The sequence below is a fragment of the Xenopus laevis genome, chromosome 8L (assembly GCF_017654675.1).
Source record: "Xenopus laevis strain J_2021 chromosome 8L, Xenopus_laevis_v10.1, whole genome shotgun sequence".
NCBI classification, from domain to species: Eukaryota; Metazoa; Chordata; class Amphibia; order Anura; family Pipidae; genus Xenopus; species Xenopus laevis.
This window is the reverse complement of record NC_054385.1, coordinates 62,077,057-62,221,235: the sequence shown is the minus strand read 5'-3', so window position 1 is coordinate 62,221,235 and position 144,179 is coordinate 62,077,057. Positions and strand designations below refer to the sequence as shown.

General features: G+C 38.1%; 3 protein-coding genes across 5 annotated transcripts; 2 read left to right on the top strand and 1 right to left on the bottom strand.

Moving 5' to 3' along the window:
• Positions 1-3,151: 3,151 nt before the first annotated feature.
• LOC108698502 (AP-2 complex subunit sigma) lies at positions 3,152-8,446 on the bottom strand. The gene is made up of 5 exons (XM_018230037.2): positions 8,286-8,446; positions 7,769-7,918; positions 4,251-4,364; positions 3,660-3,719; positions 3,152-3,549 (listed from the first exon to the last, which is right to left on the bottom strand). Exons 1-5 carry the CDS (start codon positions 8,286-8,288, stop codon positions 3,448-3,450), a joined length of 429 nt encoding a protein of 142 aa, XP_018085526.1. The 5' UTR covers positions 8,289-8,446; the 3' UTR covers positions 3,152-3,447.
• A 12,981-nt stretch (positions 8,447-21,427) lies between these two features.
• On the top strand, positions 21,428-54,502 carry arhgap35.L (Rho GTPase activating protein 35 L homeolog). 3 transcript variants are annotated; one of them, XM_018228815.2, is made up of 7 exons: positions 21,428-21,713; positions 38,646-42,570; positions 46,495-46,645; positions 47,429-47,506; positions 48,555-48,686; positions 50,259-50,364; positions 52,243-54,502. In XM_018228815.2, the coding sequence occupies exons 2-7, from the start codon at positions 38,905-38,907 to the stop codon at positions 52,550-52,552; spliced, it is 4,443 nt and encodes a 1,480-aa protein (XP_018084304.1). In that variant the 5' UTR covers positions 21,428-21,713; positions 38,646-38,904; the 3' UTR covers positions 52,553-54,502. The 3 variants fall into 3 exon arrangements, with proteins under 3 accessions (XP_018084304.1, XP_018084305.1, NP_001084674.1); XM_018228816.2 differs by having other exon boundaries at positions 21,429-21,713; positions 46,495-46,639; NM_001091205.1 differs by lacking the exon at positions 21,428-21,713 and having other exon boundaries at positions 38,717-42,570; positions 46,495-46,639; positions 52,243-53,226.
• Positions 54,503-74,690: 20,188 nt separating this feature from the next.
• Positions 74,691-139,733, top strand: atp11c.L (ATPase, class VI, type 11C L homeolog; the record flags this gene model as incomplete). Its single annotated transcript, NM_001087355.1, is given in 30 exon segments — positions 74,691-74,874; positions 75,615-75,756; positions 98,902-99,021; positions 104,148-104,237; positions 109,040-109,120; positions 110,447-110,554; positions 111,393-111,521; positions 112,958-113,061; positions 114,528-114,575; positions 114,942-115,006; positions 115,831-115,912; positions 116,985-117,135; positions 118,291-118,488; positions 119,808-119,963; positions 120,304-120,461; positions 121,830-121,901; positions 122,183-122,256; positions 122,659-122,762; positions 123,457-123,638; positions 123,883-124,146; positions 124,852-125,020; positions 125,327-125,429; positions 125,548-125,693; positions 127,476-127,535; positions 127,803-127,930; positions 128,159-128,294; positions 129,856-129,921; positions 130,329-130,432; positions 132,454-132,607; positions 138,593-139,733. Coding segments are annotated over 29 exon segments (3,384 nt in total). The 5' UTR covers positions 74,691-74,874; positions 75,615-75,729.
• Between the last annotated feature and the right edge of the window lie 4,446 nt (positions 139,734-144,179).

Genomic DNA, 144,179 nt, shown 5'->3' with positions numbered 1-144,179 from the left:
AACTTCGGGCGACTTCGAAAATCGAAGCGCTGCGAGTGTATTAGTGCAGGCAATTCTTCATTCAAGCAGATGGAAGGCAGTTCGGGGAAATTGTCGCCCTGCAGAAGAGGCGATTAGTCGCCAGGCGACTAAATCTCCCCAAACCTTAGCTCAAGCAAGTTCTTCTACCTCTCATTAATATAACCGTTGGATATTAAAAGAAAATTACTGTATACCATGTAATGGATCAATATAATGGGTGTATGTATATGTGTTTGTATATAAACGTTAGTCTTACATCTTTGCAATAAAACTTTTTTATTTTTTACTTAAAGGGATACTGTCATGGGAAAAAAAATTTTTTTCAAAATGAATCAGTTAATAGTGCTGCTCCAGCAGAATTCTGCACTGAAATCCATTTCTCAAAAGAGCAAACAGATTTTTTTATATTCAATTTTGAAATCTGACATGGGGCTAGACATTTTGTCAATTTCCCAGCTGCCCCATGTCATGTGACTTGTGCTCTGATAAACTTCAATCACTCTTTACTGCTGTACTGCAAGTTGGAGTGATTATCACCCCCTCCCTTTTCCCCCCAGCAGCCAAACAAAAGAACAATGGGAAGGTAACCAGATAACAGCTCCCTAACACAAGATAACAGCTGCCTGGTAGATCTAAGAACAACACTCAATCGTAAAAACCCATGTCCCACTGAGACTCCTTCAGTTACATTGAGAAGGAGAAACAGCAGCCTGCCAAAAAGCATTACTCTCCTGAAGTGCAGGCACAAGTCACATGACATGGGGCAGCTGGGAAATTGACAAAATGTCTAGCCTCGTGTCAGATTTCAAAATTGAATATAAAAAAATCTGTTTGCTCTTTTGAGAAATGGATTTCAGTGCAGAATTCTGCTGGAGCAGCACTATTAACTGATTCATTTTGAAAAAAAAATTTTTTCCCATGACAGTATCCCTTTAAGATCTGTGAGTGAGGATCTTTTCTGTTGATTATGAGATTTTTTCTTATTAAACTGAATCTGTACCCTGGGGTTTCAGTTTGGACGACCAATAAATTTGGAAACATGCTTTGCAATCTAGATTAGAAGTCAGCACTCACCCTTAGGGTATGTTAGATGAGGGTGCAAGTCTGAAGTGGCCACTTCCACCTGTTCTGTAAACAAATTCGATAAATAGACAGCACCACACATGAGGTATATTCTTAAAAGGCCTTTATTCCAAAAGGGCTTGGTTCAGGACAGAAAAACAGCAGCGACGTTTCAGGCTCACAATCGCCTTTTTTCAAGCTAAGGCGATTGTGAGCCTGAAACGTCGCTGCTGTTTTTATGTCCTGAAACAAGCCTTTTTGGAATAAAGGCCTTTTAAGAATATACCTCATGTGTGGTGCTGTCTATTCATCGAACATGCTTTGCAATGTCAGGCAGCCTTTAACAAATCATTCACTATAATGTATATATACACAAGTACATACAAGCATGCTTTCAACTCATGCCTCTCTGTTCTGTACAATTCAGCACTGTCCATTCCTATCAACATCCTCACCCACTGACAGTGACCTGAACTGTGAATTTTAAATGGTTCAAAAGTCAATTTCAGCAAAGTTTTCTCTGAATTTGCACTATTGCCTTAGCAGGAAAACTTAGATAATCTCTTCCATCAAGAGATGTGCTGCTGTCTTTGCAGGATTATGCAGGCACAGCGCCACCTACAGGTCACAAAAATAATGAATGAGGCCAATCTCACCGGGATCTCAACCTAATGCACAATGAAATACATTTTCCAATATAAATTAAAAGTTACCAAGTTGTTTGCAAATGTATTTCCTATCAGGAGCAGCCTCTGTTTTTTGCATTTTCACACTACTGCCTCTGACTCTGGCAATGTAGCAAAGCCTGCTGATTAACAGACAATGAGAACTGGTTTCTGTAACATTGTTCCAAGAATAAAAACCAGCGAACAGAAAGAGATATACAGATAATGCTTTCAATTACTGTTTTTAAGACATTTACTGTTTTTGGGTGGAGATCACCTTTTATTACATATAAGTTTATGGTATCAAGCCTGCATTCAGTCAGGGGTTGCCATACCTATCAAATCCCCCCAGACATAAGTAAGCATGCTTTAATCCTCCCTGCTATCACACTGTTAAAATGAAAAACAAAAGCTGGTGAGTAGCCAGTGATCCTAAAATATTGGCAAAAGGAAGATGGGCACAATTGCCAACAATTATCTAGGTGTGCGCTACTTAACCTTAAATAATAAGTGAACTCAATAGGAACTGGTTCACATGCATATATTTATTACTTGCAAGCCTGCATTTATTGTGCCACAGCACACAACATGCACTGTTCTTAAGGGAATTGTTCAGTATAAAAATAAAAACTGGGAAAATAGAAGGCTGTGCAAAATCAAAAAATGTTTTCAATATAGTTAGTGAAAAGCAGGAAGTAGCATTCTGTTCTGTAATGTAATATATATCTCCACACTCCATTTTTGGCTAACTATATTAAAAAAACATTTTTTTTTTTATCTTGCACAGCCTATTTACCCAGTTTTTATTTTTTACACTGGACTGTTCCTTTAAGAAAAATAATACACACACCTGACAACACTAAATAAAAGAGCCAATAATGACAAAAAAAACATAGTTTTTCCTCTGCATTTAAATGAAAGCCTGTCCTAGTAGTGGCACACAATGCTTTTAGCTCCATGTTAAGTAACTCAAAACCTTTGCAGTATCTTGTATTCATTTTGGCACTTTTGTGAACTAGGTACCTGTTAGTTGCGTCATATTTTTTTCTTTGATATAGAAAATAAACCTGCTCTCTTTCAGTAAGCAATAGCTTTTGTTCTGTTCTGATTTGCTCAGAATCTCGGTATAAACTGGAGTGTTATATAATGAAATCTTACTAAGTAAGAAATAATCCCCAAAGCTTTTAAGAAGAAAACGTACAAAACTGGAGGGATTTACCTGCTGTAGATGATTAGCAACTTGTATGCAGACAACACACCTCCCTTATGTTACTGAGGAAGTACCATCACAATGCCCTGGTCCAGCACAATACTTCATATTTATACTCTCCCTTCTCTTATAACCAGTTAGTTGCAAACGCTTCACTCCTTCAACCCCCTTTCCCCAATTCTCTCCCACAGCCTTTTTCATACACAGAATATTTTATTGTTTTCACATTGAGTTAAAAAAAAAACTTCAATTTTTGGAGAAAACGCAAAGAGACAGGAGCAGGTAGGATATAGAGTTCTGGGAAGAAAAAGTAGAGGTTGTAATGGGTCACATAATGCGGACTAAAGAGAAACAGTACGGTGGTTGTTAATGAGGAGATTAAGCTCCTGTCTGGAATGTTATTACAGGACTGAAAGGGAGGACATATATATATTTATATATACACAAGATACTGAAGAGTTTAGGTGGGCGACAGGTCAGAGGTCCTTTTCATTCCAGTGACTGGAGCATCAGCAGCTGCTTCAAAACTTTTGTCTGACTTGTTTCTCTAATTTCACCAGCCAAAAACATTTCATCCACCACTGTGTATACCTAAGATGGAAAAGCAAATGTTTAACAAAAAGAACAACGGAGAGAGAAACAACTGAAAGAAGAAGACAGAACTGAGAAATGTATTAATGAATGTGAAGAAGCAGTCTCACCTTGTAGAAATTGAACACCAGATCTAATTCACATACATTATGGAAATACTCGTTTAACACCTATAGTAAAGTAAAAAAAAAAAAAGGCAGATTTACTGAAGATATTTATAATATCTGTTTACTCACCATTTGAAAAAACGTGTTTTCGAGTCAATAATTGAGTAAAAATAGCAGCAGTTAATGAATGTTAATGAAAACATTTTTGGCTGTGTAGGTTCTGTTCGGCCTATGCTGGGTTCTCAATGAGAACTGAAGTTGTGAATAAACCCAGTCCCTCCCTTTAATATACCACTATTTGTATAAACTGAAGACTGAAACTAAAACTGGGAGGGAAATAAAAGGTTGAGAGACTAATAATGACAGAACAAAGAATAATTTGGGATAAAAAAAAAAAGATGATTCTTAAGGGTAAATACCTTTAAGAATAATCTTTTCCAAATTATACATTGTTCTGTCAGTATAAGCCATATCACAGACCCTCTCAGTTCCTTCATTTTTACCACGATTATAACACACTGCCTACTCTGCCACATTTTTCCAACACATTTTGCTTTTTTTACTATTTTACCTAAGTGTCTGTGTTTTACTCACCTCTACAAAGTTGTGGATGGCTTCCAGATAGGCCAGGTTATTATCCGTCACATCCACACATATACAGAAATACAGCCCAGCATACCGACGATATATGATCTTAAAGTTCCTAAACTAAAAATAAAAAAAAGGTATGACAGAATACTTTCGAGATATAGTATGGAAACAAAAGTGGCAGAATACAGAATCTTGCAAAGAGGTTTTGTGCAGCTGTTTATGAGGAAAAGATAAAGTCACTGTGTATCAGAAACATAGAAGTATAATTTATTTAGTTTAAAGCTACAGCCACGCAGGCTGAAAATTAGTCAGTTCACTGGCTGCCTTGGTGCAGCTACACTGAGCAGATAAGCTGCACACAGTCGACGCAGTACCTGTCAGTGGAACTGCATGAGAGAGTGAGTGGGAAAGGATCTGCTTTTCTCTGCCTGTGTATCAAAATGCAGGAGGAGGAACACAGATCATCCATGTCATGTGCCCTTTGCATTAGGGCACATAGTAGCAATGTTTCAAGACAATAAGTTTCATTATCAAGTTATATTAGCTTGATAAAGAACCATGTTGGCTGTAACTAAAATTGGTGCTTTTGTGGCTGGTAACCTAGGCTTGGAGGCTATACATGGGAGCCGTAATAAAGACTTAGAAGTTGTGTTTGGTGAAAGGAGAGCCAGGACCTTTCAAGTTTAACCAAAGATTGGAGAGTAGAAATTAGAACTTTCGGGTACTATAGAAAAGATCCCCAGAGAACATGTGTGCCTTTTTAACAACCACCATTACATTTTATTCCAAAACTATGCAACGCTTTCAATAAAATTAGATGTTTAAAATACTGGACATCCACTTAGTCGGATTATTTTATTTGGGCCTGAGACCTGCATAAGATAGCAACCTACCTGCTAAACTGAATTAATGTAACACTGGTGCCATAGGTTAGTTTAGAAATATTATACAAATATAATCACCATACGGTATAATCCCATCTGCCCCAGTGTAAAATGTACACTATGGTGCTAAAACAGTGGCATTTGCATGGTATAGTATGTAAAAACTTGCCATTCACAAGGGAACTTGTAAGTAAAATAAGTCTATCAGCTACCAGTGTGTTGGGGGACGGGAGGCAAAGAAGGGATGAAGAAAAACTAAAGGTATTATATAAAGCCTATTATCTTTTCTAGTTGGATGCTACTTTAAGATGAGGATATTTCCTTTTTTTTCCTTCTTTTAAATGTGTGCATTCATCAGAATGCAGAAAGAAGCATTGCAGCATTTGTAATGTCACACGACTATTACACTACAACTGATCCATAACAGAAGTTTCCATTAGAGATATTTATGTTGACTGGAAGGATAAGTACCAGATGAAGTTAAATACTGATTTATAGATTGGTATGCATTTGGTGCAATAATACAATAACTTGCACTAAGTTTATTTGTGAATGATTTGGGGGTTACTGACACAAGGGCTGTCTAACTGGAAACCATCATAGTAGATTCAGCCCTCTAATACATTTCTATACCTCACAGCCTGTCTATGTGCTTATGTGATATTATAAATTTTAACATCCACAAACATGCTATATAATGGGCTATATAATGGGTTAACTGTATGGATACATTAATAATCTTAATGATTATACGGACACATGACTTGTTGTGCTGAAAGACATTCAACCCAGTAATAGTGTACTGGGGGTAGGAAGGGCCTTATAAGTAGTATGGGAGGTATATAACCTAAAGTAGATGGGGGAGCAGCAGCTATAACTCATTTCATACAGTGCACACTGCTTCTACTTCTGCCTCACAATCTACTCTCACTGTTGCCTGGTAAATACTGGTAACCTCTCTTAAACTGGCTGCTAATTATTAATGCACTGGACAACTAAGCACAGCATATTCCCAGTATTTATACTGGCATATCAGCAACCCTGAGAACTTTCACTTGTATAACAGTAGTGGTTCCTCCCATCTTTCCCCTATGGTTTATAGAATTGTGGGAAGGCCCTCTAAGAGGGCTAAACCTGAAGGCAAAGAGGGTAAAATTTAGAGTGCATGAATATTCTTTGCTATTCTGAAGCATCGGTGTCTATCACAGGGTATCCCCTATACAGCACATTTGCCTTGCAAGTTGCCATAACAGTAACAATGTTGGAGATTAACCTTTGTTATGTGGTTGCTGTTTTTTCTTTGCTGTAGATCTAAATACAATCTATGGTCAGTGAATGTATTCCTTGATAAGGAATGACCCACCACAAAGTGAAAGTGGCCACACTCCCTTTTCCACCAATTACTGAGCAAATAATTGAAGTAATTATGTAATACAGTTTTGGTCAAACTGCATAAGAGAGCCTTTTTTTTTTTGGGAACAGGCTCATGTGTTGCCACTTTATATAAAAATATAAAATGAAAATAGCGGAGATAAAAAAAAAAGCACCAAAATGATGCTGGTGCTATAAAAATAAATTAGCATATGACTACGCCCTGGATGCTATGTAACCTGTTGGCTATAGATCAGTCAAGGGCTGGGTCAGCCTTGTTATTCAGTCATACGTTTCATTAACTTTACATAAAAAAAGTGTTTCATGTTTGCCACCATTAAAAGAACTGTTCGGTGTAAAAATTAAACTGGTAAAATTAAACTGAAGACCTGGCTACCGGTCGGCTCGTCAATCGGGCTGGACGGAAAATTTTGATTGGGATTGAAGGCACCCAAACATCGGCCATTGTTAGTGCTGAATCGTCTGATACAGGTAGAATTCTATTGTTTCTACCTGTATATCTGACGATTCAGCTCTACACGTGTGTATTGAAACGAACGATCTTTCTTGGAAAGATCTTTTCCAAGAAAGATCGGAATTGTTACATCTATGGCCACCTTAACAGAGCATTTGTTTTTTAGAAGGGCGTCAGCGACACCCATTTGAAAGCTGCAAAGTCAGAAGAAAAAGACAAATAACTAACCTTAAAGGTGAACCACCGCTTTAAGTGTGAATTTAAAGTCACAGCTGAGGTTATTGAGCTGGCTCTTACCATCTTACACTAAGTAGTCAGTGTCAATATGTGGGGTGCACATTAAAGATGGTTGTTATCCAGTCTGTTCATTGTGAAGTAGTATCTGACATTAAAGGTGGCCATAGACGCAAGATCGAGGATTTGTACGATTTTCGGACCATGTGTGGAGCGTCCCGACATTTTTCGTCTGGCGGAGATCGATCATCCCGCCGGAGCCCATTGCGCTCTCATCGTAATCCGATCGTTCGGCCATAGGGCCGAACGTTCAGATTACCCCCGATATAGCCATGCCCGTTAGTGGCATATCGGGGAAATATAGGCTCGTTTGGCGATGTTGCGGATCTTTGCGTCTATGGTCACCTTAAGACTGAACTAATGGAAAGACCATTTGCATGACTAAATTAAAGCAAAGTGCAAAATCCAGCATGGCTTGGGAAAGGTTCCATTCTTGGCAGGGGAAAATGGGTTTGGGGGAGATCCCTCAGGGGTAACAGAAACCAGTAAGTACCTACCTCCACAAAATTAGTGTGCTTGGCATCCCTGACAGTGACCACAGCATGAACCTCCTCAATCAGCTTCTGCTTTTCATCATCATCAAACTGCATGTACCACTTGGCCAGGCGAGTCTTCCCAGCACGGTTCTGGATCAGAATAAAGCGGATCTGGGGGTGGGGAGAGAAAAAACATGGCTGTGTTTCTATACACTGTACCGCAAGTTAAAATCACTTATCTTTATACAAATAAAATAACAGGGAAATCCTAGGTACATGTGCCTGTGACTGAGCTCGGGCTTACTAATTGCTCTGTATAGTAACCGACCTTACATTTGCTTCATGGGCATTCGGGTGACATCACTTATAAGGGCCAATGACAGCTACATTAGTACATGCTATATGACATGAATTGCATTTAGATCGGCACGATTCATATACGTCTATTATACATACATACGACCCTGCAGTCTTCGTTAACGGTGTGCAATATTTATATATTCATTCACATTTATGTACCAATATAACATAGTCTCACCATGACTGCGATCACTCCCTTCTTTTCCTTCGTTTCCTGTCAGCAGCTCCGGATTTCCGGAGGAACTACAACTTCCAGCATCCACCGCGTTACAGGCAGGATATTGCGTTGCGAGAGAGAACGCTTACGCCAATGGAACACGGCTGTGAACACGTGATAGTATGATTCTATAGTCCTAGATTCTTATTTGCTGAATATTAAAATGCACAAAATCATTTTAGCGTGGGAAATCAGTTTTAGTTTGTGTTATATTACGTGTGTGTGTGTGTATATATATATATATACACACACACACACACACACACACACACCTGATGGGTAGTGATAACGTCTTTATGTTTATACCACTTTCCAATATACATTATTTCAGTATTTAAAGTTATTTGTAAATGTAGTTACTATTGAAACAAGTATTTGTCCAGTGGAGTGGCGTAAACCATACCTCCCAACAATTTGGAACTAAAAAGAGGGACAAAAAAGTTGTTTTGACCACGCCCATTTTAGAGACCACACCCCCTAATTACCATATTAATTTTACCAAATATAGCAGGTTATAAAAGTTTGAATATATTTCTTTGTTTTTTTTCAGTTATTACAATTTTGCTAATGACGGTGAATTGCCCTTTAAGCTGTGAGTTTAACTTTTCCCAAGGGACCTGTTTTATTGTTACAATTAATTATTTGCTTATCTAGATACATTTGAATTGTTACAAATGTATCTTACCTTCTGTTGTGGCTGTTCTGTGCTAATTAAGTTAGAAACTTTGTTTCTTTTTCTAGGTGTTCAGTGCAGAGAAAAACGTGACTTTCCAGTACAAATGAAAGACTGCAGGTTGAGCTGTCAAAAGAGGGACTGTCCCTCTAAAAATGGCACAGTTGGGATAAACATCCTTTTAAGGGGCCCTATTAATGAATTAATATTAGGCCTTCAAACTTCCAGAAGTTTACCTGTTACACCAATATACATTGAAATTGCTCAATAATTAGGCCACCACCACACTCTTGCAGCCTGCAGCAGCTGCAAGGTCTGCTTTTCCTATAGCAATGCCCCTGCTGGGAGAAGAACTGGCTTCTCTTCTTGGTTTAATAGAAAGGAATCAATAAATATTGATTTCAGTGGCAATTAATTGTCTGACTACATTTAAAACTAAACATTTTCAGGTACTGTATATTGTGAAGTAGTTTAGATTAAACAAAATGTTTTTCATAGTGCAGACAAAATATTTTTTGGGTGGAGATCTCCCTTTAACCATATGATAGCATTTTATTTGTTATCTTTATTTTTCAGCTGGCGAGCACTGCAAGCAGCTCTATTCAAACACCACATTCAATACAGTGTTGACTGAGTAATACCGTTTTTAGAATTTCCAGTCAGGTATTTATAGCAAGCAACGTATAGTGCTGAATATATGTTCCACACTGGTTGTACAATAATATACACATGATTTCTGTGTAGGCACTTACAGGATGGTAGAGAACATATGACACTTGATTGATATTTTGCAGTGTTCCAGTTGGTTCTTTGGAGGAAAAGCCCATTGGCAGATCCTCTCCTCAGCTAGTCTGAACAATTATTAGCCAACAGCAAATAATAGCATGTATCTCCCTGCTGCTTCCAGTGTGATATGATTCCACCTGATGTGTGTCCTGTACTATTGTTGGAAGATGATTTGCACTGCCCTTGTGTATTAGTATTATTTATTAAAGTACCAACAAATCCCACAGTGATTGTACATAATGGTACATAACTGACAATAAAAAAAATATACAGTAGGTAATGAGGGCTGTGCCCATAAGAGCTTACATTTTATAGGGGTGGGAATACGTGAGACACAAATATGTAGATGTATGGAGAAGTATATATGGGGAAAATCTTAGAGAAGTACACAAAGAGGGGTTTCAGATGAAAGTTGAATTAACTCACTGCAGAATATAAGAGGCCCAGGTGCATCCATCCGTTTAGTATTTGAGCAGGCACTCAAGTGACCAAACTTCCCAACAGGCATGTAAAAGCTGATGATTATTTTTCTATAGACAAGGCAAGAACTAATAAATATATTATGGAGCACAAAGGTATCTGTGTAAATAAAAATGATTTATCCTTTATTGTATCACATTAAAAAACAATGGAGTGGAGCCTTATGCATTACATATTTTGGGGAATCTTGCCACTTCATCAGAAGCAAGTTTAAGTTCCCATCATGCAGTGCTTGCTTCTGATGAAGTGGCGAGATGCCACATAAAGCGTAAGGCTCCACTCCATTGATTGTTTTTCAATGTGATACAATAAAAGCTACATCATTTTATTTACACAGACACCTTCCTGCGCCGTACTATATTTATTAGTTCCTGCCTTGGATGTGGGGGCATGTTTTCTTATATGTGTAGCAGCTGGTGTTACTGTGGTGGTCCTGTTTTGTGCACTCATAAAGGACTGATTAAGCATGTACAGACAAGGCTCCCTTATACATATCTTGTTCACCGAACTTAATTATACGCCTATGATAAATATGCCCCTAAAAATGGACTATCTCCAGTGTTACTTGCCTGGCATATTCAGTAGTACATACATATAGGGATCTTGGACTGTTATATTGTACTGCCCTCTACTTTACTTGTTTTTTTCTTCTGAACAGAGAAAGAAATAAATATGTGGTATAAACACCAATGCAGTTGTACCTGATGTACAGTAAGTGATGTAATCCCACTTTGAAAATGTTAGCCACAAATGGAACCCAATATGCGATAACAGTACATGCACAATAACAGTTGCCACAACTTTCATTTATTAACAGGAGCAAATATGTGTGGTGCCTGAGGTAGAAACAATTTAGAAAGACTTATGATTCCAAGTCAGTGGGTTGAATTTTAGGGTTGTCGGCAAAGTGGAAGTATAGAGAGAGCAAACTCAGACTGTTACAATGTAGATTAGGAATGCTAGTGTGTCAGCCTTTTTTGTTACCACCTCCCTGCACTGCATTTGAGTTAGTGTTTTCCAACCCAGAAATAACTGGTTATTTCATGTACATTTGTAAAGTTCTGCATAAAACAACCAGTAAGGGAAAAAACAACTACAGCTCATGTACACATTATGCATTTTCTGATGCTGTATATATAATCTTTCTTTCAAATTATATTAAGAGCTCATCATCATCAATGGGGGTTTCATGGGAAACGTGCTGCAGAGCTGTGTGGTACTTTTACCATATGAGATGTTACTCATGTGGTTTTTGGATAAACAAGACACACACATGCATAATGTGTGCCAGATATTTTCAAATATTGTTGTTCAAACATTGTTTCTATTGGTCCATCATTCCATTATCACTTGGGTGAGGCAGAGTGGCAAGAGAGCAAACTAGGGCCCAAACCACTATTAATCCAACTTTGGTAACTGTATTAATTACTGATACAAGAGTCTTTTTCACTGCTGACCTTTGGATTTTCCTACTAGATGTGGCGTTAAATTGATGGACAGTTTACTAGTAGAATACAACTTCAACTCCTACTGGTATTTTTTTAGGATCTAACAGTATAACGAGTTTTGATATCAAAGTCTGGGGCACTAATAATTAGTTGTAATATAATAGACCCCCATTCATCTGCCTGGCCATGCCCCTTATCCACCCATTGGATATGATGCGTCCAGCACAATATATACTGTACTTTGCACATGTCCAATGAGAAGCTGGATTGGTAGGGCTGTCCTACAATTAATGACAATGGCTTATATTGTTACTAATAATAAAGGTAGTATATAGCAGATCTGCGACCTGCAGTTCAGAGCTGTCTCTTACTCATATGTAAAATGTTTAATACCTTAAGTCCTATATCACATAGCATCATTGAATTCCTAATAACTTTGTTCTACTGTCAAAGTCCAAATGCAGTTTACATTCTGGAGTTCAAAGACCTTTGTACATAGTTCAAAAGGGGAGGGTGCAAAAACTGCACTTTCGCAGACTTCACACTTCCCCCACACTGTGTAAAAGAGTTATATAGTCTGAGCCTTAATGCCTTAATATCCTTGTTTTTTCAAAATTATTCCAGTTCTCTTATATAATGTTTCTGGAACAAATTAATACTCACATGTAAGATAGAATCATTTCAGTTAGCTGTAAGTTTAGCACTACATTTTATAGTCAAATCTTTAACTTCATCTAAAGAAACCTTCTATTTTTGGATTATGGAAGTAAAAATTCACTGCAAATGAATATGGCATTTTGTCAAACTGAATAAGAAGCTGCAGTAAATCCATCTTGCATAACTAGGCTCCCCTGAACAACTCTACTTACTTGTACCTGGCAAGAAAAGGCAATGCTGTGTTTTAACCGTATTTTTCTAAATATTATTATACGGCTCCCCAAACCTTCATTATATTTTACCTATACTAGAAGCAACAGGATGCACTGAAATAAAAGAAGCCAGAGATGCAACTTAAGGCACTCACCAAGATAGGAGAAGAAATGTGGAAGAATCAACGGCTCTTTTATATGATGCACTTTTGTATAATTACATTCACTGTGATTGTTAACTTTTAGGTCACTGATATCAGAGGATACTTATTTATGGTGACAAATTTAAAAGGAACGAACTACTACAAGGTTTTCGGTCTAGGCCATTTTGCTAGTTTCTTAGTTGTACTATGTTAGACATAAATCAAAACATGTTAGCTTTTTTAGTTAACATAGAAGATGATGAAATGCAAGCTTTCGGATTTGTTAAGTGCCTGCTTCAGGCATAGTATAATACTGAAAATGAAAGATCATGAACTTTATACAAGCTAGCACCAGGTAAAAGATTGTTCTAAAGCTGACATGTATGTGTAAAATCCATTCTGGTACAGAATTCACTGATGCAGGCAGGGCCTGAAAATACACACTCGCTGTCACCAATACTATTATTACTGAGATTCTTTTGAAAAAAACAATGTTATTTTTTAGTGTCTAAACCAGTGCTGTCCAACTTTTTCATTGCCTTGAGCAGGGGTGGTTTAGCAGTTTCTGACCCTCTGAGGAGGCCTATGCTATCCCTTGTCACCCCTTCCACACTTTTTTTTACTTTCATAGCATCAGTTCAGGTCAAGAGGGGGCAATTGTGATCTTTGTACTAGAAGAGCTGAAATTCCAATTTTAAAAAATAGAACTCTGGCCCTTAAAGTTACCAGGAGTGGCTATTTGCCATCCCAGGTAACCGGTCGAACGATGCTGCCTGCGGCACTGTTTATACCATATACTACATATTGAGCAGCCACATTCTGTTTCAATGATTATATAATACACAATAGTCTTTTAGCCTTTGGGAAAGCTTAGAGCAATTACAATCCTTCAAAAGTTTGCATGCTTCTCCCCTTTCAAATGGAATCAACTTTCTGCAAATGTGTTACAGTTTTGCTGTAATATTATCAAGATGACCTCAGCCTTATATATAATAAAAAATACCAGAGAGAGTAGCAATGTAAATAATAGAAGCCATGGGGGTTATTGAGTGTAGTGGTACTATTTGTTTATTATCTGAACTTAAGTGCAAGCAATTATATTATTTTACACAAGTTTTGCATTCAAAATATTGTGTTACAGACTGTAGATTAGAAGCCCAGAAGCTGCAAAAGAGTTATACTTCTTAAAGGAACAGTAATACCAAAAAATGAAATTGTTTTGAAGTAATTAAAATATAATGTACATTTGCCCTGCACGGGTAAAACTGATGTATTTGCTTCTGAAAGACTATTATAGTTTATATAAAAAAGCTGCTGTGTAGCCATGGGGGCAGCCATTCAGTTTAAAAAAAAAGAGAAATGCACAGGTTACATAGTAGATATAGGAAAAGTTCCCATTGTATTCTGCAGACCATATCTATTATCTGATGTGTATACCTGAGATTTGAATGGCTGCCCCCATGGGTACACAGAAACTTATTTATATTAACTATAGTAGTCTTTCTGAAGCAAACACACACATTTTACCAGTGCAGGGCAACAGCATATTATAAATTAATTACTTCAAAAAAAACTTTCATGTTTTGATGTTATTGTTCATTTAATTGTAACAGGAGAGTCCTGTAAATACCACCTTTAGGGTCCCCCAAAACTTCATGCTGCAGGATTGACAGGGATCTTACACACGGCAGAGAATACTGTATGTTGTTTCCATTGACTTGCATGGACAAAACATAACATTGGCCTCTCAGAGAGTGTGCCTAAATATCAATTTTCAGAGGCTCATCGGTTCATGTACTGCATATGACTTGCACTAGCATCATCGGGTAATTTACTCAAAATAACATTTACCTTCTTTTAGCTCTAGGCTAGCGCTGCTCAAAATCTTTGTGCTCCAAAAAATATATGGTAAAAATAATCAAGATAATAATGGTGTCATATTATGGAAAAAGAGTTTACCATGCTAAACCCAAATGGTTAGGCAACAGCTGCACAGTGCAAATCTAAGCAGGTTCCAGCCATTGCATGCATTTGTTTTAATTGAATACATTTATAATATTTGTAATATTGCAAAGAACACAAACATGGCTATGGAGATGCAGAGTACACAATAGATTATGTGGACACAATGCATGATGCTTACTTTATACTTTATACATTGTTTTAAAATAAATAACAATTCATTTTTGTTTTTAAAGGAAAGTAGTATATCTTTTTCTCCTTTGTAACAATGTAACAACAAAGGCCTATTCATAGCATTTATTTGGCCCAGAGGTATTCTATGCACTTATAATTACACCATTTCTCACACCTCCTGCACAAAAATGTGCTTGCGTTAGTTAACAAGAGAAAAGCATAATGCACAATAACAGCAATTATAAATACCATATATATCTTGTTTCAGTCTGGCCCTTAGTATTATTTAATATTAAAAATGCTGTGGTAGTTCACTAACTTCCATGATGTTTCCACTATTCCTGAAATCTGTTTCTCATAGAGCCTGAGTTATAGGTTAGCATGTGTGATAAATGAGCCCAGGGGCAAAGCTGTTCTGTGACATAACTGTTGTAGACCCCTGAAGTTCCTGCCACAGAGTTTCTGCTATGTACTTACTGTAGCTCAGGGATAGGGACTGGGGTGCTGTTAATGTTATGGTAATAGAGCCACTTTAGCCCTAGTTTATACAAAAGCACAGTAACTACAGCAAATTTTGAGTGCTTTAGTTGTCTTTCAGTTGTTGAAATAGTGGCAACATAAACTGTTTTTAAAATAAAAGGGAAAAAAAGAGGAAGAATGAAAATGAAAACAGACTGGAGGCAAGGCACTGCTAGGGTATAAGTAAAAACAACCTCTTATCAGAACTGCAGAGATATTTGATATTCTGAGTTATTTAGACATACACAGGAGCTAAGCTCCATGACAGCCTATCCAAGTTATTCTCATATTGCCTTGGGGAACCAGAAAATCCTCATTCACCCTCCTGTGATACGATCTGTGACACTGATCTGGATGAACAAGTTTTAACAAAGGTAAATATTTTCAAAACTTGTTTGTATATGCTGTGAGGAAGTTAGTAAACCGGGAAATTTTGTGTTTATACGTAGCATTTATATTACATTTTTCGTGTGGAATTATAATATAATAGGGTATAACTGTAATATAATGAAACAACTTATTTCTAGCAATAGTCTGTGGCGAATATCCATATGAAGAATAAATAATATGGCAGATTGCTTTCTGAAATAGATATATTATGCAAAGGAGAAATGTTTTAGGCATGTCAGTTATCCTCTCTGTGTAAGGGAAATCAAATGGAGAATGAACCCTACTTTCTAGTAGGATATATTTTAAAGGAACTGAAGACAATGAGGCAAATTTACTAAAGGGCGAAGTGATTAATGCTGGCGTAAATTCGCTAGTTTTTCAGGGTAATAGGCTGCAAAAGATTGTAAATTTTTTTTAGGGTACCCAGCTTTCCCCCTACATTTCCTAACATATGGCACATAAGCTATACACTGGGCACATGTGTAGGGCATTAGACAACAACAACTCTATTTTCTTTTATTAAGGTTTTCTGGGCTTGTGTAGTGTAATTTATTTGCTGCAAGATATACGTCCATTGAAATTTAACTTCCCGCCGTATGCAAATTAGCCAACGGTACAGCAACTTCGCTTTGCTTGACGAAATAACGCTAGCGAGATTTCACCATCATTCAGCGCCTTGCCCCAATGTGTGCTATAGTGTTTGAAGCAGTTTCATCTATTATAGAACAAAGTGTCCTTCTGATGTCATATGTAATAAGCATTACTGACATGTCCTTCTCTGATTGGAGAAGCTCTCCTGAACTCCCCCAATAACCCCTGAACACCATAAGGTAAAATGATAAAACTCCCTCTGGTTCTTTTCTGTTTACCGTGTTCTCAGACATTAGCTTCTTTCTAAATTCTGAACAAGCATCCACTCAAGCTGTGTTATACTTGGCACACTATTTTTATTCCCCTGTTCATAGAAACATTGTAGTAACATAGTAATTTATGTGGAAACATGCATAACTGCTAAGCCATTGAGAGGAAGGCGAAGAGCCGAAGACATGATATTGAGGAAATTTTATGAAGGGTCAGTGTGTCTTGGTAACTAATATCTGGTTTACTGTGCAAAACATCCCTAAACCACTATAATAAAACAGTGACAACAGTTTATTAATTGTAAATGGCACATTATACATTTCACAAAGCTGCAGAGTTTGAATGTTTTCAAACCAAATCCTGGATTTGGTGCTCCTAAGTTGTATAATTGGATATTCAGTGTGAAGATTACTACATGACAGTAATGTTTATGCCTTAAACTGGCCATAGACTCAAACATCCGCTCGTTTGGCGACATCGCCAAACGAGCGGATCCTTCCCCGATATGCCACTTACGGCATGGCTATATGGGGGTAATTCGAACGTTCGGCCGTATGGTCGAACGATTGAATTACGAGACGCCAAGGGGCTCCAACGGGTCGGTCGGGTAAAAAATCAAACCTTCCCGATCGATATCGTGGCCAGATATCGATCGGGAAGACCCGTCGGAAACCCCCATACACGGGCAGATAAGCTGTCAAATTGGTCTAAACGACCGATATCGGCAGCTTTATCTGCCTGTGTATGACCACCTGTGGTGTGCATTTTCAGGTGAAAGTAGATTTAGTACAGTGGAAGTTACATAATCATTTGAGGTCCCGTAAACTTTAGGAAGAAGAAAAATATTGAAACTGTCAGAGCTTAAATTACATCCCCTCCCTTCAAGCATCACAGGGTCTTTTTCCTCTATATTTACACTTCTTGTTAAAGGCTGGTTTTGGCACTTCCGGTTGCTGCCAGTGAAAAGTAGCGTTGCTACCTGATTGGTAAAGATAACTTTCAATACCAGTAAAATGATTTTACAGGGAGCACAAGGGATACGGAAAAAAGAGGAAAATATCCAGAAGTTGTAAAGACTACAAAAGAGGTTTTGTTTTTTTTTTTTTTAAAAAAATGACATTTACAGAGACGTATATTTTAGATACCATGAGAACATATTCTTTTACAAAATAGGTTATTAAAGATAGTATAAAAAGTTTTTTTTACACACTTTTGTGTAAAAAAAACTTTTTATACTATCTTTAATAACCTATTTTTGGAGTGAAGTCCAGTTTTTGTGCCAGCCTACCACTGCAATTCTAATTTCAATACCACTGTTAGTAAGGGCTGCATATTCACAACCCGCTCAAAGAAAACTAAAAACCTAGCTGAAAACAACACGCTAATCAGCAGCGTTCCTAGAGGGGGGGCGGGCCCTGGTGCGTGATGCACAGCCGGGCCCCGCCCCCTCCGTACGGCACACTGCCGGCTTGATTTCAGTGGCGTGCGGCGCTGCCGTGGGGCCCTGAGAGGGTGCGGGCCCCGGCCCGCTCGCACCCCCTGCTCCCCCGGTAGTTCCGCCACTGACGCTGATTTATTGCATCAGTTTTTATATATCCATCTACATTCTTGGCAAAAAAATGTAAAAATAGCAAAAATGCAATTAAGCTCTGTCTTTAAAAAAATGAATGAGTTAAACTACTTTAACATTATGTCCCAAAAAAACATGCAATAACACAATCGCCCAGATTACATTCCTCCCAGGAGGCCTTCACCCCTGGCTGCAGTGACAATGTTAAAACAGAAAAGGTAAACACAGACACAGATAACCTGTATGGAATGAGAGGAACTCATATCTTGTTCTGTGAAAATAATAAATACTGGTCCATATTTAACTAACAGTTTCATCATTATATAAGGAGATTTTGCTTTAGGACAGAATCACAAAAAAACGTTTTCCATGGAGATTAATGGAATACTAGCACTTTAAGTGGAGCACTAAAAGTTTTATCCTTCCTTAATATAAAATTTTAAAATAATCATAAAATATATATACCGAAATTCTGCTTAAAAAGTTGTACTTGTCCTATACGACAGGGTTGGGTTTGTCTACTCTATGCAATACAATAACTGTTTGCAAACAGGGCAGATAGGTCTCCAACTCCTTTATCAGCTTTGCCCTGCTCCCGCTTGTCCCACTGCAACCTTAAAGTAACAGTAACACCTAAAAATACCCACTGTTTAAAATGATGTATTCAATTTACAGATTCACATCCTACAGCTAAAACTGAGCTGGTGTTACATAAATAGGTTTTTACTATAGCTCACAGATTTGGAATTGTACCTCATCCCACAGGGTATCCTGTGCTGATATCCCAAATGGGTCATCCAAAGATTAAATATAAAGCTTAGGACATGTCCGAGGCAGTATTTTCAGATGCTAATACTTTTATTGAGGAAGTGGGTCACACACACCACATTCCTCAATAAAACTATTGAAAATACTGACTTGGACTTGTCCTACGTTTTATATTTAATCTTTGGTGTTACATAAGCCATAACATTCATAATTTGATCTGGTTGCTGTTTACATTTTCAACTAATATTCTCTAGAATATTATTTAATAACAGCACTAGTCAGTGGTATAAAAGATGCCCCTGTCCGCCTATCACTGCTTATGTTCAAGCAAGCATTTTTGCAGCAAGTCCGTCTATCACAGCTATGCCAGGGCACTTTGCACGTTTTCTGAGGGGGAAAAAAGCAGTGGCCTTACTATATTTTGATGTTTTTCCCTATTAGGACCTTCCCCATAGGCTAACATTGATGCTCGGTAGGTTTTAGGTGGCAAAGTAGATGGTCAAAGTACTTCAACTATCGAATGGTTGAATAGTCAAACGATTTTTAGTTCGAATCATTTGATTCAAAGTCGTAGTCGAAGGTCGAAGTAGCCAATTCGATGGTCGAAGTAGCCAAAAAAATACTTCGAAATTCGAAGTATTTTTTATTCTATTCCTTCACTCGAGCTAAGTAAATATGCCCCTAGCTGTTTGCAAATGGTAGCTCATAAATTAGGAATTGTAGCTAGGGTTGCCACCTGGCCGGTAGGAAAAAAAGATAAATATATAGGAAGGCCGGTATTTTTCCGGGTAAGGTGACAACCCTAATTGTAGCTCATCCCACGGGTATCCTGTACTGATATCCCAAATGGATCATCCAAAGATTATATATAAAGCATAGGACAAGTCAAGGCAGTATTTTCAATACTTTTAGTGAGGAAGTGGGTCACACACACCAAGGGGCAGATTTATCAAGGGTCGATCGAACTATTAAATTTCAGAGATCGATCGAAGGATTTTCCTTCGACCTCTAAAGACTTCGAAAAATGTTGTAGAAGGTCCCCATAGGCTAACATAGGACTTCAGCAGGTTTAAGATGGCGAAGTATTGAAGTCGAAGTTTTTTAAAGAGACAGTACTTCGATTTTCGAAGTCGTAGGATTTTACTTCAAATTGAAGTCGTAGTATACTATTTGATGGTCGAAGTATCCAAAAAATTACTTCAAAATTTTTTCTTCAAATATTCACTTCGACCCTTAGTAAATCTGCCCCTAAATGTTTCAGGCTAGACCCTTTATCAAGTGTGTGGCCCACTTCCTCAATAAAAGCATTGAAAATACTGCCTTGACTTGTCCTAAGCTTTATATTTAATCTCTGGTGTTACATAAACCATAACATTCATATTTTGATCTGGTTGCTATCTAAATTTTCAACTGATATTCTCTAGAATATTATTTAATAACAGCACTAGTCAGTGGTATAAAATGATGCCCCTGTCCAGTGTCGGACTGGCCCACTGGGATACCAGGAAAACTCCCGGTGGGCCAAGGTGTCAGTGGGCCTCATGTTGCTAAACATTTGGCCTATTTCATGGACATTCCTTATTTCTATAAGAACAAAGAGGCTAAATAGATGGAATAATAGATTATAATATGTAAAGAAAAGAGACTAAGAGGTTGAGTGAGGAGAGGAAGAAAATTTTTTTGAGTGGGCCCCTGGTGTCCCAGTCCGCCTATCACTGTTTATGTTCGCGCTAGGGTTGCCACCATTTCTGGAAAAAAATACCGGCCTTCCTTTATATTTATTGTTTTTCCCTATTAATAACATTGGGATCAGCCATCATTTTTACCAGCCAGGCAAGGTGGCAACCCTAGAACTTCGAGCAAGCATTTTTGCAGCAAATCCGTCTGTCACAGCTATGCCAGGCGGGCACTTTGCAATTAGGGTTGCCACGTTTTCTGGGCGGGGGGAAGCAGTGGCCTTACTATATGTTGATGTTTTTCCCTATTAATAAAATTGGCATCATTTTTAAGGAAGAGGCAACCCTATTGCCAATGAATAAAGTATTACTCAGTATCAAGTTCACATGGGCATAGGGTTGCCACCTGGCCAGTATTTTACTGGCCTGGCCAGTAAAAATTATGGCTGAGCCCAATGTTATTAATAGGAAAAAAAGATAAATATATAGGAAGGCTAGTATTTTTTTCCAGAAAAGGTGGCAACCCTACATGGGCATCAGCCGCCCCAAAGCATGTATAGGATACGAGGTTACTAGGTTATTCGTTATTGCAGGAAGCAATTTAGCGTCTGTGACATTAAATGAGCCACCCACCGCAGCTTTTGTTTGATTTTTTTCTGCTGCCAATTGTAATAAAGTTTGCCGGAATGACGTCAGGGAGAAATCGCATCATCTCTACTTCCGGTTGCTGCTTTCTCCATTGTCACAAAAGCAAAAAGAGAGTAGAAAGATGGTAGACTTCCGGGGGCGATCCCCGCGCGCTCCCGCTAGTCTTTCTCCTGTGGTAGTGTCCGCGCCCGCGCGCCCGCCGGAAGGAAGGAGCCGCCATTACAGGAGACACCCGTGTCACCCGGATACACCCGGAAACAGCGGCTGGGGCCTCAGTAATATCACTGTCACCTGCACACACCCGGAAACATCGAGCAGCTGCTCTATTCCCCGAGTTATCCGGCTTCCTCTTCAACCCGTGCTGGCGGCCTGATCTAGAGCCAGTCACCTGGATACACCCGCACAAACGCAAAGATACTCGGGTATGAACGTAGGGAAGAGGTGTCACTGTGAAACCCCCGTGCTGGCAGCTGTGTGAATAGCGTGTGTGTAGATTTGTAGGCGCATATCTGGCGTTCTAGAAACAGGCAGCGTCTGCTGCAGTACATACAATGTGATCCCACCTTATGTCTCTCTTATTATCCATGACAGGATTGTCTCGCCCGCGGCCCTCCATCTGATCGACTACAACTTGCAGTGTTCCAGCCAACGCCTTGAGCCTACTGTGGAGCTGTGCTGGAATTTGTAGAGCCATAGAGGTGGAGGGCCGCAAGTTGGACATCCTTTGCTGGTTCTAGACCTCATGTACACGGATTGGATCAGTAATGCAGGAGCTGCCATGCTTTCTGATACTGTTACTTTAGTGACAGCGTTTCTTTCTTTTGTTTTACGATTGTTACAATGTGTTGCATTTATATATGCTTTTATTTCAGCCATCAGGTTTGCAACTCCTTTATTTTATCTGCTGAGTGACTGGTCATACAGAGATTTTCTGCAGCACTATCACTCACTGTATATAATAACTAGCACTGCATATACGCTTCCACAGATTTCTTTTAATTAATATGTCTGGCCTGTCAAATTTCTTGCACTGAGGGGTGTTACACTATACAAAAATACACACACACACACACACACACATTACAGCCAAGGAATGTGGAGAGGTCTGACAGGTATAACTGAACTGTCAGAGACTTCAAAGTAATACAATGAAAACTCTGCCGTCTAACTGTTTCTGTATTGATAGCGCAGGATACTGGACAATAGAACTTTTGAAAAAAACAGTAGGTTAGGTGGTTATTGTATTTTGGATCATCCACATTTCTGTGCATACAGGTTTTTTTTAAAAAAAATATGGGAACTCGATGCTCCAGCCTTAAATTAAAGGGAACATTGTTAAGAGAGCATACATAAACCACCATATAACTTGCCTGAGACATATACAATTAAGGCACATGATTGTGTGTCTATGCATAAAGTCTGTTAGAGAGATGTGTAAGCAAAACAGTCCCACTTGTGTACAGTAAGCTTTTTTATAGTGGGGTGCAGGAAATCTCTAGATAACTGTCTAGGTATCACACTGTTGTGTACTATTAAAAAGACCATTGTGGGGTTTTCTCCTACGTTACGTCTTCAGTATCCATAAATAGGAGAAAGGCCTTACAATACAATTTGCCTGTTTTTATTTCTGTATTGAGTTCAGTGTGAGAGATGCCAATACAGTAGGAAAAGTGACATTTTATGGCTGCACTTTTGAATGGCCCCCGGTTCAGCTGTAAAGGAGAGAGCATATCATTATACTTTTTGAGGAGTAATTTATTGTTTATTGTAAAGAATAGCATTTCCCACTAGTTTGGCCCAGAAATTTATTTTTGGCAGTTATTTTGTTGGAACTAAATATAGATTGAGTCTTTTTTATACTCATTTTAGATTATCCATTTTTGTGTTTATAGTGTCTTTACAAGCAGTACTGTGAGTTAGATCTCCATTTCTCACACCTCATTTTAAACACCTGTGTATAATGGACTGTTTTCTAGTAGATGACAATACACTGACTGCCTTACTCATGGCCCAAACATATGGTTTTTGGGACTGATCTCATAGATACATAGCACCAGTGCAGATATCCATACCAGCCAATCACAACTTTGTTTTCATTTTCAAACTTATAGTATGCTACTTGGTTCTAATTACTGATTTGATACTGTTCAGACTGACCCAAGATCAAATAAGATATCTATCTATCCTATCTATCTATCTATCTATCTATCTATCTATCTATCTATCTATCTATCTATCTATCTATCTATCTATCTATCTATCTATCTATCTATCACAAGGGAATATTTTTAAATCCTGGTATCTAAACCATGATATTAGCAATATATATTACAGTACAGTGAATAAAGCACCCGCTCTTGTAAAATATAAGGTTATTATAAGTAACCGTGGAGTTTCATGACCATATAAAAACACAAGGCCGACTATTTTTATACAGGTCATGGAACTTCTAATATCCTCATTTTACAACTGGGGGTACTTTATTTATTAAAATACACAAATTTCAGTGAGTCATGTGACAGAAATGACATCAAAACCGTTTATAACTTATGACATCAGAACTCACCATTTATAAGGATATAATTTACAAGAAATTCATAACTTGTGTTGTGTATATATATATATATATATATATATATATATATATATATATATATATATATATATATATTCAAATAAATATCACAAGGGAACATTTGTAAATCCATTTATCTAAACCATAATATTAGTAATGTATAGTACTGCAAATAAATTAATTGATGATTGGTAAAGTGACTTGAAAAAATTTAATTCTGTCTACCAAGAACATCTTTGGCTGGTTACTGAAAGCTAGGAAATGACATTGAGGTTTAACACCCTTGACCTATGACTAAACCTAAAAGTGGGATTTACACTGCACCATGTCAGTAAATAATGACCCAAACCTAATAAGCATAGCATCTTTATTGGTGCATTGATTTTTTTATTCTGTAATGCAAACCAATTGTATATACGATGAATTACGTTTTAATTGCTGAGAAAATTGTTCACTCTATATCAATATAGAGATAATCATGTTTATATTGCCTGTATGAGAGATTTATTATCAGATAATATATATATATCTATATATATCTATATATATCTATATCTATATCTATATCTATATCTATATCTATATCTATATCTATATCTATATCTATATCTATATCTATATCTATATCTATATATATATATATATATATATATATATATATATATATATATATATATATATTATATATATATTCCTTAGTGGGGGAAAAAACAAATACAAGATTTTAATTTTCTTTTGTGCCTAATAGTCTATAGGTCTTTGTGCTTTGGTGTCCAGTGCTTTTTTATTTCTTTAGTGTGTATTATTTTTAAATACTTTATTGGCATTTAGGAATGTGCTTTGTGTTTATACTTTATATAGTCTCCTTACTCTGGATGGTTACTATTTAGAAAATATCACATTATGGTGATGGTAGTCCTTCACATTCTGTATGATATCATGTTCTGTAGAGAACAGAAGTAATATGTTATATCCCCCCTCCCTGTTTGATGTCAGATAGTATGCTTGACATACTAAGCCATTGTAGCCAGACCCAACCTTGTCTTCTTGATGGATCACAATTTATCCTAATCCATTAGTCATAGGCCCTGTTTTCTATTCTCATCCAATACTGCAATATTACAGTTAGTGCATTTTGCTATAACTGCAGCCAGGCTCCATAGGACTTTGAGATTCTGCTGTATTTACTTTGTCATCATTTCTATCTTAAATTACGAACAACCTCAATTCCATATCGCTGGGCCAGCCTTATAAAATTAAAAAGTAACTAAACCAAGTATGTCAGTGCAATAACTAATTCCATTGAATATTTTTTGAGGAGGAACTAATCCGTGGATGTTAGACACACCACAATATTGTATAGATACATTAATTGCTTTCTTCATAGTCCTCTGTAAATAGTAAAATTGCATTATAAATATCTGTAGAAATAACTTAAAACACAGCTTGACAGGGTACGGCCTCCGTATCCTATAAGATGAGTAAAACTGGTTTGTCGAAACTGAAGAACTTGTCACACTATGGTGTTCACAAGTTTTTGGCACTTATTGCATTGGGAATGACTTTTCCACCTCTTTTCACTTATTTGGCCTTTGGATGTTCAACTCGAACCTCTTTGGGAGTAAATACTTCTGCAATTTCCATTAGTTGAAAAGGCAGTGCTGATGTGGCCCAGCATGTTTTCCCCACATTCCCTCAGGGGGAAAAGTCTTATGAGCTTGGATTGAAAGGTGCAAAGGTCTCTGAAGTGAATGTGGTAGAGCAAAGGAATTCAATTTACAAGAATAAGCAGCTCCACCGGACTCCAATACAGATAAAACCAGGCAAAAAAACGATGTTTATATTATATTCTGTTTTAATAAAAATGTCATGTTTAGATTTGGACATGCCTACTACGTTTACCTGTGATGGATTTTGGGCATTTATAGTTCCTGATATTACTTGTTATCATACTCATCTTTTCCTGTCCCAGTGCAGCTTAAAATGGTCAGTTTTATCATGAACCAATTGACTTGCCTGTATCTATTTTGGAGTGTGCCAGAAAAACTCTGTACCCAGCACCACATGCAGGTATGCTGGAATTGAACCTAGCGCTAAAAGGCAGCCATTGCACTGTGGTTTTTAATGTTCAGAATAAATCACAACTAATTGCTAGCACTAGCAGCATGTGTATTATTTTATTTCAAACCATATCCCTTTAAGATAAAGGCTGTACTTGGTGCAAGGGCAATGGCACATGTGGAGACTAGATGTCCCCAATAAATCTCCTCTGATTGCCCATGGTAGAGGAGATTTATCACAGGTGCCTAATCTCCATGTTTGCTCTTGCCCTTAAACGCAGCAGACAAAAACCATTTCAAATAGGCTAGGAACCTGCATGCTAGTAATGTCAGTTGCGGCAAAACACGCAGATCCATCTTGCTCCCTCCAGTGATCTCAGAGATAGGCAGGACGGGCTTAGGTATATAAATTATCATCGCACAGTTTGCCATGTTGGGTGAAAGGGTTAGGGTTTGGGAAGAAGATTTTTTTTGACCCACTCTTTACTGTTTCAATGGTCAAATGAATACTTGCCTGAAAAAACACACATGTAATCTCTTTCAAGCAACTATTGCATGTATGTATAACTTATGCCTGTTCAGCACTGATTTTTTTTGGACTTTTTAACAATGTAGTTCCTAAAGTGTTTGCACAAACCTCACATTCTGAGTAGCAAATTACAATTTTAAAAAAGTGAGGTGACAAAAAAAAAAGGAGAAAAGGCACAGGATACACAGCAGATAAGATCTGTACTATACAATGGGATTCTTTAAAACATATCTGTTATCTACTGTGTATCCTGTGATGGAATGGCTGCCCCCGTGGTTACACAGCAGCTTATTTATATAAACTATAGTAGTGTTTCTGAAGTAAACACTCCAGTTTTACCAGTGCAGCACATTATATTATCTGCCTTTAAATCATTAATTTTTTTTTTTTGGTTTTACTGTTCCTTTGAAGGGACACACTGTGCTGCAGTTTGGGATATGGTTAATGTTGCCTATTTCAGACTGCTACATTTATTTATCACCAAATTGTTAGTAGGCACTAGGCTTTAGCCAGTACATGACAATATCTCGATTGCATAATAGTGTGACGGAAGAGCTAATCATAGCATTTATAACGAAAAAATGCACAAATCCCCTAAAGAAGCAGGGTTGCCAGCTTATCCTTTGAAAACTTTACACATAAAGTAGTCATTCTTCACGGCAAATCAGCAACTAATTTAGTCACAAAAAATCCACTGTATTCTACTGCATGTATCTGAATACTAAAGGAACTAGCATCAGATCTCCAGTTTAAGCCGAAAATATTGCGGTTGTTGTCTTTAGATTCACATCCCCACATAATTACAATCCTCCCAATAACCCACACAGACATTCATAATGCACCTACCTGGTGTTAGCCACAACCTCAGTAAACACCTTGTAGTCAAATATTACTGCATTTGTTTCCTCTCAAAATTACACTATTGCTTAAACACACCTTCCTGCACCAGGGGAAAAGGTACTGAGTGGGGGTAGCAAAGAAAAGCATGATGAATTGAGGGGAGAGTTGGGAAAGAAACGGAAATGGTTCATGGGGAAAGCAGAGTAATGCATAAATGGACAGAAGCTGAAATTGCATTTCCTATAACCTGATCAACAAACTGGACAAATGCTAATCTATTGCTTTTGTGCCACTAAGCCAAACACAAGATATTCTTTCTCATGAAGGACCAGCCAGCTCTTTCCAGAAGTAGGGGTGTGGTTGTCCCTAACACATTTCCATTTAAAACCATTTAGAGTATTATTGTGGATAAAAGGATTATTTATAAATAATGCAATATAATGTTAATATTTTTTATGCAAGTGATCTATCCTCTGTAAGTACAATACCTATTTGGTTCTTACTAGCTTATATTTTATCTGTGCAATATGGGCCCTAGAGCCTTGCGTGACTGTATTTACTTTATTTACAAAGGACCGTATTTATATAAACGTGTTTTAGAGTAGGGTACCTTATAAGAATACCTTTTATTATTTGGTGTTTGTAATATTGTACCCTGAAATTAAATGTCCTGAAATACCCATTGAGAATATCAGTTGTGAAGCATGTGGTACTACAGTTAACCAAAGGTGCTTGCCTGTTTTATGGTCCTGTACTGTAGCTTCAGTCTTTCTTAAAATGGTTTCATATTAGTCCAGTGTGTTGTGGGGACTTTTTCTAAGCGGAAAATCTTCAATTACTTCAAGAAGACTCTGCATTTCATATCTTCCTATAACAGGTCAGTGATGTTCAGATCTGTTATCAGAGAGGCCATGGAAGTCTCTTGACTCTCGCTGTAGATTACCTGGTTACTAGGGTTTCATACCAGAACCTCCTATCACTATATGCCACTCCTGGTTTTTACAATTTCCCCCTCGGAGTTAGATATATGCGTGCACAATGAGCATTCATTGATGTGAGAAGAGCCCATTCCAGTAGGCTACATGCACATTTTCAGTTGATTCTTTCTGTGCCATAGTATAGCAAGAGTTGGGAAGAGTTTTGCCATCTTATGATGATACGTTTCATTCGATCGATAGCAGCAGTGCTATTGGTGGATCAGGCTCCAGTATGATCCTTTATCTTTGAGATAAAAACATAAAGTTAGACCCATAAATCTTTGGACAAAGACAACTTTTTTCTCATTTTGATTTAAATTTTAAATAAAACTCAGATGCAGTTGAACTGCAGTCTTTCATCTTTAATTCAGTGAGTTGATCAAAAAAATTGCATAAAAATGTGAGGAACTAAAGCCTTTTTTTAACACAATCATTTCATTTCAGGGGCTCAAAAGTAATTGGACCATTGACTCAAAGGCTATTTCATGGGCAGGTGTGGGCAATTCCTTCGTTATGTCATTATCAATTGAGCAGATATAAAAGCACTGGAGTTGATTTGGGGGGGGGGGTGCTTGTATGTGGATGATTTTTGCTGTGAACAGACAACATGCGGTCAAAGAAGGTCTCCATGCAGGTAAAACAAGCCATCTTTAAGCTGCAAAAACAGAAAAAACCCATCCAAGAAATTGCTACAATATTAGGAGTGGCAAAATCTACAGTTTGGTACATCCTGAGAAAGAAAGAAAGCATTGGTGAACTCAAAAAGACTTGGACATTCACGGAAGACAACAGTGGTGGATGATCGCAGAATCATTTCCATGGTGAAGAGAAACCCCTTAACAACAGCCAAACAAGTGAACAAAACTCTCCAGGAGGTAAGCATATCGATATCCAAGTCTACCATAAAGAGAAGACTGCATGAAAGTTAATACAGAGGGTGCACTGCAAGGTGCAAGCCACTCATAAGCATCAAGAATAAAAAGGCTAGTTAGGACTTTGCTAAAAAAAAATCTAAAAAAAGTCAGCACAGTTCTGGAAAAACATTCTTTGGATAGATGAAACCAAGATCAACCTCTACCAGAATGATGGCAAGAAAAAACTATGGAGAAGGCGTGGAACAGCTCATGATCCAATGCATACCACATCATCTGAAAAAAATGTCAGAGGCAGTGTGATGGCTTGGGTGTGCATTGCTGCTAGTGGCACTGGTACACTAGGGTTTATCCATGATGTGACACAGGACAGAAGCAGCCAAATTAATTCTTAGGTGTTCAGAGACACTGTCTGCTCAAATTCAGCTAAATGTAGTCAAATTGATTGTATTATAATGACCCAAAACATACAGCCAAAGCAACCCAGGAGTTTATCAACGCAAAGAAGTGGAATATTCTTGAATGGCTAAATCAGTTACCTGATCTGAACCCAATTGAGCATGCATTTCACTTGAAATGAAAACTAAACTTCAGACAGAAAGGCCCACAAACAAACAGCAACTGAAAGCTGCTGCAGTAAAGGCCTGGCAGAGCATTAAAAAGGAGGAAACCCAGAATCTGGTGATGTCCATGAGTTCAAGACTTCAGGCTGTCATTGCCAGCAAAGAGTTTTCAACCAAGTGTATTAGAAATGAACATTTTATTTTTAGTTTTTCTAATTTGTCTAATTACTTTTGAGTCCCTGAAATGAAGTGATTGTGTTAAAAAAAAGGTTTTAGTTCCTCACATTTTTATGCAATCTTTTTGTTCAACCCACTGTATTAAAGCTGAAAGTCTGCAGGTCAACTGCATCTGAGTTGTTTCATTTAAAATTCATTGTGGTAATGTACAGAACCAAAATTAGAAGAAAGTTGTCTCTGTCCAAAGATTTATGGGCCTAACTGTATCTGGACATGTTCAAGTAACGTGTATCCATGTAACTGAGTCTGTGCTTACTCACGTTAGGAATCCTACACATTGGTGCTCTTGGAATCTGGGAAAAAAAGCAGCATGTACTTTTCAATGAGGTTGTATTCTGGCCGCAGGGATGCACCGAATGCAGATGAAATGCATCAAGTTGTGTGTCCTTGCGGCAGAGTGTGTACAACCTATTTGTACAGCCCATGTTTAAAGGAACAGCAACATCAAAAAATGAAAGTGGTTTAACGTAGTAATAATATGTACTGTTGCACTGCACTGGTAAAACTGTTTGCTTCAGAAACAGTACTATTGTGTATATAAATAAGCTTCTGTGTAGCAATGGGGGCAGCCATTCAAAGGAGAAAATGCTTGGGTTACAAAGTAGATAGCAGATAAGCTCTGTAGAATATAATTGTGTTATCTGTTATCCACTATTAAACCTCTGTCATATAGCCTTTTTTCAATGTATGCCATTGATACACAGCAGCTCGTTTATATGAACTATAGTAGTGTTTCTGAGGCAGCTGTCTCGATGTAGTGTCCCATATGTCCTCATGTAATTCTAGAATATCTTGTAAACATTTTATAGCAGGGAAGTATTTTATTATTCTTTATGAGTACACTGGACAGAAGTGGATAATTGTTTGGTCATAGTTTGGGGCCCCATCAAACATTGTCAAATGTACAGGGATACTAATTTCTGCACCAGGTTATGTGTTTGTGCACTGGCTGCGAATACAATTGGATTTCAGAATGGCAGCCCTGTTCAATTTCATTCTCATGACATACACAACATACTTGTTCAGATATTGTCATACACTTGAGAATTGTTTTTAAACTTGTCCATCAGTATGCTGTCAGGATATTGCCCCTTGACAACCTAATGCAACATAAATGAATGTAAACTTAATCCAGAGATGATCATCCCTGTCAGAGTCTTATCAAATTGTCATGTACGTATCTGTAAATATTGCCTTTTTACATTGAGTCAGAATTTTTGCAATCTTAAATGTGCTCTGTCACTGAACACCTGAAATGCAGTTTCTATCAGAAAGAACTCTATATATGTATATGTCAAAGCCAGTGTATCTGCACTCGTCTCCAAATTTGTTAAACTACATGGTCAGTTAAAGTGATGCTGACACTAAAAAACTGCTTTTAAAAATATAAATGTACATTAAAAGTTACCTATAGGTCATGTTGATCGTTTTTTTGCTGAGAGGTTCATTTTTGTAAGTAATTGTTAGTTATAAGTTTGCCAACCTGCCTGTCCCATCTCAGCCTGTCAGTTAGGGGCACATTTACCTAGGGTCGAATATTGAGGGTTAATTAACCCTCGATATTCGACCGTCGAAGTAAAATCCTTCGACTTCGAATATCGAAGTCGAAGGATTTAGCAATATTCCTATGATCGTACGATCGAAGGAATAATCGTTCGATCAAACGATTAAATCCTTCGAATCGAACGATTAGAAGGATTTTAATCCATCAATCGAAGGATATTCCTTCAATCAGTAAATTGTTAGGAAGCCTATGGGGACCTTCGGTAGGGGGTCGAAGAATTTTTTAAAGAGACAGTACTTCGACTATCAAATGGTCCAATATACGAACGATTTTTAGTTCGAACCGTTCGATTCAAAGGTCATAGTCGAAGGTCGAAGTAGCTATATTCGACCATTCGAAATTCAAACTTTTTTTCCTCTATTCCTTCACTCGAACTAAGTAAATGGGCCCCTTAGTGTTTCAAATACTGCTGCACAAATATGGCAGCCCCCTCATACAGGAACATGGGACATCAGACAGGTAATTTAAAAGCATTGTGCACATACTTTATGGCAAATTTATAAGTAGCTTTCAAATGCAATATTATGATAGATATAAAAAAGCGTTTAGTTTCTGGTGTCAGTATCTCTTTAACAATGCATATGGTTGGTAAGGACCAGCACTCTCTTGTATTCAATTTAAAACAAAAACTCTCTATTTCACATACCACTTGACGTGTGGTGTTTATTGTAGCAAAAACAGACGTTTCGGCTAGACACCCAGCCATTTTCAAATTTATTGTCCAATGACTGGATGATATACATATTCTTAATGATTTATAAGGCTGTAATGCCTAATTGAGATTCAAATTACACAGCAGCTCAGAACCCATTAGACTATAACATCAGCCCTGTAACATCAGATTCTATGACAAACCACACTTGAGGATTTTGGACGACCCCTAAGTTTATTGTCTCCATAACTGCTGAAAGCCTATGGGCCTATGCCCTTGCATCTTTACTATTACAGGTATGGGATCCGTGATCCGGAAACCCATTATGCAGATAGCTCAATTACAGGAGAGCCATCTCCCATAGACACAATTCTAATCAAATAAATAATTTAATAATACATTTTAATACATTTTAAAAAATGATTTCCATTTTTCTCTGTATTAATAGAACAGTAGCTTGTACTTGATCCCAGCCAAGATATAATTAAACCTTATTGGAGGCAAAACAATCCTACTGGGTTTAATTAATGCTTACATGATTTTCTAGTAGACACTTATGAAGATCCAAATCACAGAAAGATGCCTTATCCGGAACCCCCCAGGTCCCGAGCATTCTGCATAATAGGTCCTCTACCTGTGTAGGGTTGCAGAACCTTTTTGTTGGAACATGACATTTGCTATCTATAATAAAGAAATTATTGCTATATTAATTTTAGGCTTTAATTGTCTTTTAAACTAGCCCCACCCTTTCCTCTACTATTATTAGAATTGGTAATTAGAATTATCTTCTCTCCAAACCCAATTACCCTGAAGAATTAGGAAGTTGAAGTACTTTCAGTTTAACTCTTTACCGTGTAAGTGCATGAAAGAACAAAAAATTTTTTCAATAGACAAAGCTGTCTTGCCAAAATTTGACCAAATGAATCACTATTGGACCCCATTATAATCAGTAGTAAGTGCTGTAGCTATTAATCGGCAGAAATACAATCCTGTTGCATTTTGGAATATATACTTAACACGTGTTAAAGTACTTCTAGTGCCTCCTTTGGGAAACTGTCTACTACATCTTGTTTTTTTGTCACAGTTTTGCATCAATTACTTTGGGTCAAAGGGTGAGATGTCCATCATTTCTTGCAATTTAGGAGTTAAGAACAGTTAGATTATGAATTAACTTATATTATAATTATGAAATATTTATAATGCATAAAGTCATCATCATTTTTCATAAATATTATTTTATAGAACTTTTCCAGATTAAAACTGGAGATATGGTATTTATATATATATATATATATATATATATATATATATATATATATATATATATATATATATATATATATATATATATATGTATGTATGTATGTATATATACGATGTACAATAGAAATGGAGAAAAATAACCCATCAGGTGCTGCTGTGATTGTAAAAAGTGCAGTATTTCACTGGCAGTCAAAGTTCTTTAGTTGCAAGGTGGGCTTGTTGTCGGTCACTGATAGACTAATAAGCCTTAGAAAACATCATAATGAATGTTCGAACAACATGGCATCCTAGATACTTAAAGGGATACTGTCATGGGAAAACGTTTTTTTTTTTCAAAACACATCAGTTAATAGTGCTGCTCCAGCAGAATTCTGCACTAAAATCAAATTCTCAAAAGAACAAACAGATTTTTTTATATTCAATTTTGAATTCTGACATGGGGCTAGAATTATTGTTAGTTTTGCAGCTGCCCCAGTCATGTGACTTGTGCCTGCACATTAGGGTGGAACTACTTTCTGGCTGGCTGTTATTTCTCCTACTCAATGTAACTGAATCAGTCTCAGTGGGACTTGGCTTTTATTATTGAGTGTTGTTCTTAGATTTACCAGGGAGCTGTTATCTTGAGGGAGCTGCTATCTGGTTACCTTCCTATTGTTTTGTTGTTAGGCTGCTGGGGGGGGGGGAGTGATATCACTCCAACTTGCAGTACAGCAGTAAAGCGTGACTGAAGTTTATCAGAGCACAAGTCATATGACTGGGGCAGCTGGGAAACTGACAATATGTCTAGCCCCATATATACTTAACGATTTCCAAGAATGAGGAGAGCACTCATAAATAGCAATTTATGCTGTGATTGTATTTATTCAAGGCTACTACACGACATGTTTCGGATCCATGTTGATCCTTTATCAAGTGTAACTTATACAGAACAAATCAGGCTTATATAAGCCCTCCCATAAAGTGACTAATTAGCCCTCAGGCGTGTCATAAGTTAACAGTGTAAAACAACATTTAACCATTGAATCCATATTCCTCATCAAGTGAATGATAAGTCCATATTATCCAAATATATTGTGCTTAATAATCTTCAGTATTCTGAAAGTGCTGTAAAACAACATATAAATACATATAAATATAATAATCTATTTAAGAATATTCTACATACAATTAAAAGGCATTAAAAACACATAATCATAACGTGATACTTTCATTACTTGTCTAGCGAATACTCGTAAACGGATACTTTCCTTTCTAACAATTACATTGTAATCTATTTGCTCTCAAAATGTATCTAAAATGAACTACAACATAGTATTCAAAAGATCGCTAACTTGCTATGGATCAAACCGTTACATTTATTCAGCTGACACAAATTTGCACTAGTATTAACTCTTACCACAGAACTTTACTCATGTATGTTGATGAAAATTCAAGGCCTGCAAAATCAAAAAAGAAGGAAAGGCATGAAAGGGTTATAAAAATGGTTTCAGACTCCAACTATCATTTAGTCCACTCGGGGTTAATGTATTCAGCCTTCTAATCCACTTCCCTTCTGCTTGGAGTTATTTCTTATGTCTATCTCCACCTCTGATATCCACCCCAATCTCATCTAGTACACACCATCTAAATTGCATTGGATTGTGATTAAATTCAACAAAATGTCTAGACACCTGCGTGTCCGTTTGTGTGCCTGCTTTGAAGTTCCTAATATAGCCTCTGTGTTCCTGGATCCTCTTTTTCACTTCTCTTTTCGTTTGACCCACATATCCCATGCCACATGGGCATTTAAAAAAGGTACACTACAAATGTAGAATTACATGTGGTATGACATTTTCAATCCCAGAATCCCAATACCAAGGGACATGTACCCGCAGAGACGGCTACCGAGGTAACTGATTTAGTAATTAACTTATCCACCCATGAGCCATCACCCCTGGAACTTTCCCTTCTTAATAAGGGACTTGGATTTGTACCATCTTATAATGTGCACATGGAAGACTGTGAAACTGACTTTTTAAAATTCACCCGTAAACTAAAATTAAAATTGTGTTATACTGATCGCATTATGCCTGAACCTAAGAGTGCTTTTAAGAAAAAAAGTACGATTATACCTGATTTAACTAACGACTCTGTGGAAACCTTTGAGCATGTAGTACTTACTGAAATGAGAAAGATATGGGCTACCAATAAACAGAAGTGTGTAGATAATCTTAGCCATACTGAACAGAAATGAGAGTTACAACAGAATAATGGGGTTATTATTCGCAAAGCAGATAAAGGGGGGAGGATTGTGGTGCTCGATAAGGATCAGTATAATCGAGAGGCATTTAGACAATTAGACACCCCAGGTCATTATGCGAAAATTGGATACGATCCCACTAGTATGATAAAAAACAAATTGATTTGATGGTGGAAGATGCAAACCTTAATTCTGTAATTAACTCCACAGAAAAAGACTTTTTGATCACAGACAGTCCTAGGGTTCCTGTGCTATACCTATTACCCAAAGTGCACAAAACACTTATCAATCCTCCTGGGAGACCTATAGTCTCTGGTATTGGGTCGGTACTGGAACCTTTATCACTGTTTGTTGATCATTTCCTACAGAATGAAGTGAAGAAAATTAATGTGTGTTTGAGGGATACCACTGACCTCCTCTGTAGATTAAACCAACTTGAGGCCCTTCCATCGGGGTAATTCTGTGTGGAATAGATATACAGAGCCTCTACACTTCGATTCCCCACTGAGAAGGCATGTCATATGTAGAGGAAATTTTGTTGGAAACAAATCTGCACAGTGCAAAAATATATTTTATATTGGACTGCCTTAATATGGTTTTGACTAAAAACTACTTTGCCTTTGAGGATGACTTTTATTGGCAAACACAAGGCACCTCGATGGGTGCTGCGGTTGCGCCATCATATGCAAACATATTTGTGAATTGCTTGGAAAAAAAGTTGTTTCTGGAAAAAAAACCTTATTGTAGACATATTTTGAAATACTTCCGTTTTGTGGATGACATCCTACTTATTTGGACAGGCCCTAAGGCAGATCTTATAAGTATGATACAAGAGGCTAATCTGAGTCACAACACCATAAAATTCACCTATGAGTGTTCAGAAGTTGAACTTAACTTCTTGGATGTTACGATAACTAAAAATAATGGTGTGATACAAACTAGCCTCTACAGAAAATCAGTTGATAAGAACAATTTGTTACATGTTAAGAGCTTTCATAACCCTAAAGTAAAAAGAGCAATACCAAAGGGTCAATTAATGAGGGCAAAAAGGATTTCTTCAAGTACAGAGGGATATGTGGAAGCTTCGGATATTCTGACTGGTCGCTTTCTGGAGAAGGGATATAGACCGGAATGCATACAAAAGGCCATTAAAGAGGTTGAACCAATGTCTAGAGACAGCTTATTGGCTACAAAACAAAATAATAAAGTTGAACAAAAAATAGCATTTGTGTCTACATATAGCCAAAAAAAGTACTGGCCATTATTACAAACAGACCGACAATATGATCAGCTTTTTGCAGATTCGCCTCTTTTTTGTTATAAACGTGGTCGTACTTTAAAAGATTTATTATGCCCTTCAGACACCAGACCCAAAAAGACCAAATTTCTTGGTAAACCTAGATTTGGTACATATCCATGTCTAGGATGTAATTGTTGCTCTTCGATAATCAAGGGCAACAAAATTAATCATCCGACAAAGGGATATGAAATAAATATAAAATGTCATTCCACATGTAATTCTACATTTGTAGTGTACCTTTTAAAATGCCCGTGTGGCATGGGATATGTGAGTCAAACGAAAAGAGAAGTGAGAAAGAGGATCCAGGAACACAGAGGCTATATTAGGAACTTCAAAGCAGGCACACAAACGGACACGCAGGTGTCTAGACATTTTGTTGAATTTAATCACAATCCAATGCAATTTAGATGGTGTGTACTAGATGAGATTGGGATGGATATCAGAGGTGGAGATAGACATAAGAAATTACTCCAAGCCGAAGGGAAGTGGATTAGAAGGCTGAATACATTAACCCCGAGTGGACTAAATGATAGTTGGAGTCTGAAACCATTTTTATAACCCTTTCATGCCTTTCCTTCTTCTTTTTTGATTTTGCAGGCCTTGAATTTTCATCAACATAGATGAGTAAATTTCTGTGGTAAGAGTTAATACTAGTGCAAATTTGTGTCAGCTGAATAAATGTAACGGTTTGATCCATAGCAAGTTAGTGATCTTTTGAATACTATGTTGTAGTTCATTTTAGATACATTTTGAGAGCAAATAGATTACAATGTAATTGTTAGAAAGGAAAGTATCAGTTTACTAGTATTCGCTAGACAAGTAATGAAAGTATCATGTTATGATTATGTGTTTTTAATGCCTTTTAATTGTATGTAGAATATTCTTAAATAGATTATTATATTTATATGTATTTATATGTTGTTTTACAGCACTTTCAGAATACTGAAGATTATTAAGCACAATATATTTGGATAATATTGACTTTTCATTCACTTGATGATGAATATGGATTCAATGGTTAAATGTTGTTTTACACTGTTAACTTATGACACGCCTGAGGGCTAATTAGTCACTTTATGGGAGGGCTTATATAAGCCTGATTTGTTCTGTATAAGTTACACTTGATAAAGGATCAACATGGATCCGAAACATGTCGTGTATTAGCCTTGAATAAATACAATCACAGCATAAATTGCTATTTATGAGTGCTCTCCTCATTCTTGGAAATCGTTAAGTATATATCGGGATAGCGGTGGACCCGTGGAGGATTGGATGCATTCTACTATACAGCTGTGGCAGTGCGGGGAACGTTCCTATTAATGCAAATGTCTAGCCCCATGTCAGATTTCAAAATGAAATATAAAAAAATCTGTTTGCTCTTTTGAAAAAGGGACTTCAGTGCAGAATTCTGCTGGAGCAGCGCTATTAACTGATGCGTTTTGAAAAAAACATGTTTTCTCATGACGGTATCCCTTTAATATACAGTAGATATATTTTGTATGTATAATGCCGTGCTGTTTAAACATTAATCAGTCTGTTTTCTAAGGCATTACAACTAGGTTTTTGGTACTTTCCCACGTTATTAATGTCTTTTTAAAAATTATTTTCTCATTTTTAATTCTACATCTGTGTCCTACACTATTTTGTGGTTCTAACAGAATCTCTTAATTTTTCTTTACACAGATTGTGGCTTCGCACATCTCATTATGACTCCTGTATCTGCCTCGTGTTACAAAAACCATGATTTTGGAGTAGTGAAGAATTATCCCTGTTAATCTAGTGTGGCCATCCAGAAAGAAGAATCCTGTGCATGGGGCTACAGAGGTTGTTGGTCTTGTTGACATCCTGGTGTATCTTGCCTTCAAGGACAACCTGTGCATGGGGTGGCAGTGTGTGGCCTCACCTCAGCAGTTGTTGATGTGGGGAGGATGAGTAATGCACCATGATGATGATGGCACGGAAGCAAGATGTCCGTGTGCCCACCTACAGTATCAGCGTTGTGGGCCTTTCTGGCACAGAGAAAGAGAAAGGCCAATGTGGCGTTGGAAAATCATGCCTTTGTAATCGATTTGTAAGACCCAGTGCAGATGATTTTCACCTGGACCACACATCCGTCCTTAGCACTAGTGACTTTGGGGGTCGTGTTGTAAACAATGACCATTTTTTGTACTGGGGAGAGAGTGGACAGATGCCGGAAGACTGTGTGGACTTTAAGGTGCATGTGGTGGAGCAGACAGAATTCATTGATGATCAGACATTCCAGCCTCACCGTAGTACTGCTCTACAGCCTTACATCAAGCGTGCCGCCTCCTGTAAGCTGGCCTCTGCTGAAAAACTTATGTACTTCTGCACAGATCAATTGGGCTTGGAACAGGACTTTGAGCAGAAGCAGATGCCTGAGGGTAAATTGTTGATTGATGGCTTCCTTCTATGTATAGATGTTAGTCGTGGAATGAACCGGAACTTTGATGACCAGCTAAAGTTTGTGTCCAATCTTTACACCCAGATGGCCAAGACGAAGAAACCCATGGTTATGGTTCTTACAAAGTGTGATGAAGGAGTAGAACGTTATATCCGTGATGCTCATAGTTTTGCCCTCAACAAAAAGAACCTGCAAGTTGTAGAGACTTCAGCCCGATCTAATGTGAATGTGGATCTGGCCTTCACTACACTAGTGCAGCTTATTGACAAAAGCCGTGGAAAGTCAAAAATTATTCCTTATTTTGAGGCACTAAAGCAGCAGAGCCAGCTGATTGCTGCTGCAAAGGACAAATATGAATGGCTTGTGAGCCGTGTAGTAAAGTCTCATAATGAGACATGGATCAATGTTAACAGGCGCATGCAGAGCAGCATTGAATACCAGGATTATGTGCATTTAGAGGGAACAGACAAAGCTAAGAAACTATTCCATCAGCATGTGCAACGGCTTAAACAGGAACATATAGAACGACGCAGAAAAAATTACCTCTCCGCTCTCCCACGAGCCTTAGAAAGCCTTGTTCCTGAACTGGATGAAATAGACCGCTTAAGCTGGGTTAAGGTTTCTAACTTGCTGGAATCAAAGGCAGAGTTCCTTAAAGTTTTTATTGTCCTTGAAGAGACACCATGGGAATTTACAAACCACATTGACAGCATTGATGAACGCATACCTTATGACTTGCTGGAAACAGTGTCTGCAGCAGAGGTCTATGCATCCTATTTAGAGAAGTTAAGGAATGCCAGGAAAAAAGAAGAGATGAAAAGATCTTTCAAGGACAACTTGATCACATCTCCTTTCATAACACCAGGTAAGCCTTGGGAAGAGGCTCGAAGTTTTATCATGAGTGAAGAATTTTACCAGTGGCTGGAAGAGCCTGTATATATGGAAATCTACAGCCGGCACCAAAAAGAGATCATTGACAAGGCTAAGGAAGAATTTCAGGAGTTGTTGCTTGAGTATTCAGAGCTGTTTTATGAGCTAGAGCTAGATGCCAAACCCAGTAAAGAGAAAATGGGTGTGATCCAGGATGTTCTTGGTGAGGAACAACGTTTTAAAGCATTGCAGAAGCTGCAGGCTGAGCGGGATGCCCTGATTCTTAAACACATTCATTTTGTCTATCATCCAACCAAGGACACTTGTCCTAGCAACCCTTCATGTGTTGATACAAAGATCGAGCATATACTCTGTTCCAGGTGCACATATCCCTATGATAGACTCCAAAAAGATCCAAATGTAGATAGGATCAATCTTGTGATCCTTGGAAGGGATGGTTTGGCACGAGAGTTAGCAAATGAGATCCGAGCCCTCTGCACAAATGATGATAAATACGTAATTGATGGAAAGATGTATGAGTTATCCTTAAGGCCTATAGAAGGCAATGTTCGGCTTCCTGTTAATTCTTTCCAGACATCAACTTTCCAGCCTCATGGCTGTCTGTGCCTGTACAACTCCAAGGAGTCTCTGTCCTATGTTGTGGAGAGCATTGAGAAAAGCAGAGAATCAAGCCTAGGTCGAAAGGAAAATCACTTAATTAATTTGCCCCTGACATTGATCCTTGTCAACAGAAGAGGAGACACAAGTAGTGAAACGGCACATAGTCTCATTCAACATGGCCAACAGGTTGCCAGTAAGCTTCAGTGTGTCTTTCTTGATGCAGCATCCACTGGATTGGGCTATGGCCGCAATATAAATGAGAAACAAATAAGCCTAATTCTTAGAGGGCTACTGGAGTCAAAAAGAAACCTAAATCTTGTCGGCTCCACTCCAAGCATCAAAGATTTGACTGATTGTGAGCTGCGTATTGTAATGTGCCTGATGTGTGCAGACTTATTTAACATAGAAGATGTGCTGAATGCACTAAAACCTCACACTTACCGTCCATCACAATGTGGTCTTGGCGGATCAGTTCTGCTTGACCTACCAATTGGCAGTCAAAAACGTCGCTTAGAGCTCATGATGTTGTCATATCATTCCTCCTTTAATGTTCGCAAGACTCGTTTAGTGCACGGCTACATGATTTTCTACGCAGCCAAACGTCGTGCTTCCCTAGCTATGCTGCGTGCCTTTTTGTGTGAAGTGCAGGATATTGTCCCTGTGCAGATTGTTGCCTTGACTGAGGGACCTCTAACATTTTTGGAAAATGTGGCACGAGAACAGTTACAAGAAGGAGAGGAAATTGCTCAGGACATTGAAGGTAAATTCCTTATTTTACCACAAGGGCAGACACAGCCAAAGTTTGATGTGTTTTACCCCTTCTTCAAAGATGTGTTGGAGAAAAAGGTGATCATTGAAGCTTCTCACATGTATGATAATACAGCAGAGGCTTGCAGCACCACAGAGGAAGTGTTTAGCTCACCCCGTGCAGGCTCACCCCTTTGCAATTCCCACTTGCCAGACTCTGAAGAAGACCCTGAGCCTTCACCTCAACACCTCTTATTTCGAGAGGAGCCTAACATATCGGTCCCCACAAAATTTACCAGAGAACTGGAGGAGACTGAGAATCTTCACTTCATTCCAATGATAAACCCCTTAGAGAGCAAATTCAACAACAAGGTACCTCCTCCCCTTAAACCAAAGCCCCCAATTCCATATGAAATTTCCAAGCCCGAGCTATCATATTTGGATACAGGGTCTAGGGATGGGCACCGGAAGTCCTTGACTTCCATAAATTGGCCCCCTTTGGAGGCCTTTGACCCTTCTGACTATGCTGAACCCATGGATTCAGTAGTGAAGCCAAGAAACCAGGAGGAGAACATTTACTCTGTACCCCATGATAGCACCCAAGGAAAGATCATCACTATACGTAATACGAACAAACCACAATCTAATGGGAGTGGCAATGGCTCGGACAGTGATATGGACACAAACTCATTGGAGCGAGCAAGGAAAGCATCCATTGTCACAAAACCTGTCCTTTACCGTACCAAGTGTGCTAAACTTGGGAAATTCTCTAGCTACAGGAGTAGTTTGAGTGTTGGCAGTGATGATGAACTGGGACCAATTCAAAGAAAGGAAGTGGAGACTGGTACACAGGGTACAAAGGGGGACAATACCACAAATTCCTATGAAGCTGATGTAGAGGACCCACGCAAGAGAAACATTTTGCGCAGTCTCCGAAGGACCACTAAGGTAACTGAATGGACCTTTGTTTATTAATGCTAATGAAAGACAAGTTATCCTTGTATTTAAAGTGACACTGCCATCAGAATAGATTTTATGCATATTTTAAAAAGGGAATATAATGTACAGTTCTGGTGATAAGACAACTAATAAACAAAATGCAGTTTACATTGTGCAAAAGCCAGCATAATTATGATTACAGGCTGTGAATTCTTACTGCGATCTAAAAAGATGGCATATTAAACATAAATTAGTATAGTCATCTTTTGCAAAATATGAAGTACACTGTATTGGCAGAAAATACTGAATACTGGTGTAGTAGAAATTGAGGGAATGCACATGTTTACAGTCTACACTGAGAATACTTTAAAATTTACATCTTGGTTAATTCCACATTTATGGGGTTATTTATTAAAGGTCGAGTTACTTTTTCCAATAAAAAATCGAGTTTTCAAGGATATTTTTCAGCCAAAACTCACATTTTCGGGTTAAAAAAAAAATATTTTTTTTGAGATTTATTATACACGGAAGCTGAAAATACTCAAATGAGAAAATACACCATCTAAAATCTGTCGAGCTCATGTAGAAGACAACAGCATTGAACCATTTGAAGATGTTTGTAGCCTTCATGATGTTCAAATTTTTTTTCAGTGGGTTTTCCTCAAACTCAAGTCTTTCAAGTTTTTCACCCCAGCTGATTCATTTTTTTTACGTTAGATTTTTTTCTTAAATTAAAAACCATTCGAGTTCATTCGAATTCTAAAAAAGCTCACAAAGCTCTAAAATTCGACCTTTACTAAATAACCCCCTTAGTGTTTATTTCTGTCCCCATTGATACATACCCATATACCGATTTATCCCAGGATAAATCGGACTGACCGATATGTTTAATTACTTGTACATATACTTAAACATGCTCAAATATTAAACTCTTGTTTCAAGGCTTCTATTTTTTTCACATCTCTGTCCTACTTTCTTATATTTTCATACATTGCATGCCATTTTATTTATTTTTGTAAATATTTCAAAATACCATACTTTCCTGCATGTACCTTTACACATCCTTTGCCTTTCTCTCGGTATCCCCAGTGTCCCATGTACTGCTTTCTGCTGTTATCTGTAGTTCCTTTCCCCCAGCCATTTTCTGTTTGCCCCCCATTCTTGTTACAGCCCCCTCGTCCCTATTTAACTTATTGTTCTCAAGTATTTTTTCTCATTTTCCTGTGTCCCTGTTAAATTCCCTCTGCCTCCTGCCTTTACATTGAACATTATTAGTTAAATAATATGAGTGCTTCCCCTACTGACTGAGCAGCTGCAGTCAATATTCACCACATAGCCATTAGAAAATCAATTACTTGCATTATTCAACCATTATTTAAAAAATAGAATGCCAAATCATATGGGTACAGCGGACAGTTTTATTACTGCATTATAGCAGCATAGCCATTCTGCTTTGGTCTTTCTCTTTACCTGTCCTTGTTTACTAAGAGATGGAGATTGCAACTCATTGCCCAACTAATGATATTAATATAAAGCCATGCATAAAGAGATTGTGTTGTATACTTGTGTATTATTTCCTTTATTCTTTTCCATCAGCCCTATTTGCGGTGAGTTTGGCAGGATACAAAACAAAGGGCAAACTTGTTTGAGTAAACAAATACTATATTTTAAAGTAGCTTGCATGTATTAGCAACTGTCTCATAATAACTCTCAACACCACATTTTCAAGCCCAATAATACACACCCTGCTAGAGTGCACATTCTCCAGCCATAAATTAAGCTATTTTCGGCTGAAATGCTCCCTTAAAGGACAACTAAACATGAAAAATTAATATGGCTAAAAATTCTAAACCCTAAAAATTAATATGGCTAAAAATTCCATATTTTATATACTGAATTCATTACACCAGCGTAAAGTTTCAGCTTCTCAAAAGCAGCAATGATCTAGAACATCAAACTTGTCACAGGGGGTCACCATCTTCGCCATCTGATGTGTGCAGACTTATTTAACATAGAAGATGTGCTGAATGCACTAAAACCTCACACTTACCGTCCATCACAATGTGGTCTTGGCGGATCAGTTCACCATGCTTTGAGGAGCTGTTGAGAATCTAAACTTAGGTTAAGGGTCGTTGCAAATTATCAAACAGAAAATTAAAGTTGGGCTTTAATATAAACTGATGCTACAAGGCTGATTATTAGTGATCAACGAAATTTTTCGCCAAGTTTCGCCACAAAAAATATGCCCATAGATTCCAATGGGAGAAAAAAATGTTGCGTGCCAAAAAAGGTTTGACTCCCATAGACTTTAATGCATTTTGTGAATTTTTGGCGAGGCAAAACATGTCAGATTCACCCATCACTGCTGATTATTAAATTCAGATGCTAGTTGCGCTAGTTTCTGTGCTGCCATGTAGTAATTATCTGTTATTATCTGATTATTAATGACCAATCAGCCTTATATTGTGACATTTATATTCTATGTGTACTGTATATTGTGAGTGGGTCCCTAAGCTCAGTAAGTGACATCAGCACAGAGCATGTGCAGTGAATCAACAGAAAATAAGATGGGAAGCTATTGGGGCAACTTTGGAGACACAGATCTTTACTGCTAAAGGGCTGTGTTTGCCTTGTGCTGGAACAGAAGCACAACACATAAAGTACAACATTTCTAGCTTACTTCTTTAGTTAAGCTTTAGTTCTCCTTTAAGCTTCCCAAGGTCTGTCTGAACCTGCCATATGTGCCTTAGGCTTAATTCTTGACACTTCAGTAGTTCAGAGCAGAGTAGCGTTTTTGTATATCTTAGCTTTAGTTGGAGGTCTAAGGGCAATGATACACGGAAAGATTTGTTGCCTGTGTTAAAAAATTCCCAGAAAATACCTTGTCTTCTCTAACATTGTAATTTGCTTGTGGTAGCAAATTTTTTAGACAACAAATCTCCCATGTGTCATTGCCCTTTGACCTCCAACTGTACCCTCATGGGCCAAATTTGGCCCTCCAAGAGTTTTGTGTGTCTACCCCGCCCAAGCATGTCCAAGCTCATCTTAATTTTTTTTTTATATATCAGTGAAGTCTTTGGAGCTCATGGTCATGCTGAGGACAATGACCTGTTCTTCTAGAGCAAGGGTCCCCAACCTTTTTTTATCCATGAGCCACATTCAAATGTAAAAAGAGTTGGGGAGCAACACAAGCATGAAAAAGTCCCTTGGGATGCCAAATAAGGGCTGTGATTGGCTATATGGTAGCCCCTATGTGGACTGGCAGCCTACAGGAGGCTCTACTTGGCACTATACTTAGTTTTAATGCAATTAAAATTGCTTCTGAGCCTGGAAATCAAAAATAAGCACCTGCTTTGAGGCCACTGGGAGCAACATCCAAGGGGTTGGAGAGCAACATGTTGCTCACGAGCTACTGGTTGGGGACTACTGTTCTAGAGCATGCTTGTGCAAGTTACTCTTTCACAGTATATGTATCTAGAGAGCCTAACTTCCAGAATTATATATATGGCATGACTTGAGGAAACGAGGATAATGATGATAAATTTTAGGGCATGTTCACTTTTAGGGAGGTAACATTAGGAGAGTCCTTTCATTTGTTATACAAAGTTATACATACATACATTACTTTATGCATTTGCTCTGTTATCTCTGACTATGCCTTCATTAAAGGGGTATAGGTAACATCTACATTTGCAATTAAGTGGAGATTAGCAGGCACGTCATGTGAATTGTGCGCAAAGATTTTTTGGAGCAAATACATATAATTGGCCTCTTTCCACTTTTTGTGGCTGTACTTTTGCAATTTTGAAGATTTTTTTAGAGCCAATAAATATCATTGGCTTCTTCCACTTTTTTTGGCTGTACTTTTGCAATTTTGAACGCTCTAAGGGGAAACTTCTATTTTCTCTGACCCTTTTATATTTTTCTTCCCAGAAAGTGAAACCTAAACCTCGCCCATCTTTAACCAAGGCAACCTGGGAGAGTAATTACTTTGGCTACCCTCTGAGTAGTGTGGTGACTTCTGAACGACCAATTCCAGTATTCATTGAGAAGTGTGTAGAGTACATCGAAGCCACTGGTGAGGGTGTGTGTGTATATAAAATTTTAATCTTTTCTTTGAATGCTAATTTGTACCCATAAAGAAATGGGGAATAATATGTTTTGTGAGCAGTTTCCCCAATAGGGTTGTGTAGCAAATTTGTCAATTCCCAATCCATACAGTATGTAATGTGGGTAAAGACAAATGTATTTGTTCCCAATGTTCGTCATATAGCATACTTAAACCTTGGCCGTCTCTTTAAGTATGTATGTAAACGTTTATTTATATAGTGAAACAGGTATGGGATCTGTTATCCAGAAACCCGGTATCCAGAAAGCTCAGAATTATGGAAAGGCCATATTCCATGCACCCCATTTTATCCAAATAATCCAGAATGTTTACAATAATTTCATTTTTTCTATAATAACAGTTCCTTGTACTTGATCCAAACAAAAATATAATTAGTCCTCATTGGAAGCAAAATCAGCCGATTTGGGTTTATTTAATGTTTACATGATTTTCTATTACACTTAAGGTATGAAGATCCAGATTACAGAAAGATCCTTTATCTAGAAACCCCAGGTCCAGAACATTCTGGATAACAGGTCCCATACCTGTACTTGCCTTGTTCAAAGCACTATATAATAGAACAAACGGGTCAATACAACATTGAAATACAAAATACGGTTACATTTAAGTTTAATCATGTAGAGAGAGTGTTAAATATTAAAGGTGGTTGGTTGCCTACATATCCTATAGGTGCAAATATATAATGGGACTTTTTTAAGATTATATAAATGCATTAATCTCAGATCTCTTTGTTCCTAGGAATGACCACAGAAGGCATCTATCGTGTTAGTGGGAACAAATCTGAGATGGATTCTCTTCAAAGGCAATTTGACCAAGGTGTGAATAATGTCCTAAATTGTAGAATTTCTGATCTATCTATCTATCTATCTATCTATCTATCTATCTATCTATCTATATATACATATCTCTATATATACATATCTATATATATACATATATATATATATACACATGTTTACATATAGAATCTCTCCTAAGTACAAAGTAAGTACACTACTGTTTTATTGTGGTTTATTTTTTCTCCAGCACTATTCTATTACTCAACAAAAGGAGTATGTTTATGTTTTATGTATTCTACACAAGAGGAGGAAAAGATAACTGTAAATTGGCTGGTTGTTTATATTTTTATGCAGTGTGCCAACACTATGTAAAGATTAGCCACTTTATCTTGCATTTATGCAATGCTGAAGACATCTGCTTCTATTTTGGAACACAAATTTAAGGGAACTCTCGTGCTGTAGCCTGTTGTCATGCTGGAGGCTGGTTGAATGTCACCATGTCAATCTTTCTGCAGCAGTGTAATTATGCCATAGATTGTTAAAGACTAAGATCACAAGGCTGAGATTAGCATAGTTTTCTTTTTCTGGTGGCAGTTTTAGTGTACAGAACGAATTATTTATTAAAATGGAGTGTTAGACAGGTTTCAGTGGCAGGTACTGCAGAATAGCAACATGAACAATGAGCTTGATATCATTATTACCGTAATATTCAAAGGAGTAGTTTTCGAGACAGACTGCCTACAGTATCCAGATCAAATGTAACCTGTCACGTGTTGCTTGAGTAAGGTGTCCAACGCAGTGTTTAGAATTGCTGCTTTACAGCACTGGGGTCCTATGAAGTATTCAAACCAGGGCAATAACTACAGTGAGTTTGCTTTGGTTTAATTTGTGTACTAATAACATGTAGGCAGTGTAATTGACTGCTGAAAAAATTGATTATAGTTTCTGCAAGTGATAGGGATTTATATTATAAGATATCTGCTGTAAATGAGATGACTGTGCATCTCACTGACTGTGTCTAGAGGCTTATGATATTAGGGCAAAATAGATACTACTGTTATGTGTCTTTCTTTTTCTTTTTTTAGATCATAACCTGGACCTGGTGGAAAAGGATTTTACAGTGAACACTGTGGCTGGAGCATTGAAGAGTTTCTTCTCTGAGCTACCGGACCCTCTGGTGCCATACAATATGCAGACTGAGCTGGTGGAGGCATATAGTAAGACACGGTCTACTATGGGTTTACTCTACTTAGGGTCTCAATAAGGCAATGTGTAATGCAACCCTGAATTACCATAATTACTTAAGATTCCTTGCTTATGCTGCATTCTAGTGGATACCGTGTTAAACAATTGTGTTGTTGCGTTTTATTACCTTGCATAATCTTGAGTAATTTCCCTTGAGCTGATCCATATGTTAATCTTGAATCCGGCTGTTTCCAATAAAGATCTTGAATTAATTTATGTCGATCAAGTTCTGTCAAGGAAATTATACTCAAAGGTTTGCGATTGTGTAATTCTTTCTTAAAGGAGAAGGAAAGATACCAAAGCAGATTATTGCCAATAGATTAGCCATAATATCGCAAGCTATAACACTATATTTATCCTGCAGAATGCTTTACCATACCTGAGTAAACCGCTCTAAAATCTATCTCTCGGTTTGTTTAGGATAGCAGCTGCCATATTTGTTTGGTGTGACATCACTTCCTGCCTGAGTCTTTCCCTACTCACTCATAGCTCTGGGCTCAGATTACAGCAGGGATGGAAGGAGGGAGGGGGGAAAAGGGTGGGAGAGAGGAGCAAACTCAATGCCTGTGCCCTGGAAGTTTATGCTGAAAGAAGGAATTCTGATACAGAAGTCCATGTATACACAATAGAAGCAAAGAAATGCTGTGTTTCTTTTGACAGAGGACTCAGAGCAGCATTACTGGTGTATTTATATAGACCTTTCTCATTTCCTTATCCTTTAAATGCCATCATTTCATGTGGTTTACAGCCAGAGTCTCAAAGATGAATATTAGAGTTTTGAAGAAAACAAAAAATTGAATATCCAATTCCAACAATCAATTTCTCAAGTTGTCATTAATTTCAATGGTATCACAGAAAATCTGAGCTAGAGGAATGAAAGTTTGATCCATTTGAGTCTATTATATTATAATTCTGCATGTGCAGACACCAGAATTTAAATGCAAGTCTGATGGCACATGGGCATATTCCTCTGGGGTTTTAAGATGATGGAGAAGCACCAGGATTAACCACTGTTGCTTCACATAAATGGAAAGGTGTGACACAGTAGCTGCTTTTCAACCAAAAAATGGTATAAGGCTGAAAAAACCTGGATATATGCATATCCTGTTCAAGTGAAAAGGAGGCAAAATTAGCGCTGCTGGAAACAAAAATAATTTGTAGATTTTATATGTCTCCTCTCATGCACAGCTTCCATCTGAAGCTGTGGCCTGTCTGTGCAGCTATACAGAGACGTAGATCCAATTCTCTCCTCTTGCCTGCCAAACACATTTTGTTATTCATTCACATCCAGAGATTAGTGATATGATGCATTCACTTTGAGACATATATGGGAGAAATAAATGAGCTGCAACTACCCATCCCTTAAGATTGACTTTATATTTTGAAAGTGTTCACTGTTGAAATGCTGGCATTTATATGCAGAAGTATGAGCTGAGGAATGTTTGTGATTTTCCACACACACACGCACACCAAAGGTATGATCTGTATTCTGGTCTGTATCCTTATGTCATTAAATAACATCTATGCTTGTCTTCCTTTTGCAGAGATAAATGATCTAGAACAGAAGCTTCAAGCAATGAAGGAACTTCTAAAAAAATTTCCAAAGGAAAATCACGAGATCTTCAAATATGTTATATCTCATTTAAATCGGTGGGTTACCTTTATTGTACTGCTTGTTCTTTTATGTCACACGTGTTACTTAAGAAATGTTGTAAACCCGATCGGTATCTTGGCTGAGTAGCCTGCATTTTGCTTGTATAAAATGAAATTTTATTTTTTATATACTAAAACCTTATCTTCTCTTAATTCAAAAAAGATGTAGGCCTTTATTATCTAAGGGCAATGGCACATGCAGAGATTAGTTGCCATGATAAATCTCCTCTTCTGTGGCGACTAATCTCTTCCAAATGTTACTGGTGATAATGTAAATTGCTGGTGGTAAAATATGTGGAGCTTAAATTTTCCACACAAAGCAACTTCCGGCTTCAGAAAAATGAAGCATCACATATGTTTTACTACCAGCGATTTACTTTATCCCCAGTGGATAAACATTTGGAGGAGATTAGTTGCCTGCAGTAGAGGAGATTTGTCACGGAAGACTTATCTTCTCTTGTGCCATTGCCCTGAGGGCTTGTGCCACTACCTTTTGTTACTAGAAAATAGCTATGTAAGGGTCTGGCCACACGGGCAGATTCTGGGAGATTAGTCGCCAGGCGACAAATCTCCTCTTCTTTGCTGCGACAAATCTCCCCGATCTGCCTTCTACCGGCTAAAATGTAAATTGACTTGGTGCTGGCACACAAAGCGCTTTGTTTTCTGAAGTCGTCCGAAGTTTCCTCGTGAGACAATTACGGACGACTTCGGAAAACGAAGTGTGCCTGCCCCCAGGCGATTTACATTTTAGCCAGCAGAAGGCAGATCGGGGAGATTAGTCGCTGCGAAGAAGGAGATTTGTCACCTGGCAACTAATCTCCCCTAATCTGCTAATCTGTAAAATGTGGCCAGACCCTAAAACATTTATTTTTTCTATGGAGCGCGCCACATGTACAGAGATGCCCATAAACCCATATCATTGTGGTCATAATGGTCCAGTCCTTGACATTGACACATGCAAAATGGTAACATGAATTGATTAATCCATCTAAAATATAAAATTAAAAAACCATGTTAAATCCACATGCTGTATGGCTATAAAACATTGTGGAAGGTAAGTATTGCAGAGTGCATTAGTTTATAAGCAGCTGTGATTATGAACTGAATGCTGATTTGCTCAGTCCAATGAGTCCAAGAGATTAACATTTTAAGAGATTATAGCCTTAGCATGCATAAGAATTTTAGAGTAGCATGTTGTAATAGCTTTAGGGTTGCTATCTTACAATTTTACATAGAAAAACTTTTAAAATACACCTGATAAATGATTTGTCAGTTAATTTAAATTCATACTACATGTCTGCAGAGAATTCCATTCTGAATGTATCAGCCATACAGGATGTGGTTTAAACATGTCTGGGGTGACCGTAGGTTAATAGAAAAACAAATCATGAAAAAAATCAAGTACTATTTACATAGTAGGCAGAAAGTATGTTCAAAGTAGGCAGTGTAGGACTCAAGTAAAATGTGGGGCCTGGCGTGGCACGAGGTTACATATTTTGACCCAAATGTGGTACTAACATGACATTTTCCTTCTAAACATGGCCATACACCGCAATGTCTCCAAACGAGCAGATCTCTCCCAGATATGCCAACATTGAGCTGGGCGATATCGAGCTGATCCCATCGTGGTCCCTAGGGCCCAACGATTGGATCAGAATGGAGGCGGTCGGATCGCGGAACCGCATCATCAAACATATATGCGGCCGCAATCCAACAGGATTTTTTTACCCTGCCTGATCGGCATCTTGCTGACTTTCAGCCAAATATCGATTGGGGGTGCCCGTCGGATGGCCCCACAGCCGTTGCCAGTTTTTATCGGCCTGTGTATAGGGGCCTTAAGAATATTTGCTAATGCTTTTTTGTTTTGTTTTTCAGGGTTAGCCAGCATCATCATGTAAATCTGATGACCAGTGAAAATTTGTCCATCTGTTTCTGGCCTACATTGATGCGCCCTGATTTTACCACCATGGACGCTCTAACTGCAACTCGCACATACCAGACAATCATTGAGCTTTTCATTCACCAGTGCCCCTTCTTCTTCTACCAGCGCCTTCCCGTGGACCTGCCTACCCCTAGTTCCCCATCTACTCCACCTCTCACCCAGCCATCTCCTCCTCAGTCCCCTCCTCTGACGCCTGTATCCCCCTCGCTGTCCCTGCTTCCTGCGGAGCACAACATCCTGTGATAGCCCCTCCCCTTCACCAGTATCTAGTCACCCGGAGGCAAAGTCCACCCCTCCCTGCTGCTTGCTGACCTTTTCTAAAGGGTCAGTAGTATTACACATGGGACAATTGCAGCCATGGAAAGACTGGGACCCTGTAATGGAGACACTGTGCAAGTGAAAGGTGGATATTTGGTACATTTTGGAGACAGGCTTCTCTGGTACACTGTTTAAGAAAAAGGCAGGGTTCCCTGGTACACTAATTGCAAAACTATGGGGTCCCTGGTACACTGACTGCAAAAGAGAGGGATTTAGTACACCCACAGTGGAGAGGGTTTGCCAATGTACAGAAGAGCCCTAATCTTGAGTGGATCAGAGGCAGGGCCCTAATCTGCTCTTCAGATCTCCACTAGTCTGGGTTACAAATAAAGTGGCACTCAGATTTGATTACATGAGGATAACATGATGAGTTGCACTCAATGTATTACAAGAGGATCTGCACATAATGTCTATTATGAGAAGATCAACACTGTGATTTACAGTCCAAGATTGTCTGGTTTAGATCTAGTTGGTTTATACAGACAGGAGTCTCTCTTTGTTGTCCATTGTGTTTGTGGAAGTTACTATTAGGTGTTAAGATGGCAGCAATGCTGTTTCTTGTCTGCCCCTTCCCCCCCAAAGAAAAAAAAGCAAAAAAATAAAAAAAAATACACTAAACACACAGGACCCAGATACCACACTACATATTTTAGCACTTACAGATGTGACTGATGCAGGAAATGAGAGTTAACAAAGGATGCATGAATTCAGAATTGTATGCTTTGTACATTACTACATGAACACTAATGTTATACAGGCTGGAGTGCACATGCATGATACATGTGCTGGGGAGGTTTATCTCCTGTTGCTCCAACTGTTTTTATGCTAGGCATCTCAGGATTTCAATGCACTGCCGAATGGATTTGAGCAAAACTCCTGAGGTGCCTTATTGCCTCGGCTCATTTTTGAGCCATCCCCTCATGTTGACATTTTAAATTCGGAGCAAGGCTGGATCCTCATATGCATGAAGGATAAAACACTACTTCCTCACCCATAACCTAACTGACACTAAGATTGCCCCCTAGAAACACAGCCTAGCCACCACTGAGATTAACTTTTCTCCTTATCTCACCCTCTACTCACAAAGACCTCTCCTACCCAGCTTGTCAGTGATAACCAGTTTTTAGTCTTTAGTTTACTTATGACAGGCCTAGAAATATGTAGCCCAGTTTTTGTCATCCATGTGTTTATCTGGTTAAATGATCTCTTCTAAATTAGGACTTCAAATAATTCCTTACTTACTGATATTCTGGGTAATCACTGCTACTCCTACCCTTTATTAAAAGGAACTCTTCCTGGCAGCAGCCTGGGGCTTAGACATTGTACCGATTCGTATGTAGCATTCTCTTGCTAGCTGGGCACTTTGTACTTTACACCTGAGAAATCCATTTGTAGCAGCGATGATGATCTCCTGATAATTTAGACAGAAGTGTTGAGTATATGAAATAAGATAAATTGGTTGATGTCAAGGGCCAATCTCATTGTGTGAAGCTCTGTGTTATGTGATGAGACCAGAGAGGAGCATGTGTATGTTACAGGAGAGAGTGCACAAGGAAACACAATGTCATGCTGAGCAGATACTGGATATAATGTGCAGTGGGCTAAGTTACACACACATGCCTCCTGGCAGGCTTTGTTGTGACTTTGGGGTGACCAGTGGTCTAATGAAGTTGCACTGGTTATTTCCTGGTCTGTTTTTTGCTGTCCATTGGTTGTGTTAGAAGGGTTGGGTCACTTTGTGCATGATAATGTGATCCTTCCGCTGACGCCCTGAATCATGTATTTGCTGCGAGTCTGCTCATTGTATTTGGAACAAACTCCGAGGGCCTTAATGTGACTTGTATTATAGCTAATAAATCTTGTTACAAACTCCCATTACTCTTTTGTCTTCTGAGTTTATACCTTTGTCTCAATCGTAATGTGTACATACTGCCTCTTACTAGAATAGGTTGGAGAGAAACAAATCTTCAGAGATTTGTACAATGGTGTGTGCTTTCTGGTCAGACTAACCTACGTGTTATACATTCTGCTTTCAAATGGGGGTCACTGACCCCTTCTGAGAAACAAATGCTCTGTAAGTCTACAACTTTTGTTACTTTTTATTCATCTTGCTATTCAGACCCTCTCCTATTCATATTCCAGTCTCTCATACAAATCAGTGAATGGTTGCTAGAGTACTTCGGACCATAGCAATCAGATTGCTGAAACTGAAAATTGATAGCTGCTGAATAACTCAAAAACCACAACTAAAAATTAAAACCAAATGCAAAATGTCTCAGAATATCACTCTCTACATCATACTAAAAATGATTTAATGGTGCCTTCCCAGATGTGCAAGCACCCCATGCTATGTGCTCTAATGCACTACATGGGTGCTGGTTTTTGAACTGTGCACTGATCAAATAATTTGGTTTGGTCAGACCATAGGACCGTGTTCCACGTCCTCTCAGTCCATCTTAAATCAGCTTTTGTCTAGAGAAGGAGGCTCTGTTTCTCAATCAGTAACTGTATTCACAGACAATGGATTGTTTAAGTATTCATGAGCCCATGCAGTGATTTCCACTACAGAATCGTGTCCGTTTTTAATGCAGTTCCAAATATCATGGCCATCCAATACTGGCTTTCAACCTTGTGTACAGAGATTTCTCCAGAGTCTCTGAATCGTTAAGTGATACTATGTACTGTAGATGAGGAAATCAAATTATTTGCAGTTTTACTTTTGAGGAATATTGTTTTTAAATTGTTAAGAAAAGTGTTTCACCAAGTGGTGTACCCCTGCCCATCTTTACGCCTTTCTCGGACCTGCATACCCAATCATGTTACTGCCCTGTCTCCAACTGACTTGTTCCACCAGTTTTTTTAGCATTACACACATTTCCCATTTTTGTTGCCTGTGTCCCAACTTTTTTCTCCAATGTGTCCCTATTCAAAAAGGGCAGATATTTTTCAGCAAACAAAAATATTTCTTGGTTTCAGCATCTGATATGGAGTCTTTATACTACTTGCAATTAAATATTTACATTTTACTGTGTCCCAACTTTTTTAAAAAAAGATCATGTAGATTTTGTCTTGCTTAAGCTATTTTTATTTTGGGTTGTTTGGCAGGTTCCTTCCTTATCTCTCTGGTAGCATATTCTTTTACTAGAAGCCAGCTGGAGAACATGACCTGATAGAAATAGAATGGACCTGGAATGTAATCAAAGCTCTTTTGTGACAAAGTAATAACATGTATTGCATATATATTGTATTTGAAACAATATATAAAGAAAGAAAGGCAATTTATTGCCAATAGATTAGCCATATTAGTGCAAGCTAGAATTATTCTTTTTATTCTGTAGAATGCCTTACCATGCCTGAGTAAACAGCCTTAGAATCCCTCTGCCATATTGTCGTGACATCACTTCCTGCTTGAGTCTCTTCCTGTTCACTCATAACTCTCGGCTCAGATTACAGCAGGGAGGGAGAGAGGCTCAAACTGAGCATGCTCAAGCCCTAGCTCTGGAGGTTTAAGAAGAAAGAAGGAAGTCTGCTACAGAAGCCCATGTGTACACAATAGAAGGAAAGAAATGAGACGTTTCTTCTGACAGAGGACTCAGAGCAGTATTACTTTGAGGGTTTATTGGTATATTTATATAGACCTTTCTGATAAAGCTTATTTAGTTCCTTGTAAGTATTCTGGTATTTCTTTGTGGATGTAATATTTTTCTTTCATTATATATTAATTTTAAGAAGATATTAAAGGGATACTGTCATTCAAAATGAATCAGTTAATAGTGCTGCTCCAGCAGAATTCTGCACTGAAATCCACTTCTCAAAAGAGCAAACAGATTTTTTTATATTCAATTTTGAAATCTGACATGGGGCTAGACATATTGTCAATTTCCCAGCTGCCCCAAGTCATGTGACTTGTGCTCTGATAAACTTCAATCACTCTTTACTGCTGTACTGCAAGTTAGAGTGATATCACCCCTCCCTTTTCCCCCCCAGCAGCCAAACAAAAGAACAATGGGAAGGTAACCAGATAACAGCTCCCTAACACAAGATAACAGCTCCCTGGTAGATCTAAGAACAGCACTCAATAGTAAAAATCCATGTGAGACACATTGACTTACATTGAGAAGGAAAAACAGCAGCCTGCCAGAAAGCATTTCTCCTAAAGTGCAGGAACAAGTCACATGACTGGGGGCAGCTGGGAAATTGACAAAATGTCTAGCTCCATGTCAGATTTCAAAATTGAATATAAAAAAATCTGTTTGCTCTTTTGAGAAATGGATTTTAGTGCAGAATTCTGCTGGAGTAGCACTATTAACTGATGCGTTTGGAAAAAAACACGTTTTCCGATGACAGGATCCCTTTAAGAAGAAGCTCATGCACACATGCACAGAAGTGCTCTAGGGAGGGTTAAGTAGAATTGTCTATATGCTCATATCCAGACTGCCTCTAGCGTAATGACGTGTTAGGGACTTGTGTGGATCTGCAATATCCTGATATGCACAAAGAGAAAAACAAAAACTGGTAAGGAAATAATCATTTTAGTACAAAAGTGACAACTTCAAAATTCAAGTTTTCTTTTTAACTGCTTGAAAATGACAGTATAATGGTAACATCTTTTGTAAGGGGGTTATTAAGCTTGAACAAAGACAGCAATTATCTTGTAAATATTATGGCAGTGCTCAGATAATAACAGGTTTGCAGATGTAATTAGAATGTAAATGCAGATGTATTGTTTCAGTTCACACACTGGTCACTTATTTTGCCTGAAAGTAAATATTACTGGCATAAATATGGAACTCTTTTATGCAGATGGAATTATAGCTTTAAAATGTTTTTCTAGCTCCAAAATATGAAGAAAAAAAATATATTTATTTTTTATTTTTTTTTCTTCATATTTTGGAGCTAGAAAAACATTTTTATGCTATAATTACATCTGTATAAATGAGTTTGATATTTATTTCCATATATTATGCTTCTGCATGAGCCACAGGTTCTAAGAGAAGAAATCTTTGTTTGGGAACAAAGGAGTGGACTCCCCCAGTCTGACTCTCACCCAAACCCACAATGGGCGCCAAAAAAAAAAAAAGCTTCTGAATTCTGCACATTACAGCATCTTCAGCATCCTACATTGCTCTTCACATAGTCTTAAGCATGGAAGCACATTACCATGGTCAAAAGGATCAAGCTGGGCTCCCCTCATGCAGTCTTTGTTTTTCAGTATTCTGATACATATCTGATTAACCGGCACCTTGCGCTCCACTGAGGGCAAGCTCACCAGTCCAGATTCCTGTGCAGACTTGAGCAAAACCCGCAGGTCAAGGCCGACATTTGCACAGGATTTACGGGTCATAGGGTTCAGGCTGAGTTCTCCCTTCCACCCTCCCCTCCCGCAACCTTACCTCTACTTATATTTGCCCATCCGCCCCCTTCGTGACATCAGAAATGAAGATCCATACCAGGTTTGGGTTGGGTTAGAGTCGGTTCCGTGTTGACTTATAGTCAACCTGCACATTGTAAGAGCTGATATTTTATAGAACTTTTCCTGGAAAAAAAACTGAACATCAACAATCATAGAATTATAAAAGCCCACTAATCAGAGCTGCCACTCTAGACCAAGTTGTTATTGACCCAGGTATGGAGCCTTCAGGCGGTCCAACCAATAACTAACTGGTTTGAAAATCTCACTAGTTAGAGTGCTGAATCTTGATGCAGTCTTCAGCCAATGAGTCTTAGTAGGCCCTCAGTATATTGGGTCAGCTTAATATGGCCCAGAGTGTGGCTGGCAAAATCAGGCAGATAATCAGGAATGATACCAACACTCGATGGCTAGTATATGGCAGATGGCAGATATCCATTCATTTAGCAACCTCCGCACATGAGCAGATCTTAGTGTATGAAGAGAACACAAGCTGTAAGGACATCAGCCCACTCCTTTATGTTTTATAGGGGTCATGTAGAGTTGATGAAAGGACTTGTACTACCAGCCTTATTCTTGTAGAAATAAGGAAGGATTACATTTTTCTGTGTGGCTTTGTGCCAGTCATACTGTCTAATGCTGGGAATAAGGGCCTACCAGTTGCATTAAGCTAAAGTGCAGAGCTTGCGGTGGCTTCCAAGAAGTCTTTCTACAATGTTGCTTTTAGCTTAGTGGTTTGTTGGCTATAGAGGGCCTGCTCTATATTTAGAAAACACATAATGTATCCTCCTCTGAGCTAGCTGTCTTGCTGGAGTCTGTGTCAGATTTTGATGGACGGTTAGGTAAAATATTTTATTGGCCTATGCTTTCTTCTCTAGCAGAAGTAGAGCTTTTAAAATAACCAACTCTGCCATGTGCATCTGGAAGCACAGATTGTAGTTTTGTAATTGGTTTGTTTAGCTTTTAGTCTATTCTTTGCAGTATGATGCAGCTTCTATCTAAATATATATTGTGTATATCTTGTGTTAAGATATCATTCACTGCCCCAGTGGAGCTTACAGTCCAAGTTCCCTTTTACATGGGTTCCGATAATAATAAGACCCCAATTAACCTGTTTGTACATTTTTGGAGTGATACAGGCAGCCCACACAGACACAGGGAGCAGATACAAACTTATTGCAGATTGTACCAAGGACAGAACCAAACTCAGAACCTCATTGATGTAAGGCAGAAATGCCACCCTGCTGCCCACCATAAAGTTTGCTTGTATTGCACCTGACCTACCAAGCCACAACAATACCTGCTTTAAACTGCCAACAGAGAATCGATTTGGTGTGACCTTAGCTGGAGGTCTCAAAGAGATAAGAAGGCTTAGCTGAGACAGGTTAAACAGGAACATTGAACATGAGGCAGTGATCCACAACCAGTGGCTTGTGAGCAACAAACTCCTGGATGTTGCTCCCAGTTGCCCCACAGCAAATGCTTAATTTTGAATTCCTGATTGAAGGCAAGTTTTGGTTGCATAAAAGCTAGGTGTACTGCTACATAGTGGGTACCAATGGTCAAACACAGCCCATTATTGTCACCCCCTGGGACTTTATTCATGCTTGTGTTGGCTCATGGGTAATAAAGGTTGGGGGTCTCTGAAATAAGGCATAAGCTATAAGCTTCTAGCATTTTTCATCCAGCAGAGAAGAGTGTCAATCTGTCTGTGCTGCCTGTCAATCACTTGAATTTATTTCACCTGTCACTGCTGGTAACTGGCGGCAATCGGCCTGAAAAAAGCATTTGAGAGGTGACAGATGGCTTCAATTAAAGCCAATAACAGGCAGCACAGAAAGGTTCAGGTGCTTTTTCTGCTGGCTGAAAAACACTGGCAGAGAACATGGCCTGTTTGCGACATCACAAGAATTGAAAATGAAGTTGGTGATATAAAGGAGTAATAGAGAACAAGTCTCATCTCACTAATAACATTCAGTCATTTGTTGCATGAGCTAAATATCTCCATAGAGGAATTGAAAAAGAAGTTAGTGAATTGAAAACTGCACATATTTTAAAAAGCCACCCATAATTATTCTGCAGAAAATTTCTACTAATGGCACATAGAATCCCAGAGGCAGAAAAACAAAAATACTGTTGGTCTGTGGAGACTCCGTAGAGAAACAGAGCTATGTCACATGGAAGGCCAGCAGAGGAATGCAGCGGAACACAGCTTGAGCAATGACTGAAGGATTGTGGATTGCGACCCATATCAGAACAGAGCACAGCATTTTTACAGTCAGGATCATGAAAAAGACAAGGGGGGGGGAGGGTGGGAGATGGCATGGACATAGGGGCAAGCCTGAACTGAGATCCAAAATTGGACTTCTGTGTATTTAAAATGCCAAGGCCTAACTTCCTCTACAGTAGTAACAATAGTGACTGTCTATAGCATCTTACAGCAGCCCCTCGGGCATTTGCCAGAACCCACAGTAGTGTTTCCTCTAAATTCCTTCTCAGCAATGTGTGCAAATAAAATCTTTTGTATGCACATTTTAAACATGTTGTGCAATTTTTAAAAATGGTGTGCTTAGGTCACAATTAATACAACATTCTTTGTGTCCACCACAATTTATTGTGTGCGTTGGGCTCAAAATGTGTGTGTTCTCACACAAGCACACGCCTTGACCTTGAGAGATAACCCACAGATTGCCAGTGAGGGCCTGGGGCACCTAATGAACGGTCTCAGTGCAGATCAAGGCGGCTACAAACAGGGTTGCCACCCGGGCGGTATTTCACTGGCCTAGCCGGCAAATTACCAGAGCCGGTTCTGGTATTAAAGGAACAGTAACATCAAAAAAAATGAATGTTTTAAAGAAATACAAATATAATGTACTGTTTCCTGCAGTGGTAAAACTGGTGTGTTTGCTTCAGAAACTATACTTCAGTTGATATAAACAAGCTGCTGTGTAGCTGTGGGGGCAGCCATTCAAAACTGAAAAAGGAGAAAAGGCACAGGACACACAACAGATAAGATCTGTAGTATATAATAGGATTTTTCATAGCTTATCTGTTATCTACTATGTGTCCTGTGCTTGAATGGCTGCCTCCATGGATAAACAGCAGCCTGTTTGTATAAACTATAGTAAAGTTGCTGAAGCAAACACACCAGTTTTACCAGTGCAGGGCAACATTACATTATTAATTAATTACTTAAAAACACTTTCATTTTTTGATCACTCCTTTTTGAGCAGAGGCCTGCCTCCACCCTGCCTATTCTCTGTTCTATCCAACTATTCCCCTGCCCAACCCATCAATCCACACTTCGTTGCATCATCACCCTGCCCCCAAACACATCACTGCCCACCCTTTTTATATGATGTGATTATTCTGAGAGACTTTGCAATTGGTATTATTTTTTTATTTTTTGTGGTTTTCAATTATTTAGCTTTTTGTTCGGCAGATCTACAGTGTGGAATTTGAGCAGCTATCTGGTTGCTGGGGTCCAATTTACACTAACAAACAGGCAGTGATTTAATTCAGAGACTGGAGGATGAATATAAGAGGGCCTCAATAGAAAGATAAGGGATAAAAAGTAGCAGTAACAATACAACCGCATCATCACAGAGCAATAGATTTTTGGTGGCTGGGGTCAGTGACCTCATTTTAAATCGGTAAAGATACAAAAGAAAGCAGCAAAAAATTGACCAGTTTAAACATTGAAGGTCATTTATCAACACTGGACAAATTTGCCCATGGGCAGTAACCCATAGCAACCAATTAGAATGCTGCTTTCATTGTTCTACTTGCAGCTGTCTATAAAAAGCTAATCACTGATTGGTTGCTATAGGTAACTGCCCATGGGCAAATTTGCCCAGTGTTGATAAATGAGCCCCATTGTTTAGAAGAAGCTATTCTAAAACATATATAAAGTTAACTTAAAGGTGAACAACCCCTTTAAGGATTAATTTCCCAAAAAACCTGATGTACTTATTAGGAGAATTTTAAAGGAACTGTTCAGTGTAGAAATAAAAACTGGGTAAATAGATAGTTAGTTAGCCAAAAACGTCATCTATAAAGGCTGGAGTGAGCGGATATAACATAATAGCCAGAACACTACTTCCTGCTTTGCAACCCTCTTGGTTTTCACTGATTGGTTACCAGTCAGTAACCAATCAGTGACTTGAGGGGGGGGGGTCACATGGGTCATAACTGTTGCTTTTGAATCTGAGCTGCATGCTAAGGATCAATTGCAAACTCACTGAACAGATATGTACCATGTGGTCCCCCCTTCAAGTTGCTGACTAACTCAGAGTTAGAGAGCTGAAAAGCAGGAAGTAGTGTTCTGTTCTGTTATGTTAGACATCCAGTCACTCCAGCCTTTATACATTACATTTTTGGCTAATGAACTATATTAGAAACACAGTCTATCTATAAAAGAGACAAGGATGGTAGTACTAATAAGTCTTAGGAAATTAATAGAGAAATTGATTTATATGTGACTGCTGCCTTTAAATCAGGAATCATAAGTAAAAAGACTATGGGATTCCTTGTTACTGATCATTGCAGCGTACCAGTAATTTATATTTTACCTTAAATAAACACAAGGTTAGAACAACCACCTGGTAGATCTTGGGCCTTTATTACAACTCACAATCTGTGGATTTGTATCAACTGCAATGCCTTGTGCATTTTAGGAGTGGGCCACCAGGTGGCAGTGCACAACTTGCTGCATTATTATCTGCATAATTGGCCATGCTGTAGAGCTGAGGTTCTTGTTGGTTGGGATTTAATCATGTTCACTAACTATGATGGTCTTCAAATGTACCTAAGGATGGATACATAACCATACCCTATAGATATCTAAAAAAATTTAAGTTTAAAATTTTTCATAAATAGTCATGAAAATACAATTGAAAGCTCCATGTCTCCTGAACATGCCAATACCAAATATGTATTGTTTTATAGGGTTTCCTTAAAAGTGCATGATGGCAAGCACATTTTACAGATTGCTTTACAGTGCCATCTACTGTTATACTTAAACATTTAAAATAAAAACAAATTTGCTTTACAGTGAAAAATGTCGAACCTCTCTATGAAAATTAGTTTTCTTTTGTTTAAATAAAGTGATATAATATGGAAATACTGTAATAATTCCCCATGATAATGGGCACAGTCTTGCTTAAAAATGTAGTTTTGTACATGATTCTATTGCTATGATAGATCATTTTAAAAGTACATTCTTCTTTGTTGGGCCAGAAGTCAGCTGTTCACACCCTTGTATAATCTAGCCAGCACTACCTTTAATATGCCAGGTAAGCTTTTCTGGAATGTACACTGGCTGTACTGCACATGTGCAGCATTAATAATTCTCTCAGTAAAGTAACTAGAGGGGGGTGGGCCCTGGCGCAGGACGCACATCCGGTCCCCCCCGCCCCCCTCTGTATGCCTGGAACTGCACGGTATTCAGTGCGCGTGAGCTGCTGGGGGGCCCTGAGGAGGTGCGGGCCCTGGCCCAATTGCACCCCCTGCTCCCCCGATAGTTACGCCACTGATTCTCTCTTGATCTCATATTTAAAGGCATATTAAAAAAAATAAAAATGTAAAAAACAAGAATCTGCAAGTGTGTTTTACTCCTCTAAATATAGATGGCGTGCTCTGAGAAGAGATCTATTTCGGGCTGATATATTAAAAATGTCCCCAAAAACCCTTTTAGTCCTGCCCATCTATTCCTTTTCTTGCTGCCTCCTTTCCCAGGCTGTGCAGGGAGCTGACAGGCCCCAGTACACTGCACTGTAGGATAGGAACCAATCAGCAGCTAGACAGATCTGTCTGTCTTTGTTTGTCGGAATTCAGGGCTGTGATTGGCACGCTGTAGGACATAGCATCTTAATCATTAATCCAATGCATTCAGGTACAACAAAAAATGAAAATGCTACCTAATATAAAGTGTCAAGTAACATCAGTTTTATAGTAGAACCTGATTTTACGTTCTCCCTGAATTTATGCCGTTTTGTTGCAGGCCCATTTAGACAAGCTGCATTTTTTATTTCACGCATTTACGGTAATTTTCTGATGTATTTCATTCATTTTTATTATATGAAATACATCAATGAATTTTGGAGAGTTGTTTTAATTCACTTGGTGCGACAATAATAACAATTCTGGTAGTTCATTTATTTTGGATAATTTAAAGTTGTTAATAATGGCGTTGTCAGCACATCCAATTCTTCTGACTCATGGTTGGCAATGATGATCTGTTAGGAGGTGGGGAAAATACAAAAATCAATTTGGCAGTTATGCTCCCCTTTAGGATCCTCCATTTACAACATATTCCTGATATTAGACATGTGACCACTACAGAACTGCTACAATTAATATAACTCTTTATTTAGTAGCATTTTAGTATAATTGTAGACCAAAATTGATTCAAGACCACATAGAATCTAAATGTAATACAATATCAGAAGCTAATACACAAACACACACACTCTTATTCTAATAGCCATTAACAAACATACTGAGTGAAAGTAATTTACTTATGTACATGCTTTTTTATAAGGATGTTGCAGATTCTTGTATTGAGTCTTGAAAATAACCATCATTTGTGTATAGTGTAGAAAAATATACAAGATATTTTTCATAAAAATCTGTTGAAAATGCTAATCAGTCAGTTCCCCACTGCCCCCCCCCCCAGTAGACATTGGACCAGATTCCTCTATTCCTGAATGCGATCCATCAGCCAAGAATGGGAAGCATGCTTCAGAACCAAACACTTCAGAAATGTAAGCTCTACGGGGCAGGGACCTCAATCCCCCCAAGAGAGAGCCCCATCTAATAGCCCCCATTGGCTCCCCTTCCGCTTCCTCCCTGCATAGCCCACTACTTAAAAAAGTGTTGCAGAAAGTCGCACAGACCTCTCCATGTAGCGCAGCGGAGCTCACAGGCTCCACCTTTAGTATCTTCAGATCCTCTTCTTCTCTTCTGCTATCTACAGAGCTTTCCAGCACATGCGCAGTAGATACGAACACCAAACTTGCCTCAACTGTGCATGTGCGAAAAAGCTTAGTTTTGGTGGTCCTTTAGCGAACACATCCGAAGATGAGGATGGTGCCCGTGAGCTCCGCTGCTCTACTGTGCATGGAGAGGTTTTTGCTACTTTCTGCAACACTTTTTTTTAGTGGGCTATGCGGGGAGAAAGCGGGGTGGGGGGCCAAAGCGGGCTATTAGATGGGGACTCTCTTTAGGAGGGGTTAGGTTCTCTTTTAAGCTCTGTCTTCTTATATGAGCTCTGTGCATATTTATTGTATTTATTGACTGACTTGTCCTGCTTGTATGTACTTTTATATATTGTACTTTTATTTATATTGTATTCTATCCATTGCATGGTGCTGTGGCTCCTTAACAGCGCTTTACAATACATAGATACAAAAGGTGTTGTCTGCCAAATGGACTAAAGCCTTCATTTTCTTCGCAAGGACCTCAGCTAAGCCTCACTGATTGATTCTGCTCCATCCTCCACTCCCGAATAATACATAGGCTGCTATGGCACAAAGTTAATTAACATTTCCCAAAGGAGCAGGAGACCATCTGGAATTCCTGTCTGCTTCACAGCTGCAATCTTTTCTTGTGCAGCACTAGAGGGATCTGTTCATGCCATATAGCTGTCAGGACTAGAACCAGAGACTAGTGACTGATCTGTGTTCCTCCTGGCTGTCCTACAGGAGGTTTTGAAAACTCATCCTTGTAACTTAGTTTGTTATTTTCCTTCCCCTCTGCTTGTGGCTGTCTTTGCTTTTTAGCTGCTATATAAGCTGGCCTCCAACTCCTGCTCAGTACTGGATTGTTGAGGCTTTCTTGCCGTTGTCCTTTTAATAGCCTGGTTTGATCCCTGGCCTGCTATACAGACTTTCTCTTGGTTGCTGCTTGTCCTGAATTCTCTGGCCTGATTTATGGTTTTTGTGTTGCCTTCTGCCTTCTGCCTGATAATGGATAAGTGTCTCAGCCTTCTGCAGGCATTGATGTCTAATAAGTTATATGGTCTTGCTTTTCAATCTGTTGTTTTCTAATCTGTTCGTATTTATTTAAATTCATTTATTTGGGCAGTTAAGTCCAAACTTGTACACACTATGTATCCAGCACATAGGCTCCTACCTGCTAGTCACATGTCTGAACAATCTCCAGATAATAGCCCACACGTAGGCTACTTTAGAAGGGAACTTGTTAAGCTGTGTACATATAGACATATAAGATCTGCCAGTCTGGCCTCTATTTGATCAAACTGATGAACATCTGTCCATGTGTTTAAGTCTATATATCTTGATTTGCAATCAGAATCTGCTCAGAATAATGCTGAGATGCTCACTTATTGTGTACACGTGTAACAAGATTGCACAATGATCTGCTGATTCAGTCAGATCTGCTTGCTTGTAGCTTAAGGAAGGGACTTCCTTAAGCAAAATCTTCTTTTATTACAGGCAGCATTGTAATGCCAGACAGGACCGAAATCAGCTTGGTGAAATCCGCAGGCCGATTTTGGTCCCTACCGTGAGCAGTATCCTTTTTATTCATTCGTTCTGGAACCTGGTTCCAGTTGTGAATGAAGAAGGAGGTTCCTCGTGGTAGGGGCTGAAATCTGCCTGCAGTTTTCAGCAGGCTGATTTTGGCCCGTCTGTCCATTGCTGTAGCAATGACAATATTATATATAGCATACCACTGAACAAAAGAAATTATGTTCTGAGCATATATATGTGATCCCTCACATTGAGAATTAAAAAAAATCAGTGGTGATAGTAGATAGTAGTATCATAGAAACTATTTTATTAGTAATAGGGTAAGGCAGTTGTATGATTAGTTTCGTCCAGCACAGAAAGCATATATTTTTACTGGACACATTTGGGTTGAGGTCAGGGCCCTGAGCAGGTCAATCAAGTACTTCCAGTTCTCTGCAAACCAATTTTCTAAGTAGGAAGTGCTGAATTGTCAAGAATAATGCACTTTTGTCAGCAGTGCCCGAGCTTCACTGGGCATCCTGGGAACTATGGGCCCAGATAGGCCTAATGATTATTTGCCACTGGTCTAGGTAGGTACTAAAACTGATACTGCTGGGAGAAGACAATGAAGTCTGCTCTTGGAAAGGCCTAAACATGCATTTTTGCAGTATTTCCTGATTCCTGCAGCTAATGACAACAGACCTTTTATTGCTCTGTAATTGTATTTTTCACATGGTAAAATGCATGTTGTCTAATTAGGACAAGTTTAAATCTATATAGGGCGGTTCATTTTCCTTTTTCTTGTCATAGCTTAATGAATTCACTTTGCAGTGCATCGTGGTATTTTAATTACATTAGCAGGCTTGTATGGGAATTCATTTTTCCCATCTATGTACGCAATTTTAATTTTTAACAAATACTTCGATTGAGAAAATGAATTGCTTTTTTCGTGTGCAGTTGCTTGGCACTCGCTCAGTTATTGACGAGTTGATGTCGCTTTCTGCAGGAGGCAGTTGAAATGGATATGAGAGCTCAAGGCAATTCATATATTGATTTAGGAACTGAGGTTAATTTATACACAGCTGACCAGAGATGGTGATCTGTATTCAAGTCTTGCTTTTGGAGCATTAATACATCTTGCCTAGTTAGCTTTGAAGACTTGACTCCCAGAAATTAAAATGTGTATAACAGAAGCCCTTTTTAAATTAAACATGAAACCGCAGTATATTTTTTTTAATCTCGGTACCTGTTATGAATGTATTTAAATGCAGTATCTCAGTTGTCAATCATATATTGCCTTCACTGCCTTTATGCCACAGACATATCGATTACTTTTTATACTGCACTTCCCTTCTACTCCTGACATTCCCCTCCCTAATCATTGGCTATAATCTCACATAGCTTTTTATGTGATATATTTTCATAGAGACCTGCAATTTTAGGGGTATAGTTGGACTGGGGTCTCTGGCCTCAAGCCAACTCCCTGGGCCCCTATCCCCCTCACAATCACCCCAGACCGCCAACTCCCTCCACCCACCTGACGCGTACCTTCCTAATTGGGTACGTGGTGCACAAATCTTCAGGCAGGGAGTGGATCTGGGCCAACAGGGGCCCACCATTTTTTTCTCTGTGTCTGACCCTGGAGAGGGGCCTTAAGCTGTAAGCTCCATTGAGTCAGGGACTGATGTATAATCTATGTAGTGTGCTGTTTAAATGTTGTGATGCTATACAGATACCAGGAAACCAGTTCTTGTAGAGAGGGAAGGAAACGGCCAGCTGAGATCCTCTGCTATATGCTGCTAAGTTTTGCTATATGTATCCAAAGTCAGGGCCATTTATTGTAAGGAAAAACTGGGCCCTCTGTGGTTATCCACATGCAACAGCTTTAAATTTGCATTTATATAAAATTTTATGGCAATGCACTGTGGGGCAGATTGGCAGTGGTAAAGAGTGCTGAAAAGCCTTCTTGTCAGTGCTATAATTATTCTTCCCCTGGCTCAGACAGGAGGCTGTGTAGCAAACTCAGCTTTCTAATAAGTCTATACCTCTCTGCGGTAACCCCCTTGAGAGATTAGGAAGATGGGCTTTATTTCTAGAAGGTAGTGCTTCCCTGGGGGTGCTTAGTTTATATTTTGTGACTATGCCAAGGGAAGGCAATGTAGGCGTGGGATGAATGAAGGTGAAGTTTGGCGTTCAGGATCACAAATGAATGGGATATGCACATCAAGAGTATTGATGTTATAAAAGCACTAGGTGTATGAAAGAAATTGGGTAGATGTATGACAAGTAAGAATGTACCTCCAGCAGAGTGTTTGCTGGAATAATTCTACTGCATGGCGTGATTGTGATGATCTAATAACTTGGGATCCCTGTGAGAGCTGCAAAACTGAGTAGGATCTTTCTTTCAAATGGCCAATGTAAGACCGTGTCTAGTACACAGAGACCGGCTCATGAATTCGATTAGAATTACTTTTCCAAACAGCCAGTAGATGGCAGAGTGTTTAAATATTATTTTATTTTTAAAGGTCAAACCACAGTTACATAATGATTACCAAAAGAGAAAAAAAGTTCTACAATCAGAAAGTATCACTTCATTATTAAAAAGAATGGTTTAAGGTAGGAAATATACTGGGTATCAAATGGGAACATGAATTAACAATAAAGCCTACTGATACAGTTAATTACACAGAACAACTTACTCTTTTGTAACTTCAGATTCAGATACTTAAAATTTGAAGCAGAACTGAGTTGTGTTCTCCATTTGCTCTCCTTGAGGAAGTTGTGTGCTATTATTTTACAGAATAAGAGGAAGTTTGAGGATGCAAGATAAGCTGCCCCCTAGTCTGCAGAAACAAAACATACATTAATGGATACTTTAAGGAACAGTAACACCAAAAAATGAGTGTTTTAATGTAATGAAAATATCCCGTATTCTTGCCCTGCACTGGTAAAACTGATCAGTTTGCTTCAGAAACACTACTATAGTTCATATAAACAAGCTGCTGTGTAGCAATGGCAGAAATTGAAATAAGGCTATATGGCACAGGTTAAATAGTGGATAACAGATAACACTTATGTTCTATAGAGCTTATCTGCTGTGTAACCTGAGCCTTTTCTCCTTTGAATGACTGCCCCCATTGCTACACAGCAGCTGATTTATATAAACAATAGTAGTGTTTCTGAAGCAAACACACCAGTTTTACCAGTGAAGAGCAACCCTTCATTATATTTTTATTACTTTAAAACACTTAAAGTAATAAAATATCTGTTAGTTTAAAGCACACTTTAGCTATATACAGAACTTGTGAGTAAGGGTAATGGCAAATTGAAATACTGTGGGCATTTTAAAGGACGCCAACCCAAAAAATATCATTTGCCTAAGAAAACACAATTATAAGTAACTTTCCAATATGAATTTATTAAAAATGTTTAGTGTTTTAAACATTATTTGTAAAAACAATTGCTATTGAAAGCAGCATTTGCTTAACGCCTGGTTACTTTTTAAACAATGTTGCAACAGTCTTAGCTCCCCAGCAAAGACAGGTCTGTTTATCAGCTGCCTTGTCTTACATTGTACTAACAGTCTGAGCCACCAGGGAAAAGAATAGAAAGGGACAGACAAACACTGCATTTAATAAGAATACATATACAAATAACTTAAAAAACCATAGAACATTAGTAATGAATGTATATTGCAAAGTTTCTTAGATTCATGTTTTCTTTTATTAGACAAAAATTTTTTTTGGGGGTTGTTGTCCTTTAGGGCAGATATACACAGGCAGATTCAGGGATATTAGTCGCCCAGTGACAAATCTCCTCTTCTTCGGGGAGACTAATCTCCTCTAACTGCCTTCCTGCCAGCTAGAATGAAAATCGCCGCTGGGCGACTAATCTCCCCGAATCTGACCATGCAGTTTTTATACCTCAAATGCTCCAAACAAAAGTGATTCACATCTGTACCTTTGTTTGCCTGGAAAACCATTGGAGGCAAATAAAAAAATGTATATTATGGGAAACAATGGGCAGTGGTGTACATGGTTTAATCACACACAAATGATTCCAAAGGAACAAAAAACCAAGTATCCCCCTAGAAACATTTTTTCTACTACCCAGAAGTATAAAAAAAATAGGGAATGGTTTTTATATATACAAATTCAAATCAAACCAACAGATAAAATCCATATTACTACTATTAACACTCAGGTTATGTTTTCAATGACTCACCTGACCTGTTTGGACAGAACATTTCTTTATGACATGCCTACTTAAATTTAGTTCTCTAACAAATGTCTTGGGGCTATGGGGGCCACCAATATGATCGTTGCCTGGGGGTCCAACTGTTCCTTAAAGTGGCCTTGCGTATGTTTGTAATAGAGAATAATTTGCTAATGAGGCTTAATACAGGCCCAAGGTTTTTAACCACATTTAATTCCATGGTCAACTTGTAAAAAAATGGAACATTTTCACCAATAAGACCAATGGCACATGGGTTGTTTTCTCCCACGGGCCCGTTGGCGCACACACAGTAGATATTGGTGCTAAAATGCATACTTTAAAGTTTCTGCACTGAAATCCCCTGTGTGCGATATTCGGCTTATCCCGTGCCTGTCCACAAACGCAAAAGATTGGTGGAAGAGATTTGTCACCAAAGAACCAAAACACATTTGTAGGAAGATTCATATACTGAATGAATCCAGTCAAAAATGAGCAAACTGGATAACCCAGTACTAGGCTTGTGCGAATTTGACCCGTTTCGATTCGCCTAAAAGTCGGCGCCAGCGAAATATTGCTGACGCCCATTAAAGTTTTACAGCAAAAAATTTTTTTGCCGCCTTTTTTTTTGACGTCCGACGCCATACAAGTCTATGGGCGTCATTTCCGTGGTGAAACAAGGCAAAAAAATTCGCCCATCCCTACCCAGAAGCGTTGTGTAGCCTTCTTTAATGAAATGATATTGTGAAGGAGAAATAATGTACTTGTGTGAAAAGGGGTTGTTCACCTTTGAGATAACTTTTAGTATGATGTAGAGAGAATTTGTTTTCATTTTTTTATTATTTGTTTTTTATTATTTTTAATTTAATTTAAGCAATCTGGTAACTAGGGCCCAAATTATCCTAGCAACCATGCATTGCTTTGAATAAGAGACTGGAATATGAATAGGAGAGGACCTGAATAAAAGGATCAGTAATAAAAAGTAACAATAACAATAAATGTGTAGCCTTACAGAGCATTTGTTTTTTTAGAAGGGAGTCAGCGACGCCCATTTGAAAGCCACAAAGAGTCAGCAGAAAAAGCCAAATAACTATAAAACTATACAAAATAAATAATGAAAACCAATTGAAAAGTAGCTTTCTATAACATAATAAAAGTTACCTTAAAGGTGAACCACTCCTTTAAGACACTGAAACATGGTTCTGATCCCAGTTGATATTCCATTGGGTAGCTCCCACCAAGCAAATATTGTAGGTACAATTGACTTTGTCTCCACTATATGTACTTCTGGACTTCGCATATACCATCATGAAGCCTGAGCTCTAGATGTATTTTATTTTACAACAGCATATAAGAGTGCATAGAGGGGAACCTGACTGACCTTAAAAGTTCTGATTTCAAATATGAAACCATAAATACTTTTTTTTATACTGTTCTTCCAAAATTGAAAGCCCAGTAGGCCGAGGTACTGACTCTTAAATCTGTAACAATTTCAAACATTAAAATGATGATGTCATACAAATATGTCTTAGGAACCCCTAATATAAGGAAAAGCCAAATATTTATCCATGAAGTTTTTTTGCACACTTCAGTTTATCTTGTGACCAAAGCCATCACTTCCCATTATTTACATGCAGTCATTGCCAGCAATGTGACTATCCATGGTTTTTGTCAAGAGGATATTCCCTACAGATAACTTCACAGACTCCTATGAGAAGTGCTGTTCCTTTTAACCTGGCCTAATGTTTTTACTTACAATATAGGCCCCTATTGTCCACTCCTCTGTCGCCTACTGTGCATCTGAACTACATCTGGAAATAATATTCAACGTTTCAAGTCTGAAACTCTCATAAGAAAAGCTTCTGTTCAGAAGATGAACATAACACAACCAGCTCTTCCTCAAAGAATTGAAGATACATCTGTATTAGCACATGCCCTACTCACACCATTTCCTCTCAGTTATAATTAACATAAACATTGCCAGCCATGCTGATCAGATTTGCCATACACTTGGCAAGGAAAGGTCTGGCCTGGAACATTCTTCAAGATACTATATTTGAAGAAATTTTCTTAGATTTTGGTTTGATAAACACTTTGTATATTTTCCCTTGATTATAACCTTAGTATTTGAAATATTTTATTCCATTTTTAAAGTCAGAGCACATAATTGTAATCTCAGCAAGGAATTAAGACTAGAAATTCTACATGTTATGTCTTGTGCTTCTGTACCAGCCTAAGGCCACCACAGCCTGGGGCGTTTTTGGCTAAGACAAGTTGAAAACATTGCCTTGATAACTTTACATTCTGCATTTTCAGTTTACCTGGAAATTTGTCATCTAGTTCAGAAAGCACATTGTCTACAATAGCAATGCCCCCACCATCACCCTTCTGGAGCATGAGGTAAGGGGTCAGCGTGATGTAAGTACATCATTGGTGGAGAGGAAACTTTTACATTGCTTTTTCAGACATAAAATACCTTTGTCTGGGGAATAGCTAATTGCTCTATCATCAAGGTGTAAACTAAAGGGTGAGAGTGGACAGCCCTGACCAGACCAATTTGATATGTTTATACATTATGAGACCAATCCTTCCTGTTTAACTGCTGCAGTTGCCCTAGAGCACTAATCCCTAACCAGTGGCTCATGAGCAACATATTTCTCGCCAATCCCTTGTCTGTTGCTTTCAGTGGCCTCACAGCAGGTGCTTATTTTTGAATTCATGGCTTGGAGGCAAGTTTTGGTTGCATAAAACCAGGTGTAGTGCCAAACAGAGCCTCTTGTAGGCTACCAATCATCATAGGGGCTACCAAATGGCCAAAGCCCTTATTTTGCACCACCCTGGAAAATTTGTATAGCTTGTTTTGCTCCCCAGCTCTGTAATCAGTCAAACTGATGACGCTTGATCTTGTTTTTGTTTTTTTTTACCACTGGTGGGGAAGCATTTTTTATTGTATAATGATCAAGTGTCCTCCTGTTTTTAATTTCCTCACTTCCCCATATCACAAGTGACAATGATTTTAGCTTGGTGTCCCTATGTGCTTTAGAAGTAGTAGCGCTAATATATGAAGCTAATGCTTATGCCCCCCACTACAGTTTTGACCATTTGTGATGACCCCTAAGTTTAATTTCTCAACAGCAGCCTAGATCTCACTGAGCATGTGCAGTGCCACTGACCCGCAAAAGATAGCCTGGCAAACTCCAGTGGGGGAACCAGCTGTGACCAGGGCTTACATGTTTAGTTACAGGCCTGCTGAACCTTTTCATATATAAGATACAGCATTTCTAGCCATATTATTTAGACTTTCGTGTATAATTTTACAGGCTGGCACATCCTGTAAAAGCATCAACCCCAATTAATGATTTCAGGGGCAAACTCCCATCCCTAATCGCAGCAATAACTATACATTTGGCCTTTGTTTAGCCCCGAGTCCCAGAGCGTTAGGACTCCCAGTGGCAAGAAGCAGGGATTAGAGTGTGACCCGGCTACTTCCTGCGGCTGCCAATAAAATACTACAATCCCCAGGAATCCCGTTGCGAAGGAGGAGAGCCCTCCCCACAACAACAAGCTGCCACTGAGAGGAGGTGCAGGCGGCAGCAGCAGCGGAGCAGCCCTGGGAGGGGGCCGGAAAGACCTGCGGATTCCCTCATGTTCCAGCTTGTCTTTATGTTGCTGGCTCTGAGGCATCGAACTATTTCCTAGGGGAGGTATACATTGTAGCACCGCCGAACTCAGGTCGTGCAGCAGCAGCAGCATTATCATTGATGAAGTGTGAGCTACAGGCCCCCGCTACCACTGACACTTCTGCCTCTCAGCTCCAAGACCTATGGGATAGGTAGAGCCGGGGCGCCCTCCCCTCAAGGGGCGGAGAGGAAGGGCTGCTCGCTGGAGAGAGAAGAGGCGGGCTGGCGGATTGCATGCTGCAGTGCTCAGTACCGGGTCTCTTCTCCACTTCCTTGAAGGGAGCGTACATGACTGACACTGGGCGATTCACTGGACTTGGCTGCAACAGGCAAGGGGGGAATAGGGAGCCCCTGGGGAAGTGGCAAAGTGGGAGGAAGAGTGGTGTTCGCTGCAACAGGCAAGACAAGATCTAGAGAGCTGCTTCTGCTGCACAGCCTGCGGGCTTATACACTGCTCTCTCCCTCTACACGCCGGTAGGTGATGAGAAGAAGAGGCCAAGTGGTGCGCTAGAGGAGGGGGGGCGCAGGAAGTGTCACAGCTGGAGAGTTGGTCGGGCTGGCTGCTTGTCTCAAGCCACGGACATGTACTGAGCGCCTGGAAGGCTCTTTGGAGTGGGTGGTGGATTTCAGAACTCTTAGGGCACTGGCAAGGTGGATTTAGCCTTTGAGTCTAGGGCTCCAGGGAAGGAGCAATGGTAGTAGCAATGGTAGTATCTTGCAGGGGTGTATAAGGTTGGGTGGCTGAGAGGTTGCACAGCAGTTTACAGACAGGGGCCCAGACACTACCACATACTCAGTACTGAACTGGGACCCCAGGGGCCCACCAAAACACCTTAGACCAGGGGCCCACTCTTATTAGTATTTTTCTTCCTCTCCTCGCTCAACCTCTATTCTCCTAGTCTCTTTTATTTACACACTATAATCTATTATTCCATCTATTTAGCCTCTTTGTTCTCATAGAAATAGGGAATGACCATGAAATAGGGCAAATATTTGGCAGCATGAGAACCCACTGACACCTGGGCCCACCGGGAGTTTTTCTGGTATCCCTGTGGGCCAGTCCAGCACTGCACATACTGGATACTGTAGGCAGTGGGTACCTGTGGGCCCTGGTTTATGAGTGAAATGTTAGTTTCTAGTGAAAGGGGAAGAGACTTTGTGCTCACACAGATTTGTATATATGCAGCGCCCTACTAACTGTTTCCATATTGCAGCGCCTGGTGTACACAACTGTCAGGTGGTTTGACCTGACCAGCGCATTGTCTCCAGTCTAATCCTGTGAAGTCTAAGCCTGAGAGTGAAATGTGACGGCTGTGCTGCTGTACCGCAATGTTCCGCCTGGGCTGCAGTTGGCTGGTAAGTAGATTCGGCTCCATTATCATGCTGCTGACTACTGACACGCTGTGTTCTAATGTGCTGTTCATCTTCCAGTTGTGTTGATAGATTGCATGCTTAAACCCCCTCAAGTGTCATATTGTGTTTCAGCATAACGTTTAGCACCTTGTCTAAATGACAGTCAGGGGACATGCTGACAAATAGTTGCTGTAATGATTATATCAGCTCCAGGATGCAAAATGCTACAATCCATGCTGCTGTGCTTGCACCCATGTAATTTTGTCTTTGATTGCAAGCTCTTGATACAAGTGTTTTGGTTAATGGAATACTGCAGTATGTTTAATTTACTGGCGGAGAACAATATTTTGTTGCTTTCCATGACATTTTGCATGCTGTTCACAGAAGGTGCATTTGCTCCTTGGCCTTAACTCACTATTCTAAAACAATTCAAAGCAATATATCACCTTTAATTAAGAACAAAGGCATCTGAAGGACTGACAAGCCTGTAACTTATTTTTGCCTTTGATAACCGTCTGTGACGTTTATATAGCCTCCAGCCTGTCGTGCGCAAGTAGTTTGGCTAGTGATGAACCTGACCTTAGTGTGCCCGTGGTAGGGAGTTTGGACTGTAAGTTCTGCAGGGGCAGGGAGCAATGGGAATGATTAATATGTGCTGCTGATTATGCTAGCCCTATATAAATAAGTATTCTTTTTTAAAATAAACATGCACATGCTTTCTTAAGGCCTGCCAGCTGTCTGAGGATGCTATGGGTTTGCAGATTTTAAAGGGCTCACATATGTGAGATCTCTGCTTTATGGTTTGTTTAATTATTCAGTCCCTTGTTGGTTCTTGGCAAGTGTAAATGGATGGACACAAAATACATATTCATGCTATAGAATAGGAAATGTTACCAATGTCAAAATAGCAAGGATTTCTTTGGTGCTTCCTCGACAGCAGTCTTTTTGTTATGTGTCAAGGCAAACAAAGGTTTGACATATAGACATTGTATGGTTTTTTTTTTCTTGTTAAATGAATTCTTTTTAAATTTGGTTTTACTCTGGTACAATTTTTCCTATGTTTATGGGCCTATTATTATTAAAATGTCTGTGGATAACATGAACTTGTTTTGCTTCAGGGCTAGATCACTTCTCTAGTTGGGTAAGTCCAACTGTGTACAATATCCCACTGGTCTATAGCTACAAACAAAACTAACAGGAACAAGATAAGAGAAAAAAGACTAATCTTGAAATACTCATTGTTCTGTGGTACATAATGTGCATAACACTGAAGGTAGTGCCACATAAGGAGATTTGTCGGACATGTGAAATCTCTGCTACAGAGGATAATAAATCTCCTGAAAATGCCTTTCCCTTTAGTAGTTTTTGAAACGCTGCATATAAAACACATTACATGCAGCTATTTGGCTTAATTGCAGGTACATTTTCTAATTTTTTTTCAGCCAAATCGGCGCATGTAATATGTATACATCCGGCAATCCAAATGCTACTGAAGGAAAAGGCATTTTCAGGGGATTTGTTGCTCATGGCAGTGCAGATTTCCCGACATTGACAAATCTCCTAGTATGAAATTGCCCTAACAACAACATATATATATATTTATAGCAACCCGTTACAAACTCCCCAAACTGATCCTGCATGCGCAGTAGATCCTTACTGTTAAATCCCTCTAAATCCCTTTACTGCGCATGCGCCACCAAATGCTGGCGAATACAGGAAGAAGAGCGCACAGGCAAACATGGCTGCCGTGAACTCAACAGGAGAGGAACTGCACGAAGGGGTCAGTAACAAGTTAGGGGACTTTGCCCGGGGGGGGGGAGGTAGGGAGGGGGAGGGATTTTAGCGCCGAAGGGGTTGAATTCTCATTTAAAGGTAGCTACTATCTGTGGTACTCTTGAAGGGTGGTTATAACAAAAACATAAGACTAATTCAAGTGGACAATATGAGCAAAATATAATTGTGAATTTGGTTATACATCTAGTCGGTAATTCTTGAAAAAGTTGAAAATTAACTTAAATTTTCTCTTCTGCAAACATGATCTGGTGAAACTCATGTCTATGAAGCACTGATACACTCAGCTATTTGTTTTCCTTTAGCGAAATAAGGTATTATATACAGAAAACCCTTTGCCTACTTATTTTAGAAGATACAGATTCTTCACCCTTCTTTGCTTCAGTAGGTATCTTTCAGTAGCCCTTTTCCCACTTGGCGTGTGAGCAACAAAACCTTTGTAATTTGCTCTGTTCATTCCTACGGTAATCAACTGTACACTTGGGTCAAGCGATTATGGCTTGAAGTGCTGGTTAATGCATGAATGAATGTATAACTGAATGTTAGGCGTTTCCAATACATGTTGACGTCCACACAACAAGAGGAAAAAGCTTGGGTGGCGAAATTGCCTTATGGGCCATTAGTTTTACATTTGTCTGTTATCTGTAGATAGGAGATAACAGATAAGTTGTGCAGAATATAACTTTAGTTCTTACAAAAGGTGATAAATAGTGGATAAATTGCTATGCATGGCTCCCAGCAGAACTATAGTATGAAAAACTTTATTGTTTAAAAGAGGAAATTTGTTGCCAAGAAATAGATTATCTAAAGATAGTGGATGAACAGATAAGACATTTGTCATTGAAATATTTTTGCTTTATGACATTACTGGACCTGAAGTGCCAGCAATCATCCCCTTCTCTCTCTTCAGCTTCAATGGCACTTAAAGTAATCATAGGAACTGCAGACTGCATGTTGCAATGTGCCTGAGCTGACTCATATAGCTTGTCTAGCTTTTGAACTGTCCCAGATGCATCTAGGCACTTCCACAGTGCTGCAAATCCATAAGGACTATGGCATCTGGGGCATCCATCTTCTCTCTAGATACTAGTGAATGCAAATTGCCCGTCTGGCGCACACAGATCCGTCACAGACTTCAGAACCCAAAACTTGAGCATTTTGTGTGTGTGTGTTTTATTTGTGAGATTTGCATTCACTAGTATTAGAAGCAATAGCACAGCCTCTGTCTCAGATGGATGGTAGTGGCAGTCAAAATGCACCTAATAAGCAGGAAGTCTACCCGTACTCTAACTACTTGTAATGGAAGTACTTGTGCATAATGAGCATACATTCAGATGTCATATTAAGAGTTAATTCTTATAAAAATATACATTAATATATATATATATTTATATAAAATAATTTACAAATCAGATTGGTACTAGATAGCTACTCTCCCAGAATAATTATTAGAAATATCTTTATATTATATTGAGGTACAAGTCGCTGCCCCATAAAGCTTGCAGTCTAGTATGTCCCTGAGGCATGAGGAGATTTGCAACGGTGCAAAATTTTCCATAGTGATTGGCCTCAGAAATCAAACCCCAGCATTCCTGAGCCAAATCCCAGTGCCATTATAGTCTGCTTCCTACCCAGTGGTTTGGCTGATTTGAGCCTACTGATGTCCTGGTGCACTGCATTTACACTTTCCAATCAGTTATAAACATACATATTTTCAATGGGCTGATGCAGATATACTGTATTTATGAAACAATGGTGGTTATGGCCAGAGTGGTTAGAATTTTCATTAAAATCAAGACATCATTATTATATATGTAAAGTTATCAAACTGCCTGAGACAAAATCATAGAAATTAACCACACCTCTTGTTGACCAGTTAACATGCGATTCTGGATTTTGGCAGTGGGTCAGACTGCTTCTTTGTCATTTTCGAGTCAAGCCACAATGCATATTCATTCTATTCTACCTTCTGTATCTTGTCTGATTTGATTTAAGCAAATTATAAAGTTAAAATACTATCACTGACATTAAACTGCACAACATGTAGGTTACAAATGTTGGCATATAATAACATGCTACCTTGTGAAAGAGCTGCAATAATTTATATTAGTGTTCCCCAGTGTTATACCTACACTTACCTACCACTGACAACCTTTCAGTGATTATGCTATTCAACCATACATTTAGTGCTTCTATGCAATTTTGTGTTCAAAATGATTCTTGGAATTTTGGCTCCTGCCCGCTGCATTTATTGGCTTAAGTGAGCTCTGACATCCTTTTTTTCAGAGACAGTGACTTGCATTAAAGTAGGGAATTACTAGCAGCAGCATTTCACTTACCGTGGACTATTTATTGCCTGCATACAAATCCTGGGGCCAGGGACCGAAGTTCCCAGCTTCCTCAGAACTGCAATTGTGCAATTAGATCAAAATTCGAGCTTCTTACATAAATATGTGGAATCATGTGATGAATAAAGTTGTGGCATCACGTGCAAGTGGAGAGCCGTAAATGTGATTTCATGGATATTAAGCTAGTTTTAGGAATGACCCTAAAAGACTACTATTTACATTTTGGGTGTTTTCCTTCTGCATTTAAGCAATGCTGGATATGTGACCTTAGGTGTCAGGAGGGATATTTTAGGATCCATGGAAATATAGCTGCTGCAGTTTGTATAACCCAGATGACTTTTAAAGGGATCTAAAACTGTTGTTCCACCATGCGCTACCCAGATTATCAGGATGACAAAGAGATACCTCTTTCCTCTGCACATAACCCACTGGCCATATGCCAAACACATAAAATGAATTAGTGCAAATAGTTCCTATTAATGGCCATGTAGAACACAAGCTGTCAGCCTGGGTCAGAAAACCCAAAAGTCTCTTTTGTTTCACCAGAAAAGTAACCAAGACAAAACCCATTCAACTGTCTCAAGTTTAGATTCTGGAAAAGTTGGAATGCCATGGATATTATAGGATCCATGTAAATATGGCTTCACACTCAACTGAAAACATGAATGGCTGCACAAAAGCCATAAGAACAAAATGCAAAATTTCCTGGGAGACATGATCACCATCATCTTTTTGTCTCCCTTATAAAGGACTAGTAACACCATAGATGGAAACAATTCATTTGGAATGCTATTTATTTCTATACTGGTCTTTAAAATAGAATTCCCTTATTGCGGTGTGTTTGCTATGAGCCATATTTTATGGTTGCCAAAGGTGCTTTAGAAAATAAATACAAATAGAAATTCTTTCCAGAGAATGTGCAGACGTCAGACTAAAAGTGGCCATACACCAGCTGACTCTTCTGGTTATTTGGCCAAATGGACTGTTTGGTGAAGGGATGGATACTCTATGATTGGACATATGTGTGCTTGACCACATTCTGTTGCTTTGGAACGACAGCAAGTGAAAAAAAGCTACAATTGCTCTTCACTTCTTATCTAATGATACAGGTGTATTGGCAGATAAGTGTTGTCTGTTGAAAGCAACCCCCAACCCTATAGCCATGTTATGGGAATGTTATTACAATCATTTACTAAAGGTGTGAAGAGTACACAGTGTGAAAAATCAGCACAATATGCCATGTTTTACCCACAATTTGTTTAAACCTATTGCAATACAATTGTTTTTTTCTAGATACCAGAGGAGTAAATGGTTAGTTAATGGGCTGAACTTGTAATGAGTGCTTATATGTAATTGCACTAAACCCCTAGAAAGGCATTTTATATGTAAAACAGAGTACAGGTATGGGATCCGTTATCCGGAAACCCGTTATCTAGAAAGTTCAGAATTACGGAAAGGCCATCTCCAATAGACTCCATTATAATCAAATAATCCAAATTTTAAAAAATGATTTCCTTTTTCTCTATAATAATAAAACAGTAGCTTGTACTTGATCCAAACAAAAATATAATTAATCTTTATTGGAAGCAAAACCAGCCTATTGGGTTTATTTAATGTTTACATGATTTTTCTAGTAGTCTTATGGTGTGAAGATCCAAATTACGGAAAGACCCGTTATCTGGAAAGTCCCAGGTCCCAAGCATTCTGGATAATACGTCCCATTCCTGTACAACGATTATTTATTTTATTATATTTCAATCTTTAAACATAGCTTCCATGAACATGAGTTTAGTAGAGAGACCATAGAATTTTACTGGGTATTGTTTTGACGGGCAGTGACCCAGACCTGTATATTGCTCTGTACATGCTGTTAAAGCAATAATATATCACATGTGCAGAAGTTACAATGCTAAAAGGGGAAGGCAGGGTTTATGATAATAAATGGATGCACAGTGAGAAAGAGATAGTAACCTTTGCTCACCATTTCTTTATGCTATTATTGTGAGCATATGCATAATTCACACCCAGACAACTGTCTGCCTGAATTTCAGAGATAAGGTGCATTGTCCTTTGCTTTCCTAGGTTTAGATCTTTCCTGTTTTATCTCTTTTTTTTCTTTTAAAGGAACAGTTCAGGGTAAGTGTAAAACCTGTGTAAATAAATACGATGTGCAAAATCAAAATGTTTCTAGTTAGTTAGCCAAAAATGTAAAGTATAAGGGCTAGTCCACACGGGGAGATAGCGACGCGTTTGCGGTCGCGGCGACAAAGCGCCGCGACAGTCGCCGCGACCGGCGCAGGCGACAGTTTTGTATGGGCGCCTATGTAAAAACGCCTGTACTAACCACACGAGGCGATGCGCTTTTCAACAGTCGCCTGAAAAAGCCTGGCGTTTTTACATAGGCGCCCATACAAAACTGTCGCCTGCGCCGGTCGCGGCGACTGTCGCGGCGCTTTGTCGCCGCGACCGCAAACGCGTCGCTATCTCCCCGTGTGGAATAGCCCTAAAGGCTGGAGTGACTGGATGTCTAACATAATAGCCAGAAAACTACTTCCTGCTTCTCAGCTCTCTAATCTGAGTTAGTCAGAGGCTTAAAGGGGGGCCAAATAGGATGTAACTGTTCATTGAGTTTGCAATTGACCCTTAGCATTCAGCTCAGATTTAAAAGCAGTTATGATACATGTGCCCCCCCCAAGTCACTGACTGGTTACTGCCTGGTAACCAATCAGTGGAAACCAAGAGAGCTGCAAAGCAGGAAGTAATGTACTAGCTATTATGTTAGACATCCAGTCACTCCAGCCTTTATACATTATATTTGTGGCTAACTAACTATATTAGAAACATTTTTATTTTGCACAGCCTATCTATTTACCCAGTTTTTATTTTTATACCAAACATTTCCTTTAAAGTGACACATTCATATTTCTTTTTTTTTTCAGTAGGCTTTAAATTTTATGTATGGTTATGCAGCAGTGTCAGTGTGTTATTTAATGAATGTTGTCTTGCTTGCCTTTGGCTTACATACGTCAGCCTTGGTGCAGCATTTTCGGACTGCTTAAAAACCAGTTGCACCAGATAGCACCCAGTTTGCCATTACACTTTAGCAATATAGTTGTATGTACATGTGAAATGTGCATCTAAATTGCTTCTCTTGCATGTAAAGATTTGGGGCCTGGTCAAATGCCCTGAATGCACCAGGGCACATGGGGCAGTTGTGAAGTACACATACTAACCATGTGCTTTCTGAAAGCTACAAGTCCCTCTGTATGTGCAGTGCTACCACTTGGAGACAAACTCCTTAGATCCTCTTTAGGGATGGGCGAATTTCTTCGCCTTATTTAGCTGCAAAAATGACACCCATAGACTTGTATGGCGTCGTGAGTCAAAAAAAAAAGACGTAAGTCAAAAAAAATTCGCCGCGCAACAATTTATATGCCACCCATAGACTTTAATGGGTGTCGGCAACATTTCACCAGCGGCGAATTTTTGGAGAAAAGAAATGTGTCAAATTTGCCCATCCCTAATCCCCTTGCAGAGGAATTTGTAAAGTATCTTATATATTGAACCAGTGATTTTCATTTTGTAACTATTGTAATACTAGTTAAACACAGTACAGTGCTACGCAATATGTTGGCGCTATATAAATACATGTTAATAATAATAGCAGAAATGATGGGAACAGCTTTATTCTGAGAAGTTAATGCATTACTGAGTGTTGCATTCGTTGGCACAGACAAAAAGCAATGTTCTTATTTGTGTACTTTATTTATATAGTGCCGTCATTTTGCAGCCCTTTACAGAGATTATCATTCACATCAGTTCGCCTTTTCTTACTTGTGTATTGTTTAGTACAGGGAGTTCTCGAGTTGCATACACCTTACAAACAACTCATACTTACAAAGGTGATGTACTGTGGTTTGCTTGGCCTTTTTTAGCATTTAGCTTTAATAAACCACCTGCCCAATCCCCGCTTGCATGTGTTGTCTACTGTCGAGCACAGAAATGTAAAAATACATATGCACAGAAAGGTAAAAATAAAATCTATGTTAAAACAAACATCTGTCTTGTTGCATTTAATATGTAGATGTGTATGTTTAAACTTACATACAAATTCAACTTAAGAACAAACCTACAGACCCTATCTCGTACGTAACCTGGGGACTGCCTCTATTCCTATGTGACAGTTTGCTTGACACAGATCACTAGCTATTAACGAGCCTGGGCTGTTCTGTAAGTATTGTGCAGCACACTTTTGGCAGCTACTTTACACTACAAGTCCAGGGCATAATATGTCCTTGGGGAAAATAGCTGCGTATATGTGTAAACGCATATTCCTATTTAGCTAGCAGCATGAAACCAAACTGGATATGCAGCATTTCAGGCTAGTGCCTGAACCTGCCTGCCTTTGTGCAATATATTAGTAACTCTTTGAGCCATGATTGTAGATATCACAGGGCTGAGCATGTTGATAGTTTTCATCAGAGCCTTCTAATGCAGTACATTTTCTGCAAGTGAATACATGCTTTATCATGCTTTCTCTCTTTCACTGTTGCTGCTTCTATTGATATACTTTGACAACCTGATCCTTGTGTTTGTACATACTGTATAGCATGTGCCATCTGTTTTTGACATGTTTTTTCAGGTAGTCCTTCAGGCACAGATTTGTGGGAAGGCCACAAAAACCCAGGTCTAGGTCGGCACAAATTAAGGGGCAGTTTTTAAAATTGGCCGTGCAGGAGATTTTGCTGTTTAAATCTCCTGCACGCTAAGTCCCAAGAACAGAAATTTGCGCATTCTCATACGAGCGAGTACGGACTTGGGGGGGGGGGGTGAAGGAGTAGAAGCGATGGAGCAGTGTGAGGGGCACTCAGTTTGCAAATCAGCCAATAGGATGTGGCAGTTGTGCTTTCTGACACTTCCTCGCTGTCGTAGAATGTGCCTTGTGTACCATCAGTCCTATGAGCTTTACAGACTGCCATCTGAAAAATCTATGTGTTTTATTGAACCTAACAGTTCAAACCTGCCCTACACTGGTAAAACTGATCAGCTTTCTTCAAAAACACTACTATAGTTCATATAAACACGCTGCTTGTAGCATTTGCGGAAATTCAAAAAAGGCTATATCGCATTGGTTAAATAGCGGATAACCGATAACACCATTATGTTCTACAGAGCTTATCTGCTATCTGCTGTGTAACCTGAGCCTTTTCTCCTTTGAATGGCTGCCCCCATTGCTACACAGCAGCTTATTTATATAAACAATAGTAGTGTTTCTGAAGCAAACACACCAGTTTTACCAGTGCAGGGCAACACTGCATTCTATTTTTATTACTTTAAAACACTTTCATCTTTGATGTTACTGTTCCTCTAAGGTGGCTACAGATGTTAAGAGTTTTAAAAGATCTTTTTGTTATTGTAGGACCTTTAAAGATTGTTTAAATGTAAACGATTTGTCCATAAACAAAAACTACCATTTCAAGAGATAACGTCTAGTTGAAGCTAGGAAACTGCACGTATCTGCCTGCTTGGCCCTGCAAACAATTGGACAATGGATAAATTTCACTGAGAACAATGAAAATGTTCTAACCTGACCGATCAATTTTCTGACAGATGGGTGAAAATCATTAGATGCATGATCGTTTGGTGACCACTAACATCACAATTAGTCCATTATACAATGGGATTATCTGTGCAATGGTAAAATTCTAATCTGCCTTGCAAGGACATTTCATGGGAGTATCTTAATTTTTACTTGTTCTGTTCAGCTCAGCCAATAATAAATACTATAGGTTTTTATGTTCACAACAACAGGTTAAATGTATGTTCAACACATGTTAGGCAGTGGCCGACAGGGAGATTTGTCTGCCGCGACTATTTATTCAATATTGAATTATTTCCAATGGAGAGGCATTTTCGGGAGATTTGTCGGCTGCAGTGGCACATAAATAATCATGGGCGACATATTGGTGTATTGGTATACTGCTCCTTCAAAGGCCAGTAACAACCAAGAGATTTTCATGTTATAGGTGTGTAGGTTTGTGTTTTGGTGGGGAGAGAGCCAAGAATTTCATTTGACCTTTAATTATCAGCAAGTAAATAATTAAGCCATTGTATTCTAAGCATCTTATCTGTTATCTGCTATACAAATGCGGGCCCTACAAACCTGCCTAACTGCCTTCATTGGCACAAAAGAGCTTGTTCATCTCAAAGAAATTAGAACTTCTGAATCACACAGTTTTGTTAAAAAAAACATCAAAGGCTAGGGCCAGACTTGGCCAAAATCAGCCCGCAGAAATCTGCAGGCTGATTTCATCCCCTCGCCGGGAGTATTATCCTCTTCTTTTGTGTCTGGAACCCTTGTGTTGGCTCCAGTGCTAACACTCTCAGCTGATTTCGGCACAAAATATTAAGTCTTGCCCTTCTTTGCTGAGTGTATTTGCACTGGAGCAGACACAAGGGTTCTGGACATGAAAAAAAAGAGAATACTGCTGGCAGTGAGGGGCTGAAATCGTTTCTACATTTCAGCAAGCTGATTTTGGCCCCATCTGCCCTAGCCTAACAGCAGAGATTTTAGTTTTTGGAGTTTGTGGCACACAGGGCCAAGCAATCTTTAAAGGAAAACTAAAGCTTAACTCAAGAAGTAGGGTAGAAATGTTGTACATTATGTTTGGCTTCTGTACTGGTTCAAGACAACCACAGCCCTTTAGCAGGGATGATCTGAACCTTCAAAGATGCCCCAGTAGCTCCCCATCTCCTTTTTTGCTGATTCACTGCACATGCTCTGTGCAGCTGCCACTAACTGGGCTTAGGGACTGACTCAAAATACACAGTACACATAGAATATAAATATCACAGTATAAGTCTGATTAGTAATTAATTACATTAATTACTACATGACAGCACAGCAACCAGTGCAACTAGCATCAGAATTTAATAATTAACTTTTATATTACAGGCCAACCTCATTTTCTGCTTCATAATTTACTACGGCCCCTAAGTTTAGCTTCTCAACAACTGCCACTGAGCATGTAAGTGTCACAGACACTTTCCAAGATGGTGACCCCCTGTGACAAGTTTGAAGTCCTGGATCATTGCTGCTTTTGAGAAGCTGAAACTTTAGGCTGGTGCCCAAGTTCAGTATATAAAATTGCATTTTGAGTCATATTCATTTTTATGGTTTAGTTTACTTTTCTGTGTCGTGCTTTGTATGAAAAATGTTTCCTGTTAAGCTGTGGCCACGCTGGTCTGATTCTCGGCCCCTATGCTTGAATCAGCACTCCTCTGTGTCTGCAGCTGGAGCAGATCTGATTGCATTTACCTGCACCCAGTGGCTTCAGTTGCAGACCCTAAAGATATTTGATTCAAGCATAGACAGAGACAAAACTTGGGTCACAGTAGTTTGAACTTGTGTATTTTCCATGTTACTTAAGGTCTTCATTATTTATTTTTTGATTGTTTTTGAATTGTTTGCCTTCCTCTTCTACATCTTACCACTTTTCAAATGGGGGTTACTGACCCCAGCAGCCAAAAACACTATTGATCTGTGGGCTTACAGTTTTATTATTGTTACTTTTTATTCCTTCTCTGCTCAGGCCCTCTTCTATTCATATCACAGTCTCTCATTCAAACCACTGCCTGGTTCCTAATATAAACAAGACCCTAGCTACCAAATTGCAAACTGGAGAGCTGCTGGAAAAAAAAGCTAACCAACTGAAAAAACACAAAAAATAAAAAATGAGCTCCAATTGCATAATGTCGCAGAATTTCAATGTCTACATCATACTAAATGTTAATTTAAAGATGAACAACCCCTAGCAGGAAAGTCGAGAATTCTGAAGAACCTTTTTTTAGATTTCCATATAAATAGAAATATGTGTTTAAAATCATTATCCTATTTTAGATCATCCGTTGGAACAAAGATATCTGCTCTTGTAGGTGATGAGAAATTTCTACTTCTTCCTTTTGTTGCTTTTTGTCAGTAACCTCAACAAGCAAGGAAAAGTGAAGACTGTGTTTACATTTAACAACACTTTTAGGGAACAAATTGCATCTAAAATATGCTGCTCAATACTTTCACATTCTCTTCGAGCAGAGATATTTTGGCTTAAAAAAGACTTCCCTTTTATAACCTGATTTACCCTTCTCTGGTACAATGATTTATTTAAGGCAATCATATGTATAAATATATCTTCGCCTGAAACCCTTGTCTAATGTAAGCTTCCAGAAGATTGCGGGGCTTCTCTATTTATTTTAAGGGGAATAAACGCTGTATGGGAGAGCCTTAGGGGTATATTTATCAAAAAGTGAAGTTAGAGATCTCCACAGTCCTTTACAGTGAAATTCTGCCACTCTCCATTCATTTCTATGGGATTTTTAAAAGAGTATTTATCAATGGGTGAAAGTTCATCCTTTGATAAACAAGCCTTTGAAAACCCCATAGAAATGAATGGAGAGTGGCAGAATTTCACTCTAGAGGACTGTGACGATCTCTTACTTCACTTTTTGATAAATATACCTCAAAGTCTTGATTTGGAAGACTGTGTCCCAATAGCTAATAGATGATATTTTATGCAAGAGTAAACTGCAAGCCGAGCCAGTAACACCTAAAAATAATTCTGTTTGCTGTGAAACTCCTGATTCCTAGATTTCAGATAGAATGGCCTGAATAATGAAAACATATAACATATGGCTGGTATCGAAATATTTCATATTATTTCCTATAGTTTTCTTGTACAGTTCATTAAAGTTTTATGCATTACAATGTAACCACGTCTCACAGAGGAAACACTTTGGTGTCATTTTGAAACATTCATGCTCAGAATTCAGTTGCATAAATATTGAGGTTAGATTTGTTTTTCCTTTTCTTCATTTTAAATGCAGAGGCATATCACTAGGAATGTATTCCATCATTTTTCATTGGCTAGATTTTATTTGTTACTAGCTATTCTTCTCATATTAGTCTCTATGGATTATTGCAGATGCTCGGTTTACACTAGTAGCTTGCTATTGCTGTTCTGGCCCAGTGTCAAGCAATGATGCACATGTAACGTGTCATACTAAAAGAGTACTACTCAGTATTTCAGTTATATTAAAGGAACAGTAACCTAAAAAAAAGTGTGTTTTAAAGGAATAAACATATAATTCAGTGTTTATATAAATAAGCTTCTGTGTAGCAATGGGGGCTGCCTTTCAAAGGAGAAAAGGCTCAGGTTACACAGCAGATAAGCTGTAGATCATAATGGTGTTATCTGTTATCCATTATTTAACCTGTGCCATATAGCCTTTTTTTCAATTTCAGCCATTGCTACTCAACTGCTTGTTTATATGAACTATAGTCGTGTTTCTGAAGCAAACAGATCAGTTTTATCAGTGCAGGGCAACGGTACATGATACTTTCAATACTTTAAAACACTTTCATTTTTTGGTGTTGCTGTTCCTTTAAGCAGATTCTCTTCATCCCCACCCATGTTGTATTAAAAAATGCTAATTGTTTCCATAAGGATCTAAATATTTGCCTTCCTACTCTATTTCTTCTACCTAAAATATAAACTGCTCTGAGGCTGAAAACCAATGAGAACCAGCATCTAAGATGTTGTTTAGTCACTAAAGTCAGGGAAATCTTAAAATTGTTATAACTGATTGATATGAGGGTAGACTGTCAAGGTTGGGGTTGTTTTCTCTGGAAAAAAGGTGCTTGCGAGGGGACATGATTACACTTTACAAGTACATTAGAGGACATTATAGACAAATAGCAGGGGACCTTTTTACCCATAAAGTGGATCACCGTACCAGAGGCCACCCCTTTAGACTAGAAGAAAAGAACTTTCATTTGAAGCAACGTAGGGGGTTCTTCACAGTCAGGACAGTGAGGTTGTGGAATGCACTGCCAGGTGATGTTGTGATGGCTGATTCAGTTAATGCCTTTAAGAATGGCTTGGATGATTTCTTGGACAGACATAATATCAAAGGCTATTGTGATACTAAGCTCTATAGTTAGTATAGATATGGGTATATAGAATTTAATTAAAAGTAGAGAGGGGTGTGTGTATGGATGCTGGGTTTTCATTTGGAGGGGTTGAACTTGATGGACTTTGTCTTTTTTCAACCCAATTTAACTATGTAACTACTACGTAGCTATGATTGTACTGAAAGAAACATCTGGCATTCAGGAATCCTACACTCAGGCAATGTAAAAAGTCACTTTATTAAAGCAACAAATGAGCCAAAGTAAGATAACTTTATGGGTCTCGTGCTATCTGTATTAATTCTAGGCTGTGTAACACCCAATCAAACAGAAAACATGTCATAAAGAATGGTAAATATGTACAGATAACAGAAGCCCATAGTAATAGAACTAGTAGTATAATGGGCAAATCCATAGTGAACGCAACAGACATTCCATTCATATTAGAAGGGGAAAAGTATCCCTCTACCACAGTACTAAACCTCTGGAGATAATAGGTGCCATCAAAGAAATTAAATATATATATATATATATATATATATATATATATATATATATATATATATATATATATATATATATATATATATATATATATATATATATATATATATATATATATATATATATATATATATATATATATAATAAAAAGATCCTTGGTAGTCCGCACTCCACTGGAATCAGCAAGGCACCCAGGTGCCACTCATATATCAAAAAGCATAATTATTCCTGGAAGCATGAGTGCACACTGGGATTTTAATTAAAAATCAAAAATTTATTAAATTACATTAAAACTGGTCAACGTTTCGGTCCACCTCTAGGACCATTATCAAGATGATAATGGTCCTAGAGGTGGACCGAAACGTTGACCAGTTTTAATGTAATTTAATAAATTTTTGATTTTTAATTAAAATCCCAGTGTGCACTCATGCTTCCAGGAATAATATATATATATATATATATATATATATATATATATATATATATATATATATATATATATATATATATATAGAGATATATAGAGATATATAGATAGATATAGATATAGATATATTTTAACATTTTAGTGCTATAATTATGGAAATAGTTTGAATTCTGGCTTGTGTGGATTGTACAATACTGCATATTTGCATATTGGACAAAAGTCCGTTCCTTTTGAAGAACCTGTTGTTTGGTCTTGGTTTGAAAAACTCAATTGGCTGCTTCTCCTCTCCTTCAGCATGTACTGATCCGCATGAATAAATAGGTTATAATTGCTATGTATCAGTAAACATTGTAGATTGCATGTCCCGGCGAGTCTGGCCACAAACCCTGAGAGGGTGCAACACTAACAAGGCGTGAGAAAGTGTGTTTACCTCTGTCCCAGTCAATGTTTCTTTTTTAAGAACAACTGCAGAAATAGTGGCTGTCAGGAAGTGTTCAGTGTACATAGCCACATTCATCCTTATTCATCATCATAATTAGCCATCATTAGTCATCATCCATCAAGATTGTACAGTTTTCACACTGTTATACACAATCACATATTCAATGGCTCTGTAGTTGAGGCCAGACAATTCTCCTGGGCCTAGGACCAACACAGGCATTTGGAACCCAGGAGTCAGCATTTGTCTCTGTCCAGAGCTGCCTGCCAGCACCCAGACAAGTGACACGGTAACGCTTTTAAACTAATACACACTTACTTAATGATGGGGAGGTGTTTATATACCCACACACAAAACACACTAGTTTTAAAATTCAATCTTTTTTATTACTATATCAAGTTTTTTGCCCCCCCCCCTTACATGTAGTGTGAATAGCATTAGCACTAATGACACTACAAAATTAATATTTTGTTTTGGTGGTTTTATTAAATTTTCATTTGCCATTTCTAATTTATAGTTAAAATTCAATCTTGTTTTTATTACTGTATACAGTTTTTTGCTCCTCCCCCAACAAGTTACTGTGACTAACTTTAGCACTAATGACACTACAGAATTAATATTTTACTGTATATAGGTTGTTTTATTGCATTTTCAGTTGACATTGCTGTTGATTGTTTGTGCCTGTAAATTTTTCATTGCAGTCAAACTGGGAATTTCACCATGGATCTCCCTGTTTGCTATTTTTGTTTTAATTTGTCATATTGAACTTTTAGTGATTTTATTGTATTCTGCATTCTTCTTTCCCTCCATATAATTTTGTTTATCGCATTTTGAATTTGGACTCTTTACACACCACCTAGGGGGTTATTTATCAAAGTTCGATTTTATCTCAACATTTTCTGCTGCAAACTCCGATAAAATCTGCTCTGGTTTTTAACGCTTATTTATTATTACATTTTCCCAAAAATTTGCTTTGCGGAAAAAAATCAGATTTTCACGTTTTTTTTCACCTGAAGACTCAGATTTCTTATGTTTTTGCCCAAACACTCTGAAAACGGGGTATTGCACGAAACTCAGTGCACACCAAAAAATCATTAGGACATCTTCCATTGACTTATATGCAACCTTGACAGGTCTAAGATGCCAGATTTTCTGATTCTGACTTTTTCTATCCTCTGGGTTTAATACATTTAGAAACATTCGTGATTTTTATAAAAGTCTGATTTTATTTAAAAACAATCACAAATTTTTCATGATTTTTGCAACTGGAATTAAGTTAATAAGGTATACTGTCCTCTATAAGTAGTAGTCATCCTATGCTTTTTGGGTATCAAACTGCTCAAAAGACCCTTGGCATTTATAATTAGGATCCTTAAAGGGATACTGTCATGGGAAAAATTTTTTTTTTCAAAATGAATCGGTTAATAGTACTGCTCCAGCAGAATTCTGCACTGAAATCCATTTCTCAAAAGAACGAACAGATTTTTTTATATTCAATTTTGAAATCTGACATGGGGCTAGACATTTTGTCAATTTCCCAGCTGCCCCAAGTCATGTGACTTGTGCTCTGATAAACTTCAATTACTCTTTACTGCTGTACTGCGTGATATCACCCCCTCCCTTCCCCCCCCCAGCAGCCAAACAAAAGAACAATGGGAATGTAACCAGATAGCAGCTCCCTAACACAAGATAACAGCTGCCTGGTAGATCTAAGAACAACACTCAATAGTAAAAACCCATGTCCCACTGAGACACATTCAGTTACATTGAGAAGGAAAAACAGCAGCCTGCCAGAAAGCATTTCTCTCCTAAAGTGCAGGCACAAGTCACATGACTGGGGGCAGCTGGGAAATTGACAAATTGTCTAGCCCCATGTCAGATTTCAAAATTAAATATAAAAAAATCTGTTTGCTCTTTTGAGAAATGGATTTCAGTGCAGAATTCTGCTGGAGTAGCACTATTAACTGATGCGTTTTGAAAAAAACACGTTTTCCGATGACAGGATCCCTTTAATGTTTGTATCCCTAAGAACATGTGGGAGGTATGATGCAGTAAATTGCAAGCTTTGAGACGTTGTTATAAATACTGCTTTTTTTTATTTTGAATATGTTATTTGCAAAAAATACAAGTTCTGTAATCAACTTTCTCTTAGGCATATTAGGCCTTGCAGTTTAAAGTGTTATTCTGCTGTGGTGATATAATTTTCTTTATTGTACTGCTGTGCGTTTTTCTTACAAGTCAAGAATCTTCATAAAATGATTTATTATTATTATATTTTGCATTTGTGCTTTTAGGAGGCATAAGAATCAGTTGTATTTTTAGCCATACAATAAAGTATATTTAAAAGCAAAAATTGACTGGCATTTAATGCACGTGAAGTTTGAAATCTGTCACTGAAAGAGTTATTTTTTCTGTATTTTTTCTATTGTTTATGACATCTGGCATCAGTAATGAAACCGCTATTAAAGAAAGTTATTTCAGTATATTCACTACACCATAGGGAAAACAGAAGACGCACTTTTTATAGCTCAGTGCTTCTTAACCAGGCATTGCTGTTAAATAATGATAAAACACACTCAAAATAATTATTTCATTTTACTTCTGCAGGAGACTAAGTGTGTGACTTTACTGATAACTGCTGCAGGGAGTTTGTTGTTGTCTGTTTTTGTGGCCAGGCTTTTTCACCTGGCCACAAGACTTAATCCTGTTGGGTTGTGTATTGACCCTAAATAATATCTTGCCCGGTTGATCTGCTTGTTGATTGGGATCTGATATTGTCTGATAAATTGGGCAGAAATACCTGTTTGTTAAGAATCTCATGGGGATTTAGAGGTGATCAGTAAGTGTACAAAGCCCATATATTCAGTCACTGACCCTTCCAACTAGGTACGCATAAACATGTAATAACTGGAAAAAATACAGCATTCCTGAAAGTATTTCAAATTAGAAGGCATTAGAATAGGTTTAAGGTTAACCTTTGCCTCAAAGCAATACTGAGACTCTTCTGTGTATGACAGGAATTATGTCTGTAAAACTATCCAAGAGTCAGGGTGTCACTCACCATACAACCTAGTGCTACTTTCAATTCAATGTAAACACATTTTCCTGTGTGCATAACTTATATATTTTTTCACAGTGTAGGGACCGCAAGTTTAACCATAAAAGCCACTGTCCATTGTTTGTTACTTGACTCAGTGTTGCAAAGCTGCAGGAAATGGTTAATTCTGAAAGTTATCAAAAACAGACAAATTAGAATATCTTTTTGCAAATTGTCAAAAGATACCTGTACATGTATCACGGATAAATGTTCATTTTAGGGCAAGCTGCCCATACACCTTATTCATTGAGTTGAAGTATTGCCCCATCAATGTGGTACATTTTTTTTCTGTAAACAATGGGCAGTTAGGTAAATTCACTGTTAGGGATGATTCTCACTTTGATAAATAACTGTTAGGGCAATTACCACTGGATGACACAACACAGTCTTGGTAATTGTCTTGAAATTTGCATTGTGCTGATTACTGATTGTTATCCTTTGGGCTGTCTGTGTTTTTACAACATAATAATGTGTGTGAGGTCGGAAGCACTTGCAAAATGTAACAGTCTATTTAAGCTGGCCATATGGACTTGTCTACGTATCATACACTTCTGCCTGATCACTGTAGTGAGTCACTATGTGCCCAGAATTCTGTAAATTGCTCTCTACTTATGTGATAATCGGCGTTACTTTCTTTTTGTACTGTATCAAGTTTTTCTGTTTTACTAGGTCTTTTTTACACGTTTTTAAAAATATATATTTACCAATTGTATGGGTGTTTATTTGCTCTGCTGTTGCTAATCCATCTCTTCTCTAACTAAACATTTTTATAAAGCTTTTCATAGCACATGGATTTGATCATTTTTTCCTTTCTCTGGGCAAAATGTGGGAAATTATTTCAGTCCTGCGGGATCATCAGGTACTTTTTGGACAGCTGGAAATTCCACCTGTTCAACCAGACAGCTAAATAAGCAGACCGTTGGCCATACTAGCAATAGACAAAATGGGCCACACTGTGTAAACTCCTTCATGTAAGCCTTTGTTGGCTCATCACCCCTGTGACTTGATCATAACCAATTACGCATAGTTTTGTCAAAAGCAACATTTTGATGGCCTTCAAGAAGGTATTTTACCCTATTATGGTCACAGGGTTGCCCCTACGACTGCCCTTCCAATATTGATTTTTGTCCTATTAGTTATAAAGTAACCTTTTACTGGCCATACTCCAAATCTGGTTGGTCCTACTAAAGTTGCCCATATAGTTTAGCCCTAATAGGTGAGTACTTTTCAGTTTACTCATTGATTTACAAACAGGTTAAAGCTATAATTATTGTATCCCTGGGTTGTGCAGGTATGGCCTGTTTGAGAAGTAAGGGCAGAATTCAGAGCCACAAGGCCAAAAAACAGGTCTCTCTGGTTATATTGACAATGAATTGATTGTTCTAATACTTGAGCCTTATTACACACAGTGCTTATGCCTGCTGGGAAGTATTTATTTAGTAAATTATTATAAATATATTTCATTTTCCATTGATATTCATATATGCACAGTTTTTTTAATACATAATACATACAAGTCTAAATGTTTTTGCTTTTGTTGGCATTGTATATAGTTAACAGTCTACTAACTGCACTAGTGACCTTTGTCCACTTAGTGATTTGCAGTTTCCAGAGTTAGCTTCACAAATATTTTAGGATTACATATGCTGAAGAGTTTGAATTCTGCCAGCTATGGAGTTACCAGATGAATTAGGGTTGGAGTTTTGGCACTATATGGTAAGACTGCTGTTTTTGTTCCTCCGGTATGAACTGGTTTTGAGTGCGAAGAATAGGATAACCGCAATTTTACAGTGCGTTTCCATATCTCTGTGTACTACAACTTTGTTAAGAGTGCAATGAAAATCATGTGTTCTCGATTAGACAGTGTATTTATGAGATGTTTTTAACTTTAGAATGTAAATATTATGTGTATATTTTTGCATTTACAAATATGAGGTGGCAGTTCTGTTTGCAAGCATAAACGCTTTGCAGGTTTAACAACTGATGCCATTAAATACAGGCATTTGGGTACAATTTCAAATGTTGTATAGATATTAACATGAATATTTTATGTGAATCTGCAATTTTATATTATTTTATTTTATGGGACTTACATTTACTTCATTTTTCTCCAGCCAGTAAAACATAATGCAATCAAAGTTATTTTACTCACTAGACAAAAGGGAGTCCAAAAAAAAAAAAATACAGACAGCCAATATAAAGTTGCCTAATATTTACCACCAGCAAAGTACAGTAGGGAGCTCCCCTAGGGCAGGATAAATGACAATGAACTCCGAAAGGAAAAAGTACCTTTTGCACTAAAAGCACTTAATACAATTACAATACTATTACTAAATTACTATTAAAGGTTAATTATATCATTAAAAATATACTGTACTCACGTTTCCATTAAAAAAGACAGGGCAGTCCAGTCCCTCGGTGTGAACCCACTATAGCAAATTAAAATTTTTCTGGCTTCTGTAAATCGACAGCTTTAATCACAAAAGAGTTGACCACATATCCATAGTATGTTGAGAGTAACTACATTAAGCAGGATTACCTATCAGATGCCACTGTAACCGTTTATGATGTATTTTTTTTTTTTATTTACAATTCTTTATCAAGGGGGCTATTTTATCAATGTTTTTTTTATTTTTTATTTTATCCTTATTATTATAATGCTGGTTGTTATATTATTAATAAGAAATCTCATATAGTTCCACCATGCTCCGTGGATCCTACTTGTGTCATTGTCACAGGATCACAGCAAGTGGTTATCAGTCAGTAAATATTTGTTCTGCTTGACATTGGTTGCATGTCCATGGGTCACAAACCACAGGCTTTTGAAGCTATGGAACATTTACTTGAGAATATTCTGCTGAAAGTATTTTGCTACATAGAATATGCATGGGCAAATCTGCTTGTGGTCTTTTCTCCAATGGAGTGCCTGTCTGCCCTGATCTGGCCTTTTATGCTGTGCATTCTGTGTTGTAAGAGAAGTTCATAAGAATCATCCCTCAAAAGGGCAGCATATACCCCTTTATTCAAGATGAGATCAATGAGTTGGGCTTATGCTGAACCTTTTTCTTGTCCTTTAAATACAGGCACAACAGTCCTTCGAACATTACCCCTCAGCTTCTAATAAAGACAAGCACATCTTTATTCTGTCGTGTTTTAATTGATGCTTGATCCCCATTTGTTCAGCTGCATCCAAACAGTACAAAACTGTTTCCATCAAGCTTTTAAACACAGAGGCAGACATCCTCCCATCTGCCTGGGATGTTCTCATCTCTTAAATTATGAATGTAGTGTGCCAAATGTGCTTTCCTCACTCACTTCAATCACATCTGGACAGCTTAGCCTGCTTCCTGTTACTTCTTTACGTTTTTAGTTTGGGTGCAAAAGTCTGGCTGGAACACGAATTGGTAACAAACTTATTACTACTGAAATTATTAGTAAAGCCAGTAATTATGGCCAAACTTTTGTTTTTTCTTTTTACTAAATGCTTTGAACAGGTGTTGTGTACAGTATCCTTATTTATTACATTAACTAAATAAACTACGTTTATACAAATCCTCTTATCGGGTTGACACACACACAGACTTAGCTGTATGATATTTTTTTGTCCAGCCTGTAGTCCAACTTGATAAAAACCATCTGAGGGGCTATACATGTGTAGCGCCACTTTTGTGTTCCATTTATTTGAGAACATCACATGATGTTTGGAACAAAGTGAATAGGGGCGACCACTTGAAAATATAAAATGTTATTCCTGAACCAGCAATTTTTTAAGTTGTAATATTGGAGTGTAGGCAGCCATCTCTGGTCATTTTGCCTGGTCATGTGCTTACAGAAAGAGCCAGCACTTTAGGATGGAACTGCTTTCTGGCAGGCTGTTGTTTCTCCTACTCAATGTAACTGAATGTGACACAGTGGGACGTGGATTTTTCTATTGAGTGCTGTTCTTATATTTACCAGGCAGCTGTTGTCTTGTGTTAGGGAGCTGCTATCTCATTACCTTCCCATTATTCTGTTGTTAGGCTGCTGTGGGTGGGGGAGATGGAGGTGGGTGATATCACTCCAACTTGCAGTACAGCAGTAAAATGTGACTGAAGTTTATCAGAGCACAAGTCACATGACTTGGGGTAACTGGGAAACTGACAATATATCTAGCCCCATGTCAAATTTCAAAATTAAATATAAAAAATATCTGTTTGCTCTTTTGTGATTCGGATTTCTGTGCAGAAGTCTGCTGGAGCAGACTGATGCATTTTTTTTAAAAAAAACTGATGCATTTTCGTATGACAGTATCCCTTTAAGCTATAACTTTCGAGACAGATTTTTGTTTTTTTTTGTTATTTGCTCATGACTTTCCATCCCTTTAAACTTGGCTACAATTTACATACTTATATGTGGCTACCAAAATAAGATTAAACCCACAAACAAAAATAAGTGATCTATGCCATTCACTGCAGCACACATCTCTTAAATAGCTGTTTTCCAAAGTAGAAATTGTTATTTAACTGTTGCCTAATAATTGCATTGATCTAAATATAATGTCGCTGCTTTCAGTTAAGTATTCTTTGCTTTTATTGGCAGTGTCCTGGAGAAGAAAACCGTGTTGGAACTCGCACTGTGTATGTTGGACCTCGGCCAGCTTCAGATAACGATGCCTATATCCAACCGAAATTCTGTGATAATAGGATTGTCTCTTCAAAGGTTTGCCTAATTCAATTACTTGTTCCTTTTGTGGACACACAGAGGAACTTTATGGAAAGATTGTAGAACAGTGATAACTTACTAGTAACCCTGGTTAACTTCAAGATTGTTAGCGGCTGGGACGGTAGAGGCTGCAACTGCCGATAGGACCTATGGGGTACTATGGAGGTGAATATGAAGGGGCCAAATGATAATCCCACTTAGTTTCAAGCTGATTTGGGTATAAGAAGCTGATCATCTATAGCTTAAGGGCAGTAAGGAGTTGGCCCTGAACCAAATGTGCACTGGGACCACCTGTGATCTGTATAATATTAGCAGCCAGGTGTTGTTAAGAGTTTTGGTTCAACAACAGCAGTAGGAGGGAGATGAACCGATCACTGCAGTAGTTGGTGTTAATAAGTTTGCTCTCATCTCTGACATTTACGCATAATATTTCCAAAGAGTATTTTAAATGTTCACTTGCATGTTGTATTTTAGCACTGTAATGTTGGTGCCAGTTTGTGCCCAAGTTTGTTTCTATGAAGATGTTACTGGCGTTGTTTCTTTAAGTTGAGATGCATGCACAAAATGTGAAAATTGTATTTGCATTCCCAGGGCTACTGACACACCCAAGTCAAATATTCACTGAATTAATCACAGTTTTGCTCTGAGGAATCATAAAGATAAAAATAGTCCAAAAGTAAATGGCTCCTACTTAGTGCAGAGACACACGTGGAGATTTGGGAGATTTAGTGGCCAGGTGACAAATCGCCTCTTCTTCGGGTGACTAATCTCCCTGAACTGCCTTCCTGCCAGCTAGAATCAAAATCGCTGGTGGGATGGCACTCGGAGCGCTTCGTTTTCCGAAGTCGACCAAAGTTTCCTCGTGAGGCAAGTGTAATTTAGATTCTAGCCGGCCGGAAGGCAGTTTGGTTAGCTCAGTCGCCCGATGAAGAGGCAACTTGTCGCCAGGCGACTAATCTCCCGGAATCTCTACTTGTGTCTCTGCCCTTAACAAGGACAACAAAAAAACCCTTAGATATAAACAAACATTTGATAAGTTGCTATTGATTACTACCTAGAGGCAAATATGCCTAGTGAGCCACAGACACCTGCATTGTGTACCATTAGCCTGAGGCATCCGGTCACTACAGCTATAGATTACATTTTTGGCTAACTAATTATATCTAAAACATTGTTTATTTTGCACAGCCTATCTATTTACCCAGTTTTTATTTTTACACTGTACTGTTCGTTAAAGGTATTGTACAGTATTTAGGATGGAGTGGTGAGACTAATGAGAGGGCTGCATTCTTTGAGCTTTTGCAACTTTGCCCAATTTTCCAAGGAATTTAGCAGAAAATACTCTCAGTTGTTTTCCTGTCATGTTCTGTCTCATTGCTAGGCAATAAGCAAGATTTCAGGGGCCTTAGGAAATTGTTGCCCTTGAACTATTCAAATGAGCCTTATTTTTGACAGTTTTTCCAGAATTTAATTTCCTGTATGTCAGTTTGGCAGCTCAGGGCTGATTCTGAACACAATTTACAAGTTACAATTTGCTACATTAGTTGCTACATTTCTCAGCAACATCTGTGGAATATTAGCAACTATTGTATCAATTCTAACAGCTGTCTTTAAAGAAACTCAGGCATTCTGCCAAAGGTAAGAAATGTATCAACTCATGCATCAATTTAGAACAGTTTACACCATCGGTGACCCCCTCCCCCTGGGAGCTGCGTCACAAAGATATAATTAGGTGAGAAATAAAACTGTAAACTTCAATATTAGAAAAACGGTCACAAATAGAAAATAGAAAGTTATTTTAAAAGTGTTTATTTCTGGAGAACTATCTGAGAAAAAAAGTGTTGGAAGGTGGACCCTTTAAAATGACCGAAGGTTCAAAATTGAATCCCCTGCTTATCCAGCCCCATGGTGGTTTATTCACACTGATCAGTAAGTTGTCATATAGAACTTTAAAGGAGCAAAGAAGCAGAATATGCCCAAAAATGGGCATGGGGAAATGAATGGGTATTGTCAATCACAGCCTAGTCACAGCTGCCATAACTGTACAAGGTGCACTGTGGGGGCTGTTTACATAAATGAACTTTTAGTATGACATAGACATTGATATTCAGAGACAGTTTGCAATTTTTGTTCATTTTTTTGTGATTTTTCCGTTATTTATCGTTTTCTTCTGCAGCTCTCTAGTTTGGAAGTTCAACAGCTATCTGGTTGCTAGTGTCTTGTTTACCTTACCAACCAGACAGTGGTTTGAACGAGAGACTGGAATATGAATAGTAAAGGCACTGACTAGAAATACAAAGAATGAAAAGTAACTGTAATAATAATTGTTAGCAAATAGAGCAATAGTTTTGTGACTTACGAGATCAGTGACCCCCAGTTGAAAGCTGGAAAAATGCAGGAGAGTAAGACAAATAATTAGGAAACTATATAAAAAAATCAATAAATACCAATTGCAAAGTTGCTAGGAATAAGACATTCTATAACATACTAAAAAGCCCTTTTAAGATAATGATGCAAGCTCAGGGGGGTGAGGTTACTAGTTACGCCTCCTAAACATGACACTGCTATTATTAAATGCTAATATTTATATGTTACGGTTTAAAAAAAAAAAAAAAAAAAGGATAATAAAAACAAAAAGGCAGTTTCCCTTGTTCTACAAAAAAATAAAACTGAATTTTTGGTGTGTTTAACTAGGAATATGATTTTAGTATAAAGAAGCATGAGGCTGACCGCATACAGATGAAGGTAAAGGTTTGTAGAGAGATTCTCCCGCATAATGATTGGCTGGATGGCCATTTTGTGTTCCATCTGTTTCTGTTAGAGGAGTAGGTTTGGGTCATGAGGAATTCAAGTTTTTCCTTTTGGATGATCAACTTCAGAAAAATTATTATTGCACCTCAGATAAATTACAACAATGATTATTCTAGAAATAAAATGTTAGTGTTTGCAAAGAGATGGATTTTATACTGCTCACTTTTCAGATGAAATGAATTGAGGGCTGGGAGCTGTTTATAATGCTCGTGGTAAGTTAGAAGCTGCATGTCTAATGTTCAGAGACTTGTGCTAATATTTGTGGCATTCCCAAATGCTGACTATGCCTATAGGAAACTAGAGTTAAGCAACAGCTGGACGTCTTATCAGTGATTCGGGGGTTAAATGGGACAGTTTCCCTTGAGCCTTTCTGCGATACTAATATGTTCATTGTGAATCATAGTTTCCTTTCTGTAAATGTGACCACTTTGTTTTTTCCTCCATGTATTCTGTCAATGTATTCTTTTTGTTCTCCCTGCTGACTGATCTTTTTCCAAAATAAGACCCAAAACCCTCAGAGCAGCTTGTATTTTTCATTTCTCCTCAGCTTTCTCATCAGTTGAGTGTGACAGATGCTGGATTGCTGACACAGTGTAGAAAAGGCACCTGCATTTGCTCAGAGGCCTTGGCTTTTCTTGTGCTGCCCTGCCGATGAGCCTATTGAATGAGCACAGCATTACTTCCATGTCTATTCACTGCAGCATTAATGTTTGCTGCTAAAACTATATATACTATATAAGCAAAAGGATTTTGGGCATCTTTTCTCACTTGTTAATAGGCACTCCCTAGACATCCAAGTAGGTCACAGCCGCTGTATACAGAAAGATGTTACTGGTAATGTAAATGTTCTGTTATCCGTAAACCCATTATCCATAGTCAAGTAGTTAAGCATTTGAGCGCGACTAAGCCATTTCCAAATGTTTCAGTTTTCCTATTATCACACTAATTATATAATCTCGTTTATCTTTACAGTAACAAGTTCCCTTTAGATATAAGCATGCCTGTCTTCTCTCTGACCTGAGCAAAGTGCAGATGTTTTGCACTCCAGCTTTAAACCACAGCAGTAAAAGTGCCGCAAGTTTAGTTTCCCTTTTTTAAGAACTATAATAGGGCTGCTCAGCTAGTGACTCCGGGGCTGGATGAGGCAGGGCATTTTATAAACCTATTTGTATGACATATTTTTTTTAACATAATCTGGCTGGAAAACATGGAGTAGAAAATAATACATGCAAAATATGGACAAAGTTTGGTAACCGTAACACTGAGCTGTTCATAATTAAAGGAGTTGTTCGCCTTTGAATTCATTTTTAGTAGACAGTGGTTTTCTGAGACCATTTGCATTGGGTTTTTGTTTTCTATTGTTTGTGATTTTTGAGTTATTTAGCTTTTTATTCAGCAGTTCTCCAGTTTGCAGTTTCAGCAATCTGGTTGCTAGGGTCCAAATGACCCCAGCAACCATGCATTGATTTGAATAAGAGACTGGAATATGAAGATGAGAGAGACATAAAATAAAGATGAGTAATACATTTATTCTGCATTTTTTTATCTTGGACATGCAAGTTAGTATATTTTTAACTGAAATTCAAAATAGATGCTGACATTTCAAATACAAACAGGTCCAGTATAAAGCACCAGTCCGGCAGTTGTGCAGCAGCCCCTCTGGCCTATTCCATATTGTTAGTCTGAGCCTGACTGGGTGTTGCCATATTGTTTTCCCTACCTGAGCTGTTCAGTTCATGTGACTTTTTAGATGCAACTGAAATCTATAGGAATCATTCAGATTAATTAACATTATATTTAATACTATCTACACACACAATTTTGAGTATTATGATACACTCTATCGATTGGTGTTAGTAAATTGTTACTAATCAGAACAAAGTGTGGCAGTTAGAAAGGTACAGTGCAATCTAAGTTGTGTCATTTCATTAAAGCATTGTTTTTATTGGTCACGAGAATGTACAGCATTTATTTAATCCCACACTGTTTGTAGGGGGAATGTTTAGTTACCTTCCATTTTCACAAAGAGTGCCTTGGTTTTCCATAAGAATAACTAACTGTCATAGAATTAGATCTATCTGTTACACTCAAAGCTCAGATTAGATATTCAACTCTGAAATATATGAATTTGAATTTTTTCTTTGTTCATGAAACATAATTTCAAAGTTTATAGATGTTAAACATTATTTGTTTATGTATAGGCTGAGTATATCTTTAACTGTTGCTTGATTTATTGTGTTTTGCAAGAGCCACACGCATTTTAATAACCTAAATATTTGAGCATTAACAACTATTTTTTTCTTTCTTAATAGTATACCGTGTGGAACTTTATCCCCAAAAACCTGTTTGAGCAGTTTAGAAGAATTGCAAATTTTTATTTTCTCATCATATTTCTTATTCAGGTAAGTTACAATTTTACTTTTCAACAGAAAAAATATATATTTACTCAACCAAAATGAACTGTTCTAGTGCTGTAAGGGCTTTTGTCTCTTAACGTGGTTAGGGGGCAACAGACAGAGAACCCTTTATCTGTATAATTATCAAAATCTTGCTCAATATTTCTTAGACATATGCACAGGAAAAATAAAAATATGATGATTTTTGTCCCTCTGATTGCTACCAGTTAAGGGTTTGTTCACATTAAATGAACTTTTAGTATGGGATGCAGGAAGTGGTATTCTGAGACAACTTGCAACAGTTATTTGTGGTTTTGAGTTATTTAGTATAATTCAGCAGCTCCTAGTTTGCAATCTCAACAATCTGGTTGTTAGGGTCCAAATGACCCTAACGGCCATGCATTCATTTGAATAAGAGACTGGAATATGAATAGGAGACACCCTGAATAGAAAGATGAATAATAATAAAAGTAATCACAAAAATAAATGTCTAGGCCTATAGAACATTTGCTTTTAGAAAGGGTAAGTGAGAAGGCAAATAATTGAAAAACTTGCTTAAAATTAGCCATTTTATAACATACTAAACGTTAAAGGGATACTGTCATGGCAAAACATGTTTTTTTCAAAACGCATCAGTTAATAGTGCTGCTCCAGCAGAATTCTGCACTGAAATCCATTTTTCAAAAGAGCAAACAGATTTTGTTATACTATGGGACCTGTTATCCAGAATGCTCAGGACCTGGGACTTTCCGCATAACGGATCTTTCTGTAATTTGGGTCTTCATGCCTTGAGTCTACTTGAAATTAATTTAAACATTAAATAAACCCAATAGTCTGGTTTTGCTTCCAATAATGATTAATTATATCTTAGTTGGGATCAAGTACAAGCTACTGTTTTATTATTACAGAGAAAAAGGAAATCATTTTTAAAAATTTGGATTATTTGGATAAAATGGAGTCTATGGGAGACAGCCATTCCGTAATTCGGAGCTTTCTGGATATCGGGTTTCCGGATAAGGGATTCTATACCTGCATACAATTTTGAAATCTGACATGGAGCTAAACATATTGTCAATTTCCCAACTGCCCCCAGTCATGTGACTTGTGCTCTGATAAACTTCAATCACTCTTTACTGCTGTACTGCAAATTGGAGTGATATCTCCCCTCCCCCCCAGCAGACTAACAACAGAACAATGGGAATGTAACCATATAGCAGCTCCCTAACACAAGATAACAGCTCCCTGGAAGATCTAAGAACAGCACTCAATAGTAAAATCCAAGTCCCACTGAGACTGATTCAGTTACATTAAGGGTCAGGCCACACTGGGCGTTTTGGGGAGATTTGGTCGCCTGGCGACTAATCGCCTAGTTTTTGCGGCGACCAATTTCCCCAAACGACCTTCCCTCACCCTGTGCTGGCTAAAATGAAAAGAAAAAAAAAACGCTGCCGCTAATCACACGCGGCGATTCATTTTCCGAAGTCGCCAGGCGTCCAAATATCCCCAGAACGCCCAGTGTGGCCTGACCCTAAGTAGAGAAATACCAGCCTGCCAGAAAGTAGTTCAATCCTAAAGTGCAGGCACAAGTCACATGACTGGGGCAGCTGGGAAACTGACAATATGCCTAGCCCCATGTCAGATTTCAAAATTGAATATAAAAAAATCTGTTTGCTCTTTTGAGAAATGGATTTTAGTGCAGCATTCTGCTGGAGCAGCATTATTAACTGATTCATTTTGAAAAAAAACATGTTTTCCCATGACAGGATCCCTTTAACTTAAAGATGAACCACCCCTTTCAATGAAGGAATATGTAAGTATTTAAATACCTAACTATAAAAGCAGAAGAATATTTTACCTATTCATTTATTGGTATGCTTATTATTTTTTAGTGTTTATGAGTAGCAAAATATTGCACATAACTGAAATGTGATAATGTGACCAATAAAAAAAAAAAAAGGAATATATATATAAAAAAAAACTAGAAAAAGGAAGCAAGCTGTTTTTATAACAAATAAGGCTTCATGCACCAAAGCCAGTTTGTGCATTATACCTGAAAAACTGTTACAAAGGGCACAGAAGACTCATTGATATTATGTGAATCAGCGCTATGGCTGCAAATCATTTCCTGGCATATACATATTTATTGCAATAGAGTCACTTTAAACAGCAGTGATCCAGCAGAAAACCTTTTTTAATGTTTATTAGCTCCTATATCTATTGACGGCCTGTACCGATGCCACTAATTGATATTGAGTTTGACCATGCTCTGCAGGGATTAATGGCTGCATACTGACTAAGAAACTGCTCACTGTGCTTACTGTTACTAGTATTGGAATAATGGCAAAAATCAAATCACACACTGGTGCTTGGGATTGTTTCACTTCACTAAATTTGAGGAAACAGAAGAAAAATGTTGCAGAGCAAACCAGTGTTGATATATCTAAATCTCTCTTTTCTACTCCCATTCCCTAGAATCCTTATTGTCAAAGGATAATACTTATAATGCACTCTTTGACTATTTTCTGCAGTGATCTTACTGCCATGTCTGAGTTTGATGGATTGGTCTTTGCTAAAGGGAGTTAAAAAGGGGAGTGGTCTAAAGATTCCTGCATTTTATGGTCTCAAACTCGATTTTTGCCTTTTGCTCCATATTTTGATGAGTCTGTCCTGCTTGTCTGTGTACATAGTGGGGGTTGTGGGGGTGAAGTGTCCACTTTAATGTTTGATGGGCCCTGTGGTAAGGTTATTTAGGATAAAATCAGATGCTCAGATGCAGATCATGTTTAGTCTGCTAGATGCTATCATCTTAAGCAACCTTATCCTTTCAAAAGTGCACAATATATCATCATGTGACAGCAGCAACCTTAAATATTATTATGTTTTTGATTGTATGCATAATGTGTACTAGAGGACTAAACCACAGATCAGTTTGTGAGCCAGTGCAACAGCAGGAGCTGTATCAGAGGTCTAATGGTGTCTCTGGCTATTGTTGTCCATCTGAAAAGGTGCAATCAATTTTTGAATGATCCTTACATACACTACTAAGCTTTCCACTAAAGTGGATTAAATCTTTTGAAGAGTGAAAACCTGAAACTAATGGGCAGCAGGTCATGCAGAGCTGCTCTAAATCTGTAGCATTCTTTTGTGTTTAGAATTTAAGTTTTGCTCTGGAAAGTGCACACACAGGTAGTAGCATTGAAACTAGTTCAACTAGGTCACCTTCGGCTTGTTTCTGTACTCGGTTATTCTAGATTGCTGAATTGTTTTTAGCATTTGAAGCATGAATCATTTGAAGTGATGCCATGTTATTCACATTTTCAGTTTTTAACAAACTATTTTCATAAATGTTGCACTGAGCTCTCTGTTGCCTCATTGCCCCACCTAAAATACACCCACTCCAGGAATGTATGTGCACAGAGACCCAGAAGGAATTTAATGCAAGCAAAATGCTCAAATTACTTACACCAGTAAAATGCATTTAGTTACCAGCAAAACTGTATATCTCTCCTGTGCTCTCTATTCTAGCTACTACTTTTTCCTCTATCTTGCACAAACACTGACCTTTCCTTTATTTCTCAGTATCATTGACTGCCACTCAGTTCAATTACTCAGTTTCTGTTTCTAGTTCCTACTTCCTCTCTCAATTGAACTTTGGTGTCCTTAAAATGCATCTCTGTCCTTGGCTTGCTCACTGCCGCACCTTCATGTTTGCTTCAGGACAGATTCAGAAGAGTCACCAGTTAGGGAACATCAGACCACCAGACACACAGGCTGTTTCAGTTGCTTTAGTCACTGTTTTAAGTAGCAAAATGTATTAGAATACCCAAAATATCACTCCATAGGCTTCCAATAAAATTGCCTTACAAGTGCTGGCACAAAAGCTAATTAGAAATGTATTGCTTGATAAGCTAAGCAAGTATGTCATTGTTCACAATAACCTGGCTACCAGAAGGCATGGTTTAAGGAATTAAGGAATAATTGTGTGATGGTTTGAACCAGAGCAATTACATGATTAAGCGGAAATATGCTGATTGGTAAGGCTCCTTATGTTGACCTATGTGTTTTGCTTAACATATATTGATAAATTAAATGTTTACCCAACTATTGGAGAGAACATATTTCCCCTTTAATGCTTTTAAGTATTAATTCTTGTAGATCAATAGTGCAAGTGAATTTCCAGGCAGCGTTGAGCCGATATAAACCACTCAGCCAGGAAGTCACTTAGCTCATTATATGGCTCCCTAGTGATTGTCCCCCTCCCAGCAACTTAAAACTACCTATACACGCGTAATGCTTGTCATATAATGCTTCCATCACAGTCTGTCTATTGTGTTTCCTTGAGTGCTGAACTGGGGATATTGTGCAATACTTCAGTTTCCATATGTAAAAGAGTGGAGAATTGTGGCAGATTTTGCTTGCAGCCCAATGGCTTCTGCCACATGTACTACCCTGAGCTACTTTATTCAAAAAGCAGCTGAATTACAGACTCAAGCCTGTGGGTGGCTTGGCTTTGTCAATCATTAAATCACTTTGCAACATAAGGGGGTTAAAACATAATAAACTCATCATTTGTATTTTAAAGCTGGATTTTATTTTTCTCCTTTCATCTGTAATATCTGCAGTTCTTAAGCAAACTCAAAACATAAATATTTTCTTCTAGAAACTCATTCCCAGCCTATTCTTCTTATTTGTATCATTGCCAGTAGTTCTCATTGTGTTCTGTTACTCTTGTTGTCTGTGGAACTGAAAACAAAGCTGCCTGTCTTGCATTGCAGGAGTCAATGACGTTACTGTGTTTTCTCCAACAGGCTATTGTAGACACACCAACAAGTCCAGTAACCAGTGGCCTTCCTCTCTTTTTTGTTATTACTGTCACAGCCATTAAACAGGTAAATTTGTATACAGTTATGCGCCTGGCCTTTTAATGGTATAATGCTTAACTGTCTTGGTTCCTTTAGTTTCTGGCATTGCAGTCACAGTGGTGCTTGAAAGTTTGTGAACCCTTTTGAATATTTCTGCATAAGTATGACTTTAAACGTGATCTGTTTTTTACACAAGTCCAACAACTCGATCCCTTATTTTCTCATTAGTAATGGTATACTCATGCCGTACTGTGGCACACAGTGTGGGTGATGTCACAAGAGGGCTTTCACATTTCTAACAAAATGCATCAAGACAAATGCTTCAAATCAGAAAAAGATGCATGCCGTCATTATGCTTATTAATTATCTGAAAGACAACGTTTATATCATGAACAACAGTTTCTGGTGTTTTGTCTGGGTCTGTTTTCCCAGGGATAAAGTACAAAAGAATGCAATGACTCTTTAAAGATTACTTTGAGCAGAGTAAGGCATGTGCAGACCTTTAACTGTTGCTGAGCTATAAGCTAAAGAGAATGGCTGTTTGGAATAAACACAGCTGGAAATCTGCATGCTTTCACTAGGCTTTTATTGGGAAATGGTATTCTTCTCAAATCCACAACAAATTACATTAGCAACAGTAAACAACATCAACTATGCCTCATGTTTCAATGTCTGATGTTTTTGTTAAAGTTCATTTTAAGGTAAACGACCTTACGTTGTAGAAAATGATAGTCTAAGACAAAATGCAGTTAGTGCTTCATTTATTTATGTGTTACTATTTTACAGCTCTCCTGTTTGGAATTGACTAGCTGGTTGCTAGGTCCCCACTTACCCTAGCAGTCATTTTGGAATATCTACTGTGCAGGGCCTTTATAAAAGAATAAGCAGTATCAAGTAACAATAATGTAGTCTTACAGGGTATTATTTTTTCTGGGGTCCCCAGCAACCAGATAACCAGAAAATAACTGGAAAACAATAAAGGCCAGTTTTAAGTATAGGTTAATATGTAACATCTATTAAATCAATCATTCAAAGGGAACCCTAATTTTAAGCATGCTATTTTATTGGCAACCAGAAATGTATTGCTAGAGAAGTTGGATAAGAGGGTAGGCTTAGAGGTTAGGGGAAATGAGCTGTTCTAGATGGTGAATCCTCTACCATTTATAGTGGATTTTCAAACCAGAATGGCTTCTTACATTACAGATCAATGCATCCTACTTTGGCTGTTTTGATTGCTATGAAAATGTTATTGTTTTGCATCCCACAACATGAAATTATTATTTTTCTTGTCAATATTAGCAATAGCCACACTAATAGAGCTTATGTTTATTGTATGTAAATTGTTCCATACAGGGCTATGAAGACTGGTTGCGGCATCGAGCAGACCATGAAGTCAATAAAAGCACTGTCTACATTATTGAGGGTTCCAAATGTGTCAAAAAGGAGAGTGAAAAAATTAAGGTGACATGTACAGCCGTTGACAGAAAACTTTTTGAATATCCAAGCTTTTATCGATTGTTCCATTATAGTGAAAGAAGTGACTTGGTGCTTAAATTATTGGACTTTGACTTTAATCTTAACCCTTGTGCGTTTAGGGCACTGAAATATCTTGAATACTGCAAACGACAAAACGTCCCTTGTTTCCTGCACATTGGCTAGAATTGAATCACCGGTAGGGTGGCATACGTGGCACGACTACTTTATAAAGTCATCCAAAGTTTTATTTGTGAGGAAACTTTAGGCAACTTCGTACTGTGTATGTTACCCCACTGGCGATTCGTATTTTAACCAGTGGGAAGGAAACAAATTATGTTTTTATCACCTCTGGTACACAAGAATTATTGCAGGGGATAAAAAAATCTGTGTGCAATTGCCCTAAAACCTAGTTTTACATGGCAACTTACTAGGTAACTAAACCGTTCTGTGGCCACAATTAATAATGACAAGTAAGTGAATAAATCAAAATTAAAAATGGTAAAATCCAAAAAATGTCTGGATATAGATAGGGGTGATTGACCTGTCGTTGACCACCAATGTTTTCCAAGCTGTCAGTGGTGGAACACTCCTTGTGCCATAAGTCTCAGTGCATATAAAAACTGTAACCTAAACATACCTTCAAACTACACTTCTAACTTGGAAACGGCCAAGTTACCTCTGCTAATTATACATTTTGCAAAAGAGTGATAAAATTGCTGTTTTTTAAGCTGAAGGCATTCAAGGAGTTTGGTTATAATATGCTTGGTCTATAATGGTTTAAGGAATACATGAACATATGCTTGGTTGTATCTAATATTTGCAGGTTGGCGACATAGTGGAAGTCAGAGACAATGAGACCTTCCCATGTGATCTAGTCATGTTGTCTACAAGCTGCCGGGATGGGACCTGTACAGTTACAACAGCAAGCCTTGATGGGGAGTCCAACTTTAAGGTATCATTCTTTAAGACCAGCTCCTACTGCTCCAGTCCACTGCAATGTTAAACTAACAGCTTACAAAGTTATATGGTGGTACGGCAAAAACTTTGTATAATATACTGTTACACTACACTTGTTAAAAAAATTAGGAGTGGGCATTTTTGGGTCCCAAACATCAGGTAAAGAATCACTGTAACATATTGTGGAGCAATAGATCTTTTTACTTTGCTTCAACTATTTGGTTGAAGATTGCCTTCATTTGAGTGCCTGCTCCACAATATTTTTCTGTTTGTCTGCTCCCCGTGCTGAGGGCTCAGGGCAGTGCATCTGGGCCTCTTCCTTAATGTGGTGGGTAACAACATTACTTTTGGAGACCCTCATTTATGTTTCATAAGAATGAATTCTATGTTAAATATGTTCGATTATTGGCTTTGACATGAAGTGATGTTTATGCCTTTGGGATTATGAACAATTGCCAGATTTTTGCCACCTTCATGGATTTTAACATCTGAACTTTGCCTAGACACCTCAACTGATTCTGTGGCTATACACCCACTCCCACAGGATTTCTGGGACTACTAATTTGTACTACTAATTGTGTCTCATGGAAATATTCCAAAGTCTATGTTACCCAATGGATTTTCATAACCACTGCACTATATTTACAATCAGGATGCTGATATTTCAAGTGGGTTGTGTATCACATACACTGGACAGCAGTTTAAGGCCAGCTTGATAAAAGACTCAAGGCAGTCTGAAACGTTGCTGAATTTTCGGGTCAGAGCCCATGTTCCAATAAAGGCATTTTAAAAGAATCCTGTGGCTGATGTTGTCTGTGAATATACTGATTCAAGAGAACAGTGTGAAGTGGACATTGTATGACTTGCACCAAATTGAAACTAAAACTGAATTCATGGAGCGTCCTTAATAAAGTACTTGCTGAGCAGTGCAAGGCCTGCCACTAGAATCTTAAATAAAAAAAAATCACCATTTCATTTAAAATACATTATGTGCAGTAACCTGCAGCCCTGTTTAATGTGATCAGTATCTGTGATCATCTTAGATATATTTTGAGATTAGGCAACTTTAAAATCTAGCATTGTTTTAGCAGAACTGCATGTTTCTTAGCCTCTGGCTTTAAGATGAATAATGATAGGGTCAAAATAAAACTTAACATCCAGGCCAAATTGGAACTTCAGACTGTCCTATAAATAGAACAAAAATTCAGCAGCAGGGTTAGAATTTAATGGTGTTTTCCATCATTGACAGTTCTGTGCTAAATGCAAGAGGTAGAATCTAAAATTAGATCTAAATCATCAAGGGATTTCTTATCGTGCAGTTAAGCCCTGCTGGCATGAGCCAAAATGTATTTGATCTGGGCATATAGTTGTCCGACTGACTGAACAGTGTAAAATGAAATGACTCACTGTGTGTTTTCTGGTCTTACCTAGACCTATCATGCTGTGCCAGAAACTGCTATCATGGGCTCTTATGAAGATCTAAATGCTTTTTCAGCCACCATTGAATGTGAACAGCCTCAGCCTGACTTATACAAGTAAGTAGATTGGTGGCTTCTTTTGAGGACCGTCGAGCAAACCTTTGTGGATCCATCAATGATTTATGACTTACATCAATGATTTATGACTTACAAGCTATCCATTTGCTTCAATTGTGTATGCTAAAAATAGGATGACTTGTGGCTTTATTTTGCCTTGTGTACATGTGCCCATTTGCAGCACCATAACCCTCACCCTTCAAAATGAATGAGGAGGTGAACCTTCCACATCACTTTGTAAATAATATTAGCATATGCTGACAATGTGCTACACTTACAGGACTTCAAAATATGTCTGTGTTATTTAAGTTACCCCAGTGTTTCTGTATGCAAGGTGACCTTCCTCGGAGACAAACACACAAACTCTGAGGAAGGTCTCTGTTTGTCCCTAAGAAAGATCACTGTTGCTTACCAAAACGTTAATAGCAGCCATGCAGTGGTTTCAATTGGGCTCATTGAAAGAAAGTAGCTACAAATAGCTTGCAGTGCCCCCTGTGGCATGTGTCTGCTGGCAGCCACACAAGTGAATTTAGCCATTTGCCTGCTGCTAAAAGCTGCAGCCAGCATGGATATTATTTTACTCTGTGTGTGCTGCTGGCTTTTTCCTGACCTGCACAACTAATAAATAAAGTATAAGAGCAGAAAAGTACTTTTTTTTTCAGTTGCAGCGAGCTTCTCAGTTCATTCAGCATGCATATTTACATTCCAAATGATGATATTTTTTTTAAGTGTAACTAACAACTAACCAGTGCCATTTACATCAGATTTGGTCATGCTTGATGACTAAAGGTGGCCATACACAGGCCGATAAAAGCTTATTTTTTTTTATTCTAGTGCACCATAGATTTCAGGTTGTCAAATAATAAAAACTAAGAGGAAAAAAACATTGTAAAGTTTGTGGTACAGATATGGGACCTGTTATGCAGAATGCTCGGGACCCGGGGTTTTCTGGATAATAATAATAATTTGGATCTTCATACCTCTACTAGAAAATCATGTGAACATTAAATAAACCCAACTTGTAGGCTTTGCTTGCAATAAGGATTAATTAGATCTTAGTTGGGATCAAGTACAAAGTAATGTTTTATTATTACAGAGAATAAGGAAATAATTTTTAAACATTTGGATAAAATGGAGTCTATGGGAGACGGCCTTTCTGTAATTCGGAGCTTTCTCGATAATTGTTTTTTGGATAACTGATCCCATACCTGTATTTATTATTGGGTTTGAAATTTTGTTCGATTTTTTCTTAGAATCCTGCATGGAATTGATGCAATACTTTTTTGTTACAAGCATAATATAAGTGCACTAACTATTTAGACATTTTTGGCTGTTATAAACTATCACCAGCAGGGATTTCTAAACGTACATGCTGTATGTTCATTGGAATTGGTCATCTGCTGTTGCTTGGCTGTTGTATTTCCCTTCAGTGTCACATCTGTGATGGCAGTCTTTATATTTTGTAGGTTTCATGGAAGAATAGATGTGAACACTAACCAGGATGTCAAAGCAAGGTACGGTATAAACTTGTAAGAAAGACAAAATTAACACTGCCTCTAATTATCAACTTCAGTTAATTTAATTTCTGCAGTGGTCCTGCTTCAAAAATAACACAGACGGATTCCCTTATGCTTGTTTCTGATTCACTATATTTAACTGATTATTGAAATCCCAGTTGTCTATTTATTTATTTATTGCTTTGTGTTTGGAGTTGTATTATGTGGGTAGACACCACAGAAAATTCAATATTCATTTACTTTTAGGCTTTTTCTATTTTTGATGCTAAGTACTGTTCTTGCAGTGTTGGTTATATTGATAGTCTTAAAGGAATTCAAATATTTAATTTCTTTTTTTAATGGTATGTTTTTCCCACTGCTTAGGTCTTTGGGTCCGGAAAATTTGCTGCTTAAAGGAGCGACTTTAAAAAATACAAAGAAGATATACGGTACAAATTTCAAAACCTTTTATTGATGATGTATCTGCACAAGCAGTGTCTTTTTCCTGCAAATAAAAATGGGTTGTTTTTGGTTTCTTTGTACCTGCAAAACATTATTTCTGTTATTGTTTAAAATCCCATTACGTTTGTTGCAGTTCTTTTTTTAAGGCCTGTTGCCTAAAGGGCAGCCAGAGCATTTGCCAAATAAAGGTGTCAAAAAGCATTTTTTATTGACCTGGCAAGACTCAAGAGAATCAAAGAATAGGCTACATTACCTGTCAGTCTTGTTTTCTTACTCTTCAATAGCATTCAGGAATCGGCACTGCTTTAAAATGAAAGGCAGACCTTTGTTCAAAACCAGCCATCTAAGAGGTTATTGATTTGATAATACTTCACTTATTCTTCTTAAAACACAGCCAGTGGGGATCCCTTAGTCCTGTTTTGAACCAGACTGTGGTTATTATTTAGTTGGCATATTGCAGGGGACGGGGTTATGGTAAAATAGGAGATTTTGGGTTTATTGTTAATGTTTCTACTATGCTTAATGTAATCTAACTTTGCTACCAATCACCATCTAGCATGTGTCTAGCACTAAATGCAAACAGTGCATAATGGTACTTCTGATTATCTGTTAACTGTATGCACCCAAAAAAGTAGGAAGGAATGATGCTAACAGATGATCACTAAAACTAGAGACAGTAAGATGATCCCTGTGCGCACTGTTCTATGTCAGATGCAGTTTGACTTATAGCTTACATACAGATCCACAAAAGTGCCACCAAAATTATAAGTATACTGTATAATAGCAATAACTGTGTTCATGTCATACCCAGGTGTTGCTGTATATACTGGCATGGAAACCAAAATGGCACTCAACTACCAAGGAAAGTCCCAGAAACGTTCTGCTGTTGAGAAGTAAGCCTGGCTAAGCAAACATCTGTCATTATTTGTTCCTGTGCATAGTTGTGGCTTTGTATTTGGACAGTTAACCTGCTCTCATAAATGAATTCCAGCATCCCTATAAAGAGCAATGATGTAAAATACAATGAATAAAACATAATACAAAAATAAAGTACTCAAATGGAAGCAATGTGCTGGGTATAGTTAATATGTGATTTATAGTTACTAGTGATTAATGTGTATTAAATGTTTGAAACTGTGCCTGCAAATTAGTTTTTCCATTTTGTTCTCATTCTTCACAACGTTATAACAGAGATGAACAAAATGGAAATGTAGCTGGAAGCTAGAGAAGGGTAGATAGTTAACAGTGTGCCAAGAATGTGAATTTGGAGCCTTGACACTTTGTTCCTAGGATTTGCCAAGATCTGTATCTTATTAACTGCTTACATTTCAGTATTATTTTCTGTAGTTTAATGCTTCCACTGTACTTTGGAGCTCCCCAATGATTTGTGTATAGGTGTTATACTTATCTAAGCCTATTTCTACATTTACCTTCAAATTTTCTACAGTTTCCTCACGTTTTAGGAAATTATTGCTGTTATTTCCTCAAACGTGAGGAAACTGTAGAATAATTGAAGGTAAATGTGGAAATAGGCTTAGCTAATTATAAAAAAAAATTGTGTTGCCTCTCTGCCAGAATCATCGCTCATTATAAAGTTGCACTCACTTCTATCTGAATTCACTGGCTATGGTTCTACAAAACACATTTGTTCAATGAGACACTGGCTGGATGTTATTCCTATTTGTATGGGCCGACCCAGGATGTCAAGTGATTCTCTTCCCTATGTTTGTGGATATTAAAATAAACTGTAAATAGGGAAATGTGTAGGTAGAGCTAAAGGGGCCCTTGGTCTATATCTGCACTAAAACCACTTACACTGCAGTTTTTTGGGATGTTTTCAGGTTCCTTGTAACTATGCATACAAGCTTAATCCATCACTCCATTTTCCGGGCACTATGACTCTCTAATTTCTCAATGATGGACAGATGTGGCAGCGACCTCACAGTCTTTTCTTGTCCCTTTCAGATCCATAAATGCATTTCTAATAGTATATTTATGCATACTGGTCTCCAAAGCAACCATCTGCACTTCTTTGAAGTACCTGTGGCAGAGCAATCCAGCCAATGATGAGCCATGGTACAATGATAAAACCCGCAAGGAGAAGGAGGCCTTCAAGGTATATGGCATGTTTTGAGAATGCAGCCAAAAATTGTGCAAGAATGATTGTGCTTAGCTTAGACAGATGTTGATTTCAGAAAATATTTCAGGCTGATATTTATTAATCTGTGTTCCTACAGTGGGTTAGCACTGAGTTTTAAACTTGTGCTTGCTGTAGGGATACACCGAATCCACTATTTTGGATTCCGCCGAACCCCCGAATCCTTTGCGAAAGATTCGGCCGAATACCGAATCCGAACCCTAATTTGCATATGCAAATTAGGGGCTGGAAGGGGAAAACATTCTTTACTTCCTTGTTTTCTGACAAAAAGTCACATGATTTCCCTCCCGCCCCTAATTTGCATATGCAAATTCGGGTTCGGCTGGGTAGAAGGATTCGGCCGAATCTGAATCCTGCTGTAAAAAGCCGAATCCCGAACCAAATCCTGGATTCGGTGCATCCCTACTTAACAGGGACAGGAAACAAGTGAATGGAAGTCATAGTTGAATATTGTGCCGCAATAGGTTAAACTAGATTTTTTTGTTTTGTGTATCATAGGAGTGTTCTTCAAGGTGTGTTTGAAAGTTGTTTAAATTGAATTAGAAGTGCTTAATAATTTGAGTTTTTGATATAGTATTTAAACATGTTGCAGCAGAGAGTGGCACACCACAGGTCAAAAGCTAAGAATAGAGGGCATACAGGAGTGTATTTTTAATTTAAAAAAAATTAGGTGCTGTGTAACACAGGTGCTTTGTTACTTGTGAATATGTTTCCCAGCAGAGTTGGTTTGCTATGGCAAAGCTGTAATAGTAAAAAAACACAACCATATTAGATACTTGGTGGCACTCACATACATACATACATACATACATACATACATACATACATACATACATGACACACATACAGTACATACAGGATTGTTAAACAGATTAAACAGATATATGGACATATATACAGGTATATGCACATATTCTCTTCTGATATTCTTCTTTGATTTGTGTTTGACAGCTGGCAAAGAATTTCTTTTTTTATAGTGTATTTAGCCTACATATTTTAAGAACAGTACTTGTAACACTACTTCCCTCACTGTGGTAATGAAAGTTTTATTTGTAAACCTTGTGTTTCTCTTGGTCATTCTTCCTAGTTTTCTCTTTATATTTCCCCCCCCAGATTTTGAAAATGTTCACAGACTTCCTCTCGTTCATGGTGCTTTTCAACTTCATCATCCCAGTATCCATGTATGTTACTGTGGAAATGCAGAAATTCCTAGGATCCTTCTTCATTGCTTGGGATATGGAAATGTTTGACAAGGAAATAAACGAAGGAGCTTTGGTTAACACATCTGACCTTAATGAAGAACTGGGGCAGGTAAGGTTCCTTTTAGTGAAATTATGCTTTAACAGTCACTGGTCCTATTAGAAACTTAATAAGGAGGACTTGATAAAGGATTTGAGTATAGCTTCATGCACGTAAAATTGCTGTTTTTTAGTATTTGTGTTAATATTTCTACCAGCTAAAAACCTAAAATGATTAATGGGGGTGTATCTGAAGCATTCAAGCAAGTTAATGTTCAAGTTAAGAGCAAGTTAATGTTCAAATAAAAAACAAGTTAATGTTCAAATAAAAAGTTAGTTAAAGTTCAAATAAAAAATGTGACTTCCAGTTGATGAAAAAAACCCTACAGTGATTTTCTGCGTTTTTTTATGTTGCAGTTTATTGAATTTTCCGTAGATTTTAACAACATTGCTTATGTGTATGTAGTACAAATATATCAGAAACATCAAAAAATGGATCATATTATGCAATCAATATAAAGCTATATTGTCTGTACATAGACAGTGGGGGTATTTATCAACACTGGGCAAATTTGCCGTGGGCAGTAACCCATGGCAACTAATCAATTTGCTGCATTCATTGTTCTACTTGCAGCTGGTTTTAAAAAGCAAATCGCTGATTGGTTGCTATAGGTAACTACCTATTGGTTTTAAAAAGCAAATCGCTGATTGGTTGCTATAGGTAACTACCTATTGGCAAATTTTCCCAGCATTCCCCAATTAACTCTATTATAGAAGACTTGGTAAAAAAGGGAACTAAAAAGAGGGGGGGGGAGAAGATGAAAAGAAAGGAAAAGGAAAGCGTGAACAAAATTAAATCAAGAACAATGACATCATATCATCTAGTATTGGGTTAAACCAACTGTTTTTGATTTAAATATAGTATGATGTAGGCGGCAATATTCTGACACAATTTTTGGTTTATAAATTATTTATTTAGCTTTTTGTCTAGAAGCTCTTTATCTTGGAATTTTAGCATTTATCTGGTTGCAATTTACCCTAGCAGCGAGGAGTGGTTTGAATGAAAGACTGGAGGTATCTGAGCAGAAAGAAAAGTACTCACAAGTAACATAAAAGCATTACATTAAAATTGGAACCTCACAGAGTAGTAGTTTTGGTTACTGGGGTCAGTGGCCCCTTTCTGAGAGCTGGGAAGAGGCAGAATATAACGGCAAATAATTCATAAACTGTAACAAATAAGTGAAGATCCACTTAAATCTTGCTAAGGCCATTAAATGTCACCTTAAATGTGAACTACACCTTTTAACACCTAGTGTACTGAAATAAGGCAATAATACAATGGTAATCCCATAATTTGAGTGCTCTAACACTTTTACATTTGTTCCCTTTCAGGTCGAGTATGTATTTACAGATAAGACTGGGACACTCACAGAAAATAAAATGGAGTTCATTGAGTGTTGCATTGATGGCCACAAATACGCAAATACAGATGTGATGGATGGGTTGCCTTTAACTGATGGTTTAGTTTGTTTTGGTAAAGCTTCCCAGGTAAAGGACTTTTCCTTAAATCGTAGCTTATAGGAATTGTCTGAAAATTAAATCTTAAACTGTCTTATATTAATGTAAAATTAACAGCACCCCCAGTTACTAGTTACTGCTGCTTATCCCCCAGAGGTTAAGCAAACAGATTCCACTCATGTTTAATAAATGGAAATGTGCTGAGAGAACATTCTGTGCCCCCAATATGACTTGGTCACTAGTTTTGTGTGTGTTCCATCTGGCCAGTAGGAGAACCAGATAAAGAGGCTTCTGCAAGAAGTACCATACACTATGGATGATGAATGCCAAGTCTTGTGCTCAAAACTGATCAGCACATTCTGTTTCATAGGACCGGGAAGAGTTATTTTTAAGGGCTCTTTGCCTGTGCCACACAGTGCAGATGAAGGAAGAGTGTCATACTGATGGGCCAAGTTTTTCATCTACAGATAATTGTGCTTACATCTCCTCTTCTCCTGACGAAATTGCCCTGGTGACTGGAGCCAAGAGGTAAGATGTCAAAGCTCAGTAACAAACTCCAAGCTGAACTGCTTTTTGTCTTCACAGAGGTACACACTGGGGCTATGTACATGCCACCTGCTGGTTGTAACCGTGAATGCTTCATTTGAAAAATGCACATTTAATTGCATATAAATGCATTGTTCCTTTTATGCAGGTTACAGTGCAGTTTCTTTGAAAAACAGTTGTGTTTTAAGTTTTTTTTATTTTTTGGTACAGTACGGCATTTATAAGCAATCCTGTATGTTTATCAGCAATCGTCTACTGTATTAAAAATGCATGTGCACAAGTGTCACTTACACATATCAAAGATAATATTGGAAGATGTAATATTCAGTATTCATATGAATGTAGAAAATGTTTAAAAGGGTGGTTTAAGTTAACTTTTAGTGTGTTATAAAATGGCCAATTCTAAGCAACTTTTCAATTAGTCTTCATTATTTATTTTTTTTATAGTTTTTCAAATATTTAATTTTTCTTCTGACTCTTTCCATCTTTCAAATGAGGGTCACTGACCCCAGCTAAAAAACAAATGCTCTGTAACACATTTATTGTTACTTTTTATTGCTCCTTTTTCTCTTCAGCCCTCTCATTCATATTCCAGTCTCTTAATCAAATCAGTCCCTGGTTGCTATGGTAATTTGGACCCTAACAACTAGATGGCAGAACTTGCAAAAAAGTAAAACCAATTACAAATTGTCTCAGAATATCACTCCATGCAACATACTAAAAGTTAACTCAAAGGTGTACAACAACTTTAAAATGGTCTTTAGAAAATTATTACCTTAAGCTTCAATAAATGCTTATAACTATTGTTCAGCTTATTATGTGTTAACAAGGCAATACAGTTGCCCTAAATGCACCTTTATTAAGTAAGCCAATCAAAAAGGGGTTACATGAGCCCTAAATATCTCACCCACTAATTACACAACCCTGTTTGATTGGCCTCCCAAATATCAATGCATATCTTCTCTAATGAAAGAAATGGGTGCCAAGAGAATGTTAAGGGTTTAAACATTAAAAATTAATGTTAGAATGTCTGGTACCCAAACAAGAAGCAGTTAATACTTTCCAGGTTTGATACAAGGGTGAGAGTACCTGTAAAATAAGTGTTTCCAAGAGGTGGTACCTCCAGAACATCTGTCTGAAGCTTAGCCTAGAATAATGGATTTCCTAGATTATATTCACAGTTCAATTGAGGATACAAGCCATATAATGATATGTTAATGTAGCAGCCCCATCTAGGGGCCACGTATTAATGGATATTTGTAACAGTCACGTTTTAAAGCTAGAGAACCATAGCTTCAGCACCAAAGGTTTTTCATTCAATTCAATTGCAGAACATTTTATTTCTTCCAGGTATGGGTTTACATACATGGGAACTGAAAATAATTTCATGAGTGTTAGGAACCAGAAAGATGAAATAGAAAGGTGAGTACTATATATAAACAATATAATATACAGAGGCATTTTAGTCATTTAATGCTTCACATTTATGCGTATATTTTTATTTATGTAGTGTACGTGTGCATGTGGTGCTGTACACTAGAACAATATATTAGTGGGTGTAGGTGCTGAGTGTTTAAAAGACAAGCAGACTAACGTACTATTTGATTTTAAAATACACACTATTGCTTTGCCTTTTTCTTGTCTGCTATCCTACTTATTTTTGTGGTCAAGCTGGTTGTGATGTTTTATATCTCTTCTTGCAGGTACCAGCTGCTACATGTTTTACATTTTGACCCAGTGAGACGGCGTATGAGTGTTCTGGTTAAAGCCAATACAGGTAGAGTTTCAAACCTGCTGTTGTTGCCCAAAGCAAAGTTTCTGATTGTCAGTTTTATTTATTCCCATTCTGATATCAAAGAAGACACCATGAATCATTCTGGCTGAATCAATCATAATGAATAGTAAACCTTTTAACCAAGAAGAATGAAAGGAAATAGTATAGGGATTTTAAAGATGAAGAAAAGTCAAATTCATTGGTGGGTGAATTCTCTGGGTACCTCCCAGTGAATAAATTGTTTACTTTTTACCTTAGGCTGGTACTCCTAGAAGACGTTAGACGTTAGATGGCTATACTTTCAATAGAACTAACTGTTTCCAAATAAATGAAACGGCATACACCTGAATCACAGATCTTTCATTGTTGGCATTCATTTTATGTCCCCATCATTTTTCATTTCAGGTAAAATTTTCCTCTTCTGTAAAGGAGCAGATAGTTCTATGTTTCCCAGGGTGGCACGTGATCAAGTGGAAAGAATTAAGGTTCATGTTGAAAAAAATGCACTGGTATGTTTTAACATCTGCTTTATGCTGCATCTGTCTACAATGAAATTGACAGTTATCCATCCGTACATTTCCAAACTTAAGTCACTTTCAGCCTTAATTCATGACTATATGGCATCTAGGGTTGATTTCAGAAGGACATCCTACGCTAGGATTGTAGTCTGCCTATCCAAACCAAGGCTCAACGTTTGTGGGTGGTTGATGCTTTAGCAACTGAGTAACCACAGCCAGAGCCTTTATTTGAAAGCTAAACTAAATATTAATGTATTGGGCTTAACTACATTAACAAATGTTCCCGCAGTACAGTTTGCATGTATATATGCCAGGAAAGAATACTATGCATATGTAATAACCTATGCTCTGGTTTGTAACAATCTAAGCAAAACAAATGGATGGTATAACTTAGGTATGGTTTATTTCACTTTAGAAACAACAGTTTTACACACATTTTATTTATACTGTGACCTATATTACACTCAAACTCTGTGTCTTTGGGTTGACTTATACTTGATGCCATTTCAAAAGGAGTAATTGGTTTGACTTTACTGAATTTGTGAAATGTTGCTTAAATCTGTTGTCCCTCGCTAATCTTTTAGTAGCAGAAACTCATCTTCTGACTAGAATATCATCTTCAGTATTGAGGCTGCATTAAATCATATAATTTTCTTACTTATGTAAAATTTATTTTTGCTCCAAGGATGGATATAGAACACTTTGTGTGGCATTTAAAGAGATCAGCCAGGAGTTGTATGACAATATTAACAAACAGCTGGAGGAGGCAAAATTAGCATTACAGGACAGAGAAGAACGGCTGGCCAAAGTGTTTGATGACATAGAAGTTGATATGCACCTTCTGGGAGCAACAGCTGTGGAAGACAGGTAATATTAGCTCTGTGGTGGTTTGTGATTGGTTAATGGAAACAGATTTCCAACACATTTTGCTAAGTAGATCTTTAATGCAAAGCATGCAGAATAAATGGCATTGTTATTGCATGAAAAGCTATTAAAATAAATCATATGGATTTGGTACCAGATAATTAAATGTAAGGAAACTTGGTGATTCAAAGTTTACCAAGCTTTATTGTAACCTATAAACCTGACTGCATTCTGTATGTGCCTAAAGGCTGCAGGAGCAGGCATCCGAGACTATAGAGGCATTACATGCAGCTGGAATGAAGGTTTGGGTACTGACAGGAGATAAACTGGAGACTGCAAAATCTACCTGCTATGCCTGCCGGCTTTTCCAGAGTAACACTGAACTACTAGAACTTACCACCAAAGATTTGGAAGAGTATGAAAGGAAAGAGGACCGCCTGCAAGAGTTGCTTTTGGAATATCACAGAAAATTGGTGCAAGAGGCTCCCAAGATGAAAGGGGGAGCTAACAGGTAAAATTCAGTCAGGAAAGCTATGTTTTATTATGTATGATTTTGGTGTTCTCTTCTCTGAGAATATGGTGGAATATACTGGGCGATAGCAGCACCTGAGTGGTCTGGAGGCATTCCCTGTGCTTGAGCTGAAGCTCAACTGGGAACCCTACAAAACTGCTGAAAATTGTTAACAGGGTCCCCTACAGAGGCCAACATGTAGTTTCAGACTGAGGCATCAGGGGCTCACCGGGCCGGGAAACTTCAAGGGCCCTCCTCGCAATCTTGTGGACCCTCATCCTGATGTCCACCCCCGTAACATACTGCATTCTGTGAATCGTTTCCCTCCGTCCTCCTCCTTAATTTTGAGGGGTTGGGGGAGCAAGCCTGGCAGAGCTTATGAGGGCCGGGGCCCACCAGGTTTTCCAGTCCCAGCTATCATATTTTCTAAGCTGTGTCCAAACATTGAACTTGGCTTTATTAAGTTAAGCATAAAATGTCTTTGGTGCTGAGAGTGACTGAGCCTTATTGTCTCTTTATAGAAATTCTTCAAAGTGACCGGTGCTCTGTGTTTTCCAATGCTTGCAATCAAATACGGCATGCCTGAGGCTGCAAATTGTGGATTAATTGTTGCCCAAACAACTGAATTTTCTGATTGTCCTGCAACATTTGTGGCAATCTCCCTCCTAATTTCAGTTATAAACAGAAAAAATATTTGCATTTCAGGAACTGGACTGGACACCAGGACCATGGTTTGATTATTGATGGTGCCACATTGTCTCTTATATTAAACTCCAACTGCAGTTCCAGCCATTATAAAAATATCTTCCTTCAGATCTGCCAGAAATGCTCTGCAGTCTTATGCTGCCGGATGGCTCCACTGCAGAAAGCACAGGTGGGAAAAAGAAATACACTCTGTATGAATGTAATAATGGGAAGATCTAAATATAGAATAGAGCACTGCAGATAGGAGTGCCTTCACAATAGTAAAAGTTGGATAGCGCTATGACTTTATTCCCTTTAATAAAACAAGCAGAACAACTTATTAGGCTCTCAGAGGATTCCTTGCATATATATTTCCTTTTATACATTCCCTTTAAGAAACATTAAACTAAAAGTTAGTATAGTGGCCTATTTATATGACCTGTATTATGATGGTCCGGTTGGTAATACAGATACAACTTCTTTTCTCACCTGTTAGATTGTTAAAATGGTGAAGAACACAAAAGGGAGTCCGATTACCTTATCTGTGGGGGATGGTGCAAATGATGTGAGCATGATTTTGGAAGCACACGTTGGCATAGGTAATCATTTCCATCTCTCTGTACATTTCTCGTAAAATATACTATAAAACATGATTTTTTGGTTTATTACTGAAAGAATGATGTATTTAGTTCTTTCTCTTTTTCCCCTCTAACACAGGCATAAAAGGAAAAGAAGGACGCCAAGCATCACGCAGTAGTGACTATGCTGTGCCAAAATTTAAGCATTTAAGAAAACTTCTTTTAGTTCATGGGCATTTGTATTATGTAAGGATAGCGCACCTTGTACAGTATTTCTTTTATAAGGTATGGAATCAGTATCACATAGAGATAAGAGAGATGGGAGCACCATCCATCAATTAGACAAACAAAAGGCAGTGTGCAGGGTCCAGTGAAATTATCACATGTAAGGGAGATAGAAAAAGACTGACCCATATAAATGCACCTTCCCATCTACTAGATCCTACAAACTTGTGTATAGATGAAAACATAACTTTTAATTAGGGATGCACCAAATCCACTACTTTGGATTCGGCCGAATACCGAACCGAATACTAATTTGCATATGCAAATTAGTGGTGGGAAGAGGAAAACATTTTTTACTTCCTTGTTTTTTTAACGAAAAGTCAAGTGGTTTCCCTCCCCGCCCCTAATTTGCATAGGCAAATTAGGATTTGGTTCGGCCGGGCAGAAGGATTCGGCCAAATCCTGCTGAAAAATGCAGAATCCTGGATTCGGCGCATCCCTACTTTTAATAAACGTTTTAAAAGGATGTCCAAAAGAAAAAACTCATTAAAATTAACGTTAGGAATCCGGGGACGGAATAACTGGAGGCAGTAGGCTGATAGCATATAAATGAGTTGTTGTGAAAGCGGTTATTACAGCTACCTAACCAATACACTGTGCTCCAAACAGTAGCCTGAAGGCACGATCCAGCAGTTTCTATTTTAAGCGATTAGGTATAGCCATATAATCCACACCAACCATCACACCCCTTCACCCACATAGTGTCCCCTCCTGGTTTCAACCGAGTAATAAATGTTTTAAAACTTTTATTAAAAGTTATGTTTTTATCACATGAGTTTTTTTGATCTAGTAGATGGGAAGGTGCATATGGGTCAGTCTTTTTCTCTCTCCACTACAAGGAATCTGTATTACCATCATATCTCACTGCTTATTAGAGAGACTCATAACCTACTGCTTTCTTTCCTTTGATTGTATCTCTAGGCTTTTTACAGATACCTGAGCTGTTTTATTTTCATAGGTTTCTGACCCTGTCTTTTTTTTTTACAAAGAAACATTGTACAAAATGCAGCAAAACTTACAAACCAGAGAGGCCCAACTTGTGCTTTTACAGCTTCTGCTGAACTAAAACTCTAATATGCGTTGTCAGAGAACATTGAAAGATGTAGTTTAGCATAAACTAAAGGGGCACCTGTTAGTCATTTCTGGTAAATCCTAATGTAAATAGGATATATTCGCCAAATAATGAACTTCAACACATAACAGTCTATAATAGAACTTTGATTAGGCTGTCTTCGATAGTACTATCCAAAAACTGCAGTTTTAGCAGCTAGAGGGACGTAGTTTAGCATCAGCTGTATTTGGCTGTTTGCAGTAGAGTTATCTTCTATGCATTTGCCCTTAGAGCTTGCCCCCCAGGCATCCTAAAGTAACGGATTAATGCCCCCAGCCTAAAGGCTAGGTTTGGTTAGATTTGCTTATAGTCCATATGCTCATACTCTTTTAGGTTGATAGGATATCCTGCAGAAGACATTTTTTTCACATCCTGACTTTGAGATCCTTCTTTACCAATTCAAAGACTGTGGTAACCATGGAAATAGACTAATACCTGTTGCATTTCTACTAAATTTGTTAAACATATATTCTTTGCATCAAAGGGAAAATCAACATTTATACTACCCCCTTTGTAGGCAATTTGTAATGTCTTAATGCAAGTGACACAAAGTAAGCCAAAATCATCAGAAGTCTGTTTTATTGCAAGTCTTTTGGGCATCAGCAATGACTTGGACGTTTGTAAAACAGTGATGCCACTCTTCATTGTAACATTTATTTTTATTTTTTTAGAACCTGTGCTTCATTTTGCCACAGTTTTTATACCAGTTCTTTTGTGGCTTTTCACAACAGGTATGTAACACGTTTGTATTGGGAAATGTGTACTGTATTTGAGTTCTTTATATAAGCACAACTTGGTGACACAATGATATCCACTTTATAGTCCAGACAAAGATGGGGTTTATGCATTCTCTGCTATGTTTCAGTCAGTGTTTAATGTTCTGTGCAAAGTAGGAACTCTGCTTCTACCAAAAGTTTTTACACCATTGAGTATGCCCTCAGTAATGTAACATCTGTCTTTCTCATTGTCACTCCCTCTGCTTCTCTATTGTATTTCAGCCACTTTATGATGCTGCATACCTGACTATGTACAACATTTGTTTCACCTCTATGCCAATCTTGGCATACAGCTTATTGGAGCAGCACATCAATATAGAAATCCTATCCACAAATCCTAAATTATATATGTAAGTATGAAAACCCCTTATGGTTAGTAAGCCTCCCAAAATAGTTCTGCTCATAGATTTCAGTTCATTCATAGTGATGTATGGTACATCATTGTATCTGGGTTACTCTGTTTGTGGCATCTAATTTGCACATGCTGTCCTATTAATCATTGTTCCATACAACTGTGAGGACTTACTCGTTCTGCAGGCATTTTCTAATTTCCTAATTCAATATTTCTCTATTAACAGGAGGATATCTGACAATGCCATGCTGCAGTGGGGTCCATTCCTATACTGGACATTACTGGGGGCATTTGAAGGACTAGTATTTTTCTTTGGGGTTTACTTCCTCTTTCAGAATCCAGCTCTGGAAGGCAATGGGCAGGTGATGTATACTTTTTAGTGGGAGACCGGCACTCACGAAATAGAAGTAAACTGTGCCTGGGTGCAGTCATTCATGCAGGGAATTCAATAGAGTTAATAGAGATCGCACTCGCAGGACTTAAGTGTAATAATTAGCTTTTTATTGTGGATAATCGCTGACGTTTCGGCTGATACAACAGCCTTTCTCAAAGTGAAAAATGTTTCAAACAAACGGAAATAAATTCACAGTGTGGCGGGAACAGAATCAAAAAAACACAAAATAGCAAACCAAGGCAGAGGAAGTGACGAGTGAATGACATCATAAAAGAAAAAACTAACGTAAAACACAGAAGATATACCCTAGATGTGCCGTCTTTGCCTTCTTTCGATTTTTATATTTTAGAGTGTCAATTCTGTTACATATTCCCACCATCACCCTCCCATACATTTTATGTTGTCAAGTGCCCCTTTTATTATTGCATGTTGACGTTGCCAATGTCTGCCCCTTTTAAAATATTTTTTTGTTTTATTGCTGTATTATTTCTACTTGAGATAATTTAGGTTAAAGAAAGTATATACATTCTCTACATAATTCCTTTATTTAAATACAGGAGCAGCTGCTGTGGTTATAATACATAAAAAGAGTGGATAAAAAATATGATGATAAATGGATTAAGGAGCAGTGGAGTTTGGAGCCAGAGGGTAGAGCACACAGTGTTATGAACATATAATACTTAAAATATGAGATTAGTTTCCCCTGAATAATGCATATCAATGAATAATTTAGGCAACAGATACACCCATGGATTGTTTAGCCCTGTCTCTTCCTGAACCTCTAATCTGCCTGAAAATCGCTCACCTGACCACAATCCTGCTCTCCTTATATGTATGAAGCATTTAAGCATTTATTATCCTTTACCATGTGCCTCCTGATAAAAGATATAAAAGCAGTGAGGACATGGGAAAAGTATGACCAGAGTACTGACCTATAGTATGATGTTGGTAGCTCTCTGGGTCACTTTTAAAAGACCTGCACATTCGATCTACAGATAAATGCCCTCTATAATGCAAGGACTGCTTAGGGTCAGCCCTCCCTGCAAATCCTTTGCTGCTTAATACACATTTTCCTTAACAGCTAATAAACTACCAAAATCTGAGACATTTGGCTGCCTCCAATAATACAATGGAACATCAAAGATCAGCTCCCAGTCACCATCACTGTCACGCTTCTCTGCTCTTGGTTGCCTCTGGGTGCCATATTGATAGTTAGGGACCTAATAAAACTTTAACCGTCTGTTAGTGGTTTGATTAATAACTATGCTAAGTTCATGACAAGTTTTATAATTCTCTGTTAAGATTTTTTGTGGTTGTGGTCCGTTTTCTGTTGATAAATTAAACCTGTTGTTGTAGTGGCCTGAGCTGCAGCTTTTTAGAATTGTACAAGGTGCAAATGCTTTCTTTCAAGATTTATCTCGTCTAATGCATTGAGTGCCACCTATTAACCATGACTGTTAAGGTGCACTCATAGAGGTAATAGCCTTCATTGTATACCAGAACTAATTTAGTTATGTTTTTTTTTCCAGGTGTTTGGAAACTGGTCATTTGGAACAATGGTCTTCACTATATTAGTGTTTACAGTTACATTAAAGGTAAGGTAGATATGGTAGACCTTTGCAAGTCTTTTCTTTTTTTTCTTTCTATATATGACTCATTAACATATCGCACTATAGAGAACTTTTTATCAGGGTGATTTTAAAGCAATATGTTGTGCATTTCTCAGACACACATACTGTAAAAAATGAATGGGGTCATTTAGATATGAAATGCAAAACTGGTCCATCTTGTTTTCAAATAATCATATAAAGCCAAGTGTTGTTTAGTGGACACTGATGTTACTCAGTAATTAAGTAGTTCAGTGTATATTGATTGGGAAATTACTATTTTATCTTGTAAAGCAGGGATTTTGGATTTAAGTGACTGTCACAACCAAACCACAATTCTTATTGCTGCATCTAGTTTGTTTTATGCATACAATCACCTGCCCATGTCTTTTCAGCTTGCGTTGGATACTCGATACTGGACATGGTTGAACCATTTGGTTATATGGGGCTCATTAGCATTTTATGTTATTTTCTCTCTATTTTGGGGAGGAATTATTTGGTGAGTATTATGTTTACCTCTGTGATGTTTAATGCATGTTTGCCCTGGTTTATGTATGCTATAAATTTTTGTGTCTAAATCTTCCTTGGAAATCTATACACGGCATCTTCACTTCTGTTTCAGTGGTCAGATACATAGATTTAATGGTTAAATAGATTTAGGGATAATAAAAGTTAATTGGGGTGTTAATTTTAATGGGATACTCTAATCTTCCTAAAAAAAACTTTGCTATCCTCTTTTAGATGGAAACAGAGATAGCAGTTAGTTAAAGGTTGCGTATGTGGTTATATATAAGCACATTTGTCCAAGTTGCAGTAACTACCATTGTTCTATCAATAGATAGGCCGTATCTAGATATATAGTACAACTTACTTCATACTCCCAAAGCTTTTCCTGTACAAACTGTTCTGATTCACAGCACATGCTCTGGACTGCTGTCAGTTACCTGAGCTTAGAGAACAACTCCCTATATACTGTATGTTACAGTACAAGGCTGATTAGTATTTATTGTAAAAGAAATTCGCTTTATATGGCAACATAGAAACCAGCACACTCTGCACAAGAACTGTTTTATAATAGTAGCATCAGTTCGAAGACATGTGTAACCTCTTTTTCTGCTACTGATTTGGTGTTTTCCAATGACTCTGCTTCTCAGAAGCTGCTTACTGAACATATGCAATGTCATTAAAGGTTGTTCACCTTGCAAACACTTTCTTCAGTTCAGTTGTTTTCAGATTGTTCCCCAGAAATAAAGATTTTTTTTTTCATTCCATTATTTATTTTATTTCAAAACCTAAATTTAAAGGTGATGTTCCTGTCTATGGTGTTTGAGTCTGGCAGCTCAGTAATTCAGGTGGAGACTAGTGATGTGCAGGCCGACCCGATACCCATGGGACCCGTGGGTATACCGTCGGCAGATTTGGGCCAACCTTGCACGCTCCTTTCCGGGTAGCGGGCGGGTACTAGTTGAGCTCTTCTTACTGCTCTCTCTGCCCGCGACCTTCCAAATGCTGGCTTCTGAATTCCAGGATGAGTTTTTATAGACACGAGCCTCTCGCCTTGCCCCTTTTGGGACGTCATCGGCGGGACTCTAAACTATTACAATTTTGCAACATTTAGTTGATTTCTCGGGAGCTTCTCTAGTATTAGCAACTATTGTATCAATTCTAACAGCTGCCTGTAATGAAACCCAGGGATTCTGCTCAGCAGGGACAAAGATAAGAAATGTATCAACTAAATGTATCAATTTAGAACAGTTTACACGGTCGGCGACCACCCCCCAGAGCTGCTTTAGAAGGTGAAAAATTACATTTTACACTTCAATATTAGAAAGACGGTGACACGTAGAAAATAGAAAGTAATTGGAAATCAGAAAATAGGACTAATAAAACTTATAGGAAGTGTAACACCAAAACATGAAAGTGTTCTAAAGTAATTCAAAAATAATGTACTGTTGCTCTATGCTGGATAACTGGTGTGACTGGTGTTTATATAGTTTATATAAGCAATTTGCATATACAAGCTGCTGTGTAGTCATAGGGGCAGCCATCCAAAGTTGAAAATGGAGAAAAGGCACAGGTTACACCACAGATTACAGATAAGGCCTGTAGTACACAATTGGATCTACAGAGTTTATCTGTTATCTACTGTGTATCCTGTGCTTGAATGGCTGTCCCATGGCTACACAGTAGTTTGTTTATATAAACTATAGTAGAGTTTCTGTAACAAACGCACCAGTTTTACAAGTGTTTTTTTAAAAAAACAAATACATTTTTTGATGTTACTGTTCCTTTAAAGGCCTAGATCATTACTATTATAGGACTGTGAACATTTTGGCTTTTAATACGGAGTATGTAAAAAAATAGCATTGCTATAAATATTTTTCTTATTAGGCCTTAGTTGAAATTTTACATGCAAGTACTATTATGGGATAAAAATATAACTTATTAAATTTGGATTACCCTAGGATTATTATACTATATGCTATGATTATAATTTGTTTTATGTGTATGTATTTTTAGGCCATTCCTCAAACAGCAGAGAATGTACTCTGTGTTTTCTAACATACTGACATCTGTGTCAATCTGGCTTGGGATAATTCTACTGATTTTTGTCAGTCTTTACCCAGAGATTATTTTGATATTAATCAAAAATCTTAAAACTGCGGGCCAAAAGGTAAGCTCTGAATCTTATTTATTTTACATTTCTATTATTATCAAACTATTTAATGGCAACAAATGACTTATTTTGTATATGTTTTGATTCTGAGGAAACAAAGACGTAGCCTCAGCTTCATTCCACCTTTGGATTCTCCACAGGCGGAGAGAAGCTGGTGCACTCCAATTTGTTCCTTTGTGTCTATACACTGGCAAAAGTGCCTCTCAAGCAAACAAATTTTTTTTACAAGGGCTGAGTGGCAGTACTTTTTATATAAATTCATACAAAAGCCTTTATACTTTTTTGGTGTTACTGGTCCTTTATTTGGAAAAGTGGCTGTGCCACCATCACTAAAAGAAAAGTTCATCTATTATACTGACTTTTGTTTTTAACTTTGTTTGCAAAAATTATTTATGTTTGTTTTACCTGTTTACAACGTACAGTTGGAAATGTCTGCTAATTGAGGGTCTCTCATCAACAATCAAAAAAAATAAAAAAAGATCAACTGTGAGGGTTTTGTTTTATTGTTTGTTTTTGTAAATGTTTATTATTCTTTTCAGTCCCTCTCCAATTGATCTTTTATTGTATCTTCCAAAGTGCTGCTGATTGCCAAGGTTAAAGGAGAAGGAAAGGCTTTGTGCACTTGTGGTGCCAAATGTTAGGCACCCCCAAGCAGGCCCGGATTTGTGGAAAGGCCATCTAGGCCCTGATTTTAGGGGGGCGTCATGCTGCCCAACCAGATCCACATTGGTTCAAAAACATAGGTGATGCGCTGGAGATAAAATTATTTTTTTAAATTTCCCATGCGCCAGTCCAGATGATGAAAATATGCACAAATAAAGGGGAGGGGACAGGGGCGACGAACAGTAGTGGGCCTTGGGTGCCCACTATGTAAATCCGGCCCTGCCCCCAAGTGATTGTATTGACTTACCTGAAACCCCGGGCTGGTGCTCCTATCGACAGAAAACTGCTTCGGCCTGGGTTTATACCAGTGAGCACCACGGAGCGATCTTCTTCCATCTTCCTCTGCCTTTTAACTAAAAAGTTGGCTATTTCATTCAACTTCGCATGCGTTTGCCCCGGGAATTTTGAAGAAAGAAGAAGCCGGAAGAGGATCGATCCGTGGTACTCACTGGTATAACCCCCGTGCCGTTCAGTTTTCTGCTGATAGGAGCACTGGCCCGAGGTTTCAGGTAAGTCAATACAAGCACTTGGGGGTGCCTAACATTTGGCACCCCCAAGTGCATGAAGCCTTTCCTTCTCCTTTAAGCCTTTAAGGAATTGTTCAGTATAAAAATAAAAACTGGGTAAATAGATAGAATGTGCAAAATAAAAAAAAGTTTCTTATATAGTTAGCCAAATATGTAATGTATAAAGGCTGGAGTGACTGGGTGTGTAACATAATAGCCAGAACACTACTTCCTGCTTTGCAGCTCTCTTGGTTTCAACTGATTGTTTACCATGCAGTAATCAATCAGTGACTTGAGGGGGGCCACATGGGTCAAAACTGTTGCTTTTAAATCTGACCTGCATTATAAGGATCAATTGCAAACTCACTGAATAATTATGTCACATGTTGCCCCCCTTAAAGTCACTGACTAACTCAGAGTTAGAGAGCTGCAAAGCAGGAAGTAGTGTTCTGTTCTGTTACACATCCAGTCACTCCAGTGTTTATACATTTTTGGCTAACTATATTGGAAACATGTTTTATTTTGCACAGCCTACCTATTTACCCAGTTTTTATTTTTACACTGAACTGTTCCTTTAACAACCAGATAGCACTTGGAATGATGAGCCTAAATTACAGAATAAAAAAAACATAACCACAAAAACCTATAAAACATAAAGACTAGTTAAATTGTCTCATAATTCTGTTGTCATTCTAAAAGTTAATTTTAAGGTATTCTTTTAAATGACTGTGTGCTAAAGATCCTTACTATCAACATATACTATTATCGACATATGCTGGCTAAATTTCCTTCCTCTGTTACTTATTTTATCTATGATGTAGATCTATAGCAATTCTTTTGCTATTGTTATGTTTCCTTTAACACTGCTTGGCCCTGTCCTTTTAACCTTCTATATGTTGGTGCCACTGATCCTCTGCTGTCCCTTCTTTTCTGATGTGTCTCTCCTTTGATTGCCTCCCTCAGTGTTTACAATCTTACCTGTATTCTTCTGTCTTCTCTCTTTCCCCTTTTCATTTTCTTGGCTGTGTAAATTAGGTAACCAAACGCCTCCCTTCCTCAGGAACTTCAACTATCTTCATGCTCTCTCAAACCTCCAGCAATCACAGTTTCCCATGGAATGATTAAGGTGACTGGCATTCTTACCCAGTGGTCATTGCTTGCTCTAAATAAATTGCTGCCCCTTGCAGAAGTATTAACAGTAATGACTTATTTTTGACACTAATACTGTGTTTCTGAATATCAAACAAACTCAGCTTTTTATGCAACCTAAGGCTAAGGCCACACTAGGCGATAGCGCCGCGATTTGACTCGCGGCGACTTTTCGCCGTGACTTTTAAGCCGCAATCGCTGGGGAAACTTTTGCGCTGGCGTCTATGGGGAATCGCGAAAAATCGCCAGCGTAAAAACACACGCGGCGATCTTTTCTCTACTGTCGCTCGAAATTGCCTCGCTAGGCGATTTCGAGCGACAATAGAAAAAAGATCGCCGCGTGTGTTTTATGCTGGCGATTTTTCGCGATTCCCCATAGACGCCAGCGCAAAAGTTTCCCCAGCGATTGCGGCTTAAAAGTCGCGGCGAAAAGTCGCCGCAAGTCAAATCGCGGCGCTATCGCCTAGTGTGGCCTTAGCCTTAAGCTGGAAACTTCTAGCAAGCATTATCTAGAGCAGGGTTCCCCAACCTTTTTTACCCGTGAGCCACATTCAAAAAGAAAAAGAGTTGTGGAGCAACACAGGCATGCAACAACTTCCTGGGATGCCAAATAAGGGCTGTGATTGGCTATTTGGTAGCCCCTGTGTGGACTGGCAGCATACAGGAGGCTCTTTTTAGCAGTACACATGATTTTTATGCATTCAAAACTTGCCTCCAAGCCTGGAATTCAAAAATAAGCACCTGCTTTGAGGCCACTGGGAGCAAAATCCAAGGGGTTGGTGAGCAACATGTTGCTCGCGAGCTACTGGTTGGGGATCACTGATCTAGAGTACTTGATTGATATTTTCTGCTCCAAGCAACTGCTGGAAGTGCACAGTTAAGGCACACTGATCTCCGATGATTAATTGGTTGCTTGGTCACTTTCAGACGTTTATCCTCTGCAGGTTACCTGGTAGCATAAGCAGACTATGAAAATGCATCCAATGTTACTCATTCTGTTCAAGAAATATATTCCCATGTTCCCTCTGCCAGTTTAAGGGAAGTCTCAAACGTAACATAAAGTTTTATGTTTGAAAATGTATTCAGATTGAGAAGGCATTGTTCTTTTTCATTTTTGAAGTGTGAACCTTTTTACATTTGTATTTGTTTGCCTCACTGTTTCAGAAGAAAATGACCACCAAAACAGGTGATTCAAAGTCTACACAATCGACTGTCAGGCCGCTACTATTGCGAACATTCTCTGATGAGTCTAATGTAATATGAGGTACAGACGGCTATAATCAAAATGCCATGCCAAATCACACTAAGCTAATCAAATTCCTATATTCTGATTCTTGGTGGTGAAGTAATGATTAACAAAAGAAAAAAACTGTACAAAAAATTGCAGTTTCTCACTCCTTTATTGCCCGTTTGGGCTTTGCAGCGATTGTAAGTCTAATATCTTTGTTTGTAAGTATAGTCTGCGATTGGGCTTTAGATGTCTACATCACACAGAATTATTATGAGAACAGCACTTGCAGGTATGTTCTTCCTATGGAGTGGCTCAGGATTCAGCAGAGGATAATGTGAGCTGCAATTATTTGGCAGCTATAGTCTGGCAATTTATCTGTTTGGGCAAAGACCATCAAGAAATTATTGCAGAATTATGCCTTCCCCTTACAGTAGCTCAGATTTAAAAGCTACCATTTTAATCTAGACATAATTAATTATGTGCAAGAAAATGCTTTCACTTAGCTATGCTTCTTCAGTTCTTCAATTCAAATAATAAGCTTAAGAAAATTCTAATTAAAAGAGAATGCCGCGTTCTTTTTGGTAGTTTCCAATGACACTCACTTTGTACCAGTCATCAGAAAATGAAAAACACATATATAGTGTTTTTTTTTTTCTTCAATTGTTTTTAACACCCTCTTACATTTGGGGGCAGATTTATCAAGGGTCGAATTTAAAAATCGAATTTTTAAATTTCTTATTTCGAGCTAATTTGAGTGTACTTTGACTAGGGAATAGTCCAAATTCGATTTGAATTTGAAAAAAAATTGAAAATTCGAATATCGAAGTTTATCATGTACGGTCTCTTTAAAAATTTGACGTTGACTATTTGCCTTCTAAAACCTCTCATGAACTCGAAATTCGAAAAAAAATGACCAATCAAAATTTATTAAAATAATTAAAACATTTTTAAATTCGGATGGATAGGATCGACCAGCAAACTCAAATCGATTTGAATCAAATTTGATTCGAGTTTTTTTTCACCAAAATTTAAAAAGAAAACGTTTTTTTTAAGAAAAGGTTTTTTCTTTTTCAAAAGTCCACCTACATATTGTAGGAGGTCCCCCAAACCTTTAACATAAATTCAGCAGGATGCTTTTATATGGCGAATAGCCAAAATCAAACAGTACATGATAAATGTCAAAATTCTAATTTCTATTTTTTGATAAATTCAAATAGTCAAATTTCACTAAAATAAACTCGAAATTCAAAATTTAAAAATGCAACTTTTTTTTTTTTTTTTACAAAATGCATCAGTTAATAAAGCATCTCCAGTAGTATCCTAAACTGAAATCCATTTTTCAAAAGGACAAACTGATTTTTTTTTTTAAATTTTTAATTTTGAAATCTGACATGGGGCTAAACATGTCAGTTTCCAAGGTGCCCCCAGTCAACTGATAAACTTCAGTCACTCTTTACTGCTGCACTGCAAGTGGAGTGATAATACCACCATTCCTTTCCTCCTCCAACAGCCCTTCAGCAGAACCATGGAAATGTAACCTCATAACAGCTCCCTGACACATGCACTGCTTATAATTATCCCATGCCCCACCTAGACCTTGAGAAAGATCCCCATGTGGGACCGAAACGTCGGATAAGATGAGTGAATAAATCAACACTTGTTTTCACTTAAATATTACAGAGTGTGCTGATCTTCTATTCAGAAGGTAGAGGACTGAGTCACATGACTTGGGGCAGCTGGGAAATTGACAATATGTCTAGCCCCATAATCAGATTTCAAAATTGAATATAGAAAAATCTGTTTGCTCTTTTGAGAAATGGATTTCAGTGCAGAATTCTGCTGGAGCAGCACTATTAACTGATTCATTTTGAAAAAAAAATTTTTCCCATGACTATCCCTTTAAGATAGCAGTAACATTTCAGTTGAAACTGCCCTTATATGAACATACATGCGTTTTGTAAATGTGTGCTATTCCTAATCATTGCAAGTAGAAATTGTCAAGATAAATTGTCTAAAAAGCAGATTTAAGATGTTTTAAATATGCTCAGACTGCCCTGCTAAAGTGCTGTAGTATCTCCTGGAGGATAAGTCCCATCAATCCTTTTCTTATTCCCACCATGTACAAGTTTTGTACTATATACATTTAAATTATCCTGGATGCCAGCTATAGGGCGGACCTTAGGAGACCAAGTCTGACACTGTCCAAAACAGGCATTCACTTCACACTTGTGGCTTGGGTTATTTGAATATCTTGTCTGCTGCTGGGTGGCATTGGCTCATTTATTCTTTTAGGGAAGCTTTGACTTTTGACTTTGATTCCGCTCCATCTGTTTGCACAAAGCAAACGAACAAGCCATCTTAGCTTGCTACCACTAAGACTAGAGTGTTTATGTTTTTTATATTCATTTGTGTCATTGTGTATTTATTTTTCAGAGGATCTCATATCGGCCTCCAGAGCTAATTTCATACAAGAGTATGGAGAATGGATTCATTTCGAGAATGAAAACTGAGGAGTACAAATTAAACACCTTATTATAAACTTTAGATCATTATTATAAATGATCCGCCAATTTACACTGTGCAAAGTCAACCACTATATAAAACGTACACAGTGACGGATACTGTGCTATTGGAAAATACTGTGGAAATCAAAGAGTGCCAAACCTAGCTGGTTAATTGTTCTGCTTAGAACATAACCAGTCTGGATTGCAATTTGCATGGGAATGGGGCATACCGACTGCAAGTCAGGATCAGATTGTATCCTACACAATTCCTTTGCTTAATGGCCTTGCTGCAAGAACTGTTGGAATGAATGGAGTCAAAGTGCAGCTTTTTCAGAAATAAATATCCTGCCAAAACATTGGTGCATGAAGCAACTTCTCCAGTGCAGTTATGGTGACATTGCACATGAGCCTACAGCGTGCCCAGCTAATAATGCACAATGCGCATTACACCCCTAAAAGGTCAGCAGGTTTGCCCACCGTACTAGCTCCAAGCTTACAAAAATCTATTTACTAAAATTAAATATTACTTTGCCAAGTTTTTAAAATTAATTTCAGATGTAAATTTATTTTAATTATATTATTTCCTTAATGTATATTACTGAAAAATATTTCTTAAACATTTTCAAGTATTTTTTTTTTTTCATTTGGGAATTAGAAGAATATGTGTCTCTCTTCAGAAGGGATCTATTTTTCATTCATTTCATGCACCAGGACACCACATTTCTGCATTGTTCTCCTAAAGCATAATTGGATATTTCTGGCTTTGTTTACATGCTTAACAAGTAGTGGGTTAATCCATCTGCTTCCGCATCCATAACAAATCCAACACATTTTGATGAGGGTCACAAGTTTATCTGAGTTCCAGTTTTAAGAGATCACAACCGATTAACATTCTATCTATATATACTTGGCACCCATGGTTTCCAGATAAGGCGTCTTTCCATAATACAGAACACCATGAATTAAAGATGCTAAAACACATTTTGTTTTTCCACCAGTATGGATTTCTGCTAGATTAGTTACCATGAAGTATAAGGTTTATTATTTCAAAGAAAGAGAAAATCAGCAAATAATTCTTCAAGTATATTATGAGTGCACTGTATACAGTGTCCTCGTGATTTGGGTGTATTTTCTCCATTAAATGCACTCTTGTGGTTTTTAATATTATAAAAGAGCCTATTTTCCAAATATATTTATTTACAAGATTAGTTAATATTTTGTTTAGGGTGTTCTGGCACCGTTGCACCAAATGGTACCAAGGATGTTTAGATCCAATGTAATGGGCAAGCTTATCCATTTAATATTACATGAAAACTTTCCATTTGGTTTCTACAGAGAAATGCAAATAGTGTTTATTTAAAGCAAAACGGTCTCGAAGAAGGTCTATTTTTTCTAAGCAGTGTCAAATACCTTATTATATGAGACATAAAACAAATCACAGTCCACAATTCATAATACAAATAAATGCACAATTCTACATTTGTTTACATGCAAAATCAAATTATTACAGATAAGTGTGTAATGTTTTATAGAGGAAAAATCATTCCAGATTAAACGTACAATACATTCATAATCATTTCAATGGATTGTTCCAATGCTACTGGCTGTGCATAACTTTTGTATGCTGGTGCCTGCCCACTAAAATGTATCCCTATTAAACAGTCTACACCGAGGTTATAGTTATGGACACAGGACTGTTGTGGCATAACCAGGAGCCCTATGCAGCATGAGATAAAGCAATTCAGGCACAGTTTACATTGTAAAGCATAATGGCTTTCAGGAAGACATATATTAAGGATAGTGGCACACAGGGCTGGTCATCGGCTTTTCTTCACCTGTGCCAAAATCTGTTCGGTGTGTGTACTCACAGGCTGACACCCAGACTGAGTGGATGGGAGTGCATTGGGTATACAGCTCATTTGTAAGGATGAAGTTTAACCCTAGAACAGTACTGTCCGTTATTTTCCATTTATTAGGCATATGATATAATATACCACCTGCTGGTAAGGATTCAAATAATCTTTTTTGATCAGACATCCTTTTAAAATTCCCACATCTGGCCCAAAGGCTTCTGGTTGGATCATTTTGGTTGCCGCTGTTTCATTGACTAAAAAACAGCAAAGACAAAGGAGGTGAGGATTAGGCTCAGAACAAAGTGTGGCATAGTAAATGGAGGGGGGAAGCTGGCAGAGATTAGGGCAGTGTTGTACAACTTCTGTGGTACCGAGGGACAGAGTTTTTCTCGCCATTTTCACACCCACTTTAAACCACATCCATGTTACTACAAGAACTTTTAAGTCCATGTCCACATTATTGGTGGTAGCACACCTAAAAACCAAATGGTTGGTGCTCACTGCAGGGATATCACTCATATGTGAAAAATGTAAGTCATATTAAAACATAACCTTAAATCCACATGCCTCCTCCTCCCCTGTGGATAACTTAGCACCCGAGCACATGATTAGGGCCTCCCCCCCCCTTTACAACAATTTCCAAATCCCTACCAGGCTCATGTCCCACAGGTAGTGTAGGGTATTCAGAGTATGGCACACACACAGGGAGCATATGGCAGGCAGAGTAAGGCATGACACAATAGGGAGCATAGGGCAGGCAGAGTATGGAACATAAGGAGCACCGTGAAGGCAGAATACAACAAAAGACAGGGAAACCTGTCAGGACCACTCTAAGATGTTCATACTGCGCTATAAACAGTGACACAATGCTAATGTCCCTCCAGCAGTTTGTATGAGGTGTGAATAAGTGAACAATGTGGGCACTTTCAGTCTGGGTCTGAAGTGTGAACAGTACAGGGCTTTAGGGGGGTGAACAATAGAGCTGTTACGTGTATAAAGACTGCAGGGTGATTACAGGTGTGAACCTTACAGTCTGAATTTGAGATGTAAACAATGCAGGGCCAGTTAATCTCTGTAGTGATACCTTTTAAATCTTACACAAGGTAAGCAGTCACAGCAGGCAGACTTTCATGTGGGGGGCATCACAAGGGGGGCCGCCAGTTGGACAGCACTGGGCTTTACCGGGTGAGCCAGTAGTGCAATTGGCCAAACTGGGCATAACTGGATGGGCTGGGGACATACCAATTGTGAATTTATATGGTCACTGAACTTCCAATGTGACTTCTAAATTTTACAAATTACAGAAGGGTTACATAATCCTCTATTATTCCTGGGCAATTGATTTCATATTTGAATCTAGTAAGTGGGCTGTATAAGGCATGCTAGGATTTCTCTGCATTTTGCTTCTGGGGTATGCACGAATCACACGTATCGGCCGTGGAACATTCCTGCTGAATGGTGCAACTGAGGCCTTCTGTATGAACTAACTCTTAATGGTTCATGAAACACAAGCCTTAGATTTTGTGGCCAAGAAAAATATACCTGTGTGAAAAATAAAGTTCTCTCAGATGCTAAAATGCATCACATTTAGTTATTCACATGCCAACACAAATTGTTTGGAGTTCACTCATTCAGTAATTCAGAGTGCATTTCAGAGTTTACTTGTTGAAGCTACAATATAAGCCATTTTGTATAGCGTTTCTGTTCTGTTTGTTTCTCCTAAATAGAAAAATATGAGGGCATGCAGTGTATTATGTACAGTATGCATATTTACTTTCAGCTAGTCCCCCATAATGTACATAAGTTAGTACATACCTTGGAATATGGTATGTTTTCAGCTCTTCGGTTGTGCAGTGAGTCACAGAATCCATTCCTAAATCTAGAAGCTCAGGTCGAGCTGTGCACAACAGAGCATTGGCCTTATTATAGCACAAAAGCTACCAAAATGCACAATGACAGGGGCGCCTATTAAGTGTTTTGCTACATTTCTCCCTTAGCTATTCTGCTGTTTACATAACTGAACTTTATGACCAATATTTTGATAAAGCACATTTACCTGCAATTATGACAGACTCATTTTATATTGTAAGAACATTAGCATCCACAGCTTGTGCAAGGGTAATAACAGGATACAAATTTATGGGAGACCAAATAAGGGTTTGACATAAATCTCTTGCTCCTGCCATGCTTAAAGCACATGTTCCCATGTTTACTTTCATCTGACTCCACTGTGGCAGCTCTACCTTGTGCTGTGACTGACCTGCAACATGTTGAGCAATGAGGCACAAAGGAGCCTTGTACCATACACTGCCTTGATCATGTAGTAAGTACAGGGCTCCCCTTGATCATTGTTCCCTCATGCACTGGATGTAGTGCCATTAAAATTGCACACAATTAATTGGCATGTGAGACTTTGCCTTTGTCCTCTCTGCCTGCTTTCCCTTACATTTGGCCAGATTGCACACAAATGTCCTCCATTCATTAACCAGCTCAACATTTTACAACTTCATTTGTTGATGTCACATTTTGCACCAGTTTCCATCTTATACAATTACACTGAAATGCAGGGGAAAACCAAAAAATATCACAGATTACATTAAACATTTGCATGTAGATAGTTGCACAACATTCGTAAATGAGCCCTTATGACTTCAGCTATATTTCCTCTCCAGCCCATACAATAGGATGATGGGTATAGTAGAGCTGGAGAAATCTGGTCACATTGTCTGAATTTTAGGTAGGGAATTTGCCTTGAATCAAAATGGACCTTTTTCTCATTTCACTCCCAGTATCTCACTGAAAACTGAAGTTTATCTGAGCTTTAGTTGGCCAATGGCTTAGAGCAGGGGTCCCCAACGGCCGGGCCATACTTGAACTCGGCCGCCGGGCCGAATTGATAAATTTGATGTGGTGCGCCTGAAATTGACGAAGCGCACCGGAATTTGACACGGTGTGCACATAATTTGAAGCTGTGCGTCTGAATTTGACGCAGCACAAACAAAATTTAAGGGACACGCAGTTGAAGAAAAAAATTTGGGCTTTACACAGGTTCCTGGGGCAAAAAAGATTGGGGACCACTGGCTTAGAAGTTCACAGGCTGTGCATCCATAGTTCCTCCATCCCTAAGGTGAGGAAAAAAGCTTCAGAGGTGTGGCCAGTAAGTAGGATGTACAGTAATTGGATATGTGTAGGTAAATAGAAAGATGAAGTCCATGTACCCATCTTGCTTTTAATCTCAATTTTAGCCAAAGTACCTTCTTTAAATGCCTGTTTCTCACAGCTCTTCTCTCTCAATTAACAATAAGGCTGTTCTCATTGAATGTGTGTAATCCAAAGAGACACAACCTTTAATGCCCAGCCTATGCAAAACTACAACTCAGTGTTTTGCAAATGTACAGTTGAGTTGTGGCTCTACTATATCTGTTAAGCCTGTGATTGCCAAAGGGATTCCAAGAAGTATTATAGGCAGATATAGGAGAAGCTTATATGTTAACCGTCAAAGCCATTATTTTTGTTATTTTTCTCCAGCCCTGTTTCATGGTAGTACATAAGTACAAGGCGGGCACTCCTAGCTGTGAAGAATGCCAAAAACACTAGCATGGGAACTGCGTGATTTACAGCTTATTTCTGTTACTGATTACTCTGCATGGAAACCAGAGCAAA

Coding starts and splice junctions, on each gene's coding strand:
- LOC108698502 (XM_018230037.2), bottom strand. Junction 4,365..7,768: donor AGCACACTAATTTTGTGGAG/GTAGGTACTTAC, acceptor TTTTATTTTTAG/TTTAGGAACTTTAAGATCAT. Junction 3,550..3,659: donor TGGTGTTCAATTTCTACAAG/GTGAGACTGCTT, acceptor TTTCCATCTTAG/GTATACACAGTGGTGGATGA.
- arhgap35.L (XM_018228815.2), top strand. CDS start 38,905: ATGATGATGATGGCACGGAAGCAAGATGTCCGTGTGCCCACCTACAGT. Junction 47,507..48,554: donor TCAAAGGCAATTTGACCAAG/GTGTGAATAATG, acceptor TTCTTTTTTTAG/ATCATAACCTGGACCTGGTG. Junction 48,687..50,258: donor TGAGCTGGTGGAGGCATATA/GTAAGACACGGT, acceptor TTCCTTTTGCAG/AGATAAATGATCTAGAACAG.